General features: G+C 40.7%; 7 protein-coding genes across 9 annotated transcripts; 3 read left to right on the top strand and 4 right to left on the bottom strand.

Moving 5' to 3' along the window:
* The first annotated feature begins 39,766 nt into the window (after positions 1–39,766).
* LOC133395275 (protein kinase 4-like) lies at positions 39,767–42,319 on the top strand. The gene has a single exon (XM_061664033.1). It carries the CDS (start codon positions 39,767–39,769, stop codon positions 42,317–42,319), a length of 2,553 nt encoding a protein of 850 aa, XP_061520017.1.
* Positions 42,320–43,722: 1,403 nt separating this feature from the next.
* On the bottom strand, positions 43,723–52,025 carry fdxr (ferredoxin reductase). The gene is made up of 12 exons (XM_061705956.1): positions 51,941–52,025; positions 51,635–51,723; positions 51,250–51,345; positions 50,375–50,497; positions 50,181–50,294; positions 49,991–50,092; positions 49,558–49,665; positions 48,495–48,579; positions 46,524–46,723; positions 46,284–46,455; positions 46,029–46,202; positions 43,723–44,625 (listed from the first exon to the last, which is right to left on the bottom strand). Exons 1-12 carry the CDS (start codon positions 52,014–52,016, stop codon positions 44,495–44,497), a joined length of 1,470 nt encoding a protein of 489 aa, XP_061561940.1. The 5' UTR covers positions 52,017–52,025; the 3' UTR covers positions 43,723–44,494.
* A 2,969-nt stretch (positions 52,026–54,994) lies between these two features.
* narf (nuclear prelamin A recognition factor) lies at positions 54,995–64,993 on the bottom strand. Its single transcript, XM_061705957.1, has 12 exons — positions 64,684–64,993; positions 64,213–64,285; positions 64,056–64,121; positions 63,842–63,970; positions 63,627–63,759; positions 62,690–62,824; positions 61,164–61,282; positions 60,529–60,658; positions 60,037–60,109; positions 58,620–58,757; positions 58,387–58,544; positions 54,995–56,540 (listed from the first exon to the last, which is right to left on the bottom strand). Exons 2-12 carry the CDS (start codon positions 64,267–64,269, stop codon positions 56,293–56,295), a joined length of 1,386 nt encoding a protein of 461 aa, XP_061561941.1. The 5' UTR covers positions 64,270–64,285; positions 64,684–64,993; the 3' UTR covers positions 54,995–56,292.
* A 398-nt stretch (positions 64,994–65,391) lies between these two features.
* Positions 65,392–73,362, top strand: LOC133418187 (cytochrome b-245 chaperone 1 homolog). The gene is made up of 6 exons (XM_061706623.1): positions 65,392–65,546; positions 67,326–67,413; positions 69,444–69,485; positions 69,571–69,741; positions 69,830–69,974; positions 72,494–73,362. Exons 2-6 carry the CDS (start codon positions 67,326–67,328, stop codon positions 72,639–72,641), a joined length of 594 nt encoding a protein of 197 aa, XP_061562607.1. The 5' UTR covers positions 65,392–65,546; the 3' UTR covers positions 72,642–73,362.
* On the bottom strand, positions 73,306–81,206 carry hexd (hexosaminidase d). Of its 2 annotated transcripts, XM_061706621.1 has the most exons (12): positions 81,079–81,206; positions 80,914–81,006; positions 80,727–80,842; positions 80,535–80,622; positions 80,291–80,455; positions 80,032–80,215; positions 76,182–76,253; positions 75,831–76,029; positions 75,565–75,726; positions 75,376–75,483; positions 73,663–73,752; positions 73,306–73,565 (listed from the first exon to the last, which is right to left on the bottom strand). In XM_061706621.1, exons 2-12 carry the CDS (start codon positions 80,998–81,000, stop codon positions 73,370–73,372), a joined length of 1,467 nt encoding a protein of 488 aa, XP_061562605.1. In that variant the 5' UTR covers positions 81,001–81,006; positions 81,079–81,206; the 3' UTR covers positions 73,306–73,369. The 2 variants fall into 2 exon arrangements, with proteins under 2 accessions (XP_061562605.1, XP_061562606.1); XM_061706622.1 differs by lacking the exons at positions 80,914–81,006; positions 81,079–81,206 and having other exon boundaries at positions 80,535–80,597; positions 80,681–80,819.
* A 141-nt stretch (positions 81,207–81,347) lies between these two features.
* Positions 81,348–107,479, top strand: uts2r2 (urotensin-2 receptor 2). The gene is made up of 9 exons (XM_061663914.1): positions 81,348–81,505; positions 82,218–82,444; positions 88,358–88,433; positions 88,560–88,602; positions 91,006–91,070; positions 91,642–91,698; positions 93,294–93,447; positions 97,722–97,845; positions 106,500–107,479. The coding sequence occupies exons 1-9, from the start codon at positions 81,438–81,440 to the stop codon at positions 106,634–106,636; spliced, it is 951 nt and encodes a 316-aa protein (XP_061519898.1). The 5' UTR covers positions 81,348–81,437; the 3' UTR covers positions 106,637–107,479.
* On the bottom strand, positions 106,526–118,125 carry LOC133395178 (urotensin-2 receptor). 2 transcript variants are annotated; one of them, XM_061663912.1, is made up of 3 exons: positions 116,998–118,125; positions 115,836–116,015; positions 106,526–106,688 (listed from the first exon to the last, which is right to left on the bottom strand). In XM_061663912.1, the coding sequence occupies exons 1-2, from the start codon at positions 117,930–117,932 to the stop codon at positions 115,886–115,888; spliced, it is 1,065 nt and encodes a 354-aa protein (XP_061519896.1). In that variant the 5' UTR covers positions 117,933–118,125; the 3' UTR covers positions 106,526–106,688; positions 115,836–115,885. The 2 variants fall into 2 exon arrangements, with proteins under 2 accessions (XP_061519896.1, XP_061519897.1); XM_061663913.1 differs by lacking the exon at positions 106,526–106,688 and adding an exon at positions 114,709–114,862.
* Positions 118,126–144,179: the final 26,054 nt, after the last annotated feature.

Here is a 144,179-nt window from a genome sequence, read left to right as displayed (position 1 = left end):
GTCCAGAGTCGTCCCCGGGGTCTCCTCCCTGTGGGACATGCCCGGAACACCTCACCAGGGAGGCGTCCGGGAGGCATCCGAATCAGATGCCCCAGCCACCTCATCTGGCTCCTCTCGATGTGGAGGAGCAGCGACTCTACTCCCGGATGGCTGAGCTTCTCACCCTATCTCTAAGAGAGAGCCCGGACACCCTGCGGAGGAAACTCATTTCGGCCGCTTGTATCCGGGATCTTGTTCTTGACCATAGGTGAGGGTAGGAACCTAGATCGACCGGTAAATTGAGAGCTTCGGCTTTCGGCTAAGCTCCTTCTTTACCACAATGCAATGCAATGCAAAGTCCGCATCACTGCAGACGCTGCACTGATCCGCCTGTCGATCTCCCTTTCCATTCTTCCCTCATTCGTGAAAAAGACCCCAAGATACTTGAATTCCTCCACTTGGAGCAGGATCTCATCCCCGACCCCGAGAGGGCACGCCACCCTTTTCCAACTGAGGACCATGGTCTCAGATTCGGAGGTGCTGATTCTCATCACAGCCGCTTCACACTCTGCTTCGAACTGCTACAGTGACAGATGGAGGTCACGACTTGATGAAGCCAACAGAACCACATCATCTGCAAAAAGCAGAGATGCAATACTGAGGCCACCAAACCAGATCCCCTCTACGCCTCGGCTGCGCCTTGAAATTCTGTCCATAAAAGTTATGAACAGATTCGGTGACAAAGGGCAGCCTTGGCGGAGTCCAACCCTCACCGGGGACGAGTCCGACTTACTGCCGGATATGCGGACCAAACTCTGACTCCGGTCGTACAGGGACCGAACAACCCGTATCAGGGGGTTCGGTATCCCATACTCCCGAAGCACCCTCCACAGGATTTCCCGAGGGACACGGTCGAACGCCTTCTCCAAGTCCACAAAACACATGTAGACTGGTTGGACGAACTCCCATGCACCCTCGATAACCCTGCCGAGGGTGTCGAGCTGGTCCACTGTTCCACGGCCAGGACAAAAACCACACTGCTCCTCCTGAATCCGAGATTCGACTTCCTGACGGACCCTCCTCTCCAGCACCCCTGAATAGACCTTACCAGGGAGGCTGAGGAGTATGATCCCCCTGTAGTTGGAACACACCCTCCAGTCCCCCTTCTTAAAAAGAGGGACCACCACCCCAGTCTGCCAATCCAGAGGCACTGTCCCCGATGTCCAAGCGATGTTGCAGAGGCGTGTCAACCAAAATTTCCTCGAAGCCGTCCAGAAGTCTTTCTCCATGGCCTCACCGAATTTCTCCCATGCCCGGGTTTTTGGTTCAGCGACCACCAAAGCTGCATTTCGCTTGGCCAGCCGGTACCCATCAGCTCCCTCAGGAGTCCCACCGGCCAAAAAAGCCCAATAGGACTCCTTCTTCAGCTTGATGGCATCCCTCACCGTTGGTGGACACCAACGGGTTCGGGGATTGCCGCCACGACAAGCACCGACCACCTTACGGCCACAGCTCCGGTCGGCTGCCTCAGCAATGGAGGCGCAGAACATGGTCCACTCGGACTCGATGTCCCCCGCCTCCCCCGGAACATGAGCAAAGTTCTGTCGGAGGTGGGAGTTGGAACGCCTTCTGACAGGGGATTCTGCCAGACGTTCCCAGCAGACCCTCGCAATACGTTTGGGCCTGCCACGTCGGACCGGCATCTTCCCCCACCATCGGAGCCAACTCACCACCAGGTGGTGATCAGTTGACAGCTCCGCCCCTCTCTTCACCCGAGTGTCCAAGACATGCGGCCGCAAGTCCGATGACTGATGATAATTAAAAAACAAATTACACATTTTTTGTGTGCGTTTTTGGTGTAGGTTGGAATGGATTCATGGTATTTCCATTAACTCCAGTGGGGAAAAAAGGATTTCAGATATGAGTGTTTTGAATTACGGGCATGGTCACCGAACGAAATCAAGTTGTACCTCAAGTCACTACTGCAAAAGCAAAACTGTACAGACTAAGTACTTAAGTACAAAATTAACAAAACAAACAGAAAAACTGGTTATCTTAACCTCTTTTTTTTCTGTTGTCCATTGTCATCCATAGAAGTTGAAAAAGGTAATGACCCTATTTTGACAAAGTAAAGAGTATAACATTTTCAAATGAGGAAGTAAAATTAAAAAGTCAGAAAAAGAACACTCAAGTACATTTACTTACGGTGGCCTGGAAGTGCAAAACAATATAACAAATTCTGAAACACTTTAACATTTCAGGAAACACAAAAACCAAAACAAGACAGAGTACACCCTGAACTGGTCGCCAGCCAATCGCAAGGAACATACAAATAAATAACCATTTGCAATTTAGTGTCGTCAATTAACCGACCCTGCATGTCTTTGCGATGTGGGAGGAAACCGGAGTGCCCGGAGAAAACATGCAAACTCCACACAGGTGGGGCCGGGATTTGAACCCCAGTCCTCAAAACTGTGAGGTTGATGTGCTAACCAGTCGTCCATGGGGTCACCACTGGTTGTCCAACTGGTGCTAATTGGCTCCAATCAGCAGAGAAAGTTATTTTTAATCAACTCAGCAATTTCTTGAACTTAAATGGACTTTTTGACAAATTTCAATCAGGTTTCCGAACTCATCACAGTACAGAATCTGCTCTTATCAAGGTGCTAAACGATATAAGGTTGAATACTGACTCGGGAAAGGTGTCAATTCTGGTCTTGTTGGATCTCAGTGCGGCTTTTGTTACGGTGGACCATCATATACTGCTGAACAGGTTGGAATCGTGGGTAGGACTAAATGGAAGTCCTTAAATGGTTCAGGTCCTACCTGGAGGAAAGGAGGTTTTTTGTAAGCATTGGAAGTGTTCAGGTGGCACGGTGGACGACTGGTTGGAGCGTCTGCTTTACAGTTCTGAGGACCGGGGTTCAATCCCCGGCCCCACCTGTGTGGAGTTTGCATGTTCTCCCCGTGCCTGCGTGGGTTTTCTCTGGGCACTCCGGTTTCCTCCCACATCCCAAAAACATCCGTGGTAGGTTGATTGAAGACTCTAAATTGCCCATAGGTGTGAACGTGAGTGCAAATGGTTGTTTGTTTATATGTGCCCTGTGATTGGCTGGCGACCAGTTCAGGGTGTACCCCGCCTCTCGTCCGAAGAAAGCTGGGATAAAGCATAGTAAAGCAAAGTAAATTTATTTATCAAACATAAGGTAACTCAATGTGCTTTACATGATTAAAAGCATTTAAAAACAAAGGAAAAAAACAGCTTCTAAAGTTTTCAAACAGAGGGGGGAAAACAAAATAAAAGTATAATTAAAACAGCTTACAGAGCAAGAAATATCATTTAAAAATGGAAATACTCTAAAAAGCATGAGAAAAAAAAATAGTTTTTAACCTTAATTTCAAAACATTCACACTAGGGGCTGACCTCACGCTAAATACTGCTTCACCATGTTTGCTTTGGATTCTGTGCTCCACTACTTGACCTGAGTCTATCGATCTCAGAGCCCTACTGGGTTTATATTGCATTAGCATTTCTTTCATGTATTCAGGACCTACACCGTTTCGTGATTTATAGACCAGTAGCAGAACTTTAAAATATATTCTAAAGCTGACTGGGAGCCAGTGTAAAGACTTTAGAATTGGAGTAATATGCTCTGACTTCTTTGTTCTGGTCAGAACCCGAGCTGCAGCATTCTGAATGAGATGCAGCTGTTTAATGCTCTTTTGGGGGAGTTCAGTCAGTCGACCATTACAATAGTCAAGTCTACTTGAGATAAAAGCATTTTTTTTTCACTCATGTGCTTGAGAAGTACCTGCACCATTTGCACAATTGACATTGTCCCAGATTATCGCACTATTAGTCACTTTAAACTGCAGAAATTTCTTGAAGTCTCTGTGCCATTTGCACAATGTTCACTGCACCAGATTATTGTTCTATTAGTCATTTCAAATTGCCTTAATTGCTAGACGACTGGGCATCATTTTGCACAATTGTCAAAAAAATAAAAATAAAAATGGAACCAACATTAACACATTACTGATAATCTTTTATTGCTCAGTGACTGTGTTTTTATGTCTCAAAAGTATTCTCTGTCAATTGACTGCCTGTTGTCGTAGGAGAGCGGCTCCAACTACCGAAGACAAATTCCTTGTGTGTTTTTGACATACTTTGCAAATAAAGATAATTCTGATTCTATATGAGTTAAAAACGTACACTATTGTAGATTGCTATTTTCCTTCTTAAAAAACACATTACACATTTTTTGTGTGTGTTTTTGGTGTAGGTTGGAATAGATTCATGGTATTTCCATTATCTCCAGTGGGGGGGGAAAGGATTTCATATACGAGTGTTTTGAATTACAGGCATGGTCACCGAACGAACTCAAGTTGTACCTCAAGTCACCACTGCAAAAGTAAAAATATACAGACTGTACTTGAGTACAAAATTAACAAAAAGAAAAACTAAACTGGACTCTAAATTGCCCGTAGGCATGACTGTGGGTGCGAATGGTTGTTTGTTTGTTTGTGCCCTGCGATTGGCTGGCAACCAGTTCAGGGTGTACCCCGCCTCCTGCCCGATGACAGCTGGGATAGGCTCCAGCACGCCCGCGACCCTAGTGAGGAGAAGCGGCTCAGAAAATGGATGGATGGATGGAAAAACTAAACTGTGGTTATCTTAAGCTCTCTTTTATTTTGTTGCCCATTGTCATCCATAGAAGTTGAAAAAAGTAATGACCTATTTTGACAAAGTAAAGAGTATAACATTTTCAAATTAGGAAGTAAAAGTAAAAAGTCAGAAAAAAAACACTCAAGTACATTTACTTATGGTAGGCTGGAAGTGCAAAACAATATTACAAATTGTGAAACACTTTAACATTTCAGAACACACAAAAACAAAACAAAACACTTTAACATTTCAGGAAACGCAAAAACCAAAACAAGTACACCCTGAACTGGTCGCCAGCCAATCACAGGGCACATACAAACAAATAACCATTCGCACTCACATTCACACCAACAGGCAATTTAGAGAAGTCAATTAACCGATCCTGCATGTCTTTGGGAGCAAATGAGCACCAGCTGTGTTTGCTTGTCACCTGCTATAAAAGCTCGCCTGTTCAGTCTTCTGCACAACTGTCACTGAAACAATGGCTGCTGTATGGTTCTTTGTTGTGCTGGTCCATGCTGCCGTCATGGACAAAGGTGATTTATTTATTTATTTATTTATTTATTTATTTATTTAAAAGACAAATACACCTTTTATGGAACTGAATTTGTGTTGAAATGACAATGTTTGTCTTGAAATACTGAGATGAGTTTGTGTGTCTGCAGGCATTTGTTTTCCAGGTGGAGCAAAACAAGCTGTGTCCAATGCTGTGCTTAAAAAAGGTGTGCAAGGTGAGAACATTGATGAATTAAATGTTTGTGATGTTAACACGTTGTTTGTATTTGCTACAGATGTGTCTCCTGATGATGTTTTCCTTGAGAGAGTTTCTGAACTTCTTGACTCTTTGGATAATGTGTTAACGCTACATACTCCAGGTGAGAAAATTGGGGGGGACATGTTTACTAACATTTTACTGAGCAAAGCCACACTTTAAGTAGAACTTGAATTAATTCTTGTCCCAATGTATACACATTTACTTGGTGTGAAATTTGGTCCTAATAAGTGAGTTAAAACCTTGAAACTACATTGTTGGTGACTTAAATAATTTAAAAATTCAGGATTGTACATTTTAAGTCCAGTTAACTTGCATGTACCTTAAGCGCAATAGTTACAATTAATCTTTTTGAACTGCAGGTTTTCAAAGATGATGTCCTGTTTTTCCCCTTATGGTTGTGTTAAAATAGTGCTTATTTAGTAATATGCAATATTGTTAGTTCTTGTCTTTGGACTACTATGCTACTGTTGTTGGTCATGCTTGTTTTTGAGTTTGTACTTGATAAGTTCAAGAACCACTGCTTTAGAATGAACTGAATCAGTGTATGAATGTCAAATCTTTATTGTCCAACAATGGTTCTTAAATCAAGTGTTTCTGTTTAAAACTGCACCTGGTTTGATGTTCTTGTGGGCTGTAATGTTGACATTCATAGGCTGACTGTACATGACATAGCTGTTGTCTAACATGAACAGTTGGCTGGTTACACCGGTAATTTTACAGTCTGCATAGATTTAACAAAGATGGCACAGTGGTCTGTTATAACTATTCTAGTCCCCCTTTTTATAATTCAGTTCAATGGCAACTAATGTGACTATTTGTTGTCAAGCCCAACCTGCAAGCAAAGTGGTATTGAGAGACGAAGCAAGCCACAATGTGAGAAATGACCAGAAGAGCTACAACATGAGCAGCAAGGGTAACCAGAACGTCTCCTTCAGCCATGACCAGCAGAGCTATAACATGAGCAAGGGTCAGCATAATGATTTATTTCAAAAAGTCCAGCAGAGTGTCACCCAGAATGACCGAATGGACGATGACTCGACAGATGAGGGGTTGCTTGTGAATGTTTGATTTGTATGGCATGGAAGAGCTATGTTTTCTGTAACTCCTGTCTGATAATTAAAATCCTTACCTTCACCACTTGGACTGTTTTTGAAACCATTCAAGTTGTGTACACTATACAACCAGGTGCTACAATTTTAGAAACTTTCAGTGAAGTGTGAAACGTTTTGTTCAGTGGTCCTAAAACTGCACAAAGTACCGGCATGAACTCCACAGTAGGGGTAAGTATTCATCAGCGGTGGGTATAGTAGCCAAATATTGTACTCAACAGTACTGTTTGACTCAAAAAGTAGTAATCCAAATATTTAAGTATTAATGAGAAACTAAATTTAAAAAAAAAAAATAAAAAAAAAAAAATCAGAGCATGAACATATATGGGAGTTGACACCCCTGCCACATGACAATTTTTGAGTGCCTGAAAACCAACCCATGCATTGGGCCTTACAGAAATATGATTTGCTTTATTCACTTGAATGACTTGATGCAGAAGTTGTTTGCTGTCTGAACTTGGTGATTGTCTGCGTCACCATAGGGCTAGTTCTGAAACCTTTGCAACTTACCGCAAGGTGTTTTTGCACAGAAGTGGGCTGAAGTATCCAACTTTGGGCAGTCATACTTTAAGAGGTGCATGAAAATGTGGGCGTGCTGGATCCTAAAGCTCTTAGAGTAGCTGCCATAAAGCCTCTTCTAAAAAATGGAACACTGGACGCTTCCATGTTAGCAAGCTATAGACTCATCTCAAATCTCCCTTTTATAGCCCAAATTGAGTTATTTTTAATCAATTCAGCAATTTCTTGAACTTAAATGGACTTTTTGACAAATTTCAATCAGGTTTCTGAACTCATCACAGTACAGAATCTGCTCCTATCAAAGTTCTAAATGATATAAGGTTGAATACTGACTCGGGAAAGGTGTCAATTCTGGTCTTGTTGGATCTCAGTGCGGATTTTGATGCGGTGGATCATAATATACTGCTGAACAGGTTGGAAACGTGGGTAGGAATAAATGGAAGTCCTTAAATGGTTCAGGTCCTTCCTGGAGGAAATGAGTTATTTTGTAACCATTGGAAGTGTTCAATCTCATCGATTGTCAATGACCTATGGGGTCCCTCAAGGGTCTGTTCTTGAACCCCTCCTGTTGAGCCTGTATATGCTACCCTTGGCTCAAATTCTTCAGAACTTTAATTTTGACTATTATAGCTATTCAGATGACACAGTTACAGTACATCGAGCAGTGTTTCCAAATGACTATGAATGAAAGAGTGACAAATAAGTTGCCAACAGAAGTGACGTCTGCCCCAAATGTTAATGTTTTTAAGTCCAGGTTAAAAACTTTTTTTCTCATCCATTTTAGAGCATTTCTACTTTTCAATATTTCTTGCACTGTATGCTGTTTTAATTGTATTTATTTTTTACTCTGTTTTAAATGTTTATCAGCAGTTTTTTTTCTTTTTCTTTTTAATTTTTTAATCATGGTAAACACATTCAATTACATTGGGCTAAACAGAGAGCTATACAGCAATACTTTTCTGAAATCATCAGTAAGAACTCCAATAAGACTTTGCTGTGGTTGACAAGCCCACAATTCCACACCTGAATCAGAGAGCTCCAGAACTCCTAACACTAGACAAATGCAATGAATTTGTTTATTATAGTGGGAAAAAAATACAATCATCAGGTAAAATATCAGCACGAATCAGCAAAATGATTTTTTTTTTGTCATGGAAAATACGCATCCAACTGCCGATGTGAAGCACCTGGCGCCAAGACTTGAGCTTTTCGACTCATAGCAGGTAAACCATGGATAAATCCAAGAAAAAAGAATTCTGAAGAAATTAAAATGTGGAATGCTACTTGTGACATGAACTATATTAAAAACAAGCCGCTCACACCTCAGCTTACAATTGTGTATAAAAACTAAGGTGATGTTTACAGCACTGACGCTGTACTAGTTGGTCAAATAAATATTAGTTGGCTATTATTTTGCAAGTATATATTTTATGGGCTGCACGGTTGAGAATGGTTAACACATCTGCCTCACAGTTCTGAGGACTGGGGTTCAAATCTTGGCCCCGCCTGTGTGGAGTTTGCATGTTCTCCCCGTGCCTGCGTGGGTTTTCTCTGGGCACTCCGGTTTCCACCCACATCCCAAAAACATCCGTGTTAGGTTAATTGAACACTCTAAATTGCCCGTAGGTGTGAACGTGAGTGTGAATGGTTGTTTGTTTATATGTGTCCTGTGATTGGCTGGCGACCAGTTCAGGGTGTACGCCGCCTCTCGTCCGAAGATAGCTGGGATAAAGCAAAGCAAATTTATTTATCATACATAAGGTAACTCAATGTGCTTTATATGATTAAAATCATTTAAAAAAAAATTTTTTTTTAATTTGTTGTCAAGGCCAACCTGCACTCAAAAGGGTGTTGAGTGACGAAGCAAGCCACAATGTGAGAAACAACCAGAAGAGCTACAACATGACCAGCAAGGGCCACCAGAACGTCTCCTTCAGCCATGACCAGCAGAGCTACATGAGCAAGGGTCAGCATAATGACTTATTTCAAAATGTCCAGCATAGTGTCACCCAGAATGAGACTCGACAGATGAAGGGTTGCTTGTGAAAGTTTGATTTATATGGCATGGCAGAGCTTTTTCTGTAACGCCTGTCTGATTAGAATTAAAATACTTGCCTTCACCACTTCGACTGTTTTTGAAATTATTAAAGTTGTGCACGCTAGACAACCAGGTGCATCAATTTTAGAATACTGGTAGTAGAAAACCTTCAGTGAAGAGTGAAACTGTTTTGTTCAGTGGTCCTAAAACTTTGCACAAAGTGCCATGAACTCCACAGTCGGGGTAAGTGTTCATCAGGGGTGGGTAGAGTAGCCAAATATTGTACTGTTTGACTCAAGTAGTCTTCCAAATGGGTAGGCTCCAGCACGCCCAGGTTTCAGAACGCATCACATTACAGAATCTGCTCTTATCAAAGTGCTCAATGATACAAGGTTGAATATTCACTCTTGTTGGATCTCAATTCGGCTTTTGATACGGTGGATCATAATGTACTGCTGAACAGGTTGGAAACGTGGGTAGGACTAAATTGAAGTCCCAAGTCTGAATGTTTTTAAATCCAGGTTGTTGTTTTTTTCTTCCCCAGAAGAGGCACAGACATGGGGTGACCGACGAGTGGAGGTAGAAGCATGCAGGTGGATTATATCTTGTGCAGACGATATAATCTGAAGGAAGTTACCAACTGTAATGTAGTGGTAGGGGAGAGTGTGGCTTGACATAGGATGGTGGTGTGTAAGATGACTGGTGGTGGGGAGGAAGATTAGGAAGACAAAGGCAGAGCAGGGAACCATGTGGTGGAAGCTGAGACAGGACAAGTGTTGTGCAGCTTTTCGGGAAGAGGTGAGACAGGCTCTCTGTGGACAGGAGGAGCTTCCAGAAGACTGGACCACTGCAGCCAAGGTGATCAGAGAGGCAGGCAGGAGGGTACTTGGTGTATCTTCTGGCAGGAAAGGAGAGGAGACTTGGTGGTGGAACCTGAAAGTACAGGAAATCCATCCATTTTCTGAGCCGCTTCTCCTCACTTGGGTTGCGGGCGTGCTGGAGCCTTTCCCAGCTGTCATCGGGCAGGAGGCGGGGTACACCCTGAACTGGTTGCCAGCCAATCGCAGGGCACAAACAACCATGCGCACTCACATTCACACCTACGGGCAATTTAGAGTCTCCAATTAATGCATGTTTTTGGGATGTGGGAGGAAACCGGAGTGCCCGGAGAAAACCCACACAGGCACGGGGAGAACATGCAAACTCCACATAGGTGGGGCCGGGGATTGAACCCGGGTCCTCAGAACTGTGAGGCTGACGCTCTAACCAGTCGTCAACTGTGCTGCATACAGGAAATCATTACAAGGAAAAAGGTTAGCTAAGAAGTGGGACACTGAGAGGACCGAGGAGAGGCGAAAGGAGTACATTGAGATGCGACACAGGGCAAAGAGGTGGTAGAGGTGGCAAAGGTCAAACAAGAGGCATATGATGACATGTATGGCAGGTTGGACACTAAAGAAGGAGAAAATGATCTATACAGGCTGGCCAGACAGAGGGATAGAGATGGGAAGTATTTGCAGCAGTTTAGAGTGATTAAGGATAGAGATGGAAATATGTTGACTGGTGCCAGCAGTGTGCTAGCTAGATGGAAAGAATACTCCGAGGAGTTGATGAATGAGGAAAATGAGAGAGAAGGGAGAGTAGGAGAGGCAAGTGTGGTGGACCAGGAAGTGGCAATGATTAGTAAGGGGGAAGTCGAAAGACATTAAAGAGGATGAAAAATGGAAAGGCAGTTGGTCCTGATGACATTCCTGTGGTGGTATGGAAGCATCTAGGAGAGGTGGCTGTAGAGTTTTTGACCAGCTTGTTCAATAGAATTCTAGCGCGTGAGAAGATGCCTGAGGAATGGAGAAAAGTGTGCTGGTGCCCATTTTTAAGAACAAGGGTGATGTGCAGAGCTGTGGGAACTATAAAAGAATAAAGTTGATGAGCCACACAATGAAGTTATCAGAGTAGTGGAGTATTTGTGAGCAACAGTATGGTTTCATGCCTAGAAAGAGTACCACAGATGCATTATTTGCCTTGAGGATGTTGATGGAAAAGTCCAGAGAAGGTCAGAAGGAGCTACATTGTGTCATTGTGTCTGATCTAGAGAAAGTCTATGACAGAGTACCCAGAGAGGAACTGTGGTACTGCATGCAGAAGTCTGGAGTGGCAGAGAAGTATGTTAGAATAATACAGGACATGTACGAGGGCAGCAGAACAGAGGTGTGGTGTAGGTGTGACAGACGAATTTAAGGTGGAGGTGGGACTGCATCAGGGATCAGCCCTGAGCCTCTTCCTGTTTGCAGTGGTGATGGATAGGCTGACAGATGAGGTTAGACAGGAATCTCCGTGGACCATGATGTTTGCAGATGACATTGTGATCTGCAGGGAGCAGGTGGCGGAACAGGTAGAAAGATGGAGGCATGCACTGAAAAGCAGAGGAATGAAGATTAGCCGAAGTAAAACAGAACATATGGGCATAAATGAGATGGATGGTGGGGGAAGAGTGAGGCTACAGGGAGAAGAGAAAGCAAGGGTGAAGGACTTTAAATACTTGGTCAACCGTCCAGAGCAATATTGAGTGTGGTCAGGAAGTGAAGAAACGGGTCCAAGCAGGTTTGAACGGGTGGAGGAAGGTGTCAGGTGTGTTATGTGACAGAGGAGTCTCTGCTAGGATGAAGTGCAAAGTTTATAAAACAGTGGTGAGGCCAGCCGTAATGTACGGATTAGAAACAGTGGCACTAAAGAGACAACAGGAAGCAGAGCTGGAGGTGGCGGAAATGAAGATGTTGAGGTTCGCTCTCGGAGTGACCAGGTTGGATAAAATTAGAAATGAACTCCTCAGAGGGACAGCCAAGGTTCGATGTTTTGGAGACAATTAGAGAGAGTGGCACTGAAGAGGAGGAGGAAACAGGAAGCAGAGCTGGAGGTGGCAGACCAGCAGAGCTACATGAGCAGCAAGGGTCATCATAATCAGTCCTTTCAACAAGTCCAGCAGAGTGTCAACCAGAACCCAATGAGCCACAACCACCAGAGTAATGAGAATCTTGACCTGAGCGGTGACAATAGGTCAGGCTACCAGAATGACGGAATGGACAATGACTCGACAGATGTAAATGTTTGGTTTTGTATGATGTGGAGGAGCTTCTGTCTGATAAACTAAAATCTTTACCTTCACCACTTCTGTTTTTAAAAACATTCAAGTTGTGTACACAAAACATACAGGTACAACAAATTAGGAAAACCGGTAGTAGAAAGCCATTTTAAAGTCAAATATGAAACTTGTTTCAAACTCCAATAAAAGCTTTGTTGAAGCTTTCCGTACTTTCAAAAAGTCCTTGTATTCTTAAAACTAAAGCTACACTTAAATTATTCACCTGCAGCAAATAATCCAAACCAGAAATGCTGTCTGCTTCTGTGTTCTGATATAATTTTCTCGTGTATGGAGCATGCACATACATGCAAACACACACACAAATTGTACTCAAAAGGAATGTTTCACTTAATGGAAAATACTGGATTCACTGGATTCAAAATAATAACTAAAATATTGATTTGACCTGGTTAATGTGATTTTTGCTTCTGAACCTTAGCAAAAAGCATCAGTGCTGTAAACGTCACCTTAATTTTGGGCCTGAGCTCATCTCAGATGGACTGATGCAAAGTGTAAAAGTGTTCTGTGGTCCGAAGAGTCCACATTTCAAATTGTTTTTGGAAATTGTGGACGTCGTGTCCTCCGGGCCAAAGAGGAAAAGAACCATCCGGACTGTTATACACGCAAAGTTCAAAAGCCAGCATCTGTGATGGTATGGGCCTGCGTTATTGCCAACGGCATGGGTAACTTATCGATCTGTGAAGGCACCATTAATAGTGAAAGGTACATACAGGTTTTGGAGAAACATATGCTTCCATCCAAGCAAAAAATTTTCATGGACGCTGCTGCTTATTTCAGCAAGACAATGCCAGACCACATTCTGCATGTGTTACAACAGCGTGGCTTCATTGTAAAACAGTGTGGGTACTAGACTGGCCTGCCTGAAGTCCAGACCTGTCACCAATTGAAAATGTGTGGCACATTATGAAGCGCAAAATACAAAAACGGAGACCCCGGACTGTTGAACAGCTGAAGCTGTACATAAAGCAAGAATGGGAAAGAATTCCACGTACAAAGCTTCAACAATTAGTGTCCTCAGTTCCCAAACGTTTATTGAATGTTGTTAAAAGAAAAGGTGATGTAACACAGTGGTAAACATGACCCTGTCCCAGCTTTTTTGGAACATGTTGCAGCCATAAAATTCTAAGTTAATGATTTGCTAAAAATAATAAAGTTTATCAGTTTGAACATTAAATATCTTGTCTGTGTCGTGTATTCAATTAAATATAGGTTGAACATGATTTGCAAATCATTGTATTCTGTTTTTATTTATGTTTAACACAACATCCCAACTTCATTGGAATTGGGGTTGTATTAATATAATTGTTAACCAGATTAGCACATCTGGCTCACAGTTCTGAGGACCGGGGTTCAAATCCTGGCCCCGCTTGTGTGGAGTTTGCATGTTCTCCCCGTGCCTGTGTGGGTTTTCTCCGGGTACTCCAGTTTCCTCCCACATGCCAAAAACATGCGTGGTAGGTTGACTGAAGACTCTAAATTGCCTGTAGGCGTGAATGTGAGTGTGAATGGTTGTTTATATGTGCCCTGCGATTTGGTGGCGACCAGTTCAGAGTGTACCCCGCCTCTCGCCCGAAGATAGCTGGGATTGGCTACAGCACGCCCACGACCTTAGTGAGGATAAGCAGTACAGAAAATGGATGGATGGATGGATGTTAACCGGATGCATGTTCAGGAAATAATTGGCTAGAAATGTGTGACTGCAAATGCCCACCAGATGGTGGCTGATGTGTTGCTCAAGACGTCCACAGGAGAGAGCCAGGAGTGAAGGTCAACCAGGCATCCACAATACAGGTTTACACTCATTTGCTTGCTCAATGCATATTAGCAGACATATATAACCTGTAACAGCTTATTACAAATATTTTGGTAAATAAGTGTGAGAAACTCACAATCTGTGCCCACACTGTGATATGTGAGATAATTGAGGAAGTGTTTAGGACCTTACATTGTAAAAGTGGGAGTTGCAATGTAAATTTAGTTACTTAATACATTATGTGATTTTGATGATGTGATAAGGACTGATTTGTGTACACATACACTGTTGCGTGATTGATCGTGTGTGAGCTATCCCTTGACAAAGTAAACAGTGGGTGAAACAATGTCCACCAGAAGGAGCAAGGCTGAACTATGTTTTGTCTCCATGACAACACAGTACGTACAAATATTTACTGGAAGAGATGTCAATGGCAAAACGTTATAGCCAAATTGGTGAAATTATCATTATGTAATCTGTTTCTAAGCATTGTTTTTATTACCCTTTATGGGCACAGAACTGAAATTGGAACCAATTTTTATTTAAGCATTGTGAACTTTACCTTATAGAGACATGAGAGTGAGCCATCCCCTGATGGCGCCGTAGTGCTCTCATAGGCCAGAGTAAAACCATGCGTGTGATTCAGACCCCTGGTGCGCCCCATGTCTTCTATAAACTAACAAATTATGATTTTAGTGCTCTTGTTCTCTGAGGTTAACAGTTTAGTCTCATATCCATCTTTGTGTAAGACGAAGGGTGATAGAGAGGCAACTTAAAAAAATAAATTTTGAAAAGCCTTTGAGAACAGGCGAGAACCAAATAGAGGAGTTTTGCAACGACCAGAGGGACTGAGCCCTTGATGTCTCTCTTATAAGCCCACACCTATTCTCAACCCAAAGTTTCAAAGTTTGTGGGATGTTCGACCTGATCAATCGAATAATCTTTTTTTTTTATTCGAATTTAATTTCATTTCTTTTTTTTATTATGTTTTGGATTTTCACACTTTGGACTTCAATTGAAACTTTAAATGAGACCAAATGCTTTCCTTGAATTAATGTTTTTGGACTGTTTTGGTTTCCTTTACATAGGGCGGGCTTGGAAGATTTCAACTCATTTGTGAGTGAGTCAATGTTTTTACGTGCACTTCATTTTTGTGAATTTTATTTGTATTATTTAATGCTTGTGCCCTTACTAAATTCTACTCATTAAAGGACCTTTTTCTGAGCATAGAAAATTGTCCCTTCCTTTTCTTTTAAGAATAATAAGCACGGTGTTATCTATGTTAGCAGACCTAATAACATATTACCAACACAGCAATTAATTATTTTAAATCTATTTTTGAAAGGTTGTTTCAGCTATAATTTAAATAATAACAGGCCCTAACTGTCACACCAAGACCGTCTAATTTTCCTAGGTCAATTCCAAGAGCCAAAGATGAACAGGGAGAGAGCAGCTTTAAAGAAGTGTGGTTAGAGTTTCACCCAACATCTGCCAAGATTACTCTGTTCAGGTCAGGACTAACTTCAGCGGGGGCGACGCTTCACAAGTGGCTATGAGAACCAAGGAGAATCTTTCTCGACACCAACTTAAGCAAGCTCCCCTCGCCGGTTACGGTCCACTGTGTAATATGCAGGAACAACGGGGAGCTTTAACCCTTTAAACGGAGAGCCGGTCAGGACTCCCTTAGTGCCTAAAGGTGCTAGATCTGACACAGCACATAACATTACACATTTTGATTTCTTCAGATTTGTTTTTTCTTCGATTTATCCATGGTTAACCTGCCAGGGGTCGAATAACTCAATAAATCTTGGCACCACATGTTGCACATCGGCGGTTGTGATGCGTATTCTCTCTGATAAAAAAAAAGTGAACAATCTTCAAATTTAGAATTACAGTTGAATTCAACACATGATTTTTATTCCAGGCGGCACGATTTTTATTCCAGGTGGCACGTTGGATGACTGGTTAGAGCGTCAGCCTCACAGTTCTGAGGACCCGGGTTCAATCCCCGGCCCCGCCTGTGTGGTGTTTGCATGTTCTCCCCCGTGCTTGCGTGGGTTTTCTCCGGGCACTCCGGTTTCCTCCCACATCCCAAAAACATAGGTGTGACTGTGAGTGTGAATGGTTGTTTGTTTGTTTGTGCCCTGCGATTGGCTGGCAACCAGTTCAGGGTGTACCCCGCCTCCTGCCCAATGATAGCTGGGATAGGCTCCAGCACGCCCGCGACCCTAGTGAGGAGAAGCGGCTCAGAAAATGGATGGATGGATTTTTATTCCAAAGTCTCATTGAGCTACAGCACTCGAGAAAGCACTCCTTCCACACGTTGAGAATCACTGAGCTGAAGGCAATATACTGTATTGTTTTCCTCATTGACAAAGAACTAATATTACTGAAGTAACTGAGTCACTTAAGTTTTTGTGGGAGCCTTCCTGATTCGTCAACATGACCATAATATAGTGCTCCCTGGTGGCCCAGTCACACACACCGGAAGGCGCCATATTGAGATTATCATCCATCCATCCATCCATTTTCTGAGCCGCTTCTCCTCACTAGGGTCGCGGGCATGCTGGAGCCTATGCCAGCTATCATCGGGCAGGAGGCGGGGTACACCCTGAGCTGGTTGCCAGCCAAATGCAGGGCACATATAAACAAACAACCATTTGAACTCACATTCACACCTAAGGGCAATTTAGAGTTGTCAATTAACCTACTGTTTTTGGGATGTGGGAGGAAACCGGAGTGCCCGGAGAAAACCCACGCAGGCACGGGGAGAACATGCAAACTCCACACAGGCGGGGCCGGGGATAGAACCCCGGTCCTCAGAACTGTGGGGCTGACGCTCTAGCCAGTCGACCACCGTGCCACCTGAATTAATCATGATGCAGTTTAATTATTTGACTTTGACTTTAAAAAATACAATATTATAGAGGTCTATTTTCCTTATTAAAAAACACATTACAGATTTGTTTGTGTTTTGGGTGTAGGTTGGAATGGATTAATGGTATTTCCATTGTTTTTTATGTTGCCCATTGTCATCCATAGAGGTTGAAAAAAGTAATGACCCTATTATGACAAAGTAAAGAGTATAACATTTTCAAATAAGGAAATAAAAGTAAAAAGTCAGAAAAAGAAACACTCAAGTAAAGCACATTTACTTGTAATCTTCTGAAGTACATTTACAAGTATTTGTAACCCCAGGACACAACAGATGTAAACACAGGAAGAAGATGCACACTCCACCCAGGTTTGAACCCAACCTCTCGACTGTGAGGCAGACATGGTAAACACTGGATTAACGTGCTTCCTCGACGATTATCACGAATCACAAAAATAGCCACAACTTTATTCAGGAGTTTTCGTCCAGTTTTTATCAAATGCAGAATGCAAGGGGAGAATATTTCTGAAATAAAAGGGCTTTAAAAAGAAAATGTAAACATATTTTAAAAATTACAATAACCAAAAGGAGCTTGACATAGATTTATCCTCATCAATTGAGGTTAACATTTTTTTTAAATTTTTTTTTTATGTTGTAGCCTCGTTGCACAGGTGGTACAGCTGGAGCTAATTGGAGCCGATTAGCACCAGCTGTGGTCACTCGTCCCCTGCTATAAAATGCTCGCCTGGTCAGTCTTCTTCATAACTATCACTGAAACAATGGTTACTCTGTGGGTCTTGGTTTTGCTGGTTCATGCTGTCTTCATGGACAAAGGTGATTTGTTTCCCCCACTGTAACTGAATTTGTGTTAAAATGACAATATTTTCCTTGAAATGAGTTTGTGTTTGCAGCACTTTGTTTTCCAGGTGGGGTTAAACAAGGTGAGTCCAATGCTGTGCTTATAAAGGGTGTGCCGGGTGAGAACGTGATTGATTAATTAAATGTTTTAACTTATTTGCTACAGATGTGTCTCCTGATGCTTCACTTGAGAGAGTTGCTGAACTTCTTGATTCTTTGGATAATGTGTTGAAGCTACATACTCCAGGTGAGAAAATTGGGATGACACTGTTTTCTAGTTCTAGGTTTAGTAACCTTTTACTGACTGATTATAATCCATGAGCTGACTAGAGCAGTGATTTCCAACCTTTATGGAGCCAAGGAACATGGTTTACAATTGAAAATTCTCACGAAACCCAGACAAACAAAGTGGATACATTACTGTATGTACTTCCTGCCATCTAATAAATAATTTCGATCAGTGTATGACTGTCAAAGTTGGGCATTTTCAGCCACAATGCTTCTTTAAATGAATTTTTTTGCTTAAAGCGGCACTGGTTTGAAATTCTTGTGGGCTGTACAGTCTGCTTATCAATGGCATAGGTTTAACAGATGGCACAGTAGTCTGTTTATAACTATTCTAGTTCCTCCTCTATTAGTTCAATGGCAACTAATGACTTTTTGTTGTCAAGCCCAACCTGCAAGCAAAGGGGTCTTTAGAGACAAATCAAGCCATAATGTGAGAAACAACCAGACGAGCAGCAAGGGCCACCAGAGCGACTCTTTCAGCCATGACCAGCAGAGCTACAACATGAGCAAGGGTCGGCATATTGACTTATTTCAACAAGTCCAGGAGAGCGTCAACCAGAACAACACGATGAGCCACAACCCCCAGAGTGAGTCTTTTCAACAAGTAAAGCAGAGAGTCAACCAGAACAACACGATGAGCCACAATCCCCAGAATGAGTCCTTTCAACTAGTCCAGGAGAGTGTCAACCAGAACAACACTATGAGCCACAACCCCCAGAGTGAGTCCTTTCAACTAGTACAGGAGAGCGTCAACCAGAACAACACTATGAGCCACAACCCCCAGAGTGAGTCCTTTCAACAAGTCCAGCAGAGCGTCAACCAGAACAACACTATGAGCCACAACCCCCAGAGTGAGTCCTTTCAACAAGTCCAGGAGAGTGTCATCCGGAACAACACGATGAGCCACAACCCCCAGAGTGTCCTTTCAACAAGTCCACCAGAGTGTTAACCAGAATGGATGATGGCTCCACAGATGAGGGGTTGATTGTGAATGTTTTGTCATGGAAGGGCTGTTTTCTGTAACTCCTGTCTGATTGAATTAAAATCCTTCCTTTCACCACTTCTCTTTTTGAAAAAATTCAAGTTGGGCACACGGACATGCAGGCGTAACAATTTTAGAATACCGGCAGTAGCGTATATTAGTTTGCCTAAAATGTAATTTAGGAGAAAAGCCAGAAGCAATGCTTGGTTTAGTGTGATTTTTAAACGTGTTAAAATATCTCAAAGGGGCACCATGTCTCATGTAAACACTGGATCACCGTGCTTCCTCGACAGTTATGAATCACAAAAATAGCCTCAACTTTATTCATTAGTTTTCATCCAGTTGTTACCAGCTGCAGAATCCAAGATGAGAGAATTTCTGAAACAAAAGTGCTTTAAAAAGGAACATGTAAGCATATAAAATATTATACCAGAAGGAGCTCAACATGCATTTAGTTGAACCTTTCTGCATTTTCAAATGAAATGGTCAGTTTGATTCCTCATATTCTTGACTCTAAATTTAAATTACTCACCTGCAGCAAATCAATAGTGCAAACCAAAAATGCTGTCTGCTTCTGTGTTCTGATGTAATTTTTTTTGTGTATTGAGCCTGCACACATGCAAAAACAACTTAAATGAATGACTTTGTCACCTAAGGTAAAATTTATACTTGCAAACTAAAACTAACTTGCTTCTGAACCTCAGTGCTGTAAACATCACCTTCATTTTTACACACAATTGTAAGTTGTGTGTGATGTTTGCTTTTAATGTAGCTCATGTAGCACATAGCATTACACATTTTGATTTCTTCAGAATATTTTCTTAGATTTATCCATGATTTACCATCATTTCTCGTGTATAATGCGCATTTCCCCCCTCCCAAATTGTCAAAAGTCAATGGTGTGCATTATACATGGGTATAGGGGGGGACATGAAAAAGCTTTCACATTTTATAAATGTATGCCGCCATGTAGAGGCTATGAAAAAGCTGTACACTTTCAATCCAATGTTACCGCCACCTAGAGGTTATGAGAAAGGTGTAGCCGACACTTTCATTCCAATATGACGGGTACGTATGACTGCATATCCTGTATGTACAGCTGTGGTCAAGTTTACATACCCTGGCAGAATTTCTGAAATATTATTTTTTAATATGACTGAACAACAGCCATCATTCATTTCTTTGTCGTTTTGTTTAATGAAATGCTTGACAGTTTAAATTGAATCCCATTAAAATAGAAATTAAATGTGTTTCGCCTCGTCCTTCATGTTTTCTTTAAGAAGAAGAATCACCTTCATTGTCATGTCAATGCACATGAAATTTGTTCTCTGCATTTTACCCATCACAGTGAACACATACCTATGTTAGTGGAACACACTGGGTCAGCTGAAGCGCCCGGGGAGCATTTTGGGGTATCAGTGTTTTGCTCAAGGACACCACAGCCGTGAGTCCGGGGGATGTTGGCGGATGGTCCAGGCAGGGTCTTGAACCTAGGTCCCCCACGGTGGCAGGAAATCAGCTTAACCATTGGGCCACGGTTGCCAGAATCCATTTTACAAATTCTGCCTGGGTAATCAAACATATGAGCACAACTGTGTTTTCTCATTTACTAAATAAAAGTAAAGCTGTGAATTTCAAAATAAGAGCAAGTAAATAAAGTGCTTAACTTCAGAATAATTATTTGAAAAAAATACTTCATTTTGATCATATGGGTAGAAGCAAAATCATGCATTGTAATAATGCATTATACATTGGTAGGAGGGTTTTCCAGAATTTTCCGGTCAACTTTGGGGGTGCGCATTATGAGAAATTACGGTACCTGCCAGGGGTCGAGTAGCTCAACCAATCTTGGCGCCAGGTCTTCCATATCGGTGGTTGTGATGCGCATTTTCCATGACAAAAAAAATTATTCACACCATAATCTTCAAATTTAGAATTACAGTTGAAAAATAAACTAAAATACAAAAAAAAAAATAAACGCGTTTTTGTTTTTTGGATGGTTCATCCTTAAGACATGCTAAACACTGGATCACTGTACTTCCTCGACAATTTTCATCAATCACAAAAATAGCCACAACTTTATTCAGTGGTTTTCATCCAGTTGTTCCCAAATGCAGAATCTAAGGTGAAATAATTTCTTTACAAAAGAGCTTTAAAAAGGAAAATGTAAATCCATCCATTCATTGTCTTCACTGCTTATACTCACTAGGGTCGCAGGCATGCTCGAGCCTATCCCAGCTATCTTCGGGCGAGAACTGGTCGCCACCCATTCACGCTCACATTCACACCTATGGGCAATTTAGAGCTTCCAATTAACCTACCATGCATGTTTTTGGGATGTGGGAGGAAACCGGAGAAAACCCACTGTTAGATATATTGTAGAAGTTATCATTTATTTGCTTAGCTTGCATTAGTATTATGGACAATGTTTAGAAAGAAAGATGTCTCGCCTTCAAGAAGATGACTCAGCAGGAATCATCTGAGAGAAGGACGTGGCCGGGACGTGGCAGGTGCCATGTTTTCACCTTGAAACCCTACCCTTAGTGTGTTGTGTCTTGTAGCTTAGTACGTTATGTCTTGTAAACTTAGAAACCTCCCTATTTTCAAATAAATGCAGGAGCGACGGGAGAGATTGTTTAGAGCGTGTTGAGAGGCTGTAACCTGAACAATCTCCCATGCGCCCTCCTCATGAGTAAAATGACCAACGTCTTCATTCCTTTTGTGTTTATTCATTATAATGTTTGGTGAGATAAATCCAACACCCACGCAGGCACGGGGAGAACATGCAAACTCCACACAGGCGGGGCCGGGATTTGAACCCAAGTCCCCAGAACTGTGAACTTGCAGGTGTGCTAACCAGTCGTCCACCGTGCCAAGAAAATTTTAATGTTATATAAAATAATAATACAATAACCTGAAGGAGTTCAACATACTGTAGCTTTATCCATATCAATTGAGATTGACGTTAATTTATTGTTTTGTAGCCCGGCCTCGCCTGTGTGGAGTTTGCATTGCATGTTCTCGCCGTGCCTGCTTCTGGTTTTCTCCCACATCCCCAAAACATGCATGGTAGGTTAATTGAAGACTCTAAATTGCCGTAGGTGTGAATATGATTGAGAATGGTTTTGTTTCTATGTGCCCTGCGATTGGCTGGCGACCAGTTCAGGGTATATCTCGCCCGGAGATAGGTGGGATAAGCCCCAGCACTCCCGCTACCCTAGTGAGGAGAAGCGGTACAGAAAATGGATGGATGGATTGTTTTGTACCCTTTTGCACAGGTGGTACAGCTGCAGCTATTTGGAGCCAATTGGCACCAGCTGTGGTCACTCGTCACCTGCCATAAAAACTCGTGTGGTCAGTCTGCTTTACAACTGTCACTGAAACAATGGCTCCTGTTTGGTTCTTGGTTGTTCTGGTGCATGTTGTCTTCATGGACAAAGGTTATTTGTTTATATATATGTATTTATTTATTTATTTATTTTTAAAAACTTTTTCTGGAACTGAATTTGTGTTAAAATGAGAATATTTGTGTCTTGAACTACTGAGATAAGTTTCTGTGTCTGCAGGTCTCTGTTTTTCAGGTGGGGCTAAACAAGGGGAGTCCAATGCTTTCCTTGAAAAAAAGTATGCCAGGTGAGAACATTATTAATGAATTAAATGCTTGTGATAAAACTTTTCAATTGCTACAGATATGGGTCCTGATGTTTCACTTGAGAGAGTTGTTGAACTTCTCCATTCTTTGGACTCTGGGTTTAAACTACACACCCCAGGTGAGAAAATTCATCAGTTTTCTAGTTCCATGTTCACTGAGCCAAGGCACATTTTTACATGGGGGTGTACCCCACCAAATGTTAGTGTAGATGGAATTAATTCTAGTCTAGAATGATGTTCTTAGGATGACTCCCTTTTCTGAAAACATCCAAGGCCAGAGGTACCTTCTGCTAAACATATATCAAAACCTTCTGCTGAACAGTCATAACTTCTGATGTGTATAAAAGGAATTAGCTCAAATAAACAAAGTGTGTCATTCACTGAACCTGCACTCTGGTGGGCAGTTGATTGAATGCACCCTGAGACTCAGCATGTTGGTGTTTTGTTTTTTCCCCTCTCTTTGGACAAAGAAAACTAACACGCAAGGACGATTGAAGGTTCCATCATCTATTGAACATTGACATTATACTGCGTCCTTAACAGTTTGTAATGACTACTTTAGTCTCAATTTATGTCAATGACAACTGTGACTTTTATCAAGCCCAAACAACAAGCAAAGGGTCATTTGGAGACAAAGCAAGTGACTATGTGAGAAACGACCAGCAGAGCCACAACATGAGCAGCAAGGGTGACCAGAACGACGCCTTCAGCCATGACCAGCAGAGGCACAACATGAGCAAGGGTCAGCACAATGACTTATTTCAACAAGCTCATGTAGCTCTGCTGGACGAGGGCCACCAGAATGAGTCCTTTCAACAAGTCCAGCAGAGTGTCAGCCAGAGCACAATGAGCCACAACCCCCAGAGTGATGAGAATCGTGACCTGACTGATGACTATAGGTCAGGCTACCAGAATGGATGATGACTCGACAGATGAGGGGTTGACTGTGAATGTTTGATTTGAACGCCATGGAAAAGCTTAGTTTCATGTAACTCCTGTCTGACAGAATTAAAATCCTTACCTTTTTTTTTTTTTTTTTTTTTAATCAGTTTATTTGAAAGGGGACAATGCAATTTCATAAAACACATGAAATACACATGGTTAAAAAAGCCAGAATTAGCCAGAAGGCTAGTTTTCATATGTAGTCCCCTGGCCATGATGTAAAAAAGCAGTAAAATACATCTACAACACAATATAATACAGGATACATAATCAAAGACTTACTATACTATTAAGAGATAATAAAACCGCAAATTATTTTATCATAACAAAAAAAAAAAAAAAAAAAACCTCATAACATACTTGTCTTTTAGTGTTGGCAGCTGTAGGTGTTAACTAACCACATTTTCAGTTTTTTTGTGAAGGCCTTGTATGTTGTAAGCAGTTTAACCTCCTCAGGTACTGAGTTCCACTCACCAGCACTCCTCACTGACCAGGCTGACTTACTGAAAGTGCTCCTGCGCAGAGGAATGAGACAGTCACCTCTGACAGAGCCTCGAGTGACACGCTGAGAGCTGTTTCTTTGGCTGTTGAACTCAGCCAGAGGAGCTGGAGCCAAATCATGCAGTACTTTATAAATCAAATTTAAATCTGCAAATATGTGAAGACTGTCCCAGTTTAAAAGACTGTTTTTTTTTTAAATTGCACAGTGATGATAGTGCCTTGGTTTTTTATCCATCACTTTAGTTACTTGTTTGTACAAAACTTCCAATGGTTTTTTTTGCATTCTGAACAGCCTGGGACCAACTGGTTATGCAATAGTTAAAGTGACTAAGAATCATTGAATATAAGTAAATTTTTGCGGTTTCAGTTGACATTTCATTTCGAATTGCACGAAAATTTGCGAGGTTTATTTTGATATTTTTACACAATTTGTCAATATGGGCTTTAAAGGAAAGCTGTGAATCTATTATTAACCCAAGATATTTGTATTGGCTGACAATTTGCATTTTTTCTCCATTAACAAGTATGTCGGGGTCAGGTGATACTCTATTTGTTTTAGTGAAATACATGCCTACAGTTTTAGAAACGTTTAGCTGTAGATAGCACTCCTGCAACCAAGTTGTGACACGGGACATTGTATTAGTGAGTTTAGCAGCAACAGTATCTTTGGAGCGACCATGAACAAAGAAAACCATGTCGTCTGCGTGCATTACGCACTCTGCTTCAGAACAAACAGTGGGCAAATCGTTGATATAAAGACTAAATAAAAAGGGGCCTAATATTGATCCCTGAGGGGTTAGCCTAAGAGACTGATCTGCAGTTGTTAACTGATACAGATTGTGTTCGGTCATGCAGATATGATTCAATCCAGCTCACAGCTTTGCAAGAGAAGTTAAATTTTGAGAGCTTGGTAAGAAGAACAGAGTGATTTACTGTATCGAAAGCTTTCCTGAGGTCCAAGAACACCGCCCCTACAACTCCACCCTTGTCGAGAGAAGATTTTATTTTCTCAATGAAGAGGCATGTAGCCATTTCTGTGGAATGCTTGGATCTGAAACCAAACTGCATGGCGTGGAGAGAGGGGGAGCTGCTGTTTAAATAATGGACAATCTGCTCTGACACCCATTTTTCTGCAACTTTGGAAATGGCCGGAAGAATGCTTATAGGTCGGTAGTTATTCAGACAAGTTGAGTCACCGGATTTAAAGATGGGTAACAATAGCAGATTTCCAGGCCTTTGGAAAGTGGCCAGATGAAATTGAAAGATTAATGATTGAGGCAATAGGAGTAGCAAGAGTTGAACCTAGATCTTTGATCTTCATTCAAGCTATGCACACTAAAGACATACACATGCATAAATTTTAGAATACTGGTAGTAGAAAAGTTGAGTCAAGAGTGAAACTACTGTTCTGTTCGTGGGCCTACAACTTTGCACAAAGTAGCAGCATGAATTACATAGTATGGGTAGCTGTTTATCAAAAATGAGGTCAATTTTATTTTTACAGTGAATCTAAGCCACAACATGAACTACAGTCTAAGAATGGAACACATAAATAATTCAAATGTCAACGAGCTGCAATGGTTTGTTTTTAACAGTATTGAATTTAAGGCAGTGCGTCTTCCTTGTATCTGTCATTGCTACAGTATGGATTATGACAAGGAAATAGTTGATCATGGCTTACTGGCATCTAATATCATTATCTCAATGTAGGAGAGCTCTGTTGCACTTTGAAGTTATTCAAATGCATGCAAAGGATTGACTAAACTTTTTTTTTTTTTTGGGTTTCCCTCTAGGGGTGGTGCAATGCAAGAGTGTATGCTTAAAGAGAATATTAAAAACAATTGGAATATTGTGGCAATCTGTCAAAAGTTAAATTACAATTACTGGTTCTACAACGAAGTACCACCCCAAAAAATACTTGGCTCTCAAAACACTAGTCATGGCAACTTTACAGTAGTGTCCGAGACCAATGTTCAGAAGTCCTTTCTCAAATACATTGTGCATAACTTTAGCAGATTGCAATGTTTACTAACATTTTGCTTGCATATATATATATATGTAGTTACTGTACCTAAAACAACTGTTATAGGTTAATTTCAAATGTCTTGAACTTAAAATTTAAACTGGAGAATACTTAAACTATGATTGTTTTGCATACAATGAGGCAGGGGTCGACAACCTTAAGTACCGTATTTTCACAACCATAGGGCGCACCGTATTAAAAGCTAAGTCAAGCCAGCCTCCACTCATAAAGTAGCAGTCAAGCCAGCCGCCCCCAATTTTGTTCATACTGGGCATTACGGTACTAGGTCGCCAACTCTCGGCGAAAGCCACCTTCAAAATAAAAGCTTCCCAATAATACAGATGTCAGTGCTCTTCGGTTATGGAATGCAACCAGCAAAGTTAATTTGAATCTTGAGATGCATTAAAAAATGTAGTTTGATATATTAGGAAAAATAAATGGTAAATGGACTCAACTTATAGCACTTTATCTACGAAATCACAGTGCCCAAAGCGCTTTACAAAGCCTTACATTCACACACACATTCATAAACCAACGGGCGACTGCTGCCATGCGAGGCGCTGGCAGGCCCACTGGGAGCAAATTAGGGTTCAGCGTCTTGCCCAAGGACGCTTCGACATGCGGACAGTCGTAGCAGAGATTCGAACCTGTTCTACCTACTGAGCCAAAGCCACTTCAACATAATCCCATTGGTATCGCAAGATAAATCCAGATCTGTGTGACAGACCACCAATGACTCCACTAAAAGAGGTTGGATGAAGATCTGATATTGTATTTCAAAATAAAAGTCTCCAAAAACTAATAAACTAAATGTTCACGAGTGAGGGAAGAATGCAACGGGACATCGACAGGCGGATCGGTGCAGCGTCTGCAGTGATGCAGACTTTGTATCGATCCGTTATGGTAAAGAAGGAGCTAAGCCGAAAGGCGAAGCTCTCAATTTACCAGTCGATCTTCGTTCCTACCCTCACCTATGGTCATGAGCTGTGGGTCGTGACCGAAAGAACGCGATCCGGGATACAAGCGGCCGAAATGATTTTCCTCCGCAGGGTGTCCGGGCTCTCCCTTAGAGATAAGGTGAGAAGCTCGGTCATCCGGGAGGATCTCAGAGTAGAGCCGTTGCTCCTTCACATCGAGAGGAGCCAGATGAGGTCGCTGGGGCATCTGATTCAGATGCTTCCCGGACGCCTCCCTGGTGAGGTGTTCCGGGCACGTCCCACCGGGAGGAGACCCCGGGGACGGCCCAGGACACGCTGGAGAGACTACGTCCTTCGGCTGGCATGGGAACGCCTCGGGATCCCCCTGGAAGAGCTGGATGAAGTGGCTGGGGAGAGGGAAGTCTGGGCGTCCCTGCTAAACCTACTGCCCCCGCGACCCGACCCGGATAAGCGGTAGAAAATGGATGAATGGAGTTTACAGGAATGATTTAGACTCAAAAGGACAGACAAACATTGGTAAAGGAGGTTGAACTTGTAATGGGAGAGTGGAATGAGCATGTGGTGACAATGCATAGAACTGGGGGTTCCTGTTAATTTAAACCCAACTATGCACCAATCTGTACTTCAGTAGCCTCTGGGGGACAAAAGGGAGCTAGACTGCCTTAAGTTTCCATCCTAGGCTTATTTTGTGGTTTAAAACCAGTGTGATAAAAGACTGGATCTAAGATGAAACCGGTTTCCAGTTTTGGATTGTCACTCATAGGTTAATCCATGTAAGGAGTGTTTTCAACCTTATGTAGTGGCTAATAACTGTTTTGAGATAAACACAAGCATATTTGGTTGGCAAATTTCACCAGCAGACATTCAAATTTAGAAAAATTATAATTACATGGTATTGACTGTGACATTGGTGTGGTGGCAGGCCCTGGGAGCATTCATGTAACGTTCTTGTCACACAACATTCAAATTCTGGGACGCTCGCCCCGAGTGTTGTTCCCATCGGCAGTAACCCTCCACCGCCAGTGGGTGTCACTGGGTTTCAATTGTCCCAGAGGTCTTCAGTTGCATTTCAAAGGGAAAATGGTCCTTTTGAACTTTTATCTTGGCATGTGGGACCAGTGGATTTTCAAACGTTTTGGGACAGTATCTTGAGCCCTGCACACACGGGGTCGACTGACTGGGAGCCCAGTTTTCTGGGGTAACTGTTCATTAATTTAAAGTCCAGGGGGCTCATGTACAAAGACGTGCGTGGATTTACTCCTAAAACATGAAGTACGCTCAATTCCAGAAAACGTCGTACGCACAAAAATATTCAGATGTATTTTTCTGAATGTGAAGTTGCTCAATAAAGTGGAGACAATCTTTGGCACGCTGTCCTCTGGCGTTAACACGCGAAAGAGAAGCGAATGGGACAACGCGTGTGCGGCTGTCAATGCTGTGGGGTCGGAACAGCGCACGCACACTGAACTAAAAAAGAAGTGGTCAAACAAGGTGGATGTGAAGCGGAGGACAGCTGCCCACCGCCACAGTGTGGCGGAAGAACCGGCGCAGAGGGCCTCGCCCCGTTCGAGGGGACAATCGCTGTGATCATGGGTGACGCTGCTCTCTCAGGGGTGATAGGAGGACGTGACTGACTATGATCACCCCACAAGGTTAATACCATGTATTTTTTAGAACTCATAACAAATGGGTTCATACAGTAACCTACACTCAGCCCTGTGAGAAAAAGGTTAATGCATAAATGTTGTATGTGTGGTATTTGTAATCTTTTGAATTCGAATAGAAGCACATCAGCATATCAAAGAGGATATCAAAAACTTTGACTCCTTTTTGATTACTCTTATTTTAATACACAGGAGATGACACGCACACTGACAAAAAAAATCATGTTTTTTTAAGGAGAAGAGGGGTAAATTGTCATTTGAATCATGTGCAACCGATGTACATGTTCAAATGAAGTAAATTCAAAGGACTCTTTTTTCAGTGCATGTGCTGGAGTCACGAAGCAATTTTGAGGGTAATAAGTGGCATAAATGATCGCCTTGATCAATTAATAGGTGTTCTCACAAATGTCAGTGGTTCATTAAATACACTGGTTAACAAATGAATTCTCAGTCCTTGCCTCCATTGCATTGTTGAAATCAAATGTTGCTGGGCATGAATTGTTCATCAGTGCTAATTATTCATGTGTCTCTGGTGTGCAGATTTATGAGAACAGTTTCCCTGCATCACCTCCAAGTGTCGCAAAAGCACCAAAAGCTGCAGAAACATGCCAGCCATGCAGTTGGCATGAGGCACCGCACATTTCCACGGTCATGTCACTCTTGATACATCAGACCTTTGCCGTGAAAAAGAACGAACGCCACGTTTTTCCTTTTGTACATGAGGCCCCAGGTGAGAAGTCAGCATTTCTGGTCTCTGCTTTTGATGAGTTCTTTTAGACTGGGTGGTGATTCATTTCGCATCTGTGTGAGATAGACCAGGCATCACCATCTGTCTCGGCGGGAGAGCGTTAAGAGTAAAATGTAAACATTTTAAAAAATTACAATAACCAAGAAGAGCTCAACATAGATTTATTCATATCAATTGAGGTTGAAATGTTGTTTTTTTTTTTATGTAGCTTTGTTGCATCGGTGGTACTGTGGTTACTCGTCACCTGCTATAAAAGCTCGCCTGGTCGGTCATTTTGACAACTGTCACTGAAACAATGGCTGCTGTATGGGTCTTGGTTGTGCTGGTCCATGCTTTCTTCATGGACAATACATTTTTTAAAAGCTTTTCCAGTAACATTCCTATACAATGTATAGTTTGAAATGTTTCCACTGCCAGTTACTGTTAGGTTGCCATATCATCTCTAGGTGCTCATTGTGGTTTTGTGAAGTCTTAAATCAACGCAGCTGTTTAACAGGGAAAATTAGAGCCATTAATGTATCCTGTTGACGAACTTTGAGATTCTGATTTTATGCAACTTCCCCCACTGTCAAATCTACCAAAGTTTGGTTAAATCATATTGTGCTTGATTGACCAGCAAACACACCAAACCTGAACAGGAATCACAACAGTGCTAAACACTGGATCACCGTGCTTCCTCGACAGTTATCATGAATCACAAAAATAGCCTCAACTTTATTCAGTAGTTTTCATCCGGTTGTTACCAGCTACAGAATCTAAGGTGAGAGAATTTCTGAAACAAAAGGGCTTGGAAACATGGAAACATGGAAACATGTAAAATATTATGACCACAAGGAGCTCAACATAGATTTAGTTGAACCTTTCCGCATTTTCAAATGAAATGGTCAGTTTGAGTCCTTATATTCTTGAAACTAAAGCTAAATTTTAATTATTCACCTGCAGTGAATCAATAGTGCAAACCAAAAATGCCGTCTGCTTCTGTGATCTGATGTAATTTTCTTGTGTATTGAGCCTGCACACACATGCAAACACAACTTAAATGAAAAAATGACTTTTTTACCCAAGTTAAAATGTATACTTTCAAAATAAAAGCAAACTAAAATATTTATTTCACCTGGTTAATCTGATTTGCTTCTGAACCTCAGCGCACAGCATCAGTGCTGTAAACATCACCTTCATTTTTACACACACTTGTAAGCTGAGGTGTGAGTGACGTTTGTTTTTAATGTAGCACAAAGCATTGCACATTTTGATTTCTTCACAATATTTACTTCTTAGATTTACTGTAATTTCTTGTGTATAATGTGCATTCCCCCCAAAATTGTCAAAAGTCAATGGTGCGCATTATACATAGCTATAGGGGGGAAATGAAAAAGCTTTCACATTTTATAAATGTATGCTGCCATGTAGAGGTTATGAAAAATTTGTACACTTTCATTCCAATGTTACCACCACCTAGAGGTTATGAGAAAGGTGTTGCCTACACTTTCATTCCAATTAGACAGAGGTACGTATGACTGCGTATCCTGTATGTACAGCTGTGATCATAATTTTACATACCCTGGCAGAATTTGTGAAATACAATCAAACATATGAGCACAACTGTGTGTTTTCTCATTTACTAAATAAAAGTAAAGCTGTGAATTTCAAATAAGAATTAAGTAAATAAAGTATTAAAAATCATTATCAAATAAAGTGCTTAATACTTATTTGAAAAAAAATACTTCATTTTGATCATATGGGTAGAAGCAAAATCATGCATTGTAATAATGCATTATACATAGGTGGAAGGGTTTTCCAGAATTCTGAGGTCAACTTTGGGGTAGCATTATACATGAGAAATGACGGTACCTGCCAGGGGTCGAGTAGCTCAATCAATCTTGGCGCCAGGTGTTCCACATCGGTGTTTGTGATCCGCATTTTCCATGACAAAAAAATAAATTGTTCACACCATAATCTTAATTTAGAATTAGTTGAATAATAAACTAAAATACAAAAAACATTATAATTAAATGTTTGTTTTTTTGGGATGGTTCATCCTTAAGATGTGCTAAACACTGGATCACCGTACTTCCTCGACGATTTTCATTAATCACAAAAATAGCCACAACCTTATTCAGTAGTTTTCATCCAGTTGTTCCCAAATGCAGAATCTAAGGTGAAATCATTTTTTAACAAAATACCTTTAATAAGGAAAATGTAAATCCATCCATCGTCTTCAGTGCTTATCCTCACTCGGGTCGCGGGTGTGCTGGAGCATATCCCAGCTATCTTCGGGTGAGAGGTGGGGTACACCCTGAACTGGTCGCCACCCATTCACGCTCATATTCACACCTACAGGCAATTTAGACCTTCCAATTAACCTACCATGCATGTTTGGGGGATGTGGGAGGAAACCGGAGTGCCCGGAGAAAACCCACGCAGACACGGGGAGAACATGCAAACTCCACACAGGCGGGGCCGGGATTTGAACCCAAGTCCCCAGAACTGTGAAGTGGCAGATGTGCTAACCAGTCGTCCACCGTGCTGGGAAAATGTAAATGTTGTATAAAATAATAATACAATAACCTGAAGGAGTTAAACATACTGTAGCTTTATCCATATCAATGGAGATTGACGTTAATTTATTGTTTTGTAGCCCGGCCTCGCCTGTGTGGAGTTTGCATTGCATGTTCTCCCCGTGCCTGCGTGGGTTTTCCCCGGGTACTTCTGGTTTCCTCCCACATCCCCAAAACATGCATGGTAGGTTAATTGAAGACTCTAAATTGCCGTAGGTGTGAATATGATTGAGAGTGGTTGTTTTTTTTCTATGTGCCCTGCGATTGGCTGGCGACCAGTTCAGGGTGTAGCTCACCAGAAGGGGGGGGGGGGGGGTTACGGTACTCAGACCCATTATTACGCTTAGCGCCACCAAATGTTAGTGTAGATGGAATTAATTCTAGTCTCAATGTACACATTTACTTGGTTTGTAATCACTGAATGAAACTTTAAAACTGCATTGTTTTAGTGACATCTAAAATTCAGCCTAGTTCAGTTAGATTTTTCTGTTTGGCTGGCAGACAGTGCATGACAAAGCAATCCTTTCAGTCTAACTTTTTAAAATAAAGTTGGACAGGTAAATGGTTGCACAGGTAACTTGTACCTTCTACTCATCGCTGGCATTGATTTCAACAAAAATTGCACAGTGGTTTGAAATGACTACTTGAGTCTCAATTTATTTCAATGACAACTGTGACTTTTATCAAGCCCAACCAGCAAGCAAAGGGTCCTTTGGAGACAAAGCAAGTGACTATGTGAGAAACGACCAGCAGAACCACAACATGAGCAGCAAGGGTGACCAGAACCACTCCTTCAGCCATGACCAGCAGAGCTACAACATGAACAAGGGTCAGCATAATGACTTATTTCAACAAGCTCATATAGCTCTGCTGGACGAGGGCCACCAGAATGAGTCCTTTCACCAAGTCCAGCAGAGTGGCAACCAGAGCACAATGAGCCACAACCCCCAGAGTGATGAGAATCTTGACCTGACCGATGACCATAGGTCAAGCTACCAGAATGGACAATGACTCGACAAATGAGGGGTTGACTGTGAATGTTTGATTTGTACGCCAAGGAAAAGCTTAGTTTCATGTAACTCCTGTCTGACAGAATTAAAATTCTTACCTTCACCACTTCGGTTTTTGAACACATTCAAGCTATGCACACTAAAGACATACACGTGCATCAATTTTAGAATACTGGTAGTAGAAAACCTGAGTCAAGAGTGAAACTGCTGTTCTGGTCGGTGGGCCTACAACTTTGCACAAAGTACCAGCATGAATTACATAGTAGGGGTAGCTGTTTATCAAAAACTAGATCAGACTTTATTTTTACAGTGAATCTAAGCCACTAACATGATATTGGTAACAGTCTAAGAATGGGACACATAATTCAAATGTCAACTGTAGCTGCAATGGTTTGTTTTTAACAGTATTGAACTTAAGGCAGTGAGTCTTCTTTGTATATGTCATTGCTATAGTATGGATTATTACAAGGAAATAGTTGATTATGGCTTACTGGCATCTAATATTATCTCAATGTAGGAGAGTGCTGTTGCACTTTAATAACTTAAAATGCATGCAAAGAATTGACTAAACATTTTTCTTTTTTTTGTTTCCCTCCAGGGGTGGTGCAAAGCAAGAGTGTATGTTTAAAGAGAATATTTTAAAAAATTGCAATATTGTGGCAATCTGTCAAAAGTGAAATTACAATTAATCAATGGTTCTACAACGAAGTACCGCCCCAAAAAATACTTGGCTCTCAAAACACTACAGCAATGTTCAGAAGTCCTTTCTCAAATACATTGTGCATAACTTTAGCAGATTGCAGTTTGGACTAACATTTTCCTTGCATATATATTTAGTTACTGTTCCTAAAACAACTGTTAGGTTAATTTCAAATGTCTTCAACTTAAAATTTAAATAAAACTGGAGAATAATAAAACTGATTGTTTTGCATACAATGAGGCAGGGGTCGGCAACCTTAAGTATCGTATTAAAAGTCAAGTCAAGTCAGCCTCCACTCGTAAAGTAGCAGTCAAGCCAGCCGCTTTCAGATTCAAATTAACCTTGCTGGTTGCATTCCTTAACCGAAGAGCGTTGACGTCCGTATTATTGGGAAGCTTCTATTTTGAAGGTGGCTTTCACGGCGAGTTGGCGATTTATTACCGTAATGCCGAGTATGAACAAAAATAGGGGCGGCTGGCTTGATTGCTACTTTACGAGTGGAGGCTGACTTGACCGGCGATATATATCTAGTGGGGGTGTGTCTTGAGCGTCCTCCTTTACGTCCGCATGCTGTCCTCAGCCACGTCCGCTTTTCCTCTGTATAAGCAGCGTGTCGGCAGGAAATGCTCCCAGTCAGTCAAGCGCAGCGCTCATCACACAACAACATTCATAGATTTTGGAACTCGGTGCACATATAAGGCGTCCCGTCCATTTTGGAGAACATTTACGACTTTTAAGTGTGCCTTATGGTGGTGAAAATACAGTACTCAGACCCATTTGGACAGTTTCTCACAGTAAAAAAACACTGGCAGCCGCAAAAGTGATTATAACGGCATTGTTTTTTTTTTCATCTGTACTGTATGTTTAAAAGCTATAGTGTGGTGCTTTAAAATTGAACTGCCTGTTGAAACATTTAGAACTGCAAAAAAAAAAAACTTGGTTGAAGCATTCTGTACTTTCAAATGAAAGTCAATTTGAGTCCTCTTATTCTTGAAACTAAATTTAAACTTTAAATTATTCACCTGCAGCGAATTAATAATCCAAACCAGAAATTCCTTCTGCTTCTGTGTTCTGCTATAATTTTGTCACATATGGGGCATGCAAACACACACACAACTTGAATTAAAAAAATATATATATTAAAAATTGTGTGGATAAGTGGCTCAGAAAATGGATGGATAGATGGATAGCAATGCACATTGCGCTAAAAGTACCATACCAACGGTGGAGTTTGAAGGTGGGAACCTGATGGTGTGGGGATGATTTTCAGCAAATGATACTGGTAAACTTCACATTATTGAAGGAAGGATGAATGGGCAAATGTACTGTACTCCGACTGCAACGAACAATCAAAACTGCTGAAAGGATTGTCGGTACCCCCCTACCCACCATTGAGGACTTGCACGCTGCCAGAACTAAGACAAGGGCGTGCAAAATCCTCTCGGACCGTCTGCACCCCGGTCACCGGCTCTTCCGGCTCCTTCCCTCAGGTCGGCGCTACCGATCAACGCAAACTAGAACTAGTAGACATTCCAACAGCTTCTTCCCTCTTGCGATCAACTTCTTAAACACCTAACCTCTAATTCCATTACAATAAGCTGGCAATTTTTTTGACTTGAGTTCGTTGTCACATTTCTGTGGGGCCAATTATGTATTACTCGTGCACTCACTGTAGTTGTCTCGCCATGCTGCACTATTTGCATATACTGGCCACTCATGCCAGAGTAGCATCTGCTCCATTTGCACACTGATTGAGGAGTATCTGTAACATTTGCACAACCAACATTGTCCCAGATGATCGCACTACTCGTCACTTTAAACCGCATACACTCCTTGAAGTCTCAGCGCCCTTTGCACAATGGTCATTGCACCGGACTATTGCTATATTAGTCATTCGAACTGCTCTAAGTGCTAGAGGACTCTGCATCTTTTTGCACAATTGTTTTTTGTCAATGTCTTTATGTCTCCAAAGTGTTCTGTAAATTGACTGTCTGTTGTACTAGAGCGGCTCCAACTTCCGGAGACAAATTCCTTGTGTGTTTTGGACATACTTGGCAAATAAAGATGATTCTGATTGATGGAAATCTGCTGACATCTATGAGGATGATGAAAATGAAACGAGGGTGGACATTTCAGCAGGATAATGATCCAAAACATGCTGCCCAGGAAACTCTCAATTTGTTACAAAGGGAAAAAAAATAAAGATGCTAGAATGGCCCAGCCAATCACCTGACTTGAATCCAATCAAAAATCTCTGGAAAGAACTGAAACTCAAGGTCCATAAAAGAAGCCCACTGAACCTTCAAGATTTGAAGACTGCTTGTGTGGAAGAATGGGCCAAAATTGCACCAGAGCAATGCATGTGACGAGTTTCTTCTTACAGGAGGTATCTTGAACCTGTCATTGCAAACAAAGGCTTTTGCACAAAGTATTAAATAAATACCAGTTGATGTGTTCAATACCTTTTCCCTGTGCCATTCCACATTGTTACACACAATTTCAGAGCGTATTGTACTTTCTTTGTATGTGTGGATTACTTTGGTTGTTACCAACATCTGGTGAAATTTACATGTCAATAGCACCTTTGGAAATATATGTAGTGAGAAAAATGGTGACGTGTTAAATACTTATTTCAGGCGCTGTATACACCTAATAATAAAAATATTTTTTTGACCTGATTAATGTTATTTTTGCTTCTTAACTTTAGTGTAACGCATCAGTGCTGTAAAAGTCACAAATTTTACACGCAATTGTAAGCTGAGGTGTGAGCGATCTTTGTAATATAGTTCATGTTGCACTGTCGAGTGGTGACACAATATCGCAATCATTACATCTGATTGGTGACAGGCCTAAAAAGTGCATAATGCAATGAATAAAATGTATAAGTGATAGCACCAAATATAATTGAATTGCTAACCGGATACATGTTCAGGAAATTATTAATGTAATTGGCTAGAAATGTGTGACTGCAGGAGCGTCAGTCTCACAGTTCTGAGGACCCGAGTTCAATCCCTGGCCCCGCCTGTGTGGAGCTTGCATGTTCTCCCCGTGCCTGCGTGGCTTTTCTCCGGGCACTCCGGTTTCCTCCCACATCCCAAAAACATGCATTAATTGGAGACTCTCAATTGCCTGTAGGTGTGACTGTGAGTGCGAATGGTTGTTTGTTTGTTTGTGCCCTGCGATTGACCCTTTACACATTGATGTCAGTTTTTGATGCAGTGACGCCTGAGGGCTGCGATTGGCTGGCAACCAGTTCAGGGTGTACCCCGCCTCCTGCCCGATGACAGCTGGGATAGGCTCCAGCACGCCCGCGACCCTAGTGAGGAGAAGTAGCTCAGAAAATGGATGGATGGATGGATGTGTGACTGCAAATGTGATCTGTTGCACTAGACGTCCACAGGAGGGAGCCAGGAGTGAAGGTCAACCAGGCATACACCTAACTGTCACACCAAGACCGTCTAATTTTCCTAGGTCAATTCCAAGAGCCAAAGATGAACAGGGAGAGAGCAGCTTTAAAGAAGTGTGGTTAGAGTTTCACCCAACATCTGCCAAGATTACTCTGTTCAGGTCAGGACTAACTTCAGCGGGGCCGACGCTTCACAAGTGGCTGTGAGAACCTAGGAGAATCACACACGACACCGGCTTAAGCAAGCTCCCGTCACCGGTTACAGTCCACTGTGTAATATGCAGGAACAACGAGGAGCTTTAAACAGAGAGCCAGTCAGGATTCCCTCAGTGCCTAAAGGTGCAGGGGAGCCTGGGGTCAGCTAGATCTTTACCTCTATTGTCATCCATAGAGGTAAAGGGTAAGTAAAGGGTATACCATTTTCAAATTATGAAGTAAAAGTAAAGAGTCACAAAAAGAAACGCTGAAATAAAGTACACTTACTTGTAATGTTCGAAAGTACATTTACAAGTATTTGTAACCTATTCTAACCACAGGAAAAAAACAGATGTAAGCACAGGAAGAAGTGGAAAACTCCACACAGGTTTGAACCCGAACTCTCGACTGTGAGGCGGACATGCGACATGCTTTTTCTTTTCTTTTTTTTTAAAATGCTTTTTAATCATGTAAAGCACATTGAGTTACCAAGTCCAGAAAGAAATGCGCTATATAAATAAATTTGCTTTGCTTTGCTTTACCACTTAAAATAGTATTACAATTAGCAGAAGGAGCTCAACAAAGATGTATCCATATCAATCAAGGTTGACTTTTTTTTTTTTTTAAATGTTATAGCCTTGTTGCACTGGTGGTACAGCTGGGGCTAATTGGAGCCAATTAGCACCAGCTGTGGTCACTTGGCACCTGCCATAAATGCTCGCCTGGTTGGTCTTCACAACTATCACTGAAGCAATGGCCGCTGTATGGCTCTTGGTTGTGCTGGTCCATGCTGTTGTCATGGACAAAGGTGATTTATTTTATTTTTCTTTGTTTGTTTTCCTGTAACTGAGTTTGTGTTAAAATGACTATATTTGTCTTGAAATGCTGAGATGTGTTTTTTGTGTGCAGGCATTTGTTTTCCAGGTTGGGCTAAAGAAGGGGGGTCTAATGCTGTGCATAAAAAAGGTGTGCCAGGTGAGAATGTTATTGATGAATTAAATGCTTGTGATAACATTTTATTTGCTACAGATGTGTCTCCCAACAATGTTTCACTTGAGAGAGTTGTTGAACTTCTTGATTCTTTGGCTTCTTTGTGGAAGCTACATACGCCAGGTGAGAAAATTGGGCTAATTTTGTAGGGGGGCCTGCTATTTCAATTTTATTATTATTATTTTTTTTTTTCCTTTTGCATTTGTACTTGGTTATAAAAGGTTTAAGAATGACCTGTATGAATGTCAAAGTTGGGTGTGTTTATTGCCCAACAATTCATGAATGAAAATTCAGCCACAATGATTCTTAAATTAACTTTGTTTCTATTCAAGATGGCACTGGTTTGAAGGTGTAATGTTGCCAGTGCACGACAAACCAGTTTTTTTTTGGGGGGGGGGGTTCGGTCTAACATGAACAGGTGGCTGGTTACATGGGTAATTGTACAGTCTGGTTATCAATGGCATAGGTTTAAAAAAGACTGGACAGTGGTCTGTAACTAGTCTAGTCCCACCTTTTTGTATTGTGACTTTGTTTTCAAGCCCGACCTGCAAGCAAAGAGGCATTTGGAGACAAAACAAGCCACAATGTGAGAAATGACCAAACGAGCAGCAAGGGCCACCAGAACGTTTCCTTCAGCCATGACCAGCAGAGCTACAACATGAGCAAGGGTCAGGATAATGACTTTCAAGTCCCGGAGAGTGTCCCCCAGAACAACACAATGGCCCACAACCACCAGAGGGAGTCCTTTCAACAAGTCCAGCAAAGTGTCGCCCAGAACAACACAATGAGGGAGTCCTTTCAAGAAGTCCAGCAAAGTGTCGCCCAGAACAATACTATGAACCACAACCCCCAGAGGGAGTCCTTTCAACAAGTCCAGGAGAGTGTCAACCAGACCAACACTATGAGTGAGTCCTTTCAACAAGTCCAGCAGAGTGTCAAACAGAACACTATGAGCCACAACCCCCATACTGAGTCCGTTCAACAAGTCCAGCAGAGCGTCAACCAGAACAACACGATGAGCCACAACCCCCAGAGGGAGTCTGTTCAACAAGTCCAGCAGCGTGTCAACAACACGCTGAGGGAGTCCATTCAACAAGTCCAGCAGAGCGGCAACCAGAACAACACTATGAGCCACAACCCCCAGAGGGAGTCCGTTCAAGTCCAGCAGAGCGTCAACCAGAACAACACTATGAGCCACAACCCTCAGAGGGAGTCCGTTCAACAAGTCCAGCAGAGCGTCAACTACAACAACACGATGAGGGAGTCCTTTCAAGAAATCCAGGAGAGTGTCAACCAGAACAACACGATGAGCCACAACCCCCAGAGGGAGTCCTTTCAACAAATCCAGGAGAGTGTCACCCAGAACAACACAATGGCCCAAAACCTCCAGAGGGAGTCCGTTCAACAAGTCCAGCAGCGTGTCAACCAGAACAACACTATGAGGGAGTCCGTTCAAGTCAACCAGAACAAAACAATGAGCCACAACCCCCAGAGGGAGTCTGTTCAACAAGTCCAGCATAGTGTCAACCAGAACAACACGATGAGCCACAACCCCCAGAGGGAGTCCTTTCAACAAGTCCAGGAGAGTGTCAACCAGAACAACACTATGAGGGAGTCCGTTCAAGTCAACCAGAACAAAACAATGAGCCACAACCCCCAGAGGGAGTCTGTTCAACAAGTCCAGCATAGTGTCAACCAGAACAACACAATGAGCCACAACCCCCAGAGGGAGTCCTTTCAACAAGTCCAGGAGAGTGTCACCCAGAACACAATGGCCCACAACCTCCAGAGGGAGTCCGTTCAACAAGTCCAGCAGCATGTCAACCAGAACAACACTATGAGCCACAACCCCCAAAGGGAGTCTGTTCAACAAGTCCAGAGTGTCAACCAGAACAACACGATGAGCCAGAACCCCCAGAGGGAGTCCGTTCAACAAGTCCAGCAGCGCGTCAACCAGAACAACACGATGAGTGAGTCTGTTCAACAAGTCCAGGAGAGCGTCACCCAGAACAACATGATGAGCCACAACCCCCAGAGGGAGTCCTTTCAACAAATCCAGGAGAGCATCCACCAGAACAACACTATGAGCCACAACCCCCAGAGGGAGTCCTTTCAACAAGTCCAGGAGAGTGTCACCCAGAACAACACAATGGCCCACAACCTCCAGAGGGAGTCTGTTCAACAAGTCCAGCAGAGCGTCAACCAGAACAACACGATGAGTGAGTCTGTTCAAGTCCAGCAGAGCATCAACCAGAACAACACTATGAGCCACAGCCCCCAGAGGGAGTCCGTTCAACAAGTCCACCAGCATGTCAAGAACAACACGATGAGCCACAACCCCCAGAGGGAGTCCTTTCAACAAGTCCAGGAGAGTGTCACCCAGAACAACACAATGGCCCACAACCTCCAGAGGGAGTCTGTTCAACAAGTCCAGCAGAGCATCAACCAGAACAACACTATGAGCCACAGCCCCCAGAGGGAGTCCGTTCAAAAAGTACAGCAGCATGTCAAGAACAACACTATGAGCCACAACCCCCAGAGGGAGTCCTTTCAACAAATCCAGGAGAGCGTCCACCAGAACAACACTATGAGCCACAACCCCCAGAGGGAGTCCTTTCAACAAGTCCAGGAGAGTGTCACCCAGAACAACACAATGGCCCACAACCTCCAGAGGGAGTCCGTTCAACAGGCCCAGCAGCGTCTCAACCAGAACAACACGATGAGTGAGTCTGTTCAAGTCCAGCAGAGCATCAACCAGAACACTGTGAGCCACAACCCCCAGAGGGAGTCCGTTCAACAAGTCCAGCAGAGTGTCAACCAGAACAACACAATGAGTGAGTCTGTTCAAAAGGTCCAGGAGAGCGTCCACCAGAACAACACTATGAGCCACAACCCCCAGAGGGAGTCCGTTCAACAAGTCCAGCAGAGTGTAAACCAGAACAACACGATGAGTGAGTCTTTTCAACAAGTCCAGCAGAGCATCAACCAGAACAAGACTATGAGCTACAACCCCCAGAGGGAGTCCGTTCAAGTCCAGCAGAGTGTCAACCAGAACAACACGATGAGTGAGTCTGTTCAACAAGTCCAGCAGAGCATCAACCAGAACAAGACTATGAGCCACAACCCCCAGAGGGAGTCCGTTCAACAAGTCCAGCAGAGTGTCAACCAGAACAACACGATGAGTGAGTCTGTTCAACAAGTCCAGCAGAGCATCAACCAGAACAAGACTATGAGCCACAACCCCCAGAGGGAGTCCGTTCAACAAGTCCAGCAGAGTGGCAACCAGAACAACACGATGAGTGAGTCTGTTCAACAAGTCCAGCAGAGTGTCAACCAGAACAACACGATGAGTGAGTCTGTTCAACAAGTCCAGCAGAGCATCAACAAGACTATGAGCCACAACCCCCAGAGGGAGTCCGTTCAACATATCCAGGAGAGCATCACCCAAAATACAATGAGCCACAACCCCCAGAGGGAGTCCTTTCAACAAGTCCAGGGGAGCGTCACCCAGAACAACACGATGAGTGAGTCTGTTCAACAAGTCCAGGAGAGCGTCACCCAGAACAAGACGATGAGCCAGAACCCCCAGAGGGAGTCCGTTCAACAAATCCAGGAGAGTGTCCACCAGAACAACACGATGAGCCACAACCCCCAGAGGGAGTCCTTTCAACAAGTCCAGGAGAGCGTCATCCGGAACAACACTATGAGTAAGTCTGTTCAACAAGTCCAGGAGAGCATCACCCAGAACAGCACTATGAGCCAGAACCCCCAGAGGGAGTCTGTTCAACAAATCCAGGAGAGAATCACCCAAAATACAATGAGCCACAACCCCCAGAGGGAGTCCTTTCAACAAGTCCAGCAGCGTGTCAACCAGAACGCAATGAGCCACAACCCTCAGAGGGTGTCCATTCAACAAATCCCGCAGAATGTCAACCAGAATGATAGATTGGGTGATGACTCAACAGATGAGGGGTTGATTGTGAATGTTTGATTTGTATGACATGGAAGCGCTCAGTCTTATGTAACTCTTGTCTGATAGAATTAAAATCTTTCCCTTCACTAAATGTGTTTCTCAAAAACATTCACATTGTGCAAACCAAGGACATGTGCATCAATTTTAGAATACTGGTAGTCTGAAGCTATTTCAGTCAAGAGTAAAACTACCGTTCTGTTCAGTGGTCTTAAAACTTTGCGCAAAGTACCAGCATGAATTACACAGGCTGGTTTTAGGAGGGGTAAGGCTTCATCAAACTCAAGGTCAGATTTTATTTGTGAAGTAGATCTAAGCCACAAATATGAAGTACAGTTTAAACATGAATCAAAACTTAAATTCACTAACTATAGTGGGGGTGGCAACTTCAAATGTGTGCTTTTAAAGGAAAAACAAATACAGGTATCTGGTGAAACAAAAGTTAAACTACCATTGATCAATGGTTCAACTTAAAGAACCACCCCAAAAAATACTTGGCTCTCAAAGCACTAGTCATGGCAAAACTAAATGCAGTAGTATAGTTCAGAAGTCTTCTCAACTACATTGCAATCAATGAAAGCATTTCAAACTGCAAAAAAAAACACAGTTGAAGTTTTCTGTACTTTTAAAATGAAAGTCAGTTTGAGTCCTTGTATTTCAAAGCTAAATTTAATTCACCTGCAGCAAATTGATGCAAACTGAAATTTCCATCTGCTGCTGTGTTCTGTAATGTTCTTGTTTATGGAGCTTGCAAACTTGAATTAAAAAGGACTGTCTGTAAAAAAAAAATAGCCAACAATTTATTTGACCGAGTTGGGATTTTCTTCTGAACCTCCGCGCACAGAATCAGTGCTGTAAATGTAATTTTTTACACAACTGTAAACTAAGATGTGAGGGATTTCAATCTAGCTCATGTCACACGTCGCATGACACTTTGATTTCAATTTTTTTTTTTTTTCTTCCACCCTCTTGGTTTTGTCCCTGGTTAACCTGCCATGAGTTGAATAGCTCAAAAAGTGGAAATGTGCGGTGCCTCACGCAAACTCCATAGCTGGGCCTACGTCATAAATGACATGGCTTCTGATTGGCCGACCATTACATCATATCCTACAGTACTTACACATTAAAAACAACCATACTAAATGAGGAAACGCGTTATTGTAACAGAATATTCAACAAGTATACAACATATATACATTGTAAATATATATGTACTATACAGTATAATGCTATGTAACGCTACTGCTTAAATTCGGCCTACTATTGTACTTTATGGCTGTTAGTTTCAAAATAAAATACGGCATTGACCAACTTCCTTTTCAACTCATATAAAGACTCGCTCATATAACATGTCAGTATTGGAATCCCCTTGTTTAATCTCACTCATTTTAGCATTTCAAGACACAAATATTCTTATTTTAACAAAGATTTAAAAAAGTTTTATTTAAAAAAAAAAAAAAAAAAACCTAACAAACTTGCACATGAAGACAGCATGGACCAGTACAACCAAGAGGCAGACAGCAGCCATTGTTTCAGTAACAGTTGTGAAGAAGACTGACCAGGCGAGCTTTTATCGCAGGTGACCACAGCTGGTGCTAATTGGTTCCAATTAGCTCCAGCACTCTAAATTGAGAGGTACAATTGCATGCATGTTTCATGATGGGATTAAAAAAAAACAAAAAATTAAGTTTCATAAACTAACAAAATACAGAAATTATTTCCACTCATTTTTTTCATTCAATAATGAATAGAAAATGCAGTTTTGGTGTTAACATGAATGTCTGAGGTCCCACTACACAGGCTTTATAATCAGCTAAACGTTTGTTGCAACTACTGTATGTGTAGGACATCCTGCTGGACATCTGAGTAGTTTATATTTTAAAAAAGTACACAGACAGTAATACAATAAAAAAAATATTGTAATGCAATGTGTTTATGAAACTGATTAATTTCATATAACGTTAAATATAGTAAACTCATTGTTTATAGACCTGTTGATATACAGTACATTAGACATGAGTGTAATGATAAATTATGGAAACGTAGCTCACTGTATCCTATTCAATAAATTAATTCAATACATATTTTCATAGTACACATTTTCCATGCCTGATGTGTTCGAGGCTCTCTGACAAAATGTTCTACACTGGTGACACTCCGTCCCATCCACTTTTTCGTGAAAATTGGCCATGAAGATCATGTCCATGCCACCTGAAGCATTTTTTCCACAGTCAGCAGTTTTTCTCTGGGTTTTCCCATTGATTCACCGCTTCTCGTCTCCAAACTGTCAATCTTTTCCCAATCTGAGAAGGTCACGGGCTTCACTCCTTCGGGGATGACAAAACAATGCATTTTGAGCAATTTGTTGACTACTTCAAACAAAATATGCATAGAGAGCTTGCAATGTGCCATTTTATTTTAACACTGACAATCTAGTAATGCAGAAAGTCAGTTTTTACTACTACTACCGTATTTTCACGACCATAAGGCGCACCTAAGTCTTAAATTTTCTCTGGATGGGCGCCTTATAATGCGGCACGCCTTATGTGTGCATCGAGTTCCAACATCTATAAATGTTGTGTGATGAGCACGTCGCTTGACTTTTTTCTTTTTTTTGGGAGAATTTCCTGTCGACACGTTGCTTACACAGAGGAAAAGCGGACGTGGCTGAGGACAGGGGAGGGTGCGTGAAGTAGGATGCTAAAGCCACGCCCCCGCGCCAGGGTGTTTTTCTTTTCTTTTTTTTTCTTTTTTAACCGCTTGACTGGGAGCATTTCCGGGGTGTGCACTCTGCAAAACAACATCGGTTTGGCTAAGGACCCCCGAAAATGTTACCTACGAAGAGACACTCTTATGAAGCACAGTTTAAACTGCAAGCTACCAGTTACGCCGAGGAACATGGGAATCGAGCAGGCGCGAGATAATTCAAGATGAACGAATCCATGGCTCGCAAGTGGAGGAAGCAGGAAAATGAGCTTCGCCAAGTCAAGAAGACGAAGTTGAGTAAAAAAAAGAAAAACAAAACGCGGAAACAAGGCGAGGTGGCCTGAGTTGGAAGACCAGCTCGAGCAATGGATTAATGAGCAAAGAAAAGCCGGGAGAAGCGTCTCAAGTCACCATTCGACTGAGTGCAGTAACTCGGGGCTTGCCATCATTCCGCGAGGCTTGACGAACCGCTGGACATCCGTGTAAACAGGGCATTCAAAGTGAAGTTGCGAGCGGCGTCGGATCCATGGATGACAGATGGCGAACACAGCTTTACTAAGACTAAGAGGCAGCGCCGGGCGAGTTCCGCCACCATTTGTGAATGGATTGTGGATGCTTGTTCGAACTTTCGCACAGCAACGAGTGACTCGAACCTGGCGTTTGATTGAGAACTTGCTCAGCTGTTCATTTCGGATACAGAAGATGAGGACTTTGATGGATTTGTGGATGAGGATTGATCAAAAAATAACGTGAGCACATTGTTAAATACTTCAATAAAGTACAACCGAACTCAGTTTTGCTCCCGCTGCCTTTTTTCGCTCTTTTAGCGTGCATACCGTATGTTTTAAGCTAGCGTATGTATTACCATGACTGCGGCCAATAATACGGTGCGCCATATGTATGTGTTAAATACAGAACTAGACCCCGTAACTGAGACTGCGCCTTTTAACACGGTAACTACTGTAAGCGTTTTTCTCATGTATTACAGCTTAAAATTAACAAAGCATATTGACCAGAATTATACCTCTCTTTTCGAGAAGAGTTCTAATACTTAGTGACCCAGATTTAGCAACAGACATGTCCAAGTTCCCTGCATCAATGTCTTCCATTAAGGATCTTGCAGTGTCAAAACTATTATTCATAGTGGTGGCGATCACGCCAGTTGGGCCCGTCTTAAGCCAGCCGCTACAGTACAGACCTAAAAGGAAAGAACGGTGTTGATGTTAATTTATACCTGGTTTTTCATTGATTGGTGTGTTGTTGTTTTTTTTGTAAGTACCTGGAGATTGTTGAACGCGGCCCATTTGGTTCGGGACTATCGCTTTGCCAGAGTCAAAGGGCACTGATGGGTCAATGAGAAGACTCTTGTAGCCAATGCTGCTAATGACAAGGCCACAGGTCACATCCTCTACCTCGCCAGTGAGCACCGCACGAGCAGCCTCACCTGAACCCTGGTTACATGCAGGCAGACAAGTAAAATACAAATTGTTAATTCAGCAATTAAGATGCGGAAATCTACCTCCAATTTGTTGACTGCAAGTCGGATGGCAGCTGTCCTGGTGCCATCAGGACTGGGAAGGACGAGAACAGGGCTCCGGAAGAATCGAAGACCCCAACTGCGCAAGCATTTGCTTCTTCTTTCCTGTTCCTCCTCCGCTGGAAGCTCGACAGCTGCCTTTAACATCAACTCTGTGAGACGTTTTCTTGGTCTTGGTAAATCTAAAACAGCAAAGGCACATTTTAGTTTTTTGGGCTAATATAATTTTGTTTATGTGGGGGATACGTTCCCAAACTACCCATCTTCTTCTTCTTTCTTTTCCTTTAGGCTTGTCCCTTTAGGGGTCGCCACAGCGCGTCATCCTTTTCCATGAAAGCTTATCTTCTGCATCCTCCTCTCGAACACCACCTGCCCTCATGTCTTCCCTCACGACATCCATCAACCTTCTCTTTGGTCTTCCTCTAGCTCTCTTGCCTGGCAGCTCCATCCTCATCATCCTTCTACCAATATACTCACTATTTCTCCTCTGCACGTGTACAAACCATCGCAATCTGCTCTCTCTAGCTTTGTCTCCAAAACATCGAACCTTGGCTGTCCCTCTGAAATGAGCTCATTTCTAATTTTATCCAACCTGGTCACTCCGAGAGCAAACCTCAACATCTTCATTTCCGCCACCTCCAGCTCTGCTTCCTGTTGTCTCTTCAGTGCCACTGTCTCTAATCCGTACATCATGGCTGGCCACAGCACTGTTTTATAAACTTTGCCCTTCATCCTAGCAAAGACTCGTCTGTCACATAACACACCTGACACCTTCCTCCACCCGTTCCAACCTGCTTGGACTCGTTTCTTCACTTCCTGACCACGCTCAACATTGCTCTGGACAGAGCCTGTCTCACCTCTTCCTGAAAAGCTGCACAACACTCGTCCTGTCTCATCTGCCACCACATGGTTCTCTGCTCTGCCTTTGTCTTCCAAATCTTCCAGTCCAACCCCGAGAGTCATCTTGCACACCACCATCCTATGCCATCTAGCCACACTCTCCCCTACCACAACCTTACAGTCGGTAACCTCCTTCAGATTACATCGTCTGCACAAGATGTAATCCACCTGCATGCTTTTACCTCCGCTCTTGTAGGTCACCCTATGTTCCTGCCTCTTCTGGAAAAAGGTGTTCACTACAGCCATTTTTATCCTTTTTGCAAAGTCTACCACCATCTGTCCCTCCAAGTTCCTTTCCTGGATGCCGTACTTACCCATCGCTTCTTCATCACCCTAACAAAATGTAGTTTTTTTTTAATAAACCTTCAAACAAGTATTTAAACTACAAACTGTGAAAATTTATGAAAAAGAAATATATTAGTAGGTTAAATTAAATTGTGCACATTGCTTTTGGACTGCCCCTTATATTTATGCAATGTATTCACTCGGGTGAGAAAGGGAAGCGTGTGAATTACACCAACGTATTTCAAAACAGACTGGTCATAGTACATTTCCTGTAGTGGTGTGCAAGTTAAGTAGCACCCTACCTTTATGTACAAATGTTCACCCCTGAACTATACACCGTATCAATCAGCCCTGTTTTTATTTCTCTGGCAAGGACATGCCCTGCGGTCAGTGGAACGAGGACAGATAACTGTGGGGAACAACGTCTCTTTCTTACATAAGAAAACGTTTGAAAAGGAGAATACAAGAATGACTGACTTTATAGTTGAAAGGTGGAGAGGAAAGTATTTAAACTGCCTGTAAACCACAGCCTATGTTCGATGCTGTTCCTGCTATACACATAGTCATCATAAGCAGTTCTACACCCAGTAGAAAAAAAAAACACTGTTAAATTAATATTGCACTACCATTGTCAGTCACATCTAACTATTAAGTTTGTAAGGGCAGGGGTTTTTTTTAATATGCAAATTTACCTGACGAAAGGGATGAGTGAGTGTAAAATAAAAACGTAACAAGTGATTACTTGATAATATTTAGATGATTTCTCACCTGGAAGAACCTCAGGGACACCCTCAAAATCACCTGGCACCATCTCAGGTCTGGTGCCTGGTAGCGTCACCATTTCTCGAAGCTCCTGCATTTATAATAATACCATAAGGCAGAATGAATGTTAGCCTGGTGTCTTCCATTTCTTTTTCTACTACTATTTTTTTGTCTTATTTGTATTTTCTGGCAGTCTTGATGACCTGTAGCACCATGTTGCCTGTTACAGGTCAGTGGTGGTGCTGCGACAGATATCTGGTATTGAAGGAGGAGACTTGCTATTGTAAGGTGTGGTGTGCTGGGTTTTTCATCTCCAGTAAACCACATACAAATAACACTACAATTAAAAACATTACATAACATACATTAAATACAACTGGGAATTTGTCAATGCGGTGATGGGGTATTTGTTTTGCAATGTGTCCCTGCACACACTGAGCACTAATTTGACACGTGCCGATTTTTTCCTTGTCAATGTGATGGGTCCCTCAAATTTTAAAAATCAGTTAAGATATATATATATAAAACAAAAAAACAGTGTGTATTTAACAGCTTTATCGTTAAGGATGAAACCACAATTAGATGAATCTTACACAGCTTCCTTTTTCATATTGTTACTTGTTAGATAAATGTAAAAAGACATGAATCTCTGTTAATTGTAAAATGTTGAACAATAAAACACTTGACCTTCAAAAAAAAATTTTGCTATCATATGGTGACGGAGCAGTAAATGTTTTGTTCATCTCCTGACAAACCTTGTTGAGGTGGTTCAGCCAACGAAAAAGAAAAGCACATGCATAGTTTGAATTCAAATGAGTTCAAACTCCTGACATTTAGTGTGACTTCAGTACCACCAGAACATTTTGAAGTGTATAGCGTTTGACTTTAGAGATTCCACTGTACTACTTACAGAAGCATCAATTGCACACCGACAATAACACTGTGTAAATGTTACATTCGTCTCAATTGTTACCTTACTTACATTATACACATGTAGTGACTTGATTTGTATTATCTTCCAAAAGTCAACATCAGTTGTTGTACTATAGTTATTTGAAAACTGACACACCTTGATTGTGTGCGCAACCTGCATGGGTCCTCTCCTGCCGACAATGAGCACCCTGCGGACTTGGCTCTCCATCAGAGCTTCAAGGGCAGGCTGAGTGATGTCGGTGTTCTGCAGATAACCACAACCAATATTATTTTATGTAGACGGATAGATGAATGCATTCCCTCTGCCACAGACAACACTCATATCCAGTCCATTCACTCAACTGAGAAAGGGCAGCCCCCAAATTTATGTCAACTGTCTTGTTATATTACAATCCCTAAACCACTGATAAATTATAACCCTTAATCTAGATAGACGGGAACCATCATTGGTAATTTAATTGGGTGTTCACCATGGGGCAGCAAAATATGTTGGAAGAATTTAGATCAAATGAGTTCCTTCACATCTGCAAATACCGTCAACACCAGCACAGCCTTAGCCATCCACTTACCTTTAAAATGTCAGTAGGTGACAGTAATATTCTTGCGACGTCCAAAGCCACATTGCCCTGTCCCAGAATGACTGCTGTTTCACAACTCAGATTGGGGCTCAGCTGAATGAGAAAAGATAATGGTTTACAATCTGATATCTGAGGATAAAGAAGAAAAAGGAGAAGAAAGATTCCCCATGAAGAGACGTACCTCTCGGCAGCTTGGCAGTCCATTGTACCAGCCTACGAAGTCTTTGGCGGAGTAAACACCGGCCAAGTCTTCTCCGGGTATCCCCATCCTCCTGTTTCCCTCTGCCCCATAACTCTATGATAACATATACAACAATATATAAGAAAAAAAAAAACACACTTCCTCCAAGCTAGTTTTGAACGAAAGCTTCTTACGAGTATTACTGCATGGTACGCTTGCTGCAGCTCTTGAACGCTCACATCCTTGCCAACGTTCACGTTTCCGTAGAAACTACAGCGTGCATGTTTGGCAGTCTGCGTGAACGTGTTGATGACGTTCTGAGGAGATTACAGACAAGAAAGAGACAAAAAAAACTGGTAAATTAGTGTTGTTTTTCTTAATCATAAATCAGTTTCATTTTTTGCAACAGTGAATTCAAATGTTAACCCCACTTTAGTAGTTTTAAATGACTACTAACAAAAAAATACTCTAAGTGTTCATCAAAAACAAGACAGGTTTTATTACTAAAAAGTATTTTCAATAATATTGTAAGGAATTTGAACATTAGCAATGCACTTCTATATAGGAAAATATGTTTTCTTAAATAACAATTCAATTGAAACGTATTGCACATAAGTTAAATACAAATTGGTCCCAGATACATGTTTAAATCCAAACACATTTTTAAAAGTAAGATGCACTGTATTGAACTTAAAAGTTAAATACAACTGGGAATTTGTCAATGTGGTGGTAGGGTATTTGTGTTTGGCAATGTGTCCCTGCATTACAGCATAGTGTTTTAGGTGCTGCCTCCACGAGTAAAAATGCTTTTATAGTCTCCAAAGCCTGCAAAGCCCCTCTAGTCGGTCGTCATGGTGACGAAAGCCGGACTTGCCATCGGCCCAGCAATATATTGGGCAGGATGACGGCTGGCTCACTCGCATGAGACAGGGCCACCCCCTAAAAATTGGCTAATTTTAGCAAGACAAAAAATGGGCTGTGTAAAGTGTTCTATAAGTCTTGACCCTTGAGACATGTCACAGACACCTGGACCATTAATCTGGTCTGTATCATTTCCTTTAAGGTTCACCTTCACTTCAGGATGATCCGGGGCGACCCCGAACCTGACGAGGCCAAAAGGGACGGGTAGTCGCTCGTAAATATCCACCTCAACATCTTGACGAGCCTGGGAAAATAAGCAACGATTTAACCATACAGTGCCTTCAAAAAGTATATTTCCCTTACCGGATTTCTGATGTTAACTATGTCCGAGTTTAACTTAACATGGTAGAGAAGGCCCAAAAAAATAAAAAATAAATAAATACATCCTCATTCGAGCTTTTTACCCAGTTTTATTAATTGAGCTGCCTTTGTCAATTGACAGGAGTGGTTTGTTTACTATGAAATGGCTTGAGCTTTTACCACCCGGAAGTACCTGTGACGCCATGGTGAAAAAGTGTGTATACTGTATTTACCTTGATCAAGTGCTGTGCTGTGTAGAAACCTCCTGGTCCACTGCCAACAACGCACACCTTCGGTTTACATGAGGAAAACGCTGCCTCTCCTGGAGGCAATACAAAAAATAAATAATAATTTTAAAAAGCCCAAATTGTCAAGCTTGATCATTTCCGGAAAAAACGCTAAGAAATTGACAGCAACCAAGCTCGAAAGCTAATAACTGCAGTCGTTTTAGACGCTTGCTTTTTACACAGCCAAAGCTTACTTGAAATGCTAAAAAAAAAAAAAAAGTTTAACAATAACGTATAATAAAGTTGACTCACCGCGTCGACTTATCCATCTACTCCTTCTCCACGTCCTCAATGTGACACCGGCAAACAGCCTTGTCAAAGCACCCATTTTGTATTTTTTATTTGTTTTTTTTTGCTTGCAATAAACAGTGTTGGTTTTAAACAAAAGTGTTTCTGTTTGGTAGGCAGCTCAACATCGCATCCTCCTCTACACCGGACTGACGACAGGGCCCGATAGCAAAAGCCAAGGTAAGCTTTTTTTCCTCTCTCTCTTGGTCCCTTTGCTCCACTAGACTTGGTTACTGATGTTAGATGCGACACGGCGCCACCACTTATTAACTTCGTCACATTGTGAAAACATCTAGTTATCTCACGCTTCTACGCTGTGTACCACCTTAAGTGGTCCGATAGAAAAATAAATACTAACACATTGGTTCCCCCAGGACCATTTATATGAAAATGTCAATTAAACGTAAAATTTGGAAAAACATTTATCAAGTATTGTAACTCTTATTACCCATGTAGATTATTTCTGAAAAAAATGAACACAAATAAACTAACTGAAAATAAACAAAATGTAATCATCGATTTAAATGCAAAGTGTTATATATATTTTTAATTGTACGTGTATTTTTTTCATTTGAATTATGTTTATATATTTAAAGCGTGGCTTCATTAAATTTTACATTAATTAATGTACACATAAAATGCAATTAGAAATTGTATTTATTTATTATATTATATAACATATTTCTTGGCCGTTTTCTAGACTTTTTATTTTATGTACCTTTTTATCCTTCTTTTGCACTGGCCTTAATACACTGTATGTAGCCCCAGATCCATAACTCCATATTTGAGTATTTAAAAAACAAAACAAAAAACATTCATGATTAAAGAATCAATGTGATACACACTCCAGGATCTTTTCTTTCTTTCCTGTTTTAATTTGGGAATTTGTTTCTATCAAGAAATTTGAGGTTGAACAGCAAAATTGTGAACATTTTGTAATTTAATGCTGTTTGTTGTTATGTAACATAGACTATTTCAAAATGAATAAGAAAATAATGCTTGCACTGGTATTTCCATGTTCACATCTCACGCACAGCACACATACAGGATGTGGTAGCACTCTTTACAGGACTGCTAAACATATATTAGAAAAGGAAGCAAAATGTGTTGACACCTTTGCAGGCTATGCTTCTTGCTCCAATATAAAAAATGATCTACTGCAAACCACAAGTGCTTATTCATGAACAGTTCAACGATAACTTATATGTATCTGATGTCTGCAGCATTTTCAATGTAGGGATAATTATGCTCCCGCTCTTGCTGCTGGTGGTGGCAGATATTTTGCATCCTGTACGGTCTGGTTTCTTTTGAACTTCTCCTAGACATGAAGTGATTTTTAAACTACAGGAACACAAAGAAAATACATTCAGTTTTAAGTGCATTAAAATGCAAACAACCAAAACACTTCATGGTAATAATGCAACTTACTTTGTATCTGCGTATCACAATCACTGCTCCGGCTACCACTGTGACAGTTAATACTGTCGCAGTTACAACAATCAAGGTGCTATCCAAAATCTTACTGCATTGTTTCACATCTGTGAGGGAAATGATTTAGATTTAACTTGAATCAACACACATTGTTTTACTCTTTACTTTTTTTTCTTTACTCTTTGTACCTTTGACAGTGATAAGGGTCTCATTGCTGAGAAGGGTTTGCTCTGTGGAAAGATCTAAATTGAAAAACAACCATTTGCAGTAATACAAGTCCGTGTCTTCCAGCTGCAGTTGAGAAACCTTGATAGTAAAGCCATGACCTTGATTGGTGTGGCGGAAAGGGGTTATGTGAATTCGGCCCTCAAATTCTGCAGCTGTCGTCTTCTTGGTTAACCAACCTCTATCCAAGGACAGGAACAGCACGTTCCTTTGACCTTGAAAATGTCTGTTTAAATAAACTCCCACTGGATTGGACAACATGGTGGAGCATGTTATCTCAGAGGAGAAGTCGACACTTGCTACCGATGTGTGTGAAGGATCCTGTGGATCTACAAGAGAGAGATTCATTTTTAAATGAAATTTTACAGTTCAGGCTGGCGGTGGCCACAAAACCAAATGGTCGTGAGATAGTGTGCAGGGTCGGGGCGAGGGGGCATCAGTGGTAGCTGGCCATTGTGACAGCCTGTCATTGGCGTGGATGCATGCGACTGTCAAAAAAATTGGCCAAGGCAGTCCCTGTCAAGGAAACCTAGTTGGCTGTTGTAGAATAGGGTGAACGCAACCAAGCCTGACACAATGAAAGTGCGTATCAAAACTTGGTCAGTATGTGAGACAGGAAGCATATGTAGAGATTGATTAGCAAATTAGTTGACAGAAAACTAACATATTGAACCTAACCCTAACCCATATTTATTGAGCAGTAGGATGCCCCCCGCGCCGACTCTGGAGCCTGACCAAGCAGGAAAGCTTCATTCGACTCTGCCAAGGCCACAAACTTGCTCCAAAGCTGCCAGCCATCCTCATTTAACCCATAGAACGCCTACGAGAGCGACCCCCACCAGAATGTCACGGGATTGGAAGAAATGTACTGGCATCAGCGGTAAACAGGGGGCAAAACAGTAGTGCCCTTTTAGTCTTTGAGAGTCAGCAGCCCCTTGCCCCCACAGCCTCTCACGGGTAGCATGGTAGACCATGAGTAAACTTAGTCAATTTGAATGCAGAGGGAAAAAACTGGCCGAAATCTCACACCGCACTACGTTTCGGACAAAAGTGGCAGAGTGGCCACCAGGAACATAATGTAAATGTAGCCTAAAGAGGACTTTCGGTAAAAGAAAATGATGACTGGATGATTTGTTTCTGACCTACGATTAACTGGTGCCCAAGTAAAATGGGATTGGCTCTCTATCTTAAACATGGCCTACTTTCCTGTGGTAGAAAACTTAAAATACATGTATGCATACTGATCTTTTTTCCACCTCCGAATTTGCTGTATGTTCACTCCAAGTACACATGAAGAGCTAATTTCCAAAAGGAGATAAAAGCCAAATTTAAAAATGATCAGTCTTTCCATGCCATTTATTGTGAACAGACGCTATTAAACTTTTATTGAAAATATTCAGACAGAGCCAATTAATTGTTTTAACAGGATTTAATTATTTTCTGCAGTTCCGGATGAATGTCATTTTTCTTAAATGATCAAAATCGATTTATAGCGATTTGGAAATAGACTTCTATTAATCTTATTTATGCTGCTGCACTACACAAAAAGGAGTTTGTCATTTTAATCGTTCCTTTATACATCTCACAAGTGTTCTACATTGAGCACGCCAATTAAGTAGTTACATACAAGTTACAGCTGTGTATTAGCTGCATGGTAGTTTCAGCAGATGCAGTACCTTTTGCCTACTTAAAAAGAAAAAAAAAAGCATCTGAAGTCAAATAAATATAAAGCAGTTTGAGAAATAAAATTGATTTTTTTATGGTCGTTGAAAATGATGTGTCTGTAACCAGCTGAAAAATCACTCATCTTTGAATAACAAATTTTTGGGTCAACAACCCAAAACATGTTTTTCCTCACCTGACCAGGTGTTCACCTCAGAGGGAAGGCAGAGTAATCCAATCACACAGCTCCACCAGTGAGCATTCATCCTTGCAACAAGGGCTGCATGTAGGTTTAGACGCACAGTTGACAGACTAAAGATCTTGACTTTCTCACAAATGCTGAAATGGAGCTATGTGATTCATAAAGGAAATGCGTATCACACACAGTGCCTCGTCTTTCCTTTACTCAGCTCATATGCTGCAAAATGCTTTCTTGCCTTTCACTTTTTACGCTCAACACAAGTTTCGATCAAAAAAACCAACAACAAAAAACAAACAAAAAACAACACATACACCAAAAAAAATACTTGCCATGGTACTGATGGAATAGAGTGATGAGACTCTTGCATAGTTATCTTTGTAACACTGCTGCTGTACGCTTTCAGCAAAGCTGACCAAAACCTTTTGACTGATTTGGCAAAAAAACAACATCTCTAATGTGCATTTGGTAACCTCAAGATCAGATCATTGGTTTCCAATGTGCTAAACGTTCTCTTCGTTTTCTTATTGCTTGGCAACAACAAATAAATCACATTTGCTACCTCAATTTCCAGACCCTTGTGTGGACTGTAGTAGTTTTTATTTTGAGCTTATCTCTTGTCGCCAACGCATATACAACGCCATCCAGCGGACATATTGAAGAACTGCATCTATTGAGTCCCGCTCTTGACTTGATCAATGGTATTGGGTGGTCCTTAATTACTCCCAATAACAGTTTGTGAGCTCATCTGAGCAGATTTCCAAACTAACCAAAGGTGTCTCTTCATGTTCCATCATCCTCACCACTGCATGTGTGGTGGCTGTAAGGGGGTCAGACTCTGACTCCTGTACTGTGTGTGCAACAGCTTGCAAGTCTGCTGGGAATCCTGGCTCTGAAGCCAGTCTTGATAAAGGGTCTGCAGAGTTGGGTTTACCTCCGGGAGACTGACAGGCAGACTGCTGTAGACCTCCTCCATCTGCTGGACCAGGTTTTTATCCACGCGGCCTGCCGTCTCATTCTCGGCTTGACCGCGGCCGCTTAAGCACCCTGAAAGAAACAAGTGTTCACAAATGAGAAATGCAAATATGTGCTCCATTTGTTCTCTACATTTTTAATTGGCATTAGAAAATAAAAATGAAGCAGTGACAGATTAGTTTATTTGTCTTTTAATTTAACAGACAAAATGATAACATGCCAGATTTTTCATATTTAAATTTTAGGCTGAGATCAAAACTATTCAATGAAAAAATGGTTCACAGGACTGAGTTTAGTATCAAAGCAGTCGGGTTTACGTGAAGGAGTTTGATAAGGAGCATTAATAAATATACGTTACCTTGTTAGCAGCCACAATTAATCCGGTACCACGATCAACGATATTATATCAAGGATAAACGTGTTTCAAGCGTTATTGTAATCGACTTTATGCATTACAACATCACATGCGAGCTATTCTTTCACCGCTCTTTGTCGGATCACGTTGTTTTCATCTTTTTCATATCCGCACAGAACACCACATGTGGACAAGTAAAATTAGGGCAAATCGCTTCAACAACACTTATTTTCATTCTTTCAACCATTGTGCACTGATATGCAAGGGACTGTGTGTACTGCTATGTCTTGTTTAGGGGCCATGGTCTTTGGTTAGGATTACAAAAAGCCAAGGCCAGATTATGATGCCGATCTCTCAGTAGTACAGTGTGCGAAAGGTTTGATGACAATCACATTTACAAAATGTTAGCAAAGGGAAAAGGTCAGCGCCAAAGGAAAAGCATAAGCTGCAGTCAGAAGCAGTTTGTGAATGTTTTCCTTCTGCTCGGCCTACTTGAAACATACTGACTGGGCCACGCCTCTGAATCAGGACATATATACCATATTTTTCGGACTATAAGTCGCAGTTTTTTGTCATAGTTTGGCCGGGGGTGCGACTTATACTCCGCAGCGACTTATATGTGAAATTATTAACACATTACTATATATGATTTGGAGTGACACTGATGGTTTGGTAAATTTGTTAGCATGTTCTTTATGCTATAGTTATCTGAATAACTGTTAATGTTACTTTAACATACCAGGCACGTTCTCAGTTCGTTGCTTATGCGTCATGTAACGTTAGCTGAATGTGTTACGTTAGCATACCGTACACCTATTCAACCTGTTGTTCTCAATTTTATTTTTATTTTAAATTTCCTTACAAGATTAAATGTCTGTTCTTGGTGTTGGATTTTACCAAAATAAATTTCCCCCCAAAAATGCGATTTATACTCCAGTGCGACTTATATGTTTTTTCCTTCTTTATTATGCATTTTTTGGCTGGTGCGATTTATACTCCGGAGCGATTTATAATCCGGAAAATACGGTATACAGTTCCTTGCTTATCATTGCACAATGGAAAAAGAAATGAAAATAATGGTGTAGTCATCCACATGAATGAGTTGAAAACAATGTGCTCAGACAGACAAACAGCAGTGAAAGCACATCTGTGTCACACGGAAGCATGAACTCAATTACAATAATGCTTCAACCAACTTTGTCCTGTATATAATATGGCTGATTGCTCATTTGATGGATTGTGGTCTTGGTCTGGACTGACTGCTACCATATCTTTACTCATACCCGTTATCAAATGTCTGGCTCACGTAAACCTGACCAATTAAATATTGAAATCCAATTAACTCCTGTGGCCTGTTTTTCCAATTTGGTCAATTTCATTTTGATTTTAGTCTAAAATTAAAAGATGAAAAATCACTTTCGTTTTTTCATGTTAAATTAAAAAAAAAAAAAAAACAGATGACAAAATATTGTCACTGCTTAATTTTTCAATTTAAAATAGAAAGAACAAGTGCTACACGGATTAATACGCACAACTGGCATTCTTTCACATATGCATTCTTACCTCCTGGACAGGACAGGACCTCCACCAACTGGTAAGGCACTCGTCCCTTCCTCATGCGGTGCACCAGGGTCTGGATGTTTCTGAAACCGTAAACGGCAGCAAACTGCAGCAGCATTTCGCCGTCTCGCTCTAGTGTCACCTCCTGAAAATCACGGTTCCTGCAAAACGAACAATAACCGGTGTGTTTTCATGGAATGATACGGTGAACCCCCACTTGTGTCATCTCCTCTCACCTGAGGGTCTTGTATGTGATCTCGTGGACGTCAAGGCCAAATAGCTCCTTGGCAGCGTGCTTGAACACATGTTCTAGAAAACCCTCTGAACCGTGACCTTCATGCCGAATCAGCGCCACGTCTCCACCTTCTCCAAGACTGCAACAGCAATTTTGAAAATGAGATATTGTTAAGTCTATCATCAATTTACTATAAATGATTTTTCTTGCCCCGTACGGTGTTTTTATTGTATTTTTATTTTTCCGTTTGTTTAAAAGGTTTATAAGCTGTTTTTTAAAATGCTTTTAATCATGTAAAGCACATTGAGTTAGCTTGTGTATGAAATACGCTCTATAAATAAATTTGCTTTTTGCTTTCGAACTCTTATCCTCACTAGGGTAGTGGATGAGAATTCTTCAGTGGACCAATTGTGTGAATGTCAGTGCACAAGTGGATGCAAGAAAACAACTGTAAGTAGCAGCACCTCCTGGTGTGGTGTTAACCTTTACCTATTTTTCAAAAGATTGTCACAATTTCACAAATAAAGGTTAGGAATAAAATGAGCAAGGACTGCTTTCATATAAGTTCACAGTGGTCAATATGTTGGCACATCTACACCATCATCAGTATGAACAGACTAATGTTTGTGTCTGAATTAAACAGACTAAAATTGCTTTTCATTGGGTTTGTTCCATCAGCAAATCAGAAATCTTTTGACCTGATTAATATATTGCAGGTCCCTAAAGAAAGACTCCTGCTCGTCTCAGACCAGTGAGTTAGGTTTTTCAGGTTTATGTGGGAATGTTGGCATTAGCTTGTTAAAATCAAAACTATATTCCTGTAATATTACTCCTTTTTTTGTCTTTAAACTTCATTCAACAATTTAATATTTTTTTTCCCCATTCAGTGTGGCCTAATACTCCTTCAAACTATGATAAACACAAACTGTGAACATTTGCCAAATACAAAATTACTAACGACTGTAAAACCTTTTCAATAAAACATGACCTTGATTATCTGAGCCTGTAAAAACTGAACACTACTCTCAGTAAATCTAAAGGTGCAGCTCAAGAAATTTCAAAATGGTGGAAAACATCATTTTAGTAGTACAATTCAAAGAGTGAAACTCATAGTTAGATCCATGACACAATGAAATCATTAATGAACTATCTTTAAGTTTTTATAATTTTGATGGTTAGCGAAAACCCCAAATTCAGCATTTCAATAAATGTGAATATTACATAACCTATCAAAATGATTTTTAATGAGGTCGCAATTGGTCTCCTGAAAAGTATTTTCCTGTGTTTAATGAATCTATAATATACGAGTTTCACTTTTTAAATGGAACTATTGAAAGAAATAAACTTTTCTACAATATTCTTATTTACTGTGACGCACCTGCATATATTATATGAATGAAGAGGTGTTAACTACTCACACATGGTCCAATGGAACAGAGTCTAGCTCTTCTACAGAGACCTTCTTCTGTTGCATCAGGCAGTAAATTTCCCCTGCAACATGACACATTATACTCATCACATGTGCCATACTAATGCCAGTATCAACAAGTTTCGCTTGTTTGATTTCATCTTATGCCTGGAGGGAGAATGTATACTGAATACACACATACATTAATTGACAAAAATGATGTCTTGTTTCCCCACTTCTTCTATCATTTATATATAAAAAATAAAATAATACGACATTCTATATCCAGGGAAGAAAAGGGGGCGTTTGAAGGGTGTATTTGTGGTCATTTGGGACAATAAACACAGACCATGTTATGTGAGAAACCGAACATAATGGTCAACACAACCTCTGGAACAAAAACAAATCTGTAACAACAGATTTGTAACATCTGTTATTTTACAACTGGTATTTTATTTTATTTGTCTTCCGCTGGCTGTGTCAAAGATAAGGCGTATTGAACCTGAGGTAAGGACACAGTCCACATCCCTGCTCTCCAGAAGACTGTTGTAAAACTCTTCTCGGACAGCCTCCAGCTTTTTGTCAAAGCAGGGGGCCACCACCAAATGGTACACTTTGTCCGCATTTAGTTTCTGTTGGCAGAAAGGAAAAAAATGTCAGATTCATCCAAGACGTATTTAATAATTTGTTGAGTCCAATTTAGTGGGAACAGTGTGTGTGTTGATCTGTAAATGATTGTTTGCTCAAGGCCCGGGGGCCAGATTTTGCCCAAAGCAACATTTTATGTGGCTCACATAAGCAAATAGTTTATTTACTTCATGTTTCTTGTTAAATGGAGAGAAGTTCTGTTAACGAAATTGTAATTTTTCTTCACTGTGAACAAATATTAATTTTTGTCCACCGAATCCCTTCTGAACACAAATCGAACATGAGTTGTATACTTTATATGCCTCCATATACTTTAAATGCTGTACCTATAATAGCCATACAATAAGTGGAGTAAATAATGCCTCAGCTTTTTTCCCTAGACAATGTATCCACACACCCAATTTCCACCAATATTCAACAATGATGTCATCATCATATGATTAGTATTATTATTACAACGTCATATATAATTCCACTGCACTTACTCACCTGCTGTTTGGAGAAGTAGTCTTTGACTAGACATCCCATAATTTGCTGCGGAGACCTTGCCGTGCAGATGTGAGGAGTAACCAAACTCCCGAGGACGCGCTCTGAATAGCGGATCCAACCTTAAATAAGTACAAATGTGATTTATTGCAACACTTAGTTTAGGTTCTCTTTCTGTCATTTTACAGGTTTCAGTACAAGAGCATCTCTATACTAGACCTCCGAAAACTCCCTGATTTTACCTGTCTGAAGTCATACATGGGAATAAATGGATAAGCTGTCAGAAAGTTCAAAAGCTGTTACTGTCCCTGTTGCTGAAGAAGGGAGTGGTGCAAGACACGTTCTCTATCTATCACCACCAGCACTGCACTGTTATCTACATCGCGACATCAACGTGCATCACAATAAATTAGAATATTATAGAAAATTTCATTTATTTCAGTAGCTCGATTCAAAAAGTAAAACTCATACAGATTTATTAAACAGCTAGAAAAATACATTTCAGAAAGCCAATTCCTACATCATTTTTACATTAAATTGAAAAATACTTTTGATAGTTTATAATATTATTGGCAAATCAAAGGGATGCACCAAAAATTCGGTCACCGAAAATCTTCCAGAAAAAAAAAAGGTCCATAAGTGCATTTTCGGTTTTCGGAAAATGGCTGAAAGAGGATGTTATGATGACGCGAGCAAAAACCGCGCCCGGCGTGCTTTTCTCTGGGTAAAGCCACCAAGGAGGAGGCGGCGTGAACCGTGGGCATCTCAGTCTCGCTGTTTAGCAGATATGATGGTGCGTCAAATTATGTCTTAATTAGCGCTGGGTGAAAATAAACCGATGATGGTACATATCTCAAAATAACATTTCCTTGATAAACATTTGAGAAGCAGTCAATAGACTTTGATAGATTACATTCATTCATGTTTTGACAGAGAATACGAATAACCAATAATAATGCGAGTTGCTCCACGCTGAACCAATCACGTGGCGTCAATAGAACTATGCCAAGTTAGGTTAACGCACACAGCACATTAGCAGCGATACACAACAGTGTTGGCGCCAATGTTTGTAGCCAACTGCTGCAGCCGTGGGAAACTACTAGTTTCTTGTTCTCAGAAGAGAACAAGAAAAACAAAAACAAAATAACTCCACACTGCCAAACTTTTTCGGGCCTTTCTTCTCATCCAAAAACAACAAACAAATTGTATCGCAAAAAACATGCTAGGAGAGTAATGGGCACAGTTGAAAATAAGTTACCAGCTCCCCAGGTGTAAATTGGAATTGGAAAACTTTTGCAAAAGCTTTTGCGTGGTCAGATTATACACGTATACAGGTTTTATTTGTCTTACACAATATATGTATAATGTTCCATGTCATGTTTAACTTCCATCCATCCATTTTCTGCACTGTTATCATTTCGGTGCATTTTCTATTTTACTGAGATGTGCCTTTATATCTCAGATGCATAAGAACTCTAAGCCATCAGGGTTAACGGTAAGCCAGAAATGAAGGTTGAGGAAAGTTTTACCTGGGCAGGACGAGGTGAACATTGGCAAAGCGTGGGAGTCATGGTGCCTCCTGCGATATCGCTGAATAAACTCCTTTTGACTCTCTATGATGCTAAAGCCTGCCGCCAAAGTGGTATCAAACACAAACTGCACCCCTGCATGGAAAAGAGAATAACTGAGAAACAGGCAGATAAAAGATTGATGATACAGGTTAGCTAAAACACAAACATCTAGATGTAAGAACAGTTTCTTCCCCGCTGCCATAAGGATTAATTTACTTTGCATGGTTCAAGTGACACAACCATTTTTTTTGCTCTCAAATTTGGATATGCATCATGGAAGCGTAAATAGAAAAAAAGAACAACAGGGAATCGCATATCGACAAATGAAAATTAAATCTGATATTAATAATCTGACAATGTGAGTGCAACATAAACGCACATATCGGATATCAGTCACAAATGCAAGTATAACGTAATCAAAATACACCAATTGTTGACATGTAAACACTTAGGTCTGTCCAAACAAAACAAATAAAAACGTTAAAAGAACACCTAATGTAAATGTAAACTTCAGTGAAAGCATAGACCGCTGATTTTCAAAATGTAGTGGTACAAGAGCTCCCGCTGGTGGTCTGGAAGAATCACTCAATTAAATGTTAAAACTTTATAATATTAGAGTGGCTTACGTTTTTTAAACTCCAGTAGCCGGCACAGTAAATGCTCTTAAGTACAGTTCAGTCGTATTTAACTTTTAAGTAGAATACATTTGCAGGTAATCGGTGAGAACTGTTTGTTTACAAACATTTATTTAGGTACAATTTATTTTAAATTTTTACAACTTACTGTATGTGCAATACATTTTAATAAAATGTGTCTATTTCTACATAAAGTTTGAATATATTCATCATACACATGATAAATACATCTCCAAATGTCTAGTTAGCATTTAGCTCACCCAGGCTCTTGAGAAAACCGCAGAGTTTACCGGCGGCATCAACGATGTCCACGCCAAACTTGACGGCGAAGAAAGGTAGCGATTGTGGACACACTGACGCCACCAGAACCCTGTGCTTTGTCACGTCACACTTCTGATGAGGACAGAAATGTCTCCACTAAGGTGCAACTAAAACAATGCATGAGCTTACACAGTCCGGAATCATTTGAGTGTACCTTGTTGAGAGCCAAAACCCGCTCCATCTCCTCTAAGTTCTGCTGAGAGATCTTCAGGCTCTCCTCCTTGGACATACAGCCATCGCAGGATAGACAAGCACTCAGTAACAACTGTGATCCCTCATTCTCCTGATGGAACAAAGACAAACGTCTTTTACATATTCATAAACAACCTGGGGGTTTTCAATTTGACTATTTAGAAACAAGATTTTACCAGTCCATTGACTTGCTCTCCCTCTTGGAGTGAGCTGACATCGCCATCGCTCTGTTTCTTGTTGCACTGTGCGTCAAGTAATTGATTAACATGCAGATATACATTATATATACACGTATGTAGTAAAGAATTTAGGGGTGGAGGGAATATAAATCACCTGCTTGGTGCAGTTCTCACACTTTTCCTTGCGCTTCCCAATGCTGACCTCAGACATTTTGTTAATCAGTTATCTGTAAATAGATGGCAGTGAATTCAGATAATATCCCTTAAAAGCACTTTCCAAGAAACTTCTCATTCCCACGTAGAATGCTTCCTTAAAAAATGCCAGTCATATGAAGAATTCCCAGCATTTTGCTGTTTTTAACAACTCCACCCTCCTCTGACTGGGTCGACGTTCTATCACAAGCACCTCAGAAGTACCTTGACATTAACTTGTTAAATGACGAAGACTTCATTATATAAACATTACAAAGAAAGCTTCAAACCCAATGTATGCAAAGATGTACAGTATTGTTACAGTCGCGCATCCTGTTTACATTATATATACATAATACACACACACACACCATTGTGTGGGTAATTTAAGAACACAACCACAAGAGAGGACAGAAAGATTCAGGTAACTCACCTTGGGGTAAATATAGCTTGTATTCAGACTCTTGTTAAAATTAGAAGGACGAGGAAACGACGACGAAGAGACGCATAGCACCATTGGATGAGCCACAGCAAGAACACACAGGAGAGGTGAACCCACAAGAGTCCAGTACTTCTAAAATGGGAAGAATAAGTGCGTGTACGCAGTTGCCGGCAGTGTCCTCGATGGACTCTGGCGTTACTTCATAACAAACAAACTAGGGCCTTTAAGAGAATCGGCGTTTTTTCAAACCGAGCATATTGATGTCTACGAACATCGGACTCCATTGTCGTAGCCGGTGAACGCTACAGCACAAAGCTGCGCATGCGCAGTTGCGCACAACGTATACCCCTCCCTGTACGGAAGTACTCTATGAGCACGAGCTCAACACAAAAACATTTTTTTTTTAAATAAAATATTATGCTTCCAATATTGTAGAAGTTTTAATGTATATTTGACAGGATTTATTAAGTTAATTTTCAAAACGCCAAAACGCAGTACAGATGTACAAAGTGGAACTAAATTTACAATTTACCGTATAAATTGGGCGATTTTTTCTTGTTTAAAATATTATAACATTAAAGTACATATATATGGTACAATTTTGACTTATAGTGACGAAGACTTCAAGTTTCCACATATTTAAATAGTTTTTATTTTGAAGCGCAGCGGAAGTGAACCATCCAATCAGCCGACAAGCATCCAGGAAGGAAGTATCGGCCATTCAAGACAGTACAATTACACGAGTAGAACTTCCTTATTTATTCACCAAGTGTAATACACCTTTTCATTTTATATATTTTAAAAAAAATTTTTGGGGGGGGGGGAGAAAGCCGACGTATATTTAGTTATTTAAGGTAAGGTATTTGGTGTTTTTTTGAGGCAATGAAAGGAGTTAACGTTGTTGTACAGCATCTTGTTTACTTGTTGTGCTTCCTGGTACAATTTTATATTTACAACGCTCAAAATGGTTACATTTTGAAGAAAAGCCTCACACAATACACTCAGTACTGCTATATTTGGTGAGGAGTTGTAATTTAAACGGAAGAATTGGCTTCTAAAACCGATAGATAAGAACATGTAATGTTAGAATGACCAATAATTTATTTTGGAAAATATGACAATATACTGTTTACATATATACCTATATATATATATATAGATATATAGATATATATATATATGCATATATATATATATATATATATATACACATATATATATATATATATATATACATACATATATATACATATATACATATATACATATATATATATATATATATATATATATATATATATATATACATATATACATATATATATATATATATATATATATATATATACATATATATACATATATATAAATGCTCACTAACACAGATATAGACAGATTTGTGAACAATATTTGAGGGAAATGGCCTTTTGTGTATGCAGAAAAAGTTTTAGATCTTTGAGTCCAGCTCACGAAAAATGGGAGCAAAAGTTAAAGTGTTGCGTCTATGTTTTTGTTCCGTGTGTGTGTATATAATATTAGACCTTACACCGATTTGATCGGTATCGGCCGATAATGACCATTTTATGCTGATCGGCTTTAATGTAATTATTCGGCGATCTGATCAATGATGACATTGATCGGCTCCACAAAAGACATTTATTCCGCGTCACCATCGTGTACGTTATATTTGAATCCAAAAGCTGGTTTATTTTTAGCCTTGTTGCATGTCTTTTGATGTCATACTGTAAATATCTGACAGCCAATAAAGTTATTTTAAAAAAAAAACATGTCAGCGGTGTGGGACAGACAACACGTCTGAGACAGACAAAACGTAATGCGTGCATCAGACTACAAGACAAATTTGGTCTTTCACGATTGCACTATGTCAGACTACTGCAATAAAATGTTGTATTCCATTACCACCGCATCCCGTCTTTTACGATCACTGGGCTTTATCTTTTCAACTCAAAGCCGACTGGATACACGTTACCGCGGCGACGACAACAACAATAACAATGGATCGCGTCTTGTGAATTTTAAGAACAAAATGGGGAAAACCGTGTGCTGGTGGTGACCGGTGTTCGGGAGAGGACTTTAATTCAAGAACTGCTTGAGATATGTTAACGTAGTTTTAATACAATATGGCTCGCAAGCAGGCAACAAAACGTTATGTAGCCTAGCAAGCTAGTGCTTGCACTAATGGTTGTACGTGAACATGCCAGCGTTCTGTCGAATCAAGCGCGTTTTGGTGTGTGTGAAGTCATTTAATTCCAATAAAGTAATTTAATTGGTAAATTAGCACGCATTATTTCTGTCATGTTGTAATGTTGGTTTGACCTGACTGATTACAATACATGACTTCACAAGATATTTTTTAAGAGACTCAGTATACAGTATACAGTACACAAGTATATGCAGTAAATGAACAAGTCATTTAAATAGACACATTGCTCCATCGTAATCGTTTTTTTTTTTTTTTTAAACTCGCTGATCGGCCCCAAAAAGCCTGATCATGTAAAGCCTAAAATATATATATATATATATATATATATATATATATAAAAAGCAACAATGTTCTGTCTCTCAAGGTGAGTCTGTAGTTTGAACCAACATGTTTTTGTCCCTTGTTTTAGATGGGATACATGGTTGTAGAGCAGCGCAGCTCTACAATGCTGCACCTGAAGAGAAACCCCGGCATCCGTTCCTGGTCTCTTTTTATCGGTACATATTTTTCTTATTTGTATAGTTAAATGAAATACAAACCCAATTCCAATGAAGTTGGGATGTTGTGTTAAACATAAATAAAAACAGAATACAATGATTTGCAAATCATGTTCGACCTATATTCAATTGAATACACTACAAAGACAATATATTTAATGTTCAAACTGATAAACTTTGTTTTTAGCAAATAATCATTAACTTTAATTTTAGGGCTGTAACACGTTCCAAATAGCTGGGACAGGGTCATGTTTACCACTTTGTTACATCACCTTTTCTTTTAACAACATTCAATAAACGTTTGGGAACTGAGGACACTAATTGCTTGATGAACAGCTTCAGCTGTTCAACAGTCCGGGGTCTCCGTTGTCGTATTTTACGCTTCATAATGCGCCACACATTTTCAATGGGAGACAGGTCTGGACTGCAGGCAGGCCAGTCTAGTGCCCGCACTCTTTTACTATGAAGCCACGCTGTTGTAACACATGCAGAATGTGGTTTGGCATTGTCTTGTTGAAATAAGCAGGGGCGTCCATGAAAAAGACGTTGCTTGGATGGCAGCACGTTTCTCCAAAACCTGTATGTAGCTTTCAGCATTAATGGTGCCTTCACAGATGTGTAAGTTACACATGCCATTGGCACTAACACAGCCCCATACTATCACAGATGCTGGCTTTTGAGCTTTGCGTCCATAACAGTCCGGATGGTTCTTTTCCTCTTTGGCCCGGAGGACACGACGTCCACAATTTCCGAAAACAATTTGAAATGTGGACTCGTTGGACCACAGAACACTTTTCCACTTTGCATCAGTCCATCTTAGATGAGCTTGGGCCCAGAGAAGCCGGCGGCGTTTCTGGGTGTTGTTGATAAATGGCTTTTGCTTTGCATAGTAGAGTTTCAAGTTGCACTTACGGATGTAGTGCCAAACTGTATTTACTGAGATTGGTTTTCTGAAGTGTTCCTGAGCCCATGTGGTGATATCCTTCACACATTGATGTCGGGTTTTGATACAGTGCCGCCTGAGGGATCAAAGGTCACGGGCATTCAATTTTTCGGCCTTGCCGCTTACATGCAGTGATTTCTCCAGATTCGCTGAACCTTTTGATATTATGGACCGTAGATGATGAAATCCCTAAATTCCTTGCAATTGTACGTTGGGGAAAATTGTGCTTAAACCGTTCGACTATTTTCTCACTCACTTGTTCACAAAGAGGTGAACCTCGCCCCATCTTTGCTTGTGAAAGACTGAGCAATTCAGGGACGATCCTTTTATACCCGATCATGGCACCCACCTATTCCCAATTAGCCTGTTCACCTATGGGATGTTCCAAACAGGTGTTTGATAAGCATTCCTCAACTTTCTCAGTCTTTTTTTCCACCTGTCCCAGTTTTTTTTGGAACGTGTTGCAGCCATAAAATTCAAAGTTAATGATTATTAGCTAAAAAACAATCAGGTTTATCAATTTGAACATTAAATATCTTGTCTTTGTAGTGTATTCAATTAAATACAGGCTGAACATGATTTTCAAATCATTGTGTTTTACAATATATATGAAAATATGGGTGACACGGTGGTTAGAGCGTCTGCCTCACAGTTCTGAGGACCGGGGTTCAATCCCCGGACCCGCCTGTGTGGAGTTTGCATGTTCTCCCCGTGCCTGCGTGAGTTTTCTCCGGGCACTCCGGTTTCCTCCCACTTCTCAAAAACATGCATTGTAGGTTAATTGACAACAAAAAATTGCCTGTAGGTGTGAATGTGAGTGCAAATGGTTGTTTGTTTATATGTGCCCTGCGATTGGCTGGCAACCAGTTCAGGGTGTACCCCGCCTCCTGCCCGTTGATAGCTGGGATAGGCTCCAGCACGCCCGCGACCCTAGTGAGTGGAAGCGGCTCATGGATGGATGGATGGATGGATGTATTCAGTTTTTATTTATGTTTAGCACAACGTCCCAACTTCATTGGAATTGGGATTGTAAATGTATCCCCAATGAACATAAAAAAATGTCTCTTCTTACCTCCATTTTCTCCAGGGATGACATCCATTGGGTTCGCAGCTGCCTACTACAGTACAGGTTCAAAATCTCAATTTTACAGGATTACATGACAATTTTATTTTATTTTTTTTAACTTATGTCTTATTTTATGTTTTCTACAAAGATAGCATCTTGTGGAAGCTCTTCTATGTGACCGGCTGTCTGTTTGTGGCCATTCAGAACATGGAAGAATGGGAAGAGGCAGTGTTTGACAAAACTAACAATGAGATTCAACTCAAAACCATTAGCTTGTACACTTTAGTTCTGACACTATGGAAAAAGGGGCAAGAGAAAGGTAAGTAATGACAGAGGTTTAGTTATTCACTTGGGAGCGTAGAAACGCAAATCCAAAATAAATGCTTTGCCCTTCCTCTCCTTTTAAGTTGTCTTGGACTTGAGGCATCTGCATGATGTCTGCGTTGAAGAAGAAAGGGTTCGATATTTGGGGAAAGGCTACCTCCTTATGTTGCGCCTGGCTACAGGTTTCTCCTACCCCCTGACGCAGAGTGCCACACTCGGGGGGCGAAGGTAGATCCTTACGATGAACACACTAATACAATATACCTTTAAAGTTGAACATCTCTAAGGTCATACAAGAGAGGCAGGGTGCACACATGACTTGTCGCCAGTCAATCACAGACACATACACGAACAACTACACTCACACTCCCGTTCATAACTATGGACAGTTAATCGACTACAGTACGCATGCGTGATTTTGGGTGAACTTGTGGTTAGCATATCTGCCTCACAGTTCTGAGGTTCAGGGTTTGAATCTTGGCTCCGGCCTTAGGAAAGTCTGCTTAGCTTAATGCTAACAAACAATGTACAACCCCAATTCCAATGAAGTTGGGACATTGTGTTAAACATAAATAAAAACAGAATACATCCATCCATCCATTTTCTGAGCCACTTCTCCTCACTAGGGTCGGCAGCAATCATCGGGCAGGAGGCGGGGTACACTGGTTGCCAGCCAATCACAGGGCACATACAAACAAACAACCATTCGCAATCACAGTCACACCAACGGGCAATTTAGAGTCTCCAATCAATGCATATTTTTGGGATGTGGGAGGAAACCGGAGTGCCCGGAGAAAACCCACGCAGGCACGGGGAGAACATGCAAACTCCACACAGGTGGGGCCGGGGATTTAACCCGGGTCCTCAGAACTGTGAGGCTGACGCTCTAACCAGTCAGCCACCGTGCCGCCAAACAGAATACAATAATTTGAAAATCATGTTCAACCTATATTTCATTGAATACAAAAAAGATATTTGGTGTTCAAACTGATAAACTTTATTGTGAGGAAATAATCATTAACTTAGAATTTTATGGCTGCAACACGTTCCAAAAAAGCTGGGACAGGTGGCAAAAAAGACTGGAACATCCCATAGGTGAACAGGCTAATTGGGAATAGGTGGGTGTCATCATTGGGTATAAAAGGAGCTTCAGTCAATTGCTCAGTCATTCACAAGCAAAGATGGGGCGAGGTTCACCTCTTTGTGAACAAGTGCGTGAGAAAATCAATCTCAGTAAATACAGTTCGGCGCTACATCCATAAGTGCAACTTGAAACTCTCCTATGCAAAGCAAAATACATTTATCAACAACTCCCAGAAACGCCGCCGGAGGCCCAGAGCCCGAGCTCATCTAAGATGGACTGACGCAAAGTGGAAAAGTGTTCTGTGGTCCGATGAGTCCACATTTAAAAATTTTTTGGGAATTTGTGGATGTCGTGTCTTCCGGGCCAAAGAGGAAAAGAACCATCAGGACTGTTATGGACGCAAAGTTCAAAAGCCAGCATCTGTGATGGTATGGGGCCGTGTTAGTGCCAATGGCATGGGTAACTTACACATCTGTGAAGGCACCATTAATGCTGAAAGGTACATACAGGTTTTGGAGAAACATATGCTGCCATCCAAGCAACATCTTTTTCATGGACGCCCCTGCTTGTTTCACCAAGACAATGCCAAACCACATTCTTCACGTGGGTTTGTAGTAAAAGAGTGCGGATACTAGACTGGCCTGCCTGCAGTTCAGACCTGTCTCCCATTGAAAATGTGTGGCGCATTATGAAGCGTAAAATACGACAACGGAGACCCCGGATTATTGAACAGCTTAAGATGTACATCAAGCAAGAATAGGAAAGAATTCCACCTACAAAGCTTCAACAATTAGTGCCCTCAGTTCCCAAACGTTTTTTGAATGTTGTTAAAAGAAAAGGTGATGTAACAAAGTGGTAAACATGACCCTGCCCCAGCTATTTGGAACCTGTTGCAGCCATAAAATTAAAGTTAATGATTATTTGCTAAAAACAATAGTTTTTCAGTTTGAACATTAAATATATTGTCTTTGTGGTGTATTCAATTAAATATAGGTCCAACATGATTTGCTGTTTTTATTTATGTTTCACACAACGTCCCAACTTCATTGGAATTGGGGTTGTAAAATGCAACAGAAAGGGTAATGAATAGCATCGCTGTCACAGTGTTATAACATTTTAAGCAACGGATGTTTGAACACAAACAGTGGAGCGACATATGTAGACAGATAATATAACAATAGGCCCAGACGCAATTGCAATGCAAAAAAATGACAAATATTACTGCAGATTACTGAAGAGTTTTGACCGTCTCCATGTATAGCCATGTCTGTTGTACTGCCCACAGGTGGCCAAGACGCATATACCAGGAGCCACAGAATCAAAATGAGTTACCATGATGCAAAAGCTATTTAATTCTTTACATTTCTATTTAAATACCTTATTAATTTTTGTACAGTAAAGTTTAATATTATAGAATGCTATTTTCCTTATTAAAAAACACTTGTTTTTTTGGGGAGGCTGTAATGATCTCGCATTAGACACTCCGCAACGAATCACACATGACCTCAGGTACTTCACTAAACGTCAGTTTTGTGGGCATAGACTCTGCATTTGCAATGCAAGTATGTTGTTGTTATGATTAAAAAACTGAACAGTTAAATTACATCTAAGTGTGAGAACATCTAATCTAATGCTCTACTTTTTTCCTCGTGATACTCATCAGTGATGTGGAGGCTATAGCTGCATTGCTGAAGCGCTTTATGGGGATGGAGGAGCGCCGGCAGCAGAAGGAAATGGCTGAGTATGCAGAGGAGGAAGCAGATTTTTTGGATAACAGCAGTGATTCAGAGGATGGAAAAGAAAAAGCTTGACCTCTACGTCATCTACTTTGAAATTGAGTTTGGGATGATGCCACCGCTAAGGAGTAACAGTGGCTAAGGTTACTGAGATGCTTTCATTGCTTGGTATGCTCACTTACTAACTTTAAATAAATTACATGCATGTTTTTTTAACAGAATGTTAGTAGTGACAGTTAAGGAAAATATCTAGCTGTATTCTATTTTGGGAGTATGGTGACTTATTTCTATTCGTTTTACACTGTTAAAACAACTATGATCTAATTACTATTACAAAACACTCCACATTGCAGATTTACTGTGCCTTCCTACTGAACAGTTTGGTATTTATTATGTATGTCAACTGAAAAGGCTGTTTGCACAATTTACGGGACCAACCACATTTTGGTTGTTTATACTCATACAGCTGGCAACCAGGATGAATCCATGTACCAACAGTAATCACCCATGAAAAATTTCCATGACTCAACCTACAGTAAATTGTGTGTGAATTTCACCGTTTGTTGCCAGTCTTTTGTGAACCAAATACATTAATATTTTTGTTTGACTGTGTATTCTAAATCAGGGCTGTAGTGAAATCCAAACAAGTTACTTAAAACCACTTGAAAATATTTTTGTTTCTACTGTTGGATTAGATTTTTTTTTTCATTTTTATATTTTCTGGAATCATATGTTTTGTATTCAAAAATCAACATTTTCTTGTTTGTCTTTATTAAAATGCATCTTATACATAAAAAAACTATTCAGTGCTGAGATGAAAAATGGTTCTCTGGAACTATCTCTATTGTGCATTCTGTGATTTCATCTATAATCCTCTGAAGGGGGGCAATCACTGGGCTAACATGTTCATCTATCCACTCTTGAGCTGCTGAATCTGGATAAAGATGGATCATCTCCTCCCTTACAACATCTATCTTCTGTTGCAATAGAGCCAAATACCTTGGGAGACAAGATTGTGAAGTATTCGTGATCAGAACACATTTCACATGCAAGAAAAGATTGTGTCCAACGTGTAACATGAGAAGTGTTTGCTTACGTTGATGCTTGACTCTGAATCTGCACGGTGATTAGAGGATTTGCCATTCTTCTTGATCTGTGGTAGGGACTGAACCATCCTCGTACATACCTGAGGTTACATACAGACTTAATTTAACCATTTAGAAGTCAATATAATTACTACATTGTTGGTATCTAGAAAAGTATGTATTTTGGAGGCATGCACATTGGACACCTCATCCTGGAAAACAAAATTTCAGGTTGATCGACCCGTTTGCAGCTTCCTTTTTTTCTGGGAAGACTTCCTTCTAAGACTTGTTTCAGTGGGAGTTGATGTGAGACAAGAAGCTGTAATTGCATTGTAATTGTCCATTGTAGTTCATCCCATTGATATTCGATGGGTTGAGGTCTGGGGTGTGTGCAGTTTCTTCAACACCAAACTCATTGCAATGTGTCCTTCTGGACCTGGGTTTGTATCCATAAAGAATCACAGTGCTAAGTGTAGATCTATCCAAATGACTAATTTCTGGAAAAACCATGCCCAATCATTCTATGAAATGCAGGGTTAGCTACAATTATGAGAGTTGATTCATTGTAAAGAGAAAAACTTTTCCCAAAGGATTTTAACCCTTAAAAATGCCCCTACGCTTAACATGCTAGGAATGCAGAGCAGGACTTTTCAGAGACAATAATAATCTTAACCACAAAACAAAATGGCCACAAGATCTAAAATTACAGAGGATCTGCTACACACAATGGCTGACAAAACATTTGAAGTGGGTCGTGTGGTTAGCACATCTGCCTCACAGTCAAGAGGTTCAGATTTGACTCAGCTCAGGACTTTGCATGTTCATAGAATGTTCTAGGTGTTATCAGTAAGATAATTGTTGACACCAATGATTGGGGTCACAGCTTCTGTCAGAAAATGATCACAGAAATAATTTGAGGAGTTCTTAATCTTATAAATACCATGTGGCAGTCTTATGTAAATGACTTCCACACTTTGCAGGCTCTGAATTGTTTTTATTTGTTGGAGTTGGAGTGATTGATGGCAGCTTTATGAGTTAGTGTACCATTAGAAAATGTTTATATTAAGGGAGATATATTACACATTTAATTCACAATTTAAAACAGTTTCCAGGTGCCTTAACATGCTTCTGTTAAAATACCCCAAGGATCAAGAATTACAGGTCACTTTTCACTCTATTTCGAGGGGTCAGTGCTGATTCATGTAACTGAGCCACTGCACACCCTGCCCTCTCACGCTGTGTTTTTTTGGGGGACAACCAATAAGAGTTCACTCTTGAAAATGGTGTCAACTCCACCTCCTCACTAAGATAAAGGTTTTTGATTTCTCCTTGCTCGGAGTTGCTTTGAGAGTGGTTCTGAATAACTCTTTAAGCAAAGACTCCAAGTTCAAAGTGTTTCAGATAAGTGTACTCTGTGGTAACCCATTATGGAAATGGGCCCTTGGTTTTTGCACTTGAGCACAGTCATTTCCTCCCTCCTTTCTCTGGTGAGACTCACATTCACACAACAGTGGACAGTTTAGAATGTTACATTAATCTTACAGAGCGAAGAATAACAACACATCGTAGCTAAACTAAACGTAATGCAATGCAAAACCCACGCAAACGCAGGCAGAACATGCAAAGGCTACACAGGAGCGTCTGAGCCAAGATTTGAACCCCAGAGATCAGAACTATGAGGCAAACGTGCTAGGCTACTGCCCATGTTTAACCAAGCAACTCACATATTTGTTTCAAAAGACCTTATGTCCTCAACGCAAAGTAGTGAATCCAGTTCCACAATCGACTCCGCTAGTTTCCTTCCCGGGAACAGGGTGGCATCATCAAACGTGCTAAACACAACATGAGACAAAAAGTGAAATGGGAATTAACATGTATGTCTGTTTTAATTAAAATTAAGTTTATCGCCTCACCTTCCCATGGACTCTGCCTCTACAGAGGAGACACCCAACATTTTAGTCACTTGGTTCTCAGCCTCAAGACTAAACTGGCCATGGATAAGTGTTTGGAGACAAGCTGCTAGTGACGGAAGAGCCACAGGCATGAGCTCACACAGCACTGAGAGGTGGTCATACCTGACATTGGGAAAACACAATGTCATCATTGTGTACCTAATGAGCTTTTGTACACGTGTAGATGAGGTTACGATGCTATAAAGGTCATGTGAAAAACGTCTTACCTTTGCCAGCCTGTCATGGCAATACCCCGAATGTTTAAGACAGAGGATACAGATGCAGCCACTTTTAACCATTGCAAGTGGTTCTCTACGTGTCTCTGTGTGCTTGGTACATTGGTGTGAACACTGGTGGAGCCTTTAAAGGAGCTGGCCGCCCACATGTCTTGCATACCGGCACTGTAGTACTTCTCCAGCAACAAGACTATTCAAGAAAGTTGTATATCCATCAATAAAATCCATAACAACATACACTGCATCATATCTTGATCTGGAGGACCAACAATCTTCACAATTATGGCATTGTTACGCAATACCAGTTGTTGATTTACAAAATAGCAAAATTACAGTTCATACCAGTTTTCTCCACATCCAGATTAGGGGTGTAATCCCACAGCATCGGTTGGACTAGTCCTACAATACCACTAGCTGCATCATGGATAGCAAAACAGATAATAATATGTCAAACATTCAACTTTATTACTTCCTACTTTAAACTTTGATACAATAGATCATATATATACTGTATATATACAGGGATGTCCTCATTTTACGGCGGAATTCTGTGCCTGGTGAAGTAACCCACATTTGTATGTAAATCAGAACGCGTCTACTCCACATAGTCTATCACTAGACTATCCTGATGCAGTCGGAGAGTCAAAATAACATTTTTAAAATGTATTTATTTGATTTAGTTTTTTTTTTTTTTTCAGTTTTAATATATTTTTTTTACATATTTGAATGACAATATCCATCCATCCATCCATCCATTTTCTGAGCCGCTTCTTCTCACTAGGGTCGCGGGCATGCTGGAGCCTATCCCAGCTATCATTGGGCAGGAGGCGGGGCACACCCTGAACTGGTTCCCAGCCAATCACTACGCTACGACAGTAGTAAAGTCAGTAAATTAATTAAATCAAACACAATTCTAAATCAATATAAAACAATCCAGATTGAGCATCTTCTTGGCAATGTGACAGCATATTCTTGCACCTCTGCAGAAACTAGATTCATTGTGTCTATTCGTAATCTCAAAATGTCGCATGTCAGTATCGTTTTGAAATGAGGACCCCCTGTGGCCCAGTAATTTTCAATAACATTTATATTCCCCTAATACATACAACCTCAATTCCAATGAAGTTGGGACGTTGTGTTAAATGTAAATAAAAACAGAATCCAATGATTTGCAAATCATGTTCAACCTATATTTAATTGAATACACTACAAAGACAATGTATTAAATGTTCAAACTGATAAACTTGATTGTTTTTAGCAAATAATCATGAACTTAGAATTTTATGGCTGCAACACGTTCCAAAAAAGCTGGGAGAGGTGGCAAAAATGACTGAGAAAGTTGAGGAATACTCATCAAACAAGTGTTTGGAACATCCCACAGGTGAACAGGCTAATTGGGAACAGTTGGGTGCCATGATTGGGTATAAAAGGAGCTTCCCTGAATTGCTGAGTCATTCACAAGCAAAGATGGGGTGAGGTTTACCTCTTTGTGAACAAGTGCATGAGAAAATAGTCGAACAGTTTAAGGACAATGTTCCTCAACGTACAATTGCAAGGAATTTAGGAATTTCATCATCTATGGCCCATAATTTAATCAAAAGGTTCAGAGAATCTGGAGAAATCACTGCATGTCAGCGGCAATGCCGAAAACCAACATTAAATGCCCTTGACCTTCGATCCCTCAGGCTTCATCCATCCATCCATCCATCCATTTTCTGAGCTGCTTCTCCTCACTAGGGTCGCAGGCGTGCTGGAGCCCATCCCAGCTATCATCGGGCAGGAGGCGGGGTACACCCTGAACTGGTTGCCAGCCAATCGCAGCCCTCAGGCGTCACTGCATCAAAAACTGACATCAATGTGTAAAGGGTATCACAACATGGGAAACCAATGTCAGTAAACACAGTTCAGCGCTACATCCGTAAGTGCAACTTGAAACTCTACTATGCAAAGCAAAAGCCATTTATCAACAACACCCAGAAACGCTGCCGGCTTCTCTGGGCCCGAGCTCATCTAAGATGGACTGATGCAAAGTGGAAAAGTGTTCTGTGGTCGGTCCACAATTTCCAAAAACAATTTGAAGTGTGGACTACACTTCAAATTGTTTTTGGAAATTGTGGACGTCGTGCACGTTTATCAGTTTGAACATTAAATATCTTGTCTTTGTAGTGTATTCAATTAAATATAGGTTGAACATAATTTGCAAATCGTTGTGTTCCCAACTTCATTGGAATTGGGGTTGTACTTTATTTCCATTAATTCATGTAATTTCCCATATATTCCCATTTATCTACTTTTAAAGTTTTCAAGTTTCAACAGCTCTGCTATGAATTCTGTCTTTAAAAATAAATTATCAAAATCGAAACTTTGAGGTGGGGCTGTAGTATTTGATTAACAGTGTACCAGAATTATTAACCAGGTGCCCAATGAAAATACTAGCCTTTGAATATCTATACAGTGCTTAAGAAAATTTACTGGGAAAAAAACAAAACGAAAAAAAAACAACTGGGATGTACTGCATGTGTAACAACACACAGGGACAAGGGTCTCAGTGTAGGAAGTTGGATGGGGTTGCAGACTGCATTACTGACTACATCAACTCAGAAGAAGAAAGCCTTAAAAGACGGTGATCCACAAGCTCAAGCGTTTCCAAAAAGAAACAAGATCCCAGCTCAAGGAGGCAAAGGAGCAGTACAAAAGGAAGTTGGAGCAGAAGCTACAGAACAACACCATGAAGGAGGTATGGGTTGGGATGAAGAACAGCATCAGTTCCAAGAGAGGTGCCACCGCTAATCGGGATGTTGAAAGAGCAAACCAGATGAACCAGTTTTTCAACAGGTTTAGTTCAGTCGTATCTCATTCACACCTCTGAATCCTGCACCCCTTCCCCTCTGAAGAAAACAACACAGAATAGAACATCCCCACTGCGATTGTTGGATGTATTGTGTCAGGAGTGGACAGGACGAGGAGTACAGGACACTGATTCTGACGTTTTTCACCTGATTCGCTTTCAACACCCTGCACCTGAACACCACTAAGACAATGGAAGTGGTGGTGGACTTGATCACAATTAGGCCCCACCCGGAACTGGTTTACAAATAAGGTGACAGCATGGCAGTTGTACCAAAGTACAAATACTGTACCTGGGTGTGCAGCTGGATTGTACTGGTGACTGGACTGCCAACGCTACCGCAGTGTGTAGGATGGGACAGAGCCGCCTTTAATTCCTCCGAAAACGGACTTCCTTTAACATTTGCAAAGAGACGCTGCATATGTTCTACCAGTTTGTGGTGGAGCACCCTCATGTTTGCAGCGTCAAGAAAAAGGACGCTTCTCGCCTGAACAAACTGAGGAGGAAGGCAGGCTCTGTCGTGGGAACAGAGTTAGACAGCCTGACATCAGTGGCAGAAAGGAGGACGCTGAACAAGATTCTGTCCATCATGGACAATCCACAACATACACTGCACAGCACCATCTCGAGGCAGAGAAGCAGCTTCAATGACAGGCTGCTGTCACTGCCCTGCTCCACTGACAGACTGAGGAAATCCCTTGTCCCCATGCCATTCAGCTTTTGAATTCCACCCTGGGAGGGAAATGCTCATATTATTCCCTCAACTCTGTAGTGTTAATATTTTGTACATTGATCGCTCTGCACCTTATTCTTATTTTAAAAATATTTAATGTACGCTTTTTTCTTGTTTATAATATTTTTAGTTAGACGGCAAGTCTGGATGTTTCCATTCTGGAAGCTACTAGAACAGTGAATTTCTCTCTTTTTTTCTGAAATAGGAAATATGAAAAATCATGTACAACAAAAATAATTATATTCCAGAATTAAGAATCTTATTTCAGTAAAAGAATGTCTGCATGATGGTGTATCAACCATTAAAGTGACATGGAAAAAATGATTTTGGTAATTTAGGGCAGCTGTGGCATAAACATTTGTTAAGCATGTAAGCGTCATACACATACTAATTTATTTTAGTAGTGTTTAACTTCCACTTTCTTTTTGCTTGCGTAATTGTATACAAATTGGAATTGTCATAACATATTTCCCATTCATTTTACTCCAAATTCTTTGTACACTGATAATATTGTATTGTATTGATCAAACCTTCACTGCATTATGACAGACATCTGACACAAAAGTACTTCTTACATTGAATTCCTTTTTAAGATGCAAACTCCAACGAACCTTTCAGGGTGTCGTGACTCATCCCCCTCATCATATCGTCCCACATGATGATGGTCATATGAGGCCACGCCTGCTTGATGTACTTTACCACGGATACAACGTGAGTCAAGAAAAGTTGTTCCACGGTGTGTCCCGGTGAAGCCAACCACAATTTTGACATCTCACCTTCACCCAACATGTAAACCTTAAGTTAAATACAAAGCCATAAGAGAATTGCCAATACCTGAGAATGAACAAAATAATGTTTTGTTTACATTACCTCATCTGCACCTATATGCAGTGTTTTTAGACCTGGATGCAGCTCCACCACCTGCCTCAGCATCTCCATCACAAGCTTAAGTCCTTCTTCCTTGTGGGGATTGAGAGTGCCCACGCAGTTTGACACTTCTCTCAGGCTCCACATGGGTCGATGCTTCAACACAAACTGCAGCATGGAGAAGAATACAGACTACAGTAGCAAATTATGCAGAGAATGTATCACAGCAACACAATGTCTGCCATACCTCCATATGGCCAAAAGTCTGCACAAGTGGTATGACCTCCATTCCCTTAGATTGTGCAACTTTCTGCATGGATAATATCAGATCTCGGCTGACAAAACACAGAATTGCACAAACAGTAATATTGATTACAATTAACTTCAGCATACCAGGTCAATAAATTCAAGTCAAGAAATGAGCATTTTCCGGTTGAACCTATATGCAGGTTGTGCTGTGGCCTGCAGCAGCTTGAGCGCCCCCTCATAAGGAAACATGTCCTCATATTCCACGAGCAGGCTATCGGCACCCAGTCGAGAGAAGCATTCTATCAGCTTCAGGGTGAGAATAAAAGGCAAATATGATAACGGCTTTACATGCAAATTATTTGTGTGTGAGGAGTTACCTGGTAAAGGTATTCCACTTTCGGAGGGGCACCTTTCAAATCCAAGTGAACGACTTTCTTTCCGTTGGGCCACGGTGGATTATTCATGTTGACCTGGGCAGCAGTGTTGGATTTAAAAGAAATAAAACAGGGTTTGTGTTTTGCCGTTTATAAATGACCACTTACCTGTTGGGCAGATCACTGAGGAGCCACTGAAGTATGCACGTAAGCAGGAATAAGTATGTCAAGATAGGCTGTTATATATACCTTATCCGATAAAGAACTATAAAATAGGGTACTGTTTGTTTGGATCATGTCCGCATACTCGGTGACGTACAACTTGAATGGACGACACGTTGTCCAATGAAACAGCAGCTTTCTCTTCAACCCAGCCAATCATGATGTCTGACGCGTGCTAACCCGGAAATGGAAAAAAGATTTGGGAGCAAGTGGCGCGGTGAGTGTAGCAGGGAACGAAGGCAACGGCAATACCAGTGCATGACCGCGTTTTTTTTTTTTTTTTTTTTTAGAAAGCTAGAATTTTAATGGCGCCGGTACGACAGAGAAACGCTAAAGGCCTCAATTCTACTGAGATAGGGAAGAAAATCAAAAGGTGAGCCAATCAAACAATTTGTGGCTTGTGTAAACCAAAGGTACTTCTTTCCAGGCAAAGTACAATTCAGCATGACACATGCTGAATCGTTGAATGACCCACTGTTGTTCAGTGTAACTTTTATTAGCTTATAAAAGTTCGTCTAGTTGTTAAATCTACACAACAGATAGCCGCTTGAGCACACCTTGTTTTGCTGCCGAGTGGGACATGGATCTGATATTCTACTTGAAACTTGGATGATCACGAGGACTGCAAATGTTTTATCCATACCCTCGACGGCAAGACCGTGATATCAAAAAATAAATAAATACAATTTATAAATACTCAAAATGTATTACACCAGCTTGTTTTCATTTGAATTTAAGGTAGATGAATGCATGGGAGTACCCAATGTTTTTCTTCATTAAGTTAACTAAATGAACAGACAGATAATTCCACATTGAGTCATAACTTTTTTTTTTTTTTAAGAACTACGTTATTGTATTATTACTTTAATTATTGTATTGCTGAAAAATGTAAAGAAATCATGCATTTTAAATAAACTGTCAATAGCTCGTGTAAATATGAGTAACTGGCTCCGTTTGATGGTGTTATATTTTGAAATTAGCGACAATCATATATTTTCCAACTATTGGGTGGTTGACATTTTTTTTTTTTGCGTGTTACTGTAATGGTTTATGTATCTGATCTTTTTCCTCCCTCCCTTCATCAGGGGTAACGCACTGCGGCACGGCACAGCTTGGTGGACTTCCAGAGGGCTAACCACTTTGTTGCTGGTTACTCTTTGTTTGTGTGGTGCAGCTACTTGGCTGTATGTCTTTTCTTTTGATAGTGACATAACAGAAACATTGGTCAGCCAGCGTGAGCATGTCTTTCCCGAGCCCAGAGTCTACATCATCCAGTGCTCTGAGGACTACGAGAACTACAAACGCTACCCAGGTGAGGCTTTCGTGACTGGAATGGAATGAGGTCAAAATCATGACTCTAAATTTTGGATTACAGTTTATGATGTGTCTGGAAGTTACAAATTGATTTGATTCCACGAGCAACCTCCTAGACCTAGTTGGCTCTCGAACACTGGCCAACCAAGATTTAATTACTGCCTCAGTTCATTTCTGGTCAATTGGTATTTTTCATTGAAATTGACACAAAAAAGCAAACGTGGAACAGATAACAAGCAGTGGCATTTCAGGAACACCCTTGCTTCAATCATGTAGGCAGATGAAACAGTAATGCGTAAAGTGACTGTAAGGCAAGACGACTTGCATTCCAGAACAAGTGCAAGAGGTTTGACTGTAAATAAAGCAAAATGATGAAAAATGTTACATAACCTGTCAATCAAAAATGCGTCATTAAAGGTAATTGAGAACCTCAAGTACAATGTGTCATTTGAAGTATTTTTAACCTTATCCATGAAATAATGTAATTACTTTAATTGATGTATGGTTTTGTATGGATTTGTGAAATTTTTTGGGGGTTTCTGTGTTTATACATCAAACACAATTCTCTTATTTTAGAGTTTAAAAGTCAGTTTAAGTGTACTGCATTGTGCAATGTTGATGTACCATTGCAAATAGCCATTCCAAATTGACGAGTATTTGCAATTAAAATGTGATTATTCCACAAAAATGGTTATTGCCCCTCATCTCTCTGATTTATTTGACAATTTGATAAATATATTTGCTCCCCAGCGCCGAAACGTATGAGAATACATGATACCGCGTTAGGATCAACATATACATACTGAGGTGCGATTGACGATGTTAAAAAATCCACCAACTGTCTTTCATCCAGTCTAATGTGGCAGCAGTTTCACCTCGACACCTGCTGTGGTGTTCTCACTCGCTTTCCAGGAGAGGTTCACTCATCTTGGTCTTGCCTCATTCCAAACTCCACCTTGAATAACTGGCACACAAAACTCCCGCATGCTGTCTTCTCCCACCCACATGTTCATCACTGGTAGAACAATTTTTTTGAGTCATAACTTTTCACGCAATATTTGTGTTGCACACCTCAAACCACTTGGCCACCTGTGCAAATTCTAATAAGCGGAGTAAAACCCCTGCGATGTCGTCCGTAAAATTACTAATGCCCTTGGTGCAGCACTGCAATGTGCTCATATGTAGCCAAGGGAATAATGTAAATAGTAATGGACTAAGCCAGGGGTGGGCACACTACGGCCCAGAGGCCACATCCGGCCCGTTGATCATTTCAATCCGGTTCGCCAAAGATTGGTACAGAATTGGCCAAATCATATCAAAATCATGACTACATTCATTTGACCTTGTCCTGTAATCACGAGTGGTTCCACCAGGTTGTGCTGTAATGCCCAGTGGTTCCACCAGGTAGAGCAGTAGGTACAGTGATACATTGACTTGACTTTGGCTGTTTTTACTCGGCTACCCTTATTCAACCATGAGTGAACCAAAGAAAATAAAAGTCGACAGTGAGTGCTGAGTGTTTAATATAGAATGGACTACTAAATACGTTTTCATTGAAGTCCAGTCAAAGGCTGTATGTCTAATTTGTTAAGAAACCAGTGCGGTTTTAGAGGAATATAACATCAGCTGTCACTTTTCTACCAAGCATACTGATTATGCTAACAGTCAATCAAGGCAGGAACCGATGGCTACGGCTCAGCGGTTAAAATTAACCTTGCAAGCTCAGTAAAACACCTTTATCTGACAAATTGCCATCCAAAATTCAGTCACACAAGCGCCTGAAACAGCACCACGGGAGCTCAAGATGGAACTGGTTGATCTCCAATGTGATGCGTCTTAAAAGAGAAGTTCAACTTTCAAACTGGATGAATTTTATGCTTTTAAGCGCAGACAAATTTCCAAAAATCCGGAAGCTGGCACAGAGGATGCTGGTGGTGTTTGGCTCTACATATGCGTGTGAACAAACTTTTAGTGTGATGAACACCAACAAAACCTCCCAGCTGAGTGATGAACACCTCAGATGTGTTCAGAGAATTGCCACAACAAATCTAACACCAGACTTCGATGCACTGGCAAAAAAGGTGATCAACAAAAGAACACTGTTCCCGTTAAAAGTAAATCTAAGTATTAACACTACAATGCCTTTTTCTTTTTTTTTTTTTAATATATAATTTTTTTTATATGTAAGCATCTAGTTCTGGCTTGGCCCGCCTGTCAAATTTTAAAAGTCAACGTGGCCCCTGAGCCAAAAGGTTAGCCCAACCCTGGTCTAAGCACACCTGACAACTCAATTCCAATAGATACCATGCTTCATTTTGGCACCAGGTGGTCGACCTCATAAAACAAATGCCTCTCCCCAAATAGATACCAGATTTTTTTGCCCTCAGGAAAAGGTGATGGTAATTATTACCAACCTTAAATGATCAGTTCAGTATTCAACTCTATAAAGTAGAAAGCAACCCATGACAAATGTTTGAGGCACCTTTATGAGGTACTCAATCAGCATTATGTTGATTTAAAATGACTGCCAAGTGGTACAGGTTTGGTACAGTTGATACCCTGATTTAGTCAACGGCTGCACTGCGGCTGTGTCGCAGATGCCAGAGAGATTTCTGTGAGTAGTGTGATGTCAGGGCAGAAAAACAGCAGCAACAAGAAACACAACCCTTTTTCAATTCACTCTCCAACATAGCCCACTGCATTTGCAAGACCAAATTCTCCTCCCTCTCCCCATTCTATAGTCTTCACATATGACCAAAAGACTTTTATTCTTTATAATATTTATTTCTTCTTTCTATTGATTGATAATATGTAAACTATTTCTTTACTTACATTACATTTTTACACTTAAATTTATGTTATGGCGGCACGGTGATCGACTGGTTAGAGCGTCTGCCTCACAGTTCTGAGGACCAGGGTTTGCATGTTCTCCCCGTACCTGTGTGGGTTTTCTCTGGGCACTCCGGTTTCCTCCCACATCCTAAAAACATGCATGCTAGGTTAATTGACAACTCTAAATTGCCCGTAGGTGTGAATGTGAATGCGAATGGTTGTTTGTTTATGTGTGCCCTGCGATTGGCTGGCAACCAGTTCAGGGTGTGCCCCGCCATTTGCCCGATGATAGGTGGGATAGGCTCCAGCACGCCCACGGCCCTTGTAAGGAGAAGCGGCTCAGAAAATGGATGGATGGAATTTATGTTATAATATGTACTATTACTGTGAAGGGATTCGATTTATTATACTATGATTATAAATTTTAGGCCAGATCACTCAACCGTACGTTCTTGCTTTTTACCCCTAATATTTAGAGATTTATCCATTAAATCGATCAAGCCATTTTACCGCACTGCCATTATTATGCCATTTACTTTTGCTGTTGAGGCTGCTGCAGCAACGCATTCAAAGTCAAACTATTCCGGCTAAATGTATGCGAGAAACCACGTTTAATTTTATTTGAGCGTCATGTTTTTGTTGACTTTGAAATTTACTCCTGTAACTCGCTTAAAATATCAATTAACCTGATATTTCTTCTAATGTGTCCGTCTACAAATAACTCTCTACACTACTGTATAAAAAAATTATGTACAATTTACAAATGTACAATAAAATTGATTCTGATTGTATATTAGAGTAGCGATACAATGCCAAGACATAGTATTGAATAGGTTAAAAATCAAAACCGGTAAAAAAAAAAAAATAATAATAATAATTTGTTCCAACATAACTATTCAAAGAGGGGCTTTTTAAAAAATGTATTCATATAAGAGAAATAAAAATTAATCTCTTTGTATCTGTAATCATTGAACCTGATGGTCACCACAACTTGGCTCATCGGACCACCACTCATAAAGGATTTATGTCGCAGCCTGATGTGCGTTTTTTTTTTTTTTTAATTGTCAGTTTGTTATGTCTTCAAAGTTTCATTCCCGTGCAGTGGCAATTCAAATTTTGAATTGCATCATAACAAGTGGCCGACCGTCGGACACTCATGAAAACGTTTTGGACGTGTCGCTTAGCGTGCAGAGAGCTTTAGATTAATTGGAGACTAGTGTCGATGATTACTGGATGTCAGAGGTTGGATGATTTTACAATTCTTTCCTTGTAGTCATTTACTGGATTTGTTCAAGTAGTTAACCAATTGTAATTAAAAAATTAAATGGGGTGTTATATTATCTTATGTGCGGTTTCCTTTTTCAATTGAAGCTGCTCTGGAAAGAACAGTTATAACTTTTAATTGATTTGCTGGTCCTCACATTTTGAAAATATTTCAGAATCATGCCTTTAGGAAGACCACACTTGAATATTTTAATTGTGAAGTATCATGATTGTCCCAATTATCAAAGCTGAGTGGCATGTGCCTCAAAATCACAACTGGCACTTGTGATGTTTTGGATTATGATATGCAGTTGATCTTTTGTACCAGACATGCAGGATTCTATTTCTAGAAATGGTGTCGATAGTCAAGTATTGTAGCGGCAAGCATGCAAGCCAAGCAATTGTCCTCCCCTTGCGCCATTATTTCCTCTTCCAAATGCAATTGTATGAAAGGGAGATTTACTTCTAAATTGGCTGGCAACAAGTCCAGGGTGCCCCCCCCCCCCCCCCCCCACCCCCCCTTCTTGCCTGAAGCCAGCTGGGATAGGCTCCAGCACACCTGCGGCCCTAGTGAGGATAAGCAGTATATAAGATGGATGGATACTACAAAATAGTCCCACATATGTGGGACATTAATTGTAAATGAGATTTTTCAGTGGAGACATAAATTTATTTTTTCCCATCAGTTCATTTAATGTTTAAAAAATGAGAACACACCAATGAAATTCTTGCTGAGGAACAACATTAATATCAACATTTATGTTGTTGTTCTTATGTTCACTGAGAAATTACCACCAGGCCTTAACATGGCACATGAAAAAGAACGACATCTCTCCTGCAATAAGTCCCGCTTTCCACATTTGGGTCGATAATGTGGTGGGCAGGATATGTTCTCTCTTCAATTCTGCACAAGGCAAATCCTTTCAGACTGGCCCATGTCTTTGTGACTACTGCAATTTCTTGTGTATAATGCGCATTCCCCCCCAAGAAATGTCAAGTCAATAGTGCGCATTATATATAGGTGTAGGGGAAAATGAAAAATCTTTCACATTTTATAAATGTATGCCACCATCTAGAGTTTATGAAAAATATGTACACTTTAATTCCAATATGACAGGGGTACGTATGACTGCATATATGTACAGTTTACATACCCTGGCATAATTTGTGAAATATTGTTTTGTTGTTTTAAATATGACTGATGACTGAACAACAACCATAATTAATTTCTTGATGGTTATGTTTTGTTTAATGATAATGCTTTTCTGAAATGCTTTACAGTTTAATTTGAATCCCATTGAAATAAAATTAAATATGTTTTGCCTGGCCCTTCATGTTTTCTTTAAAGAATTGTACCCATCTTACAAATTCTCCCAGGACAATCAAACATGAGCCCTGCTGTGTGTTTTCTTATTTACTAAATAAAGGTAGGGCTGTGAATTTCAAAATAAGGGCAAATAAATAAAAATAAAGTATTACGTGTTCAAATAAAGTGCTTAACTTCAGAATAATTCTTTGAAAAAACTAATAAAATACAGATAATTCATGTTTTGATCATATGGGTAGAAGCAAAATCATGCATTGTAAAAATGCATTATACATAGGTTGAAGGGTTTTCCATAAATTTGAGGTCAACTTTGGGGGTGCGTATTACACATAGGTGCACGAGAAATGACGGTAATTAGTGGAACTCATACACTGTAAACTCCTTCCCAGGTTTTTCTTTCTGCTCAACAATTTCAGTGGGGATTTATGTTGATAAGCTACGATTAATTTTCAGTTCCTCATTCCTCACTGTGTTTGTCTCCTTTCTCAGGATGCACCCCTCAGAAGTGTGGCCGTGCTGTCGTGGACAGTGTGGTGACAAGGGAGGAAGGTCAGCTCCTCAGGAGGTGAATACTATCAAACAGAAAGCAGCTTGTGTAATTTCTATTTCTCAGTTGTTTTTCTTTTTTTCCATTTACTTCCCCTGCCTTTATAGGAAGAGTAAATCTATTTTAATACTTTTTTTGATACAGGCTGGCTGAGAGGGGACTTCAACTGGCTGGATCAGAGGGAGGAGTGAGTATATTGTCAAATAAAACGAGAGGAACTTTAATGGTTCTGCACAATGCGCAGTCAGCACTCCTCTCTACTAATTTTGGTTTTTTCCTCATCTCATAAATTATGTTATTGTAATACATTTTGGGATTGGAAATACCTGCTTAGAACAGAATATGATTTGGCCCCAGTATGTCCATATTGGTTCCACGCCATTTCTCTACATTAAACTTTGATGGATTATTATCCTAAAGCTAAAAAAAATAAATAAATAAATTCCTTTTGACTGAAACTTGGCACAAGTTAGCTTTAGGAGGTTAGAGGACTTCTTACCTGTTACATGCTTCAAATATTCAGGAATGACGCTGTTTTTCTGTCAGGGAAATAATTAACATTTTGAGGGTATTTAGTTGAAAAGTCAAATTTGTCTATTCAAGTCAAGTTTATTTGTATAGCCTTTAATCATAAAATAGTCTCAAAAGGCTTCACAGGCTCACAGTTAGCAATGATTGACTACATCCCCTGATCTAAACCCCCAATCGGGCAAGAAAAAATTCAAAACACCATTTGGGGGAAAAAAGAAACCTTGATAAGGGACTGCAGATGGGGGGGATCCCCCTTTCACGATCGACCAGGCTGCAATGGTGTGGGCAACATTTTTGGTGCTGCACAATGTTAAGAGTCCATTTAAACAGATGAAGGGCCGCAGGTAGATGTCTTCAGTTCCATATAAAGGCCAAGACCCTGGTTTTTGAATTGTATCTGACACAAGAACAGAAGTCAAATAGCCATCTCCACCGGCAAGTTTTTAACCTAATAATTTATAGTATTTATGTTGGAGGAGGGCTCAACATTAGGTTCCTGGTCAGCCTCAGGTCGCTCCTCTCCAGATGATGAAACAGTAGCTCCACTCTTGAGACCACCGCACTAGAAATTGTTGCGTCTTTAGTGAAGGATAACACTTTCAAAAACTTCCACTTTGAGACTTTGTCCTGGAATAAGCTAGTTCTGTGTCCACTTTTACACATTTGGAGAAAACAGAGCTTGAATATTTCACTATTCGGATCTGTCATGCTTTGAGAGTTCTCCATTAGTCTTCTGTGTGGAATAATTATTGACTGTAGAAGAGTGCCTTAATATATCGCAGCCATGATTTATTGCTTCCAAGACTCAGAGATATTAGAAGGTGAAATTTGAGATAGAACCTTCTGCTTCTGAGGAACATGAGTCACCATTAGTCAGCAAGTTCTACGTCCAACTTTAGGACCTCATGCCTTTTAGATGTTTTCACTCATGATCAGCAATTTCTATGTCCATCAAAGTTGTTCTTTAAAAAAAATAATAATAATAAAATAAAAAAAAATTAAAAAAAAAGAGAGAAGCACAAAATAGGAGTTTCACTCAATGGTACATTCTTCAGAAGATTTCTTTTTTGACCAACGTGCTCATCGGCCATTTTGACTGAAGGTCACATGACCATGGTAGGGGTCCTGATTGTATCCTTGGACATACAACCTTCAACTGCAGGGGTGTCAGACTCATTTTTGTTGTGGGCCACATCGTAGTTATGGTTTACCTCGGAGGGCCGTTATTACTGTGAACCCATATAAATGTGTGCTCATCTCATATTATTACATAGTAGCAGTTTTGAGAAGCCAGTAAAAACTGTGTTATTCAATTTATTTTAAAAACAGAAAAGGTAATAAAACGGTAAAGGCCAAAAAGCGAGAAATACCTCATTGTTTTTAAAATTGCAGACAATTTGCAATTTTGGTATTTTAGCAAGAAACATGACGCTCATGATTTGCTTTCGCAAGCCACAGAAAATGATTTGGAGGGCCGGATCTGGCCCTTGGGCCTTGAGTTTGACACCTCTGTTCTAATGTGAAGCCAAGGCCATTTAAATTATAGAACCTTATGTTTCTGCATGTAAATGTACAGTATGTATGTAGATGTTTACCAGGAAGTTAAGCTATTTGTGACATGGAAATAACTCCCATCTCAAAAGTATTTATTTTGCTTCCTATATTTTTTTTCAGTTGAGTCACAATCGTGGAATAAGTTTTGAAATGATTTATCTTGGTCTCTTTTTTATATCACAAAATCCTGGCATTTGAGCACAGTGTGTAGACTTTTTATATCCTCCCCTATATATTGCAAGCTATTTGGATGTCCCTGTCATGTCCTATATCCCCTTCTTTATCCTCTAACAAGCCTGGTTCTTAGCCACTGATAGGCCAATTTATCAAGTAGCAACACGGTGACTTCTGTGGGAAATAAACGATGTAAAAAACACCAGTGTCCTAATGGAGTTAATGTTGATATCTATTAAAGGGTAAAGGGGGGATGGTTTGCAACAATGACTGTGCCATGCATCTGCTGAAATGTTTTCACGCTAATTCTTGTTTGTTTTGACCTTAAAAGGCCTCCATCTTGGACCTGCACTCAGGAGCATTATCAATGGGGCAGCAATTTGTCAACATTTACAGGTGGGACACTATTGCAAATTGTTCTTAGTGGATTGTTTTATGTATTTGACTCCCTGAATGTCTAGTGTAATATACAGTGTTTGCTGGAATATGTTCTCCCGAGTAGTCATCAGTTTTGCTCATTTTCTGTTTCCTATGAGCTTTCACCTTCAGGTCCATTGACCCATACCCACAATTTGTTACTGCCAAGAAAACCTGATTTTAATTGGGATCGTCTTACCTTCTTCCACGATACATGCCCACCTCCTATCATGTCATCCCAAAGGGGAGGTGACTGATGTAGGATTCTCAGAAGCAAAACTTGGGTGATTTTAATCATAGTTGTATTGCGTTCCGACCCCTCACCCGTTACTGTAGAGGTTCCTCAGCTAAAGGAGATGGACATGAATAGTACTATGTACCGGGCCGGGAAAGCACTCCTCTCATGACTGACCCATGCATGCTTGAATGTTTAATTTATGTTAAGAGATCCCACCTCCTCTCCTCTTTTACATAATGACTGCATGTTTTTGTCCCCCATTCTGAATATGATCTCTAACTGGATTTGTTTGCATCTGGAAACTGTTTCCAGATATTTTGGAGAACATATCCAGGATGTGTTCACAGAAGATGATTTCCAGCTTTATAGGTGGGCAAGTAACCGTCGTTTTAAAACAATTAGGCTTTTATTTTATAGTGAAACTGGTTACTGTAATTTATCGTGTATAATACACACCCCCAAAGTTGACCTCAAAATTCTGGAAAACCCTTCAACCTATGTATAACGCATGTTTACAATGCCTGATTTTGCTTCTACCCATATGATCAAAACATGAAGTATCTGTATTTTGTTACTTTTTTTTCATAGAATTATTCTGAAGTTAAGCACTTTATTTGAACACACAATACTTTATTTTTATTTACTTGCTCTTATTTTGAAATTGACAGCCCTACTTTTATTTAGTAAATAAGAAAACACGCAGTTCTGCTCTTATGTTTGATTACCCGGGCAGAATTTGTAAGACAAGTACAATTCTTTAGAGAAAACATGAAGGGTCAGGCGAAACACATTAAATTTTATTTTAATGGGATTCAAATTAAACTGTCAAGCATTATCATTAAACAAACCATAAAGAAATTAACGATGGTTGTTGTTCAGTCATCAATCATATTTAAAAAACCAATATTTCACAAATTCTGCCAGGGTATGTAAAATATATGCAGTCATACGTACCCTAGTCATATTGAAATGAAAGTGTAGGCTTCACCTTTTTCATAACCTTTAGGTGGCGATGGAATATTAGAATGAAAGTGTACACCTTTCTTATAACCTCTAGGTGGCGGTGGCATATTGGAATGAAAGTGAACAGCTTTTTCATAACCACTAGATGGCGGCATACAGTTATAAAATGCGAAAGTTCCCCCCCCCCCCCCATTTTCCCCTATACCTATGTATAATGTGCACTATTGACTTTTGACTTTTTTTTTTGTGGGGGAAGCTCATTATACACGAGAAATTACGGTAATTTGTTCTAATTTCAGAAATTTATTTTCTGCCTTTCAGGTTGCCATCAAGTCCACATGAATCATTTCTTAGACAAAGGCGAACACAACTGATACCAGTTTTATTTAACTAAAAATTTATTACAGACTCAACAATGAATGATCCGTCACCTCCTTGTCTTGTTTGGAGTTGTCTCCATGTTTATATACACCCTTCAAAAAAAAAAAATAGTATGGAAAGACAAAGGGCGGCACGGTGGCCGACTGGTTAGAGCGTCAGCCTCACAGGTCTGAGGACCCGGGTTCAATCTCCGGCCCCGCTTGTGTGGCGTTTGCATGTTCTCCCCGTGCCTGCGTGGGTTTTCTCCGGGCACTCCGGTTTCCTCCCACATCCCAAAAACATGCATGAATTGGAGACTCTAAATTGCCCGTAGGCATGACTGTGAGTGCGAATGGTTGTTTGTTTCTATGTGCCCTGCGATTGCCTGGCAACCAGTTCAGGGTGTACCCCGCCTCCTGCCCGATGATAGCTGGGATAGGCTCCAGCACGCCCGCGACCCTAGTGAGGAGAAGCGGCTCAGAAAATGGATGGATGGATGGATGGATGGAAAGACAAAGGAATGTTGAACTCTTAGACAATCGGACAAATGATCAGTCCTAATTCAGCCTTATTTGCAAAACTGTAGAGCCAAAGCTTTGACCGTGCTGTCTTAACCTATGTCATATTCTTTTCATCTTTAGAGTTGTACGCAAGCGAATCCAAACACTTATTGCAGAGGCGTTTGGTTTAGACCAAGCACTGATGTACCTCACCAAGCCCACCTTCTTCTCCAGGATCAACTCTACAATAGCCAAGACACAACATGACGAGTATTGGCACCCGCACATAGATAAGGTATTTGATTGCTGGTCGAGTGTGCAGTTAATTTTAGGTTTGAGGTTCTTGATTTAGATGATGCGTCGAGCAAATTAAATTTGGTATGCTTACAAATACTAAAGCAGCAATGCAATGTATCCACACAGACTGACTGGTTTTATTCATTCACATAACTATGAACAGGACATTTAGAATAATTTTGGAAGGATTTTCTGGTGCTTTGTGTCTGATAATGATAACTTTTCTGAGTGTGCATATACAGTACTGTATATGCCAACGAGTTTGGCACAGCGTACATTGAGAGCATTTAAGACATTTCTTGTTTGCTCCAAACATTCTTGAATCGTGCTGGAGGAGTTGGCCCCCTCTCCTGTAGTAAAACGGACTGTATTCTGCTGTTTTTATGTTATTTTATGTTCTTCACCTGATTCTAGTTTGTTTCCCAGAAACAATACCTTAGTAAATTGTCTTTTAACCTACAGTGGTTCACACTAAAAATTCACCCAGTGTAAATGTTCATAGTTGAACTGTAGAACATTATTTTCACTAGAAATAGGCATTGTTAGGTGTTTGTTTTAAACCAAGATGATTCTGTAGAAATGTAAGACTTTAAAGACATAGATTAACGTTTTGAAGTTTTCACGCTTTCAAATGACACAACGAAGGCCACCTCAAGTATTCAGTGGTACTTAAGTTCAACCAGTCTGTTCTGTGACATGGGCCAAGCTTAAATTTTTTTCAACTTTACATTTCCATTGAGATGACATACTTTCCAAGTACAAATTAAGAAAACATGACTGGAGGGCTTTTTATTTTGTTTTCTTTAATGAAGATGAAAGGAGTAAAAATATATCACTTTAAAATACAGTACCCCGGTGTACTGGGGTACAGCTCGCAGGACATGGACATCACGTATGACAAATGGTTTGTATTCACAAAATTTATGGATATTTGGGGTATATTTTTCACCCAAATTCTGGTCAAACTCCAAATTGTCCAACTTTTGGGGTGGTCAAACAAGGTTATCTATACACTTCCCCACTTAACACACTTTGGTGCAGCAAATAACATTTAGTCATATCAATTAAGAACTTTCAAAACAATACCTTCAGAAGCAAAATGTATGTATTGGCGTCACTTTTCATATTAATACTGTATATCCTTTTTAGAAAACTGAATCACAATGAGATGAACTCTGATTCAATACAAATAATGGAAATATATTTTGTTTTGCATTACCTTTTGGCATGTCTCCTGTGTCATTGGTTTTGTGTGGCCATATCAATATTTGGCATCTCATTTTCTCCTGCTGTATCTCGATGGCTGAAAGAATTGAATGGGGAAGGATTTGCCTCCCTGCCTCTGTGGCTCTGCAGACATTTTGGGGGATAATTGGCTAAAACCTCACCCTCATTAAAATGTAAATGGACTTTGACATTTTTAATAGCAAATTTCCTCCCCATCGATCATACAGCAATTAGCGTGTCAGAGTAGAAATTGCAGTTTGACAGAATTCGAAGTACATTTTGTACATAGTGGAGCTAGACATACAGTAACATGAAACAAGATTAAAAGTAGAGGCACTTATAAATGCAAACATTACTTTTAGTCATGAAGGTGACTTTAGCTTCTCTTAGACATGAAGGTGAAAGTGTGCTATAGGCTGACATTTTATGTTCACTATTGCCTAACTGTATACACCAGGGGTCGGAAACCCTAAATAGTCAGAACCATTTTGATGATCTCCCACAGGAAAAACAACAAAAAACACTAGGAGCAAAAAAAAAAAAAAAAAAAAAAAACTTTTTGACATTTAAACTCAGGACAATACTGCTTATATTTTTTTGTTTTTTTAAACCTATATGTGTACAAAAAATGGTGTTACATTCATGAAATTGGTGAACTGCTTCACAGAACTTGACATTTTATTTCTGCATGTGAAAAAAAAAAATGAAAAAAAACTGGAAAAGTTTTGTTAAAGCTTGCTTTAAAATACAATGGTTATCTTATTGAACGAACCCAAAATGCAATCCAAAAACATCAGGGCTGCATGACTTCACCATGTATAATACACAATTGTAAACTGTCCTGTGTGAGGGGTAAGTGCTGTTTGTTTTTAATATAGTTCTAATATAGTAGCACATTTTCTTCAGAAACTTTTCTTTTCTTGGATTTATTCATTTCTTTTTTTTACTACCACAGGTCAAATAGCTGGTTAGAGCGACAGCCTCACAGTTCTGAGGACCGTGTTCAATCCCCGGCCCCACCTGTGTGGAGTTTGCATGTTCTCCCCGTGCCTGTGTGGGTTTTCTCCGGGCACTCCGGTTTCCTCCTACATCCCAAAAACATGCATTAATTGGAGACTCTAACTTTCCCGTAGGTGTGACTGTGAGTGCGAATGGTTGTTTGTTTGTATGTGCCCTGCGATTGGCTAGCAACTAGTTCAGGGTGTACCCCGCCAACTGCCCGATGACAGCTGGGATAGGCTCCAGCACGCCTGCGACCCTAGTGAGGAGAAGTGGCTCAGAAAATGGACGGATGGATGGATGGATGGATATATTTGGTCAGTTATCATGTTGCTTGGAGATGCAGTGTACATGACTGTAATTCCACTGTTTAACACACAAGCCACAGTCAGAGTTTAATGGAATAACTTACCAACCTAGCCTGATTTATAGCTAATGCTACACTCATAACAATATGGACAAAAAAATGCAAGTAAAGAGCAACATTTATTCCCATGATGCTTTGAGCTGACTACACCACTGGCACCGTCACTGTGAAGCAAATTGCCTAATGCTTTAGCAAGGAAATTGCCATCAACACCGTGTCTGCGTGGGTCATTGCTCATGTCACGCAGCAGAGTGCACTCATCTTCTGTTGGATTGTGCTCATGTAGAGTCTGGAGATGGCGACCTCAAGTGGACAAGTAAAATACCTGCACCTCTCAAAAGTCACTGACTTTGAATTGCATATATCCATCCATCCATTTTCCATACCGCTTATCCTCACTAGGGTCGCGGGTGTGCTGGAGCCCATCCCAGCTATCTCCGGGCGAGAGGCTGGGTACACACTGAACTGGTCGCCAAACAATCGCAGTCCACAAACAAACAACCATTCACATTCACACCTAAGGGCAATTTAGAATCTTCAAATAAACTACCACCTACCATGTTTTTGGGATGTGGGAGGAAACCGGAGTACCTGGAGAAAACCCACGCAGGCACGGGGAGAACATGCAAACACCACACAGGAGGGGCCGGGATTTGAACCCCAGTCCTCAGAACTTTGAGGCAGACGCTCTAACCACTGTGCCACCCATATTTTCATATATATTGTAAAACACAATGATTTGCAAATCATGTTTAGCCTATATTTAATTGAATACACTACAAAGACAAAGTGCGAACTGGTCGTTCACCGTGCCCCTGAACTGCATATAGGAAACTTAAATTTATATAAATACTACAGTAAATAATTGTTCACTACTTCGGCGATTTCATCTACTGTGGGGATGTTCTGGAATGTAACAGCTGCGATAAACGAGGGATTACTGCACTCAATTATTTTCCAAAGCCACTGACAGCCACAGCAAAAGGATGAAAGAGCAACACGTGGCTCTTCCATGTACTTTGCATTCTCACAGTCCTCTGTAAGAAGCTGTCTTCTTTGGTCAAAAGTTCCAGTTCCACTAAGCATTTTGGTTTTGATTGTCAAAGATGGGAAGGATACCAACATAAACTTTATGTTCCCAAGTTGAAACCTTGTGTTAATATAACCATTTAGTTAGATAAATACTGGCAGGAGTTCAGCTGCTCGCCCTTGCTAACTCCTCCAATAAACTATTTATTTTGCTCTGATAGCTGTTTAGGTAAATGTTTCTGGTTTAGTTCAGGTGCATGCGGTGACTGGAAATTTCTGTGGAAGACACTTTGTTGGCAAACAGTCTGATTTTATTAAAGTGGCAAAGGCTTAGATGAGAACACAGACATGGTGAGTGTTTCCACCGGTGCCAATAATTGTCTCAGTAAGCTAACATGCACAAATATCAGGTCTGGTTGGCACCAAAATGGAAGAAGCCATCAGTCTTCAGTCGACATAGCCTTTGCCTTTTTTAAGTCAAAATGTGTTGTGCGATGAAACTTGTTCTGTTCTATGTATGATTTGATAAGTAATTACAGTGCTGCATTTATCCTTGGGTCACATTGAATCCTCAGGAAAACATAACACACAAGTGCATTTATAATTTCTAGTGATGTTGAAAATGTCATGTTCCTTTTACTTTTTTTTAGGTCACCTATGGCTCATTTGACTACACATCCCTTCTATACCTTTCTGACTATGGCTCTGACTTCACTGGAGGAAGATTTGTCTTTATGGACCAAGATGGCAATAAGACAGTAGAACCGAAGGCAGGTAAATACCAGCTGTTCAATAAAAAAAAATAAAAAAACTCTAGACAAAGTAACACTTATCATTTATTTTAATATCTGCTCTTATATATTTACATGGCAATATTAACACCTGTAACCTACAGCTTTGTCGGCTTAAGTCCATTAAAGCCACACTTAAACCAAGTAATGCATGCTTAAGGATTTCATCTCGGGTAGGATTATAATGATAATCAGCTACATTAGGGAATCTCGAGGTAATTATAGCAGACAATGGAGTAGCAACGTGAGCGTAATCTCACTAAGGGGATAACCAGCTGTAGTGACTCATACGCTTTAGAGGATCAAGGGATTGGGGTAAACTGTTTTTATTGCACGTCCTGGAAGGTGAGGCTTTACACCTTAATACATAATACCTTATTTTGGGATTTTGGCACCATGTTTGCCAGAAGTTATTTACATGTACAGAATTAAAAAGGAAAGCTCTGGGGTCTACCCTAACCCCCAAAATATTACATCACGTATTATTATTTTGAGTTGTTTCCAAGTACACCTCTGGGCCAGTGAAGTAGACTATGCTTAAACATGGTATTGTGTATACTCATAGCTACGAGTCAAACAGTCTGTACTTTTTGGGGCCAGGGCTGCTTGGTATAATTTGGACCCCTTAGAAAGATCCAAAGATCCCCTTATTATTTTCATAACAATTACATTTCTTTTACTGCCATTTATTCTGCTCCTGTATCCATAGTTGAAACTTTTACACTATTTTTATTTTATTTTTTTAAATTAACTTGCATGTGTGAATACTTTTCAGGGTCCTTTTTTATAAAGATGTTACATTGATTTCACAGCAATAATGACTTTCAAGTACGGTACAAAACTGTAACTGTGACAAGCCTGGCACAGTCTGAATGAGTCCTGGTCATTTAAATACAACCCCAATTCCAATGAAGTTGGGACGTTGTGTTAAACATAAATAAAAACAGAATACAATGATTTGCAATTCATGTTCGACCTATATTTAATTGAATACACTACAAAGACAAGATATTTAATGTTCAAACTGAAAACCTTTATTGTTTTTAGCAAATAATCATTAACTTTTAAATTTTATGGCTGCAACAGGTTCCAAAAAAGCTGGGACAGCGTCATGTTTACCCCTGTGTTACATCACCTTTTCTTTTAACAACATTCAATAAACGTTTGGGAACTGAGGACACTGATTGTTGAAGCTTTGTAGGTGGAATTCGTTCCTGTTCTTGCTTGATGGACAGCTTCAGCTGTTCAACAGTCCAGGGTCTCTGTTGTCGTATTTTACGCTTCATAATACGCCACACGTTTTCAATGAGAGGCAGGCAGGCCAGTCTAGTACCCACACTCTTTTACTACGAAGCCACGCTGTTGTAACACGTGCAGAATGTAGTTTGGCATTGTCTTGTTGAAATAAGCAGGGGCGTCCATGAAAAAGACGTTGCTTGGATGGCAGCATGTTTCTCCAAAACCTGTATATACCTTTCAGCATTAATGGTGTCTTCACAGATGTGCAAGTTACCCATGCCATTGGCACTAACACAGCCCCATACCATCACAGATGCTGGCTTTTGAACTTTGCGTCCATAACGGTCCGGATTGGTTCTTTTCCCTTTTTTCCATCTTAGATGAGCTCAGGCCCAGAGAATCAGACGGCGTTTCTGGGTGTTGTTGCTAAATGGCTTTTGCTTTGCATAATCGAGTTTCAAGTTGCACATACCTTTTGATGATATTATGGACCGAAGATGACAAAATCCCTAAATTCCTTGCAATTGTACGTTGAGGAACATTGTCCTTAAACTGTTAGACTATTTTCTCACGCACTTGTTCACAAAGAGGTGAACCTCGCCCCATCTTGGCTTGTGAATGACTGAGCAATTCAGGGAAGCTCCTTTTATGCCCAATCATGGCACCCAACTGTTCCCAATTAGCCTGTTCACCTGTGGGATGTTCCAAACAGGTGTTTGATGAGCATTCTTCAACTTTCTCAGTCTTTTTTGCCACCTGTCCCAGCTTTTCTGGAAGTTATTCATTATTTGCTAAAAACAATCAAGTTTATCAGTTTGAACATTAAATATCTTGTCTTTGTCTCCTCTTGTTAAAATGTTTGTTAGAAATTAACATACACACCAATTGGCACATATAATACATTGAATTATTCATTCATTCATCTTCCGTTCCGCTTATCCTCACTAGGGTCGCCGGCGTGCTGGGGCCTATCCCAGCTATCTTCGGACGAGAGGCGGGGTACACCCTGAACTGGTTGCCAGCCAATCGCAGGGCACATAGAAACAAACAACCATTCGCACTTACAGTCACACCTACGGGCAATTTAGAGTCTCCAATTCATGCATGTTTTTGGGATGTGGGAGGAAACCGGAGTGCCCGGAGAAAACCCACGCAGGCACGGGGAGAACATGCAAACTCCACACAGGCGGGGCTGAAGATTGAACCCGGGTCCTCAGAATTGTGAGGCAGATGTGCTAACCAGTCGTCCAACGTGCCGCCCCACATTACATTAATAACTCATTAAAATAGTGATAAGATTGACCGTGCTTCTCACACAGTTTTTGTATTGTTGAAGTTGTGCGTGATAGATGCACTCTTTCAATATAATCCTACATTTCTAAATAAGACCTGCCTTCTACCCCCCTTTGAGAAAGTTCTCCAAGATTTCACCTTGCTAGGGGTAGCACACTGACAAATGTGCCAATAACTGTGAGATAATGTCAACCCAGAGTCTTTTTCTTTCATTTAAAAGGTGTACTACTCCTTTTTGTAGCTGCTTTTGTTTCAAGCAAGACTTTATACACCACCGCTGCTGGAAGAATAATGTCTTTCCCAATCGAACAACCTATTTTTTGAGCCAGTCTTTGTTCTCAATGAAACCAGACTCCGGTTCAGCTGGATTTATATTTGAATTCCTTTATTAAATCTGGCTGCAGGCCAAGTGAATCATGGGTGAAGAGAGTGAAGCATGCAAGTGCTGCTTGACAAATATATGTGAATGCTTTATTTGCTCAAAATGTAATCTAAGACCGGTTAAGACGTAAGTTATAAATTCATTTTTATTTTTTTCCGTGCGGCACCATGCTAAGGCTCTGTGGCCATCCTGTGTAGGAGTTTGCATGTTGTCCCTACGCTTGCATGGGTTTTCTTTTGGGTACTACGGCACATTCCAGAAAAATGGAAGACTCAAAATTGGCCATAGGAATGTGAGTGCTTGTTTATATGTGCCCTGCGATTGGTTGCCGACCCGTGCAGGGTTGTACCCTGCCTCTTGCCAAAGGTCAGCTGGGATAGGCTCCAGCTCCCCAGCGACTATAATGAGGAGGAGCGAAATAGAAAATGGATGGATGGATGAATATATACTAATGTTTGTAGCAGAACACACCCAAAATTAAATGTCATCAGTTTGGTGTCCTAGTCAAAATACATAATGTCTGCTTGCATCAAAGTTGATTGGCATGTACATGTAAATTGTCTTTATAAACTGTGTAATTGAATGAAAAATGTTTGAAAGTGATTATTGTATAGCTTAATATATCATATCTCCCCACATTACTCTCTGTAACTGGACTGTTAATCTATTGTGTTTAAAAATATGTCCTAGAGCAAATTTCCCTTTATGGTGGTCCCTCACTATCATTACAGAAACCATCATCTGCTCTTTTTTTACATTGCCCTCTGATTAAATTTTCCTTGTTTTTTTTTCTCATTGGATTGGCCATCTTGACCTCTTATCAAAATAATCAGCTTCTTAATCACACAATAATTAGTTCCACTCGTTAAAAAAAAGATTTTCTCACTTTTAGTCAGACACTCAATTAAGTCGGCAGCGTGCATAAAGGCGACATTCTGTTGACAATGTCCTAAATTGGAGTGGTGAAGAGTGATGATGACATGCCTGTTGAATTGCCTCCGAGACAGCTGGGTGTGAATTGCGTAGTAGCTTGCATCAATGAAATGAGAATAATAATAAAGAAGTAGGACACACCGATCCCAAACCCTGTGAAGCGTGGTTAGTGTAGAACAGAAGAGAGTTCAAACGAAAAAATAAGATGACACCTGTCTTTTTTTAGTCTTCTTGCCTGATTTTGAATTCTCAGCAGATTAAAGAACATGTTTAGAATTGTAATATGACAGAACTGTCAAAGAATCGATTCCATGATACCTGAGACTTTTATTTAGAAACATGACAAAACATAACACGCATATTGATGTATAATGTTCATGTGTTGTTTTGCCATGTTAGGCTATTGAGCCTTGCTACACTTTTTTTTTTTTTTTTTTGGTGGCTAAAACACAACTTCACCTCATTGACAATGCACACAGCATGCATTGTGGTCGACTGTCATGTTTTGACTTTGCAGGGGGTTGATTTCGATGGGTGATTAGTTCACTGAGATAATCATGTCTCTTTGTGATGACTGACATTTAATTACAACTCCAAGGAAAAAATCTGACTTGTGGAGAAAGCAAAACAATAAAGACACTAATTAATGACATTACCCATTAGGCCAAGAAGTGCAAAGTGTTCAAGCTAAGGAGCATTTGGGGGATGAGTTGGTTTTAGCGAACGCAAATGTTTCCCAAATGGGGTAAGGGTAGGAAGGAAATGATTTGAATGACACAAGATAGAAATGTGATGATGAACAGGACATAATCTGCACAAAGGGTATCAATGATACTTGGTGACCGACAGGCACCTGTGCATGCAGCCTGAGAGTGCTTATCTGATATTGGGGACTTATTTTCTTGCCGCAATACAAGGGGCCTGATTTACTAAAGGCTTGCAAATGCGAAAATGGGCGCAAGCTTGATTTCGTACACAAGTAACCAGGATTGCGTCTGTCAGACCGCATTAAGTAAGGTAATGATCCATGATATATTGTACTTGGATTTGTACTGGAAGATGATGTTGGTTATGGTCAAGTTATGCTCAGAGCAGAGCGTGAGTAGTCTCATTCCGGTTGCATTAGCCTGGCCAGTTCCTTATCTCCCAAACACTCTACTCCATATCCTCCTTTCTGGCCCTGCTCTGTCATTAAAGTACCCAAGCAAAAAGATTGTATTATTCCTTGGGTCCTGTTCATCCAGTGACTGGTAGAATGAATCCTTGGTATCGCTCTTAGATGGGACGGTTGGTTCATAAGCACTGGGAAGTGTGGTGAAATGATTCCTAACCAGAGGAATATGGAGGGTCATTAGTCTCTTATCAATGCCAGCAGGTGTTTCAGTGAGTATTGGTAAAACTGCATTTTTGATGGCCAGTCCCACAACATGAAGATGTTGCCCTATTGAAGGGTAACCTCCCCAGAAGAACGTGTAGGCCATCCCTTCCTCTTCATCTCGGAGCCTGGTCTCACTCAGAGCATCAATACAGCAGCAACCAAAGATGTTCTCAAATGGGGACTATCAGAGCTGCCAGAGGAGGTAGGGTGAGCAGTGCCCCCTTTGTCTTTGCCTAAATAGGCTTGACCCACAAGAAAGTAGGGCTTTTAACCCGTAATTGAAGCACAGTCGACGGGTGTTAGGTTGTGTTCATGGGTGGGACTATAGGCCTAATCTCTGGGGCCCGCTGCTAATTCTGAGAATCCCCTACAGTTTATCTTGGGACAGCACGGTACCTAGTTACCATGTGTGGCTCTTAGGCGCCACTGCAGGAGTATTTGTGGTGGAGGGGCTGCCTACCAGCAGTAGGAGGCTAACGCACTTTTCACCCCCACAAGGGGACTAGCTGGCCTCGATATCTGAAACTAGACGACACACGTGCACACTCTCTATCTCTATGGTTATTTTACATATTTCCATGGTTTACCTTTGATTTGATAAAGGGTGCGGCCCTCAAGTGATGCCTCTCGTCAAGATTCTACAGTTTATTCTTCCAGATCAAGACTGAATTTAGAAATGTGGTTCCTCCCTGGTACCCTTACGTAGTAAAATATATGAAATTGTGCGCTTGCTTGATTTTTTTTTTTTTTTTTTTTTTTCTTCTTCTTTTGTTTTATGTTCAAGATCAAAGGGTTTTCTTTTCTCACATCATAAAGTCTAGCACGAATCTCCTTGGCCATCCATATATATATTTTTTTCCAGCATCACCTTTTATGGGTTGCGGCAGGGGCTGGAAACTATTCTGGTTGATTGCGGGTGAAAAGCACACTGCACCTTGGACTCAATGCAAGTCTACAGCAGGTGAATGGAACATTGAGTCTGAATTGATCCCATGTCATCTGAATGAAAGTCATCTTTGAGAACCACTACACTTCCAATGGCCCTGAACTAATACCCTTATAAAAATATTGTGGGAGACTGAAGCAGCAAAGCCATTAAAGGCAAGCTTACCCATTAAAACTCTTCGGGAATTAATTTCTTCTTGCTGAGTCCACTATACGCCGAAGTGCAACCACACCTGGCCTTTGGGATGCTTTAGCTGAACTAAAATAAGAAATCACACCTCATAATAACATGCCATGTCCTTGTGCATGTGGTTAGATTAACTGTAATTTATGTCAAGATCATGTTTTTGTTATGGTGCTCAATGAGCAATAATAGTGCAAAGAGTGAAAAAGACATGCCTGTCAGGTTGCGCCATTATGTCAGCAGAACAAACTGATTTCATGTCATACAGTGGAGGGAAAAAGTGTCTTTGTATATAGTGTATGTAAACATATTTTTTTCAACTGTATACTGCTAGACAGATGATGCATCCAAGTCCCATGAACATTTGTAAGAGTGGTGGTACACATTCCAAGAAAAAAAACATCAAGTTCAGTGAGAATCTGAAAACAACAACTGCTGTACTGTGTGCCATTGTAATAGTTATTTTCCTCATGATCATGGCTTAAGTCGATTGAGCTTTGCATACACAACAATAAATAATTTCATATTTTCATCAGCGAGTGCTCCAAATCTTTAGCATGTGAAGTTACAATTAACTTACTTTTGTGCGTAGTATGTAATGTATAGTCGTATGTTGGCATGGTTTCCCTCCCCTTCAAATGCCTTTAATAATGTTGTTGGCCGCCATTGTCATAATCGGTAATCTGCTCAGATGAGTGTGTTGCAGCAGCGTTACAGTGATTGTAGTGCATAATTCAAAAAGCGATTACTCCATTGTGTCGTTATCTAAAGCTTTGCGGCTAATTGAAAACTCAATAATGACCCCCCCCTTTCAACAATATAAAACAAGCAAACAGTCAGTTATTGTCTTGCTAATTGGATATCAACACACATTATGCAAAAGTGATATATTTGGAACCAATTTTACATTACATTTTCATCAACTTCTTACAGACTACTGCAAAAAGAATGAATTATATTACGTGAGGCAATACGTTACAAAGTGACTGCGTAAACAAGTCGAACCAAACACTCAAATAACTAGTATTCCCTAAAGAGAAAATAGGACAAAATGGCAAACTTACATTCTTTTATTATTCAGAGTTACACAAAAAGTTCTATTGCAAGTCAAGTGTCTGTCATTTTTAATCTCCGAGTAATGAGTCACTGCACACAGAAGACAAGGTACACATCTCAAACACTGAGAAGTGGAAAAAAATAAGATTGACTGACAAATGGCAATAGTTCATTTACAGGTTCACTGAAACAGTGGCTTCCATAAATGATGCAAACCTTGCCATGCTCATTGTGCATGTATCACTCCAGGATAAATAATATTAATTTCAAATCAGACAGCCTTGCTGCCTTTTGTGTCGCTCCAGTAGAAGTATGATTGCTTTTCTACAATATAATCATGTATATGATAGGTACTAGGGTTGCACAGGAATTTCTGGCAAATTTTCAGATATTTTCCACAAGCGGTCATGATAAGGAATCTTACAAATGCATATATGATTATAAATAATGATAATTTACTGGATGAAAATGTGTCTATCATACAAACAATGTGTTTTGCTGAATGACAAAGATGACAAGCATGTAGACTAATGTCAAGAATTCAATGTTTTTATTCAATGTTTTTATTTGTCACAAACCTCAGATTCAGACGTTGGTCACTGTGGTTTCAATATTTAGGCTCCCTTTATAGGAAAACTCAAAATTGTTAATTCCTTTAAATTTCTATCATCCGATGGAGTGTTTTCCAATTTGTAGTTACACAGTGTATTTTAATGCTTAAGTTGGAACAACATATAAACATACAATACATACAATAAAACCCTTGTTTTATTGTTGTATTGTTTGGAAGGTAAATTGTCAACCAAAACAATGTTGGTGTTTAATACACTTTCATGGTTTGACATTTGCTCACTTTTCTCTCCAATAGTTGCAAGTGTTGCCTATACATTCATTACGCACGGGATTCATGTATCCCTGTGCACCTTGAGAAACAAACTGACATTTCAACCGAATGGCCTGAGCCATCTCTAATGATACCACTCCCTGATACCTCAAGGGCTGTTCCCTTGCTACAGCACACTAATGGTCAAGCTTAATAGATGGTGGTGTTGTAAATTTGTTTCTGAATATGATTAAGGTTATCCTACTGCATCTATTTTTCATGATAGTCATAGTCACACTTTCTTTTTTTTTTTTTAAATAAAGCTATTAACTTCTCTTCTCAAACTGTAGAAATTCTGAATATTTTTGTATCTTTCCTCACAAAAAAAAACTCTCCCTGCCCAGGTCGAGTGTCTTTTTTTTCCTCCGGATCTGAGAACCTCCACCGTGTGGAGAAGGTCACATGGGGGACCCGTTATGCCATCACGGTGTCCTTTACGTGCGACCCTACACAAGCCATCGCTGACCCTGTCATGCCTTGAGGCAACCATGGGTGATGGGGCGGACATCACGGTCCTCCGGCTCAGTCAAGTCCTGCAGAAAGTGGCAGAGGGAAAGGATGAGCGATGAGACAGGAGAAGAGGAAAGAGAGATTCATTTCTTGCTAAGTTTAGGTCCTGTAATCTTACTGTAGGTGCACAGCCAGTCTGTTTGCTTAACAGGCTTTTATTTTTGATTGTGCAACAACAACAAAAAGTGACATTCCCATCTTCTTTACGGAGGTGTTTGTATTAGTTTTATTGTACAGTATTTTTCTATCCACTTCAGTTTAGTTCAGGTGTTAAGGGTGTTTAGGTTCTGCACACGTTTCCACATCAGTCCTTGATCATTCAAGGTGGACTTCATCAGGTTGCCAATTAACTGACTCAATTTCAACTGTGGGATGGTGCGTGTGTGTTGTGTGTGATTATGATATTTAATGAAGAGCTGCCTAGTACAAACCACATGAGAAAATATAACTCAGGAGAAGAACTTTCTTTGTCAGGAGCGCTTAACAGATTCTCTGTTTATCATAAGTTAATCATCTGTTTAATGTGCCGCATTGGATTGAATTGCGTCTGCACCTCCCTCAGGGGTCTGTTGACTAATTTATTGGCCAGTCATTATTTACAGTACAGTACGTATGTAACACAAAGCTGTGTACATTTCCATCCAACCATCCATTGTCTTAACCGTACATCCTCACTAAGGTCGCGGGGCTGTGTACATTTGACTTAGCATTTTTTATAGGACTGACTGATTTTTCATCATCATCATTTTCATTGCATGTCATATCAATGATTGTCTGTGTAATTATGCATTTCCCCCCCTTGTGATTATGGAAGCCCAAGCTTGTTTTTTTTAGCAATGATGGGCTTTTTTTTTTTTAAATCATGTGGTTGTTTTTGTTGTAATGTTTTGCTATGCTTTATGTTGCAAGAATTTGGGGGAGCAGGCAGTGTTTAATGATGTTTTTGAAATGCCAATACTTCCTGCGCCCCCCCCCCCCCCCAAAAAAAAAATAAACACCAACTATGAATTGAGTTTTGATCTTGTATATTAAATGCAAATAATTTTTCACCTGTATTCATTTGAAACAGTATGAAGACATAATAATTTACCCCTTTTAATAAATCTATGGTTTTTCTGTGTGTGATGTATGCAATGTGTTCAATAACATTTGCAGTGGAGGTATTTTTATACCTTGTGTATCTTTTTTTGTACTTTTCAACCATTCTCGGTGGCATTTAGCTTTTCATTCATTTTTGCACTGAATGAAATAAGATGATTAAATTTTGAGTTACCAAGCACTGTGTAATTTTTTTGTTGTACATGTACATATTTTTGGAACAGTGAACGGCTTTCTTGTCTATGTGACAGTTACCATATTGTTCTCAAGTTTTCTGTGTATGGCATTGGCATATTAAGCAAGTGTTTAATTTTCATCGTGGTGGTCTTGAGCTGCATAAGAAAGGGTCAAAGGCACATCAGCTTGCTTGAGGAAGAGGCTCTTCGCTCGAGCAAGCATCAGCTAATAACCTAATTTGTAATTATCACACAGTGGAAATGATTAGAGATCTCTAAACAGAACACAACATAGTCAACAAAAATTATAGCACAAGTACTATATCTAAACTTTTTAAGTTCATCAAACAAATGTATCAGAAAAAGATAACCCACGCAAATGTAAAGTGGAGTTTTTAAATGCTAATGTTATTTATTTAGGGGGAAAAAATATTCAAAGCTACCTGGCCCTGTGTGAAGAAGTAATGAACCCCCCCACCCCCCTTGTTAAATTATGAACTGTTGGCCAGTCAAATTTTTTGCAAAGCTGAGTTCTTCACTGACCACACCCAAGCCTGATTACCTCCACACCTGTTAAATGAAGAAACCACTTGCATAGAACCTGTTTGACAAATGAAGTTGGCCAAAAGATCTAAAAAAAATCTAATGCCACAACCCAATGAAATTCAAGATCAGATGAGAAATAATTGAAATCTATCAAAGTGTTACAAAGCCATTTCTAGAGCTTTAGGATTCCCGCGAACCACTGTGAGAGTCATTATCCACAAATTGAGAAATTTCCCATGAGTGGCCGGCCTGCAAAAATTACCCCAAGGGAACAGCGGCGACTCAACCAGGAGGTCATAAAAGAGCCCAGGACAACATCTAAAGAACTGCAGGCCTCCCTTGCCTAAGTACTCAACAATGAGGAAGAGACTGGGCAATAATGGCATCCATGGCAGAGTTCCAAATTGCAAACCACTGCTAACCAAAAAGAGCATAAAGGTTTGGCTTACTTTGAAAAAAAAAAATAATAATTTCCAAGGGGAGAATATTCTATGGACTGACAAGATGAAAGCTAAGCTTTTTGGAAAGTATGTCTTGTAAAAGTAACACAGTATCCATCCATCCATCCATTTTCTGAGGCGCTTCTCACTAGGGTTGCGGGCGTGCTGGAGCCTATCCCAGCTATCATCAGGCAGGAGGCGGGGTACACCCTGAAGTGGTTGCCAGCCAATCGCAGGGCACATACAAACAAACAACCATTCGCACTCACATCCACACCTACGAGCAACTTAGAGTCTCCAATTCATGCATGTTTTTGGGATGTGGGAGGAAACCGGAGTGCCCGGAGAAAACCCACGCTGTCACGGGGAGAACATGCAAACTCCACACGGGCGGGGCCAGGGATTGAACCCCACACCTCAGAACTGTGAGGCAGACGCTCAAACCAGTCGGCCGCCGTAACACAGTATTTCAGAAAAAAACATCATACCAATAGTTAGACATGGTGGTGGTAGTGTGATGGTCTGGGGCTGCTTAGCTTCTTCCGGACCTGGACGTGATTGACTGAACCATGAATTCTCCTCTTTACCAGAAAATCCTGAAGGAGAATGTTTGGTCATCAATTCATGACCTCAAGCTGAAGCATGCTCTGCAGCAGGACAACAACCCAAAACACACCAGCAAGTCAACTTCTGAATTGCTTTAAAAAAATAAATAAATGTGAAAGTTTTGGAGTTGCGAGTAGTCATAGTCCGGACTTTAATCTGATTGAAAAGATGTGACATGACCTTAAAAAGCCTGTTAATACGCAAAAACCCTCCACTGTTGTTGAATTAAAACAATTCTGCACAGAAACATGGGTCCAAAAATCTCCACAGAGATATGAAAGACTCTTTGCCGGTTAAAGAACACACGTAATTTCAGTTGTTGCTCCTGAGGGTTGCCCAACAAGTTACTATGTTTAACTTACAGACAGACAGTTCTCTGTCAATTGACTGTCTGTTGTCGTACTAGAGCGGCTCCAACTACCGGAGACAAATTCCTTGTGTGTTTTTTAGACATACTTGGCAAATAAAGATGATTCTGATTCTTATAATTACTTTTCACACCAGGCCAGGTAACTTGCACTGAATATTCTTTTTCCCCTTAAGAAATTTTATGTTTGCTTGGGTTATCTTTGTCTGATATTTGCATTTGTTTGATGATCTTAAAAATTAAATATTTGCAAAAAATATAACTATTTACCAAATACTTTTTCATGGCACTATAAGTACTAGTACAGGGAAAAAAACAACAGCTATTGATAAATATATAATTATTACACGCCTGACTTTGGTGCGGGTAGCGTGGGTTTAGTTCCCACTCAGTGACGGTCTGAATGTAAGTACGAATGGTTGTCCGTGTCTATATCTGCCCTGCGACTGACTGGCCACCGGCTCAGGGTGCAGTCCGCCTTTTGCCCGAGGTCAACTGGTATGGTCTCCAGCGCCCTGTGACCCTAAACAGGATAAGCGGTGTTGAGAATGTATGGATGGATAATTATCACACCTACATACAAAATGCCGCTCGGCATTCTCAGAAGTCCAGCGTCAACTCATCCTGATGTCACAATATTGACACTCATGCAAACTTGAAGCATTTTACTGTATTTTATAACAATCAGAATGTTGTATGCATCGTCTTGGAACATATAGAGATATTTCCCTTGCATTATCTATTCGGTGAAACAGTATATATCTTTTTTTTATGCAGTATTTTCAGTGCAGGACTTTAGTATTTTATTTTTATTTTTTATTTTTACGAGAACCGAAATGAGGTTGTTGAATAGTATTTCCATTAAAAAAAAACAACCAACATAGAAAATAGCTCCTATGCTGAATGTTCTTTTCCTGTATGTGACCAAAGCTGTGACTAAAAGCAACCTTATTCATGGCCGACAATATTTAATTTTCTGTGCCTTATCTCGCATAATTTTCCATTAGTCCATATCCATGTTGTCGATGTCAAATTGAATTTGTCTATGACCCTTATTTCAAAAGTATGGATTACTGCCATGTTGTTTGTTCAATTTGAAGCCATGAGTGCTTATTGGTGCACTTGAAGGTCTTGGAAGATTGGTCCAGATGTGAAGCTGTTACACATTCTTAAAATTCAGCTGGTGTCTTTCAAACCAAGGTGTCCTCGTTTATTGTGACTATTGTCATTTTTCAATGTTTTGGTCAGTTTCTCAACTGTGGAAAATTATCAGATGCGTATGTAGATGACATTGCTCTCCTTGCATAAACAGGAAACAAAGCAGTAAAAAAAAAAAAGGTTTTGCTATTAAATGAAATTGCTATGAGATACTCTTTCCAGAAAGTGAAGCAACATAATGCGAGCATTGCGAAGAAAGAGGCTGTTGTTTCCACCTCGATGCACAGTCAGTGTGCACAAAGCACTAAGGGATAGATTGTAATGAATTTATTCATGAGTTTGTGGCACTTGACATACGTACACACTCCAAAAGTGTATCCGGGACATTGAGTTTTTAAAATGTCATTTATCTAGTACTTGTAAACAAGTTGAAATGAGGGGTGACGCAGATCAGGGTTGGCTTGGTAACTTGTAACAACCAATTATGTTAAAATAATCATTGCAAGTACTGCTATAACATTTACCATCAAATGACCCTTGTAGGAAAGTTTCCCCAAACCCATATTACAAAGTTTATTGGGTGGAACTGTCCATTTTGTTACCAAGTAGGAATTGCAAAATAATATTTAAATTAATAGAACACACTGCTGCCAAGACATTTTCTCCCTCACCTATTATCCATCCATCCATCCATCTTCCGTTCCGCTTATCCTCACTAGGGTCTCGGGTGTGCTGGAGCCTATCCCAGCTAACCTCGGCGGGAGGCGGGGTACACCCTGAACTGGTCGCCAGCCAATCGCAGGGCACATAGAAACAAACAACCATTCACACTCGCATTCACACCTAAGGGCAATTTAGAGTCTTCAATTCATGCATGTTTTTGGAATGTGGGAGGAAACTGGAGTTCCCGGAGAAAACCCACGCAGGCACGGGGAGAACATGCAAACTCCACACAGGCGGGGCCGGGATTTGAACCCCCTTCCCCAGAACTGTGAGGCAGATGTGCTAACCAGTCGTCCACCGTGCCTCTCCTCACCCATTATTTCATTCTAATTTGAATTTCAATAGAGATCTATATGTGCTCGAATTTTCTTGTTAAGATTCGGGACTTATGCACTGAGAAATTAAGGAGAAGTAAAAAAAAAAAAAAAAAAAAAAAAGCCACAATAATAGCTGTCAGTCTATTTGCATTCACTCGGGTCAAGGGTGAGCTGCAGCACATCTCAGTGAAGATTTATCCACACATCAGCATTTGCTGAATTATTTTTTCCTTGCTGGAAAAAGGTTTCGTAATTTATAAATAATTTTACTAATGTATAAACAAATGAAAGTAAGAATTGCTCCCCTCAGCTGAACTATTTACAGTATAGTAGTAAAGAAATGAGTGCTGCATTTTTGTTGACTGTTTTGCTGAACTTTTTTGGAGCATGCCAATGGTCCTCAAGGCTGGGAGCAGACACAGATATACAGTCAACGCAATTAGTGTACATAGTTGATAAACGGGCTGTGTATGGGCAGACTAGAAAACATGATGCAATCGCTGTGAAAAACAGACCGAGAAGTGACACGGTACAAAATAAGCCCAAGTAGTACATTAAACTATGCTACAGACTAACATATAGAGTTCCAGATACAAAAGATTCATTGTAAAAGTATTAACTCATTTAGATACTGTAAGTTACTTCTTCACGTTAAGGCTGTGCTTCAAGTATGTAATCTTCCAATGCCTAAGAAGCTCAAACTCGCACAAGGACGAGAGCCTTCGTTTTACACTATTCACAAAAACTTAAGGATATTCGGCTTTCATGTTAAGTGTCCTGTTTAAGCAAAAATGCACTATAACCTTTAGAGGTGAACTTAAAATGACCTTGATTTTCCCGACAGTTCAGTGTTTCAGTACTTTTTGCACAGCTTGCTGTTCTCTGAGCTGAACGGCAAAATTCTGCTGATGACATTGTGACACTCGAAGCTCAGGGGCCATTTACCTCTGAGAACATTCAGTTTAAAACCTCGCAACTACGAGGTACTGTTGATCAGTTTCATCTCGGTCTTATTATGTCTAAACATGTACACGTAATGATGAAGAGAACTGTTTAAACACCAATTATTGAACCGGGAACTATATTGGTCCATTTATTGATCAAACAACAATTTTGCCATTCTGCTACTTGTTCGAGAACAGCCACTGGTGCAAAATGTACTGAAACATTGAACAGTTGGACATGTGCATTTAGGAGATCACATTAAGTTCACTTGTAAAGGTCATCGTGCATTTTTTTAATCTTGAAATATCACACGAAAGGCTAATAGAACTTTTTGTTAAATGTTAAAATGTTACCTAAAATACAGTGTTGCTTGTATACTGCACATTTTGTTGTTCTATTATTTTTATAAATGACAATAGCCATTTTATATTGAGTAGTGTAAACCCGAACCCGACTGAACTTTCTCGCAGTGTGCGGAGTTTGGCATCTGATTTCAGGAGTGATCGATCAGTCAGCCACTGGTTTTTGCCGTGATTGAAAATTTGAACTGCGGTTGCACGATGTAGCAAGTAGCCAATCAAAATGCACATTAGCTTCCACTCACGCTAAAAATATATTTTTGGGTTTTAAGCGAGCGAGAGCGACAGAACGGCCACCGCCCCACCCCCAAGCCATATAAATACAGTATGTAAAGTATCTAATATTGTGTTTTACAACAATATTTATCCACACTCTCAGTTTAATTCTCGCCCACATCCACGCTTTTTAACAACGCGCTTCTTCCTGAGTCGCCAGTTGTGATGATCCGGTCCAATTGAGTTCGCCTTCATCGCGAAGTGTGTGGTAGGCCCAAGGTGTTCCCATTTCGCAATAAGTTTCATTTCCGATTGTATGGTCGTCATCACATTGCTCCTTTTTGCCATCTCTGGTAACGTTCAGTGGTTGTCTAATAAAGAGAACTTTAAAAAAAAAAAAAAAAAAAAAAAAAAAAAAAGAAATTTGCCCGCACAATAGCGGTTCGAAATTATAAAATGTTAACTTTGAACATGACATAAAAAGTTCCACTATCCCTGAGCGACAACAGTCTGTTTTAGGTCTTAGCATTGTTATGCTAAAAAGAACAGATGGTTGTTTGATCTGATAATAGGTTAATAAGGCAGATTAAAGTAAACAAGCTTCTTTCATTACAACCAGATGAACCCTCCATAAAACATGAGACACATTTGAGCATTAGTTGATCTTCTAAAAAGAACATCTTGAACAGCAAGTTATTCGCTGCCTGAATCCTTTTGGTTGTTACATCAGTATAGCCACAAAAAATCTCTGAAAGAAAATGGCAAACCATTTTTTAACTCTTCCAAAGTTTTGTTTTTGTTTGTTAATAAAGGTTTAAATAAAACATTACTTTAAAAAAAAAACTAGATAAGCTTCTGGAGCATATTTCCCCACAGACTGATAACGATTAGACTGTTTTAGTGTCCACTGCCATCGTGTATGGTGCTTTCTTTATTATGGTATAGTGGTAACAGAACATGGACCCTGATGTCCATGTTTACGAAGAGACAAGACACGAAAAGAAAGTAGAAGAGGATAAAAGCAATTCCTTGCTTTAAAACACATGCCGACTGCTATCCAATCAATTTTCTGCAAATTGATATTTATGGAAAATATTGTCGAAATCAGAACGAAAAACCTGTCTCACTCTCAGTCCTCTGCAAAGGCCCGTGCCTGGCCTGCATTTGACAAGTGCAGAATCATCGTTATCCTCTTCTGCTTTACTTTCACTTCTTTCCTCATTTGAGTCCTAATCTCCAGTTCCATCTGATAGAGGAAAATACTCAGCATCACACCAACGAGCAACACATTCAAACACATCATGAACACATGAATGCATTGAGGCCAGCCTTCTGGTTACACATTTACGACAACTTTTAGAATATGATCAAAAGATTCCACTAGATTTGACGTTTATCCAATCAAAATGCACACTATGTGTATGTATATATATATATATATATATATATATATATATATATATATATATATATATATATATACCTGTGTAAGCAGGTCACACATATCATAACTAGTTTTTTAATCGTGGTCAACTCCACGCATGACAAGAAAAAAAAAAAGTGTGCTTACTGCGTCAGACCAACACGGCACACCACACACACAACCACGTCTCATATCACACAATGGACAATTGTGAGTTGTAGTGCCAATAATGAACTCTGAGAGGCAGTATGGTGCCATATGGCATCCTAACTGTAGGAGAATACTAAGAAGAAGAAAGGGTAGGAGTATAAGTTGAAATAATAATAAGGTAGGGTACCTGGTACCTGATCTTTATTTCAAAAGTTTATTTACGTGGCTTTAATATTTACGATTGTCAGCCTGACTGTTGTCCTAGTAGATCGGGGAGGAAAGAAATCTCTTAAAACGTCCCACTCCACTTCAGTTGCTCCTCAATTTGGGTCGCTCACCACACACGTAAGGATTTGTGATCATAACTGTTGAACAGGTTTTAACATTTACGATTATCGGCCCCGAATGTTTTTTGAGCAGACCGGCAAGGAAAAAAATCTCTCCTAACGCACCCCACACCGATAATCAGGCCTTTGCTGACTTTGATTATATAGCGGGCTTCATTGTTCGGAAAAAAACTGTGTGTTTCGGTGAACAAGTGCGTGATGGTTTTACACACAAGCTCAATCTAGGGTGGGACAAGTCGAAAGTCACAACAACAACAACTTGACACTGGCTGTATGCCTGAGGCGCTGTTGGTTCTCACCCATTGCGCTTCCAAAAAAGCCTTCACTTCATTTCCGAGCGGCTCCCACATCACTTGAACGTCCCCATGACGAGCGTCTCCGATGTGAACTCGAACTGGTTGCTGGAGGACGCTGACTTTCCCCAAGAATACAAGCTGGGCGGCCGCTGCTTGAATGATGACGTGTACCTGTAGAAGCTCCTGTGTATGGCAAACCGTTTGAGCACTTTTTAAAAAAAATTGTGAAACAATAACAGGTTACAGTGAGACAGAAAAACGAACAAAGTTAAATATGTGAATGTGCGTGTGGGTGCAGGTACATAGTAATCAACATAGATGATGATGTCAGGGAGTGTATACATTTAAAAAAAATAATGAATTTGCAGTTGCTAATCTGAGATAGCAGTGATTCAAATTACAAGACTGAATTAAACTCGTCGGTCAAGGCAGGGGCGTAGCACTGTATTCTGGGCCACCATACAGCACATTCCTTCCAAAAAATATGTTGATAGGGGGTGGGGAGGGAAGATTTTTGTCCCCTAATTTTTCATCCCCCAAATATCTGTCAGTGGGGGTACAGAGTTCCCGTCTGAAAAGTATTTTTTGACTGGGGTGGTGTCAGTGCGTCCAAAATTTTATTTCTCGAGGGTGGTGTGGGAGGAGGGGGGTGGGGGGGGGCATGCATGGGGGCCTGGGACAGTTGTCCCCCTTTTTCCCCCTGTTCAACACCCTTGGGTCAAGCTGGCACTACATGAATCTTGAACTGCATAAGCGGCAGTAACTTTGTGCTGGTGCTAACAGCCAACGCCCCCCACCCCCACGACCCACCGTCCGCCAAAGATGGGTGTATGTGCTGCATTAAAACATGGGGACTGTGTGTGATGCATTTAAAATCCAGAGGGGTTGACGTGTCAACAACAACAAACAGTCAACAAAAATGCAGCACTCATTTCTTTACTATTATACTGTAAAGAAAACACACTTAAGGATCCCACTATCGAACATTGGAATTGAACGACATGCAATCTTTCCACATTCCCAGGCAGATTGTTAAGTGGGTACTACTGCCCCCCCCCCCCCCCCCCCCCCACCCCCCCACCCCCGCTAGAACCGCCACTGAACTGGATATCAAGCAAACTGGACAAAAAAACAAAAAACTGCTCCATAGGCTTTCCATACATACCTGTGTCTGTTCTTCAGGTACTCCCTGTAGTTCCTGGTGAGCAGCGTGTAGAGGAAAGGGTTGATGCAGCTGTTGCTGTAAGTGAGGCTGGCCACCAGGTAGTTGATGCAGGTGTGCGTCCTCGAGGCCAGACTCAGCGGCTCGCTGCGGTACAGCGGCAGCAGCTGCCAGATCCAAAAGGGCAGGAAGCACGCCCAGAACACCAGCACGATGGTGAAGATCATGAGGAGAACTTTTTGTTTGGGCGAGCGCTTATTTTCGCCCTTTCCGATGACCGCGTTGCGCTGGGACTCCAAGTAGGTGCGCGCCAGCTTGACGTACAGGTATCCGATAATGAGGCCCGGCGCCATGATGCTGGTGCCGAACAGGAGCGTCACGTAGACTTTGTAGGCGAGGGGCGCCCACGTGGGTGCGCACACCCTCTTCACGCCCCCGTCCGGCGACGTGGCGCTGGTCTGTGCCACCATCACCATCATGGGCACGGTGAGGAGCAAGGAGAGGAGCCACACGCCCCACGCCAGAGCCTTGCGGTAACTCTTGGAGCGGCGCACCGTGTCCAGCGGCTTGGTGACGGCCAGGTAGCGCTCGGAGCACATGACGGTGAGCGTGAAGATGCTGGCGTGCATGGTGAGGAGATCGAGGCTGAGCAGGACGCGGCAGCCCACGTCGCCGAAGTACCAGTCCTTCAGGAAATAGGTGGACACCACGAACGGGATGGTGGACAGGTAGAGCAGGTCCGCCAGAGCCAGGTTGATGATGGAGATGTACATGGACGTGGCGAAGCGGATGGAGTGACACATCACCGCCAGCGTGTACACGTTCCCGGACACCCCGACGATGTACACGACGGACAGAAGGCTCCCGAAAGTAGACGTGATGACCAGTTCCTCGTCGGCTGTCGGCGGACCCGCACTTAAAAATGACTTGTTACTCATCCTCCCCTTTCTTTTCTTTGCTTTTCCTTTTTTTTTTTTTTTTTTTTTTAATAAATCAGCGTCGCCTCCCGTGCGCCCTTTTGGAAGTTTTGGGAAAGATGCGCTCGTTCACGCAGGCTGCGTGCGTCTCCCGTCCACACCGATCCGCCTGCGAGATCGCAGCAGCCTGCGCGCGTACTGCAGTTGCGCCCCTGACGTCATCACCGTGACACTCGTCGTGAAGCTCTGGCAACAATTTCACACTCGTTGGCCACGACATTAGGTACACTTGCGCAATCTAATGAGATCCAGCGCAAAAGCTGCATTAAATTTGTTCCACTGTCCCATAGCACGTAACTAACGGAATCCCCCCTTGAGACAGATTAAACTAACAAATAAATAAATTCAAATATTCCTTTCACAACGCTTTAAAAAAATAAAATCATTATTAATTTTTTTTTCAGTGGTTGTAAAAACCCTGCATCATTATTAACAACAAATTTCACTTCAAATCAGAAGTCAACCAAAGATTTAAGTACACAACAGTTGTTCAGTTAATGTTGAGAAGGGATTCGGGTGGAAATCAATGCCAGTAATATCTGTACAAAGCGAAGAAAATCTGACATTTTTGTACAGATTTCCTGCCAAATTGAAACGATCAAATAATTCATTTTCGAAGAAACACAAAGCAGACACGCTGCAAAAACGCAAACTCTTATAGACTGAATTGATCATATTTCTAGTGAAAACATCTTGCTGTACTTATTTAGAGACAGTTTTGGCTTTCTTTTCTCATCAAAATTTTGCTTAACCGCCATATTCAAATGTATGTATTTCATCATGGTATTAAATTCACTTCTTTCTTCTTTTTTTTTTTGCGGTTTCTGTATCCATTTGTATAGTGGATATAAACACACCAGTTCAAATGCCACGGTTAATGTAATCTATAACTTGTACACCTCAATTAAACCAATTTTTTAGGCTTGGGAAGTAAAAATAAACAGCTGGAATAATGTGGTGGCACAAATGTCAACACCCTGCCATAACTGGGAATGTGGCTGGATTAACCAATCACATTCAAATGAATGTTATTTATTTATATATTTATGTATTTGTTTGTTTGTTTGTCTATCTATCTATCTATCTATCTATCTATCTATCTATCTATCTATCTATCTATCTATCTATCTATCTATCTATCACCTGTCCTTTTTTTTTTTTTTTTTTTTTCACCTTTTTAAAATGCTGGAACAGTTTTTCTGTGCGACAGTGGAGTTTGAAATACTCCCTCTATGGTTGTTTGTATCGTGACATTTATTGGAAATGCAGCCCGATATGAGGTTTGTGAGGGAACAGACACAGAGAAAAGAGAGACCATAACAGAAAAAAAACCCCAGACGAATAGCAGAATAACATGGTATATAACTACTATATAATGTTACATTCTTAACTGTGAAGGAAAGGCACACCCTGTGTGGAACAGGGAACAAAGTGGTAATGAGCCAGCAAGTGTTACCGGTGGGACTGGTATGGGATCGGGAGGGTGTGGGTGTCGGCTCGGGTTTCAGGACGTCTGTGCTGTTTCCCGGTCCGTGCGCCCTGCCCCTCTGGATTTTAAATGCATCACACACACTCCCTATGTTTTAATGCACCACATACACCCATCTCTGGCGGACGGTGGGTCGAGGGTGGAGGGGGGGGGGGGGGTTTGGCTGTTAGGCAGTAGTGCCTGGCAGCCCTGCCCCCGCCCCCTCAGCTCACTGACCTCTCCAGATTGGCCAGTTGTCGGGGATCATTGGTAGGGCCGGCGGACCGCCCTGGGTCCCTCGGTGTGGGACGTGTCCCGTCCGCCGGGCTGCTTTCGGGTGCACCCCTGGGTGCATCGAAAACGGTGTCAATTCATGTAAAACGGTGTCAATTCACTTGCATGTATCCGCAGGCACACACCTCGAGGACTCTTTCGCTGGGTGTGGGGTCACGCACTTACTGCGACAAATAACTCATGAAGATGCAAATCTCTTGTGTATCCACTCACTTATACTCTCGTCCTGTAGACTTTTATAATTTACATAATTGATGCCACCACACTTCAGTTGTACAGCCGGGTTCACGACCCTTGTCCTGCATGCTTCTTCTCCTGTCCTATGTTGTCCTGTCCTTCCCTCACAGGGTGTAGCACTACAGCCCCATGCAACACTCATATTTAATATTTCATTGTTGTAGATAATGTAATGATTTACTTCTCTCATCCTGTTTACAATTAGTGCTTTGTCTTTTGTCTTCGTTTCTCTCTCCCTTCTAGAAACTTTGTTCTGTTCGACCGATCTTGTCTGATTCTCAATAAACCTCAATTATAATACCACAGCAGAAGCGTAAAAACTCCACTGTGACACAGTAAAACTGTTCCGGCATAAAAGGGATACAGATTTTCCATTCTGCTTGACTTAACAGCTGAACAGGACAAAAAAAAAAAAAAAAAAAAAAAAAGATAGCGTTGTGTCAAACATATGTTAAATGGGAGTCAGTACACACCTGCAACCATTTAAAGTACCTTTGATTAACCCCAATTAAAGTTCTGATGTTCTAGTAGTCCTTTCCTGGCGTTTTGCTTTCTAGCAGACACTGTCTGGTATTTGGAACTGTTCATAAATCCATCCACTATGACGAAGGAACCAGCTCCGGTTGAAGCTTAACAGGCCTAAAGCATGACGCTGCCACCACCCTGCTTCACTCTCGGGATGGTGTTCTGTTGGTGATAAGTTGGTGTTGTGTTTGCGCCATACATACCTTTTGGAATTATGGTTGAAAAGTTCAACCTTGATTTTATCGGACCATAAGACACATTTCCCACATGCGTTTGAGAGATTACAAGTGTGTTTTTGCAAAATGTAGCTGGTCTTGGATGCCTTTCTTTGTAAGAATAAGGCTTCCGTCTTGCTATTCTACCTCAGAGCCCAGACATATGAAGGAAACAGAAGAATCTTGTTACAAGAACTACACAGACAGTACTTGGTAGAAATGTCTGCAGCTCCTTCAATGTTGCCTCTTGGCAGCCTCCCTGACCAGTTTTCTTCCAGTTACTGATCATGTCACTGTTGTCCCATGTTTTCTCCACTTGATGATAACTGCCTTCACTCTGTCCTGTGGTATATTTAATGCTTCCAATTAATGAGTATTATTCGTTTGAGTGACAGAAAAGCTAAATATAACAAATTCTGAAGTTTCTTTGAAATTGCTCTATTTTTTCCCCAGTAGAAAGCATGTCTACTGGGAAAGAAATTATGGACATAATCGAAAAATCTCTACCTCTAAACCAAAACGTGTGTATCTGTGGGCAATTCCGTTGTAAATGCATGAGTACATGACATCCAACACCCATGCCTACACTTACCAGAAACATTACTATTCATTTTCTTGGAGTTACAGTATATAGGATCTATTCAGATTCTCCATTTGTATGATTTATATATCCTCATCATATATATCATATGATGTCAAACACATTTAGAGTGGTATTGTGCTACTCAAGAAATCTTCCCACTGGTCTGCTGTGAAATGTATCCCCAAATATTTCTCCCATTGTGCTTTTATGGATCCACTAGATTTGGAAAAATTGCAACACAATGATCTATAGCACTTACAATGCCTTTGCCAGACTGGATCCTTCAGTTGAATATCAATCGATGAATTTTCAGCCAACATTAGGTTTTTAAGTACAAGGATATTTAACTTTTCCTCATTACTACTGAGTATGTCAACCAGCTCAGCAACATTCGTATCTAGCCATGCATCATTGTTAATCGGTTTCCCGCTAGCCATAAATAATAAATTCTTCCATATAGGACAGAAGGTATACACTGTTATTCAAGTTGTTTATGTACTGCTGTAGTTATTTCACATAATAATAATAGAATATATATATATATATATATATATATATATTTTTTTTTAAAGTAACCTTTATTTATCCTGGTAAGGCAAGTCATCAAGCAATGCAGTTTTTTTGTTTTCTTTTCTTTTTACACACCTATCAGATTTAGAGTGATACCAAAAAGGAGCGAAGCAGGTGTTTTTACAGTGTTCAGCTATAATTTATAAAGTTCTTTAATCAATTTTTAATGGAGGAGAAAATAAGAAAATCTAATCTTGGGAGCACATTCATTTTAAGTACCTCCACCAAAGAGATAAGGGTAAGTTTGTCCATATATTCAAATCATCCCACACAGTCTTTAATAATATGCTGCCGTTCAACCGAAAAACTGTCAGCTGGAAATGTGACTTTAACACCGAGACTATTTAAAGAGAAGGCCTCGCTCTTGGACCAGTTGATCTCGTACCCAGAAAACCTGCCAAAGTCTTTAAGACAGCGAAGCACAGAGTGAGCACATCTAGACAATGTAAAATAAAATATAGTCTACATAAAGGTTAGCTGTAAAATCATGATTGAACAGAGTAATACCCATTATATTCAGATTTGTCCCAATAGCACATGTAAGGTGCTCAAGCGCTAAAGTGAAGATAGCTGGAGAGGCTGGGCAACCTTACCAAGTGGAACCGAAAAGCTGAAAAGTGTAAGAAATTAATCAATTGATTTTGACACAGGCATTTGGATTATGATAGAGATCCTTAATCCAAATGCATGTTGGTCCAAAATCTAATTTCGACAATATGTGAAACAAATCAGACCGCTAATTAAGGTCAAATGCTTCATCAGCATCGAGAGAGATTGCAACCGCAAGATGTTGAAGAGATGCCACCTCTGACATTAGGTGGAATACGATTTGCATATTATGAGCAGAATGACACCCAACAATAAATCCCACTTGGTCTAAATTAATTATGAGACGATGACTTTCTCAAGATGCATTGCGAGAATCATAGCAAAAAAAATTTCTAATCATTAATTAAAAGACTGAAAAGGTTAATTTTTAAATAGCCTTTTCCCGCCTTGGGCAGCGGGGTGGTGTTGGCTCTAGTCATTCTAAAAGGCATGGATTAAGTGACAATAATATCCCTATATAGTCATGTCAAAATTGGAGCTAAAACTTCCTGAAAGCATTTATCGAAATCTTCACTCAAACCGTCCTCACCAAATCTTTACCACCATTGAGAGCTTGCATTGCCGCCTTGATCTCAAATTCTTAGACATCTGTCTACAAGTATGTCCTATAATCTTCTTTCACAGTGGTTAAAAAAAAACAAATTTGTTTCATATATATTCATATATATTCACCAACATGACCATATGCATGCTCCATTCAGACTATTTTCAAACATCAAAAGTTTAAGTCAGTCTGCTTCTGAACTTATATTTGATGACATTCATGTCAGAAAAGGCTGACTCACACGGATATGTCGACCAGTCTTATTTTTATGGTCCTGGAATAATGATACCGGCACCACGGTTATAGCTCTTTAACGATCCTGCCATCGGTGAAGGGCGTTTTGTGCTTGACAGTTGCTCAGGCTTTTTCTTGCAGGAAAGTCCTGGAGGAGGTTGCTGTGGACTTTGGCAAAATGTTATTCGAGATTGACTCTTTTACCGACTGCCAGACTCGTGCCACAGAACAGACACACGCACTTGTCACATTTGTGAAACAATAGTCTGTTTAACACACTTTCTGAAATTAATAGCTCAGATTTAGTCGTTTACTGGTGTGACTGCACTCTGGTGCTATTGGTTTAGCCGAGTCGTTGAATGGTTGGGGGTGGGCCTGTTCCCTCCTGGTGCTAATGACAGACAGCAGCACAGTGTAAAAATTTGATTGACAGCTAGTTGACAAATAAACATTTAATCTCAGGCAGGAGGCGAGACAACTTTGATTATAATTGGGTGATAATCGAAGACTCTATATTACTAGTAGGTGTGAATGTGGGTACGAGTGGTTGTTTGTTTATATGTGCCCTGCGATTAGCTGGCGACCATTTGAGGGTGTTCCCCGCCTCTCGCCCAGTCATCTGAGATAGGCGCCAGCATACCAAATGAGGAATATAATGTGTGCAATTGGATTTTTGACTCCTCAGTGAGGCAGGTTGCAAATGGCCTGATGAGCTACTGGTGTCTTGCGAGTGATGTGTTGGGGATTAAGAATTTGGGAGACTCTAAATTGCCCGTAGGTGTGACTGTGAGTGCGAATGGTTGTTTGTTTGTATGTGCCATGTGATGGGCTGGCAACCAGTTCAGGGTGTACCCCGCTTCCTACCCGATGATTGCTGGGATAGGCTCCAGGACGCCCGCGACACTAGTGAGGAGAAGCGGTTCAGAAAATGGATGGATGGATGGAAGTGCATGGGAATTTGTAGCTTCTGTGAACGCTAACATGCTATCGCTATGTGACAATGAAAGTAGCTTCGCTACTGAAATTATTTGATGTTGAAAACAGCGATGCTACGACCACGCTACTGAGAAATGTGGTTAAGCTAGTAACACTGCTGCTACCGGTCAACACTTAAAGATTTGACTACCACATTTTTAAAGCTTGAGCTGTCAAAGGAAAATTAAGTGATACAGTATGCTTTTATGTTGTCTAGGCTATGTTCTTCTTTATTCAGCACATCAGACATCTAATGCATAGATCATTTTACACTTGAGCCTATGTGTGTTCCGGGATGCACATGTCATGGAAACAATGAGTCCCAACTGGAGAACAATGAGTCCCTGCAATATATCATCACGGAATACAGCTACAGTAATCCTACGCTATAATCACGATTCTTCCTTCACAGTGCCGCTATATTGCAGATTTTTATTAGAGGTGTTACTCTGTTTTTTTTTATACCGTTTGTACAATATTATTGTGTTAGCCATTGCTCTTGTTCTCTCTCAGTATAGGGCTGCCATGATAGCCATTTATTTTTTTGGATGATATATTTTCCCCAAAACTATCACAACAAACGATAGTAACGTTGATGTTTATTTTATGCCACTGATATAATGATATTGAAGCATTATAATTCAAACATATCCTTAAGAACAATTTAATTTTAATTCTAATTCTAAGAATAATTAACATTGACATTGTAATGTAATGTAATGTAACATTCCTTGTGTGTTTTTGGACATACTTGGCAAATAAAGATGATTCTGATTCTGATTCTGATGTAGCCCAATAAATAATCTTAGATTTAAAAATATATAAATAAAACAGACTCAAGCTCTCTTCACAAAAATTGCACTTCAACAAATATTAAAAATTTGGCACAGAGGTATAAACAGGCAATATACTGCTAATAAAGTTTCCAGTGGGTTAAGAAGAAGTTCCAAGTAGTAACATTAATGACAACACATGTAGATCAAAGCAACCGGTTTGATTCAAGATGTGTACTACTTTTTAAAAGTCTGCAGCCTTTCTTTAAATGCTACTTTGTCAACATATTCAATAGCTACATCTCTTTACAGTAGTAACACTATACTGTACATGTTGTGAGCATACGTGAGCCACATGTTTGTATTTGCATTCTTGGGCAAAGAGTTCCATAATTGCAAGCTGATGGGAAACATCCCATCGTGTTTTTTGTTCCCAGCTGAAGAAATTGGGTGGGATGGTTGTGTTTAGAATGGATTTCGTCACTTTGAGGTTTTAAGTTGTGTTGTCTTTGTTGCAACTTCATAAAATTTTGACATTCCATCTTAATGGGATGGCCGCGTTAATCTGGCTTGAATCAAAAATGTTCCCACATCGTTACGGTGGCGGTTAGGCTTTGGAACTAATTCCATGAATTCCATTAACTGTGCAGCTACTGGTTCACTGTCAGAAAACTTTGTGTACGTGGGCACCCGCATTTCAAACGCACGCACGTGCAAACAGACACACATGCGTGCACGCACACAGAAACACTCACGGCCAATCAGATGGAGGGTCCCCGCTCTTCACTATCTCTGAATTGTTTAGAGACCACAATGAAACCCATCGTGTGTCTGCTCTCAAGTCGCGGAAATATTTTTTTCTTCCTCAAATGACTAGGCACCTGTACGCACCCTCTATTTTTATTTATTTATTTATTTTTTGCTATACGATTCAGAAATTTGGGCGCATGTGCGACCAAATTAGTCGCACTCTAGAGTCCTGTCTCGCCCCCCAAAAAATCTTACGCCGGATTTCCAGCACCACGCCTGAGTACTAAGCCATGCATCCAAAGACACAGATTGATAGTACTTCATGCATCCTTGCTTGCGTCTGAGACGCAGAACGCACAGCAAATGAAATCCCTGTAATGTATGGATGTTTGCAGATTGACATGAATTTGAATTAATAATGGCTGGGGTATGAAATGTTCACACGTTAAGCATTTAATTAATACTGTATGACAATCTCAATCAACAGTTTGGAATGATTAACTTTGTATTTGACATCTCTGGATTGCAGAATGTTGATGTTGTGGACAAAAGGCATTTAAGGTATGTTATTTTAAATATACAGGATGTGATATTATGATCCAGAGTGCTTGGACTCTGCATGGCAGCGGCATCCTTCTCCCTGAGCTGAGCTTGTGCTGGTTCTGATACTGTACGAGATTCATGGCCTGTGTGTTTCAAATCTTTGTGTATACCTCGAGATACTACTGCGATACTTATGAGGACATTTCAGGATTAGGTGGTTGAAGGAGCTCATGATTTTAACAAGGCATCCTCCTTATTTGGTGTTTCGTCAATGACTTCCAGAGGGCTAAACAACATCGTATGATGCCACAGGTGTTTTGGAGCCCAGGTGTTGTCTCTCGTCCTGACGCAGAGCCACTGACTGGCCATTTCAACAGCTATCGACAGGGATTTTTTGCCTTGTGGGTCTGGCCTGGCGGCACGGTGGACGACTGGTTAGAGCGTCAGCCTTACAGTTCTGAGGACCCGGGTTCAATCCCCGGCCCCGCCTGTGTGGAGTTTGCATGTTCTCCCCGTGCCTGCGTGGGTTTTCTCCGGGCACTCCGGTTTCCTCCCACATCCCAAAAACATGCATGAATTGGAGACTCTAAATTGCTCGTAGGTGTGAATGTGAGTGCGAACGGTTGTTTGTTTGTATGTGCCCTGCGATTGGCTGGCAACCAGTTCAGGGTGTACCCCGCCTCCTGCCCGATGACAGCTGGGATAGGCTCCAGCACGCCCGCGACCCTAGTGAGGAGAAGCGGCTCAGAAAATGGATGGCCTCGGATTCGCATACCCTTGAGGTGCCTTGTCGTTGACCGGCTAATGAAACCTCTGCAACCATTTCAACTGGGAGAACTGACCGATTTAGGCGTTTCATTTAAAGTATATTATAAGCACTGGCAACTAATCTAATCCCAACAGTCAGACAAGCTCAATAGTCCTTACTTTGGGTAATTACTTTTAATGTTCATGTATTTTGAGATTTGTGTCGCCTTTCACTCGGCGAGGGAGATATGTCAAACAATAGTTTTGAACAATTGAGATAATTAGTTTTTCCCTTAGTAATCACATTGAGAGTTCTGATACGACTAGGGTTGGACATCGAGAATCGAGAAACGATTGGAACCGGGACTAAGTCGTTGAAATTAAAAAATTTCGGATCCAAGTTTCGATGCCTAGTCTGCTGACCCAAAGAAGAAGTGGCGAAAACCAATGAAGAAGCGACAAAAACCAACGAAGAAGAACGCATACGAAAATGTGCTTGTCTCCAACTGTGGCCCCAACAAAAGTGTTTCATAACTTTGTTAAAATTAATGATCAGTCGCCTCCGTGCAACACTTGGAATAAGATTATATAGTACAAAGGAGGCTTTCACGCTGTGTAGCGTCCTCAGCCTACACCGCGCGGAGCTTCAATGATTTCAACTCTCAGTCAATTGGGTGAGTGAAACAAAAAAATGCCAACACTGAGACAGCTAACAAGGTAAACGGTTTGTTGCACTTTTGGACTGATGTTTTTTAGAATGTATTTTAGTATTCAAACCAATTTAAGAGCTGATGACAGAAAAAAAAACCTTAATATTGAGCTAAACTTTACATCACAATTAATTGGGACAAAATTCACATAAACATTGTTTCACAGTATCACAAACACTAACATTGTGCCTCATCGGTGGGTAAGGAAAGAAATCAGCGTTTTATAGCATTTGGTTCCATCCATTAATAATATATATTTTTTAATAATAATCACTGGTGCCGTGTGAAATAAATCTTCATGCCAAAATGCTGAGTTCTGTTGCGTACCCTTCAAAATAAAATGCGACATGCATAAAACTGGAAGTCAAGTTAAAACTTGCACATATAAACCATTTGACGTGATAAAACAGTCACAAATAACAATTTTAACAACATTATATTTCACTTTTAGCTGAAAGATTAATGAATGAATATTAAGTCAATTGAGTCCCACACACATTGCCTTTTAGTTCATAGGTTTGATATTGATACTGGTTATAAGGAACCCCAAGTCAAATGTTCATTTTAATTGAGTATGCGGGCTGCTAAAAAAATGGATGTTCATAATTTGGACACCCTTTATTTAAACCATGCAAACTTTTTCTGACCAAGCCCCCTGAAAGAATCGGAATCGAGAATCGTTTAGAACCGGAATCGCTCAAATTCAAACGATGCCCAACCCTAGATACCACTGCCTCTAAGATTTTCCCTTGCGATGTGAATCATAATGAGCTTTGAGTTACACCAGATCTTGATCTGTCTGCAGTTCATATTTGCACATATGAGTATGATTAATATTAAATGTAGAGTTTATAAATGCAGATTAACCACTTTTTGCCGACAAATAAAATCATACTCTGTTTAGTGAAATGACGTTTATAAATAAATTGCTGCATTTTGTATGTAGACCATAAAGTTCCAATCAGTGTGTGATTTTTTTATTTTATTTTATTTTTTTTATAATTTATTTTTTGAGACAGCGCTGTGGAATCAATAACTCCTACATTGGCAGGATTTGGAGTTTTTAAGGTGTACACATCACCTACGAGCAAAAGCTGTAGCACAGTAATTAATTTTAATATTAAATCTACATCCCTACAAGAGTTTTCAGATTTCTTCAACTTTAAAAAAAAAAAAAAAAAAAACTCTAACTACGTACGATCTCTGAACAGCTTTTTATTTGTGTAAATGTCTCATTATTATGGTTATTACGATTATCATTAATGTCCAGTAATTCACTTTAATGCTCCCCATTTGTGTGATTGATCTGTATGATTTGAGTGACTCAATTATCAGAGGCTTTTCATTTTAGTGCAGATGTCCTGACGATCATCTATGCATCCATTTATTCTTGAATGAACTGAGAGTGACTATGATTCTGTACCCTCTAACGTGACAACAACAAAAGCTACTCGATAGTGCTCTCTGGAGTGTATCGTTTAGTTTTCAGGTCATAAACTCATATATCCCAGTAGGAGCTCTCTGGTGAAAGAAAAAAAGCAAAGCGTTACTTTGGTTTTGCTGTGTGCATACCTTGTAAAGACTTTAAAATTGTGTCTCTTTGACAGAAGAACATATCACCTGAAAATAAATGCCTTTGTACACTACTTACAAAAAGGGATATTCGGCTTTCAGGCAGAATTTCTGGTTGAACCTGAAAATGAACTACAATCTGTGCATCTGAAATTCATTTGACATTCTCTGAACTGTTGAATGCATGTCTAACTGTTAAAATTTTCAGTACTTTCGCACAACTTGTTCTCCGACAAGAATATTGTACCGAAAGATTTAACAACAGGTGTTTGATCCATGAATTGAGCAACACATTTCTTGGTTGAATTACAAATTATTTTTTTAACAGTCCTCTTCATCATTCTGTTCACATTTTGGTACAATGAAACCAAGGTGACACCCTGACAATGGGATCAACAGTGCCTCACCATTTCAATGCTTCAAACAGGATGTTCTCTCAGGGAAGTGGCCACTTAGCTTTGAGTGTCACCAAGTGTCATCGGCATGTTGCAACAGAGATACGGAGAGACTGGAAGAGTCACAGAAAGGCATACGTTGATGTCCTTAGACATTTATTGGTTGACTCATGGATCTAACACCTCGTCTGAATTTGGCTCTTTAGCTCCTTGTTAGAAAACACCAAGTTGTGCAAAAAAAAGGAATCAGTGAACAAGTTTAGAGAGGTTTAAACAAAGTACATTAGAAAACAGGATAGCTCGAACTTTTTGAGAGTAGTGTGTGTCCTTGTAAATGTCATAATGTTGCTTTCACCTTCAAATGTTGGTCAGAAATTCAACCCTTGGTTTGGTGACATGACAAAAGACTTACTAGAGTGGAACCTGCAAGGGGCAGGAGTGTGTACTGGTGGTTAGAATGTCTGTGTCGCAGTTTGGAGGTTTGGGTTTGAATCTTGGCTCTTATTTGTAGTGTGCATGTTCTCCCTGTGCTAACCCAGGTACTCTAACTTGCTCGTACAATCTGAAAACAATGTATGTTAGATTAATTGAAGACTCAAAATTGTCCATAGGTGTGAATGTGAGTATGAATAGTTCTTTTTCGACTGTTCACTATTTGCTCTGTGATTGGCTGGCTACCAATCCTGGGCGTACACTGCCTTCTGCCACGCATCCCTAATGAGAGCAAACAATATAGAAAATGGATGGATTTATTAGTTGTACCGGTAATAATTGAAATACCAAAAGTGCAATGTTAACAACTGTCTTAAACTTAAAACAATAAATTGTTGATGTGCGATGGGTGTGTAGCACATTAAGGTAGACGGAGGATCGCTGTAGGCAAGAAGGTAAAATGGTTAAAAGTTACCCATTGTCTATTCAAACAAAATGTGTACTCACTCTGACTCATGATGGAAATGGTGACAGATATGTTGATTACTGATTGTGCCGTACATAGTTTTCTTCTGCAAGTATTATTATTTTGGACTTAGTCACTGTAGTCATACAGTACTGAGCACCCAGGATAAGGATACATAGAATGATGTGGTAAAAAAAACAAAAAAAAAACGGTTTTATGGTTATCATCACAGTTCTCCTCTCAGTCATCACTGGTACGCTTTTGTGGTGGCATCACAAAAAAACAACAACTGGTATTTGACTTAAGAGGTTTCACTGTTTTCCATCCATCCATCATCTGAACCGCTTCTCCTCACTAGGGTAGTGCTGGAGCCTATCCCAGCTATCATTGGGCAGGAGGTGGGGTACACCCTGAACTGGTTGCCAACCAATTGCAGGGCACATACAAACAAACAACCATTCACACTCACAGTCACACCTACGGGCAATTTAGAGTCTCCAATTAATTCATGTTTTTGGGATGTGGGAGGAAACCAGAGTGCCCGGAGAAAACCCACGCAGGCACGGGGAGAACATGCAAACTCCACACAGGCGGGGCTGGGGATTGAACCCGGGTCCTCAGAATTGTGAGGCTGACGCTCTAACCAGTCGGCCACCGTGCCGCCTCACTGTTTTCCAATAGGCCCAAATACTGGTGGTCTAAAGATGAATTGCCTGGTGCATAAATCTAATCCAAATTAAAAATACAGAACTTTGGGTAGGTTTGTGAAAAGGTCATACTGTATGCATTAATAACAAAAACTGTGGACAGACTTGGACCTGTACTGGTGTTTTTTTAATCTATCAATTTATATTTTATCTATCAACTGATCACGGCCACACGCACGAAAAAGAACATTGTATGACATTAAAATAGCATAGTGTGTTTTATTAAGTGTCTGATGCACTGAGTAAAACAAAATGGTACAGAAGAGAGAAAAAACTATGTTTTGGTTGTAAAGAGTTCCTCCAATGCGAAAGGTATTTCATGAGAACATGAGATTATAACAGAACCGCTGGAGGCAGACATGCTACTCACGAGACTATCATGCTGGCCCTGAAAAGTCCATTCCAAAGAAATTGTATTTTTGGGGGGTGGCAGAGGATTACTGAACATCGTAGACCTGTGCACTCCCAGGTGAAATACATTTGCATCCCGAGCATCAATATCTGTGTCTAGGCATAGGTTTTGATAGAATGGAATCTCTCCTGTATACGCTACCATCTCAAACTGAAAACAGCCCTGTCACGCAGCATTGAAATGTGTATTTCCTGCTGTGCATCAAACAAAACTACTGAAACACAAACACACCACATCTGTCTTTTTATTTTTCGACAGTGCTATTTGTACAAACCATTGCTAATTCACCGCAAGTAACCTAGTAGTTGACCCTCCATACAAGGGTTTTGAATGGAACATGTGCATGTCCTTCATTAAACAATCAGCATTAGTATCGGCTCAAACATCCACCCGTTCACCCAGTTTCAACACTGCCTATCCTGTATACGGTCATGGGGCACTGGAGCTTATCCCAGCTGACTTCGGGCGAAAAGCGGAGTACACCCTGAACTGGTCGCCAGTCAGTCGCAGGGCACATATTGACACGGACAACCATTCGGACACTGTCACTGAGTGGGAACTGAACCCACGCTGCCTGCACCAAAGTCAGGCGAGTGTACCACTACACCATCAGTGAACCGGCTCAAACGTGACAACACAATTTCTATTTAATCAATATACAATGATTAGTCAACCAGTATCTAGTGTGACCACCATTTGCCTCAAGCACTGCAACATACAGTATATATACTTTACATAGAGTGGATCAGGTTATTGATTGAGGCCTGTGGAATGTTAGTCCACTCCTCAAAGTTGTGCAAAGTTGCTGGGTATTGGCAGGACCTGGACCATGTCATATAAGCCGATCCAGAGCATCCCAAACATGCTCAAACCGTGACATCTGATGAGTATGCTGGCCATGCCAGAACTGGGATGTGCAGCATGCAGCTTCCAGGAATTGTGTACACATCCTTAAAAGATCGGGCAGTGCATTGTCATGCTGCAACATGAAGTGATGGTCGTGGATGAATTACACACGAACGGGCCTCATGATCTCGTCAAACCATCTCTATAAATTAAAAATGTCATCAATATAATGCATCTGTATTTGTTGTTCATAACATGCATCAATCCATACCATAACCCCACCTCCAAGGGCCGCTCGATCCGCAACGCTGACAACAGCAAACCCCTCACCCACATGACACCATACCTCCCGTCTGCTCTGCACAGTAAAAAAGGGATTCATCTGTGAAGAGAATACCTCTCCAAAGTGCCCACTCAAGTCGGTTATGAAGACAAACTGCATTCAGGACGAGACACCACTGAGGACGACCAGCATGCAGATAAACTTTTCTGAGAGAGTTTCTGACAGTTTGTGCAGAAATTCTTTTGTTTCACAGCAGCTGTCCAGGTGGCTCGTCTTAGATGACCCTGGAAGTGAGGATGCTGGATGTGGTGGTCCTGGGCCAAATTCTCTGAAACGCCTTTGGAGACTGCTTATGGTAGAGAAAGTAACATTCAATTCAAGGGCAACATCTCTGGTGGACATTTCTGTGGTCAGCATGCCAATTGGAACCTCCCTCGAAACCAGTGACAAGGCATTGTGCTGTTTTGATAAACCTACACATTTAAGAGTGTTGTACTGTGGAAAGCCTAAGGCACACCTGTGCAATAAACATGCTATTTAATCAGTATTTAAATAGGCAATACCTGTGAGGAGGATGCAATCTCTCGTTTCTTGACAATTTGTGAAAGGTATTTCAGAGAAATAGACCTTTTTGTACACAGAAAATGTGTAGCGCATTGATATTTTTGTTCAGTTTACAGTAGTAAATGTGTTGCATTGATATTTTTGTTCAGTTTACAGTAGTTTGCAGTGGTGTAGAAGTGTACTGCATAATTCAGAGAGCTGTGTCGAGTATTTTGGTTACCTTGAAATTTTGAATAGTTATGTGAGGGAGTAAAACATATTAGGAACAACAGTTTAATCATACTTTGGAATTTGAAGTCAGTCTCACTCATTACCATTTATCCATCCATCCATCTATTTTCTGAGCCACTTCTCCTCACTCGGGTCGCGGGCGTGCTGGAGCCTATCCCAGCTATCATCGGGCAGGAGGCAGGGTACACCCTGAACTGGTTGCCAACCAATCGCAGGGCACATACAAACAAACAACCATTCGCACTCACATCCACACCTACGGGCAATTTAGAGTCTCCAATTCATGCATGTTTTTGGGACGTGGGAGAAACCGGAGTACCCGGAGAAAACCCACGCAGGCACCGGGAGAACATGCAAACTCCACACAGGCGGTGCCTCAGAACTGTGAGGCAGACACTCTAACCAGTTGACCACCGTGCCGCCCATTACCATTTAGAACGACAATAATTGCCGAGTCAAGTCAACTGAAATTGCTTGATGTATTTTTTGTTGTTGTGACAGTGCCTCAGTGTGTCTGCAGTTATGTTAAAATAGCTAATGATAGAGGATTATAAAAAAAGACTGAAACACTCAAATCTTGACCCAAGCTAAATATGTGTGGGCAGCACAGCAGTGAGTGGTTAGAACCTTCGCCTCACAGATCCCAGATTCATGGTTGTGAATCAGAATTTCATTAATATATGAATCTCAGCACGTCACTGATGGTGTAGTGGTACACTCGCCTGACTTTGGTGCGGGCAGTGTGGGTTCATTTCCCACTCAGTGTCGGTGCGAATGTGAGTGCAAATGGTCCAAGTCTATATGTGCCCTGCGACCAGTTCAGAGTGTAGTCCGCCTTTCGCACGAAGTCAGCTGGGATAGGCTCCAGCGCCCTGCGACCCTAACCAGGATGAGTGGTGTTGAAAATGCATGGATGGATGGAATATGAATCTCAGCTCAGGACTCCCTGTTCTCATGAACGGAACAGAGGATAGGACCCAAAAATGCACGACTCCAAAACAAATGGACAGTTTCAAAAAGAGAGGTTTAATATATGGGCAGAGGTCAGTACACAGGCAGGCAATCCAAAAAAGGCAACAGTATCCAAAAACGTGAGATAAAAAGGCGAGGTCGATAATCGGAACAGGGTCTAGTCTTACTGTGAGTCTTTGACGTGGAAACAAGGAATGCTGGAACGCGACGACAAGGTACAATGAACTGGCGATGAGAAAGAATGAGACACGAGGTTAAATGCAAGGGGTAATTAGGGTGAACAAGGCCCAGGTGGTGAAGATGCTCTCAGGAGCAGGTGTGTATGAAACAGGGGGAAGACAAAATCTGGAACACACACCCATGACAGTACCCCCCCTTAACAGCCGGCCCCAGATGGCCCCGGAGCCCCTGGATGCGCAAGGTGGAAGTCCCGAATGAGGGAGTCATCCACGATAAACGCTGGCGGCACCCATGAACGTTCCTAAGGCCCGTAGCCCTCCCAGTCCACCAGATATTTAAACGCCCTCATCCTTAGACGAGACGACAACAGCTGCCTCATAGTGAAGACAGGGCCCATATACACGAACCGGGGGGGAGGAGGTGGACTGGAGTGCGGGACCAGAGGGGACTCCCGGGCTGGCTTGAGCAGGCTTACGTGAAAAGCAGGGTGGACCCGCATCGACCTTAGGAGCCTAAGCTTCACGGTGACAGGGTTGATAATCTTTGTGATGGGGAAGGGCCCAACGAACCTGGGAGCGAGGTTCCGGGACTCCACCCAGAGTGGAATATGCTTGGTGGAGAGCCAAACTCGCTGACCCACTTTGTAGTTCGAGGCCGGCGTCCTCCAACGGTCAGCAGCAGTTTTGTAGGACTTGTTGGCTGGCAGTAACTGGCGTCTGACTCACATCGGCTGGTAACTCACTGCAGAAATTAAGGAACTGCTGGTTCTCTTTTAGCAGGGAAGTTTTCTCATTATATACTATTTATATATTTGGTCTTGCGGCACGGTGGACGACTGGTTAGAGCGTCTGCCTCACAGTTCTGAGGACTGGGGTTCAATCCCCAGCTCCGCCTGTGTGGAGTTTGCATGTTGTCCCTGTGCCTGCGTGGGTTTCATCCGGGCGCTCCGGTTACCTCCCACATCCCAAAAACATGCATGATAAGTTAATTGACAATTGCCCGTAAGTGTGAATGTGAGTGCAAATGGTTGTTTGTTTATATGTGCCCTGCGATTGGCTGGCGACCAGTTCAGGGTGTACCCCGCCTCCTGCCAGATGATAGCTGGGATAGGCTCCAGCACGCCCGCAACCCTAGGGATGAGAAGCGGCTCAGAAAATTGATGGATGGATGGATGGATAGTTGATCTTGTAATGCATGAGGGGCTATGACAATTGGGTCGACAATATGAGCTGCAGGTGATTGTCTAATGTCAGAGTACTGAATTAATATTGTGTATATCCATGGTGTGCTATGTACATTTACAGTATCCTGTGACTGGAAAACATTTTTATTATTTTTTTAAAGGTATGTGTGTATGCACTTTAATGCTCAGGCTCCAGCTCATGAGCGACACTAATGAGAACAAAGAATACATAGAAAATACATGGATCGATAGTGATTACGTCTCATTTGTGCAGCTCCATTTGAAGCTGCTGTTTTTGAGGATTCTCAAGTGTCAGTTAATAGCAGGAGATGATTCATTTCGACACAAATTGTATAAATGTTATTGTCAAAGGAACTTGTGAAGTTATTACCTCTGATGGCTATGGTAATACATGGATCAATAGAGCAATAACACATTGTCAGCTGAAAAGAAAATTGCATTTTATTAGTTTTCTCATGGCACAGTGGGCGACTGGTTAGAGCGTCTGCCTCACAGTTCTGAGGACTGGGTTTCAATCCCTGGCCCCGCCTGTGTGGAGTTTGCATGTTCTCCCCGTGCCTGCGTGGGTTTTCTCCGGGAACTCCTGTTTCCTCCCACATTCCAAAAACATGCATGGTAGGTTAATTGTCGACTCTAAATTTCCCATAGGTGTGAATGTGAGTGCGAATGGTTGTTTGTTTGTATGTGCCCTGCGATTGGCTGGCAACCAGTTCAGGGTGTACCCCGCCTCTTGCCCGATGATAGCTGGGATAGGCTCCAGCATGCCCGCGACCCTAGTGAGGAGAAGCGGCTCAGAAAATGGATGGATGGATGGATGGATAGTTTTCTCATTTACAGAAAAGTAATAGTTTGTCCTGGTGTGCTATTTCAGTTTCTGTTATTTTAGTAAGGGACTGAAGACCAAGCCTTTTTCGCAGAAATCTTGTCAATGCTCCAACATCCACAGTTGGAAACGATAATAGACATTTATTTTGTGTGTTGAAACAGTAAGGAATGATGAATGAGTGTTGTTTTTACCGGGATATCACAATGAAAACATGATGTAATTGCTAGCATAGTGTCCAGGACCCAAAAGGTTGAGTAACAAGACTCATCCAAGTCACATTACCTTTAATAGCAGTATTAATGATGATAGAAATATTTAATTAGTTGCATCATAATTCTGTGTGTTGTGATAAGGCTTAATGATGTGTTTACCTATTGCGGAGTACACACACCATTTTTTTCAAGCGGTGGAGATCGTAGATATGCAAAACTTTGTAAGGAAAGAAATCAGCAAGTTTATGTTTCCTGCTCTTATCATAATCAAGAAGATCAACACAGCACACACACGGCGATATCTCCACCAACAATTGCGATTCTCCTCCCCTTAAACCAATCCTCCCCTTGTAACAGTGGAAGCTTCAGGTTGCTTTCAAAGTAGCTGTCCTTCCATTTCACATCAGAGTCACGACGTTGACCACACATCATAATTTGCGATAGTAAATAATGAACAGGTTTAAGATTTTCGACAGTCCTTCTTAACCGTTTTCTGAGCAGATTGTTGATGAAAAATCACTCTTAAAACACAACACAACAGGATAACCAGTCCGGATCAAATTTCAGGGACATCTAATTTTCAGGCCTTTACTGATTTGGATTTAAATGTGATTAGTCATCTTGCAAGTGTGGAATGATTCATGCATTTAATGGCTACTTTACTTACTACAGCGCAAAATCAAGGGCTTCATAAAAACGTTTTGCCTTCATAAAGATAACTAGAATGACACCAAACACCTCATCATTTCTTATTCTTATATTTAGATGCATGCATTTGTCACCAAAAAAGAAAGGAATACAATTTTGAAAAATGTTACCTATCATGCTAACAGTATAGAGCAGAGACCTCTGCCAAGCCCTAGCCATCCCGAGCATATGTTTGACCAAAAATACACATGCTCTAGCAATGGGCAACACTTCTATCTACTGGATCAACTCAGCCCAAATGCAAGCAGACTGTAACAAAAGTCTAAGAATATTCCACAGTCTTCACCTTTATCTAGATCTGTATCAAAATGTATTGGGCTTCTCCACACCTGAGAGAATTTTTACGTAAATTGTTAATGCAATTTTTTCATAATACCGCTAGGTAAGTATTGATCCATCCATTTTTATATGAAAGGGGAATAGTGAGTGCTCTGATTAACAAATCTGCGGCGAAACCTAAAATATACTGACATAGTATTGACGAGACAAAGGTATTTTTTATCAATACCCCTTGAATGTTGATCTCTAGAGCGCTTTTGGGGGAAGATTCTTTCTCTTCCTTTATTCGCTTCGAAGCTGCTACCAACATGGATTTGAAAAGTCCTATAGAAAAAATTATTTCTTTTGTAATATGAAACCAAGCTTGTAATGCTATCTCAGGTCTGACACACACACACACACGCACACACACACACACATGCACGGAAACCCATGAAATTGAACTGAAATGAAGTGCTATCTCTTAAAGTAAAATGTTTTTTTTTTTTTTTTTTTACACACACAGAATCTACCACAGTCAGCTGTTATTGAAGAACCTATTTGAATTCTCCATGGATTATTTTTATTTAACTCCAATTTATTTTGTAAATGTTAATGTAAATATAACATACTATTGGCCCAATACTACTTCTAAATGTTGCATCTAAATGGGACTAACTCAAAAGTTATCTTTATCTTAGATCAGGAAACAATTTCATACCTGTAGGAAAGAATGGAAAGCTGGCGGATGGAACGAGTTCCTGGGGTCGAATCTTCGACCTTGCTTAGCACCGATTGGTGGGTCAAATAGGGGGTGAAGGCCACTAATCACGGGGGTTGGGGGGGGGGGGGGGGGTCAAGCGAGACGAGCACCAGATTTACAGTCATCACATTCATAATACAAACTGGAAACACAAAACTACTATCTCCCAAAACAGATGTATAAACTATAATTTAACATTTACCAACAGGTTTTTATCAACATTGTAAAAAGTCAATAATGGTGTTCATTTGTGTGAATTTAAATTTGATTAAGCTTATAGTTATGCATATTTGCATTAGGCTCTATGTCACACACAATGACAACAGAGTTACGCCTGCTAATGTGTGAGGTGTTAACACACAGCCCAATCATCACATTGACTGCACTCCCATAATACACTTCCACCAGCCTTACGTTATTTGATAATTACTTTTTAAAATGTAACATTACATTTAAAATCAATTACAACTGCTTCACAGTAAATCTAAGAATCGATTAGATATTCTATCCCTGTTAGAAAATATCCTTAACTTTGGCAAGGGGCAACACTCCGGCACATATTTTAACACCCCGGTGGGTATTTTACAGTTAAAGTATCATTTTTAAATGGTCTGTATTTAATATTTCCCCCCTCAAAAACATTTTGAACCACATGGTAGGACAGACGGCGAACATTGGCTCTCGTAACAGGTTTTGACAGTTGATTGTAATGACATATTTGTAATAAAAGAGTCATTGCGGATAAAGTATGATAACTTGATGCAATGGCATTTTGTGCGTGTGCTTTTTGGTGGTGTTGACGCATTTAGTGGATTGGGGCCAGGCAGTTGATCTAAAAGCCTGCAGCGACAGGATAGAATATTGATCAAACTGGTAGGAGAAACAACTATGAAACAAGTTGTGATCTGAAAAACCGAGACATTGAACTGACCCTGATACAATCCATAGTGGCTTTGGAAAACCGCAGAGTCAGGTTTTTTCATAATCCTCATGGTCATTACAGACCATGACAAGATAAAATATTGATCAACACAGCTCAAAGTATTTTTACGGCATATACTGTAAGAAAGAGATCTTATGACTGTTGTATTTTTGGCGATTCAACAGTAAGTTATCGTTTTACACGTGGTTTAAATCAGTCACTGTGCATACTGTAAACTAAAAAAGTAAAGGTTATTTTTTTAAACACACATTCACACTTTCCTGTATGTGTTTTTTTTAAACAATACAAGCAGTTCATTAAAAATGGAAAAAATGTTTACTACATTCATACTATTTTATATTGGATTCTATTTAATTTTGCATTCATTTTACTATATGTGTGACTACTATCCATCCATCCATTATCTATTCTGCTTATCCTGTTCATGGTTGGAGGAAGCTGGGGCCTATCCCAGCTGACACGCACAGCAGAAGGATGATTGAGTGGCTTGTGGAATGAAAATTGAGCTGAGCTGAAATCCACCCAAAAAGCTGGAAAGCTAGATATGAACTAGAAATCAATTCATTTTCTTATACTGAGAATCAGAGTGTGTGTTTCGGGATTCATGTTTATTTTTGTGTGTGCTAATCTCATATCTATGAGTGATGTACAATAGTCCCTTTAAATGATTTTAAAGTGTATTTGTACAGTACATAGCATAGGTGTGAGGGTCCCAGAAGTTACCTCAGTTCTGCTTTCATTGCATTAAATATACTTTTAGCATGAAGTATTAACATGTTAATGCAACAGATAATCATGGTTTAATTTCCTCCTATGGGATGTTTTGGAGGAGCAACGTTCCATAAAAGTGTTTACTACATGACAATCACAGCACTTGGCCACGCTGTAGCTGCAACAATAGGTGTTAATTTGCAGTAATGAGGCATGGACAGGAAGACAAAGAAGAACGTGAATCCAATCCACCCACCATTCCATAGAAAAACCAATAGCCAACCCTTTCTGAACACTTTAAAAGGAAGCATGACATATTTCCTCCTTTAATCAGTTTTTTTTAATTCAAACCAATAATTCAATGCAAATAAGATGACATACATACTGTACCATTAATTATGTAAGGTATATAAAAAGGTATTTATTGATGTTGTATAGGGGGGTTGTAAGATGTATGACTTTATTCTTGATGAGGTTTGATGGAAAAGTGGGACTTTGATGTAAGACCATGGAAACTCAATGATATTCAAATAGATGAGCGGTAAAGAAAATGGATGGATGAAATAGAATGATAGAGAAAGGCAGTTACCAGAATGTTTTTTATTATACTAATGTGGTCAGAGCTGTTAAGTACTTGCTCACTCATGCACTTGGCCAGCAAAAAGTCTTGCAGCTTGTGCACAAAATCTAAATGAAGAACTTCCCAGAATAGTGATAGCTTTTTCCCCACATGCTGTTTGGAAGACAGAACTGTCATATGGATGACATATTCAAGGACACACACACACACACACACACACACACACACAAACACACACACACACACACACAGACACACGCACACACACGTACAAACACAGTCAACTGACTTTCGTAATTCATTAGCCCCAGCAAGTGTGTTCAGCTTCATCCACAATGTCACTTTTTAATGATGCAAGACACCCGCACTGCAAGCACGACAGAAAGTCCAACTATATATATATTGAAGGATTTCAAAGTTAACAGTTTGTGCAGAATTTACATTTAAAGGGGACATTTTCTAAAAATGCAACTTTTTAATGACTTGTTTTCAAACACTTTGGTGTCCAGGGTGCCTGCCCACCCATCAATTGTAAAATTAAACAACCAACAAATCTGTTGGGGCCAGTGGGGCTAATTTACAAAATACAGTAATTGCTCCTATATTCATGACACGATCAGCAAGGCTGAGCAAACATCCAGTGCCGCGTTCAGGTGAATGCCGGAATCCAGTCACTGAATAAAAATGCTTTAATTTTAGAGCGATGATCGAGGGCCACACAAAAATGCTGACGTTATGTTTTATAGTAATTTAAAGATGAAAATTTAAAAGTTAAATTTAAATGTAAAACAATGTCCATGATGGCGGCACGGTGGGCGACTGGTTAGAGCGTCAGCCTCACAGTTCTGAGGACCTGGGTTCAATCCCCGGCCCCGCCTGTGTGGAGTTTGTATGTTCTCCCCGTGCCTGCGTGGGTTTTCTCCGGGCACTCCGGTTTCCTCCCACATCTCAAAAACATGCATTTATTGGAGACTCTAAATTGCCCGTAGGTGTGAATGTGAGTGCGGATGGTTGTTTGTTTCTATGTGCCCTGCGATTGGCTGGCAACCAGTTCAGGGTGTACCCCGCCTCCTGCCCGATGATAGCTGGGATAGGCTCCAGCACGCCCGCGACCCTAGTGAGGAGAAGCGGCTCACAAAATGGATGGATGGAACAATGTCCATGATATTGTTGTCATATCACGTCTGTGACATGCTTTTGTCAAAATACCCCAAAAATTTACAGCACCAAGCTGTAGCCTCTCTGAACCCTGTTGTGAGGGGGCGGTCCTGTCTAATGAAAATGAGCATGCACGTGCCTGCAAACTCTACTGCAGAACCATTGGCCATTATTATTATTATTATTATTATTATCATTATTGTTTTTTTTTAACATGATGACTAGGGGCAGAGCCTAAGCAGTCCTGCTTAACTTTTGGCTTTGACAAGTGTCAAAGCCAAATGTGTGCTCTATAGCTGACATTTTGTTCAATAATGAATCATTTTGATTTTAATTTTGTTTGTGTAATACTGTCCAAAAATTATATTGTTTAATAAATAGTAAAAAGGACAAAAGACAGTAAAAGTAAGAATTTTTGTTTGACTCGAAGAAGGAAGATATACCTAATCATAAATAGTACACTTTAAAACCAGCAACAATAACAATAAAAGGTGATGATGGTGACAAAGTAGCTCTAGACTAGAAATACACGCAATTTGTGAGTGCTCAAGCAACAATATACCCCCCCCCCTAGAGTTTGTACTTGTCACAAAGTGAAGCACACAGTGGAGAAAACAATACATAAAATATTCACAATTGTGAATGGAGGGTATGGAATGTTAGTCTTTATTGTGCAGCTGCTTCTTCTAGGCTGTTTAATGTGAGTGTTGAGCGCTTTAAAATAATAAATATACTGTTTGTCATGTGAGCTCGTATGTTTGAAGCATATCCCCCTTGTGTGTGTGTGTATGTGTGTAGGCACGTGAGTGGGGGTGTGTGTCTTTGCCTTCTGGCAAGGCTGGCAAGGTACAAGAGGGTGCCATCTGGCTCCAGAGCAAGTAAACAAAGCAGCAAGGAGACGTTTGACTACAAAGAAAAGAAAGAAAAATACATAAAATATTTGTTACATGGTATGGATAATAGCAAACGGAGCACTGCTTGGCGTGCTGGGTCCTCCCAAGCAAAATGTCAGCGTGCCAAAGCAAGAGGTACAAATGCACAGCAGTGTTGGATGGTGATTATATGACATACATCACGTGTAACTAAAGTGATTTCTTCTCAGTGTAAATCTTACAGACACAGAGAGCTGAAAGAAACCCCGCTCATCTGTCGTTATTTGGGCGCAGGAACACCAAAGAGGGCTAAAACCTACTAAATACAGCCTTAGACCGCTACGCCTGCACAAACATATCTATAATTTATACTTTCCATACTGGTGGAGAGCGGTACGGTGGACGACTGCTTAGAGCGTCTGCCTCGATGTGCCGTAGTACCCAAAAGAAAACCTATGCAAGCATACGGACAACATGCAAACTCCTACACATGATGGCCACAGAACCTTAGCATGGGGGCCCACGGAAAAAAATTAAAATGAATTTATAACTTACGTCTTAACCGGCCTTAGATTACATTTTGAGCAAATAAAGCATTGGCATATATTTGTCAATCACCACTTGCATGCTTCACTCACTTCACTCATGATTTACTTGGCCTGCAGCCAGATTTAATAAAGGAATTCAAATATAAATCCAGCTGAATTGGAGTCTGGTTTCATTGAGAACAAAGACTGGCTCAAAAAATAGGTTGATCGATTGGGAAAGACATTATTCTTCCAGCAGCGGTGGTGTGTAAAGTCTTGCTTGAAACAAAAGCTGCTACAAAAAGGAGTAGTACACCTTTTAAATGACACTGTGGGGAGTAGAAATAAAAAGACTCGGGGTTGACATTATCTCACAGTTATTGGCACAATTGTCAGTGTGCTACCCCTAGCAAGGTGAAATCTCGGAGAACTTTCTCAAGGGGGCGGGTAGAAGGCAGGTCTTATTTAGAAATGTAGGATTATATTGAAAGAGTGCATCTGTCACGCACAACTTCAACAATACAAAAACTGTGTGAGAAGCAGGGTCAATCTTATCACCAATTTAGTGAGTTATTAATGTAATGTGGGGCGGCACGTTGGACGACTGGT

This window comes from Phycodurus eques, chromosome 19 (genome assembly GCF_024500275.1).
Source record: "Phycodurus eques isolate BA_2022a chromosome 19, UOR_Pequ_1.1, whole genome shotgun sequence".
In the NCBI taxonomy this organism is placed as follows: Eukaryota; Metazoa; Chordata; class Actinopteri; order Syngnathiformes; family Syngnathidae; genus Phycodurus; species Phycodurus eques.
The sequence above is the reverse complement of the archived record's forward strand: the minus strand, read 5'-3'. Positions and strand labels throughout refer to the sequence as shown.

What these genes read in the sequence shown, in the direction of transcription:
- uts2r2 (XM_061663914.1), top strand. Translation starts at nt 81,438, where the DNA reads ATGGCGCCGGTACGACAGAGAAACGCTAAAGGCCTCAATTCTACTGAG. An exon ending in GATGATTTCCAGCTTTATAG is followed by an intron (nt 91,699 to 93,293) that starts GTGGGCAAGTAA and finishes TTTCATCTTTAG; the next exon opens with AGTTGTACGCAAGCGAATCC. An exon ending in GACAGTAGAACCGAAGGCAG is followed by an intron (nt 97,846 to 106,499) that starts GTAAATACCAGC and finishes CTCCCTGCCCAG; the next exon opens with GTCGAGTGTCTTTTTTTTCC.
- LOC133395275 (XM_061664033.1), top strand. Translation starts at nt 39,767, where the DNA reads ATGAGGGAGTCCGTTCAAGTCAACCAGAACAAAACAATGAGCCACAAC.
- hexd (XM_061706621.1), bottom strand. Translation starts at nt 81,000, where the DNA reads ATGAATAATCCACCGTGGCCCAACGGAAAGAAAGTCGTTCACTTGGAT. An exon ending in AAGTGGAATACCTTTACCAG is followed by an intron (nt 80,843 to 80,913) that starts GTAACTCCTCAC and finishes CTCACCCTGAAG; the next exon opens with CTGATAGAATGCTTCTCTCG. An exon ending in TGCATATAGGTGCAGATGAG is followed by an intron (nt 80,216 to 80,290) that starts GTAATGTAAACA and finishes ATTTAACTTAAG; the next exon opens with GTTTACATGTTGGGTGAAGG.
- narf (XM_061705957.1), bottom strand. Translation starts at nt 64,269, where the DNA reads ATGTCTGAGGTCAGCATTGGGAAGCGCAAGGAAAAGTGTGAGAACTGC. An exon ending in GTGAGAACTGCACCAAGCAG is followed by an intron (nt 64,122 to 64,212) that starts GTGATTTATATT and finishes CTTGACGCACAG; the next exon opens with TGCAACAAGAAACAGAGCGA. An exon ending in CGGTTTTCTCAAGAGCCTGG is followed by an intron (nt 62,825 to 63,626) that starts GTGAGCTAAATG and finishes TTTTCCATGCAG; the next exon opens with GGGTGCAGTTTGTGTTTGAT.
- LOC133395178 (XM_061663912.1), bottom strand. Translation starts at nt 117,932, where the DNA reads ATGAGTAACAAGTCATTTTTAAGTGCGGGTCCGCCGACAGCCGACGAG. An exon ending in TACCTGAAGAACAGACACAG is followed by an intron (nt 116,016 to 116,997) that starts GTATGTATGGAA and finishes TGCCATACACAG; the next exon opens with GAGCTTCTACAGGTACACGT.
- LOC133418187 (XM_061706623.1), top strand. Translation starts at nt 67,326, where the DNA reads ATGGGATACATGGTTGTAGAGCAGCGCAGCTCTACAATGCTGCACCTG. An exon ending in AGCTGCCTACTACAGTACAG is followed by an intron (nt 69,486 to 69,570) that starts GTTCAAAATCTC and finishes TTTTCTACAAAG; the next exon opens with ATAGCATCTTGTGGAAGCTC. An exon ending in GCCACACTCGGGGGGCGAAG is followed by an intron (nt 69,975 to 72,493) that starts GTAGATCCTTAC and finishes GATACTCATCAG; the next exon opens with TGATGTGGAGGCTATAGCTG.
- fdxr (XM_061705956.1), bottom strand. Translation starts at nt 52,016, where the DNA reads ATGGGTGCTTTGACAAGGCTGTTTGCCGGTGTCACATTGAGGACGTGG. An exon ending in TTGCAGTCAACAAATTGGAG is followed by an intron (nt 46,456 to 46,523) that starts GTAGATTTCCGC and finishes GCATGTAACCAG; the next exon opens with GGTTCAGGTGAGGCTGCTCG. An exon ending in CCGCGTTCAACAATCTCCAG is followed by an intron (nt 46,203 to 46,283) that starts GTACTTACAAAA and finishes CTTTCCTTTTAG; the next exon opens with GTCTGTACTGTAGCGGCTGG.